General features: G+C 38.6%; 6 protein-coding genes across 8 annotated transcripts; 1 reads left to right on the top strand and 5 right to left on the bottom strand.

The window, feature by feature from the left end:
• Positions 1 to 38,813: 38,813 nt before the first annotated feature.
• Positions 38,814 to 39,648, bottom strand: LOC121995128. The gene is made up of 2 exons (XM_042548952.1): positions 39,072 to 39,648; positions 38,814 to 38,893 (listed from the first exon to the last, which is right to left on the bottom strand). Exons 1-2 carry the CDS (start codon positions 39,646 to 39,648, stop codon positions 38,814 to 38,816), a joined length of 657 nt encoding a protein of 218 aa, XP_042404886.1.
• A 10,904-nt stretch (positions 39,649 to 50,552) lies between these two features.
• Positions 50,553 to 59,061, bottom strand: LOC121997306. 3 transcript variants are annotated; one of them, XM_042551655.1, is made up of 4 exons: positions 58,694 to 59,061; positions 55,546 to 55,607; positions 51,429 to 53,257; positions 50,553 to 50,916 (listed from the first exon to the last, which is right to left on the bottom strand). In XM_042551655.1, the coding sequence occupies exons 3-4, from the start codon at positions 53,221 to 53,223 to the stop codon at positions 50,633 to 50,635; spliced, it is 2,079 nt and encodes a 692-aa protein (XP_042407589.1). In that variant the 5' UTR covers positions 53,224 to 53,257; positions 55,546 to 55,607; positions 58,694 to 59,061; the 3' UTR covers positions 50,553 to 50,632. The 3 variants fall into 3 exon arrangements, with proteins under 3 accessions (XP_042407589.1, XP_042407588.1, XP_042407587.1); XM_042551654.1 differs by lacking the exon at positions 55,546 to 55,607 and having other exon boundaries at positions 51,429 to 53,251; XM_042551653.1 differs by lacking the exon at positions 55,546 to 55,607 and having other exon boundaries at positions 58,694 to 59,060.
• A 2,860-nt stretch (positions 59,062 to 61,921) lies between these two features.
• LOC121997304 (protein TONSOKU-like) lies at positions 61,922 to 76,334 on the bottom strand. The gene is made up of 20 exons (XM_042551652.1): positions 75,964 to 76,334; positions 75,044 to 75,844; positions 74,352 to 74,528; positions 74,016 to 74,107; positions 73,802 to 73,900; positions 73,190 to 73,722; positions 73,059 to 73,099; positions 71,774 to 72,040; positions 70,384 to 70,528; positions 69,438 to 69,557; positions 68,466 to 68,566; positions 68,253 to 68,376; positions 68,005 to 68,117; positions 67,804 to 67,915; positions 67,265 to 67,369; positions 67,101 to 67,167; positions 66,909 to 67,029; positions 66,661 to 66,834; positions 62,813 to 62,930; positions 61,922 to 62,598 (listed from the first exon to the last, which is right to left on the bottom strand). The coding sequence occupies exons 1-20, from the start codon at positions 76,237 to 76,239 to the stop codon at positions 62,135 to 62,137; spliced, it is 4,050 nt and encodes a 1,349-aa protein (XP_042407586.1). The 5' UTR covers positions 76,240 to 76,334; the 3' UTR covers positions 61,922 to 62,134.
• A 204-nt stretch (positions 76,335 to 76,538) lies between these two features.
• Positions 76,539 to 79,863, top strand: LOC121997303 (40S ribosomal protein SA-like). The gene is made up of 5 exons (XM_042551651.1): positions 76,539 to 76,741; positions 77,844 to 78,106; positions 78,214 to 78,411; positions 78,662 to 78,866; positions 79,512 to 79,863. The coding sequence occupies exons 1-5, from the start codon at positions 76,612 to 76,614 to the stop codon at positions 79,625 to 79,627; spliced, it is 912 nt and encodes a 303-aa protein (XP_042407585.1). The 5' UTR covers positions 76,539 to 76,611; the 3' UTR covers positions 79,628 to 79,863.
• Positions 79,864 to 83,151: 3,288 nt separating this feature from the next.
• On the bottom strand, positions 83,152 to 92,453 carry LOC121997302 (3-oxoacyl-[acyl-carrier-protein] synthase I, chloroplastic-like). Its single transcript, XM_042551650.1, has 7 exons — positions 91,812 to 92,453; positions 89,039 to 89,470; positions 87,707 to 87,880; positions 86,900 to 87,013; positions 86,717 to 86,818; positions 83,529 to 83,595; positions 83,152 to 83,430 (listed from the first exon to the last, which is right to left on the bottom strand). Exons 1-7 carry the CDS (start codon positions 92,253 to 92,255, stop codon positions 83,363 to 83,365), a joined length of 1,401 nt encoding a protein of 466 aa, XP_042407584.1. The 5' UTR covers positions 92,256 to 92,453; the 3' UTR covers positions 83,152 to 83,362.
• Positions 92,454 to 92,692: 239 nt separating this feature from the next.
• On the bottom strand, positions 92,693 to 97,554 carry LOC121997301 (transmembrane protein 87A-like). Its single transcript, XM_042551649.1, has 5 exons — positions 97,216 to 97,554; positions 94,196 to 95,126; positions 93,942 to 94,037; positions 93,614 to 93,750; positions 92,693 to 93,194 (listed from the first exon to the last, which is right to left on the bottom strand). The coding sequence occupies exons 1-5, from the start codon at positions 97,431 to 97,433 to the stop codon at positions 93,017 to 93,019; spliced, it is 1,560 nt and encodes a 519-aa protein (XP_042407583.1). The 5' UTR covers positions 97,434 to 97,554; the 3' UTR covers positions 92,693 to 93,016.
• Positions 97,555 to 123,994: the final 26,440 nt, after the last annotated feature.

The following is a 123,994-nucleotide window of genomic DNA, read 5'->3' as shown; positions in this document are numbered from 1 at the left end:
AGTAATATCGTTCGAGGAGAAATAAACATCATCACCGGCGGACCGACCAGCGGTGATTCTAACCGAGTCTGGAAGTCATATGCTCGACGGTTGGAAATTCACGCCGTGGGTTTTAGCCGAGAGAAGGTAAACGGGGTCTGAAATTAGCTTCGGGCCCCGGGACCTTAAGGGCATGGAAGTCCCTCACGATGACACCCTCATCATCTAAGCAGTAATCGCTAACTATACTATCCACTGAGTTTTTGTTGACACAAGGAGCTCGATGAATATAATCTTCAAGAAGGCTTTCGATCAGCTATAGATCGACTGAGGTGAGCTACTGCCAATGATGACCCCATTATATGGGTTCACTGGCAACGAGGTGCAGCCGATCGGCCAAGTTAAGTTGGCAATATCACTGGGAGAAGAGCCGCTCAGGAGAACTAGAGTTACGACCTTCATTGTGGTAGACGCCCCCTCAACCTACAACGTCATCCTGGGCCGACCGACCCTAAATGAGTTCCGGATAGTAGTTTCAACCTACTATCAAAAGATTAAGTTCCCAGTGGATGACCGAGTCAGGGAAGTCAAGAGTGACCAACTGGCCACTCGGAGATGCTATGTCGAGATGGTCAAGACTGAGGCCAGGTCTGCTATGAAAACCCTGCGGTTAGAGGTTAGTGCCATTTCGGAAAAACCTCCTACCTTAGTCTATGAAGAAAAGGAGGAAGTCCAAATTCATCCTCGCCGAGCGGAAGCAACAACTTTCATAGCGTCCGATCTGGAGGTAGAACAGAAGGCAGAACTGATCACCTGTCTCCAACAAAACCACGATGTCTTCGCGTGGTCAATGCATGAGCTCTCCGGGATTTCCCCAAGCGTCACGCGGCACGAACTTCACGTCCTACCGGATGCTCGGCCGGTGAAACAGAGGAAGAGATATTTTAGCGCCGAATAAAATTTGATCATCCGGGCAGAAATAGAGAAGCTGCTAGAGGCTGGCCATATATGGGAAGTGCAGTTTCCGAGCTGGCTCGTAAACGTGGTGCTGGTCTCCAAGTCGGGGAACAAGTGGCGAGTCTGCATCGACTTCCGGGACCTCAACAAGGCGTGCCTAAAGGACTTCTACCCACTGCCTCGGATTGATCAGATGGTAGACTCCACTGCTGGGTGCGAGCTGATATGCATGTTGGACGCGTATCAAGGGTACCACCAAGTGTCGCTCGCTAGGGAAGATCAAGAAAAGGTCAGCTTTATTACAGCCAATGACACGTATTGTTATAACGTCATGTTGTTCAGATTGAAGAACGCCGGAGTCACCTATCAGAAGACTGATGAACAAAGTATTCCGACGGTAGATCGGTCGCAACATGGAGGTATACGTCGACGACATATTAATTAAATCCCTCCGAGCAGCTGACCTATGTGCAGATATCAAGGAAACCTGCCAGACACTCAGAACGTACGGGATCAAGCTGAATCCTAACAAGTGCCTGTTTAGCGCGAAGAGTGAGCAATTCTTGGGCTATATTGTCACCGAGCGGGGCATTGAGGCAAATCCTAGCAAAGTGAAAACATTACAAGACATGCCGCCGCCAAGAAATTTGAAGGAAGCTCAGCGTCTTACCGGTCGGATAACAGCACTATCACGGTTCATCTCCAAATCATCCGATCGGAGTTTACCGTTCTTCAGGATATTATGCTGAGCCACCAAATTTCAATGAGATCAGGAGTACGACCGAGCATTCGAAGAGCTTAAGGAATATCTAAACTCATTACCTGTACTAGCTAAGTCAATTGTCGGTGAGGCACTCTGAATTTATCTGTCCTCAACTAAGCACGCGGTCGGCTCGGCACTGGTTCGACAGAACGACGAGAAACAACCAGTGTATTTCCTGAGTCATATATTGAAAGATGTTGAGTCTCGCTACACCGGTCTCGAGAAGTTGGCTTATGCATTGGTACTGGCCGCTTGGAGGCTTCGCCCGTACTTTCTCACTCACTCCATCGTCGTAATGACAAACAACCCCTTGGGTAGAGTCCTCCTCAATCCAGAGGCGTCCGTGTTGGAGTGTATACAGAAAGCCTAAGCTTTGTAAATATTCATTATGAATAAAGAATCACATTTGGTCAAATTGTCTACATTTAGTTGTAGTTGTTCAATTGATTTATACTGTAGATAACATAGTATGTGGTGCCACATGCAGAAGATAATGTTATCAGTACCTTATAAATTATAAACAGTAGCTCACGACCAAAATGGAAAGGAACAAACCATTAGAAGGTTGTAGTGTAATTAGGTATCAGTTTATCTTGACTGTATAATTACACTAGTACACTTAGAGTGTAATGAGTAGGACAATTTGAGGTCGTTTTTTTTATACTGACTTTATAAAGAAACAAAGACCTCGGTTATTATGAAAGTGTGTGCTCTTAATCCTAATATAATAACAAGCACATATATTTGATATTTATTTCTTTAATTTATCAATGGGTGAGATTTAGTTCGATGAATCAATAAGCCCGATAAGTTGGGAAATGGTATCACTTATAGTGTGTGTTGTTGATTATAGAAGAAAACTGTGTCCTAGAGATACTAGGTTGATAATGTCCTCAAGAGGAGCTCATAAGGATTGTCATGTTAAACCCTGCAGGTGAACTTAGTCCGACATGATGATAAGGTTGAGTGGTACTACTCTTGGATTAAGATATTAATTAAATGTGTTGTCAGTAACTCACTTAATTAGTGGACATTCGATATCTTAAACACAGGGAGACTAACACACTCATAATAAGAAGGAGCCCAAAAATGTAATTTGGGATTTGTGCGGTAGTTCAATAATAGTTATCTAGTGGAATGAATTATTATTGATAAAATTAAGTTGTGTGTTCGGGGCGAACACGGGATGCTTAATTTTATCGGGAGACCAAAACCAATTCATCCTCTCGGTTTCTATCGTAGCCTCTTATTTATAGAGTATTATACCCACCTATACCCACTTTCTATACCCACCTAATAGGGGCCGGCCAAGCTAGCTTGGGAACCAAGCTAGGGTCGGCCTAAGCATAAATTGGTGTGGTCGGCCCTAGCTTGAACCCAAGCTAGAGGGGCCGGCCATATTAAATTAAAAAGGATTTTAATTTTAATTTTTATTATGTGGAAGATATAATTTATTAAAGAGAATTAAAATTAAAATATCTCTCTTGTAAAAGATCTACAAAAGATTAAAGAAAGAGATTAGATCTCTTTCCTTATTCGTAGATTGGTGAGATATTTTATTTTCTCTTTAAAAATTATTCACATATTGTTAAATTAAAATTATAGAAATTTCTTTTTATCAACCATGAAGAGATTTTTGAAGAGAAATTTTATTTTTAAAATTTCCGGAAACAAATTAGGAAGTTTCAATTTGTTGATTAAAACTTGTCTAATTTATTTCTTTTGATGTGGCCGGCCAATATTGTTTTAATTGGAAATTTTATTTTATTTTTCTCAATTAAATCATGTCAAGGAAATTAAGGAAATTTTATTGTAATTAAATTTCCTAATTTGCCTAGGCCAAGGAATATAAAAGAAGGGGTGGGGGTGCCTTCATGAGAGACAACCTCTATTATTTCTCTCCCTCTTTTATTCCTTGTTGTGGCCGGCCATCATCATCCTCTCCCTCTCTTCCTCTTGTGGTGGCCGAAACATCCCTATTGCTTGGAGCTTTTGTGGAGGCCGGATACTACTTGGAGAAGAAGAAGAAGAAGGAGAGAAAGCTAGCATCTCTTGGAGCTTGGTTGGTGTTTTGATCTTTTTCCTTGGTGAAGCTTCCTTGTTGTGGCCAAACCTAGCTAGGAGGAGAAGAAGGTGGTTGGTGGTTTCTCATCTCGGAAGATCGTTGCCCACATAACGTCCGAGGTTAGAAGAGGAATACGGTAGAAGATCAAGAGGTCTTTCTAGAAGGTATAACTAGTAGTTTTTCCTTTTCCGCATCATACTAGTTATTTATGAAAATAATATCAAATACAAGAGGCTTACGTTCAAGTATTTCGAATATATTTTTCGAAGTTGTGTTTTTTTTTTGTTTTATTTTTCCTTGTGATTTGATTGTTATTTTCGGTTAACCTAAAGTTATTTTAGGAAATTAAATATTAGATTTCTATAAAAGGTTTTGTCTAGTCGGTGGTGGTTGCTCCCATATCCAAGAAGGTCATGTGCCTCGCCACGTCAGTACTAGGAACCAATTATGGAAATTAATATTTAATGGAATTAATAACTTAAGGTGATTTGGGTCGAACGTGTTAAGTTCCGCAGGAGATCCAAGTCAAAACCTAAAAGAACAAATAGATTAAGTTTTGGATCAAACGTGTTAAGTTCCGCAGGCGATCCAAAATTTAATTTAAAAGAACACATGATAGCTAGGAAAAGGTTCAGACCTTTGTACAAAATTTTTGTACAGTGGAACCTCTAGGCTTTCCGAGTAGCAACCAACAATTGGTATCAGAGCTAGGGTTTTTCCTCTGTGTATTTGGTATTAATTTAATTATGCACATGTCATACATAATTTAGGCAGGATAATAGTAGGATGTGCTAACTTTGTGGATGCAGGATCCAACTATTATGGCTTATAGTTTTATGTGTGTGATTGGACCCTTGGACATGTCAAGGGCATTTATATGTGTGTGCATGATTGTATTAAAAATACAGCAGGAGCTGTATTTAGATACATGTACATTCCTTTTATGGAATATAGGATCAAAAATGTAAAATTCTATTTATGTCGCGGATCAAATCTTGCAAAGCGTGGAACCTTCTAAGGACCAGAGGCGCAGCGGAACTAGGAGCAAGATGGATGCGACAGCTAGACCCGGTGGCGGTGGCCAAATATGGCAGCAACTTGGGATGACAACACACGGAGGACAACTATAGATAAAAGCCATAATAGTTGAAAATTAGATTTTCTATTTATTGCTTTTATATTGTGCTGTGTGTGCATGTTAGTATACATGACTAGTAGGCTAGCATAGTTAAAATTCCTCATTTATAAATAACTAAGTGGGAGAGGGATTTTTAAATAAATCCCATGGTCTCCATTACTGGTTTGTAAGTGATGCAAACAAGCTTGCGCGTTGGCTCTGAGTGCCTTCCTCCATAATGAATGAGCTTGTTTGTGGATCACTAGAACAGACTTCCATTTTTGGATGACTATAGGAAGTTAATTAAGAGCGTGTGATCTTCCCCAACGGAAGGGGCATAATCTTATTAATGGACTTAGTGTCAAGTAATGGTATACACTTAGACACATCTAATAGTATCCTCCCCATCGGAGTCACTGCTATTATTTGTGTGACCAAAAGACACCAACTATTAATTTTATTTGTCAAAAAGTTAGGTTGACAAGATAATAAATTTAATGGGTTAAAACCCTCCTTTTACAAATGTTGAATTTGTATACGTCCACACTAACGTGACATACAAAATTCACGGTGTTTTGAGGTGTTGGTTAATTTAAAATAGTATTGTTTGAGGAATCAATATTATTCTAAATTTAGAGTTCTGACCAAAAGTTATTTGTGATTCTTAGGATGACTTTCAACCCACTGTCCATCATACTTCAACATAATAGACTTACTGGACCAAATTACATAGATTGGAAAAAAAACCTGGACATTGTTCTTACTGCTGAAGGCTATAAATTTGTACTGACTGAGGCTTGCCCTGAAGCACCTACTGGTGAATCTACCCAAGAGGAGATTGAATATCATAGGAAATGGGTAAAAGCTGATGAGATGGAGCGGTGTTACATTTTGGCTTCAATGTCAAATGTATTGCAACATCAGCATCAAGATTTACCAACAGCTTATAATATTATGAACAATCTCAAGGAACTCTTTGGTCATCAGGATAGTAGGGCTTCTAAGCAAGAAGCCATGAGAAAGATAATGACAGCCACCATGCAAGAGGGTACTCCTGTAAGGGATCATATCCTAAAGATGATGGCTTATCTGAACGAAATACAGATCCTTGGAGGAGAAATTGATGGGGAAACCCAGATCGATATGATCCTCCAAACACTACCTAGAAGTTTTGAGCAATTCCGCCTGAATTACAATATGAATAAAAGGGTATATTCATTGGCGGAACTACTGATAGAACTTCAGGCAGCAGAAGGATTGTTTCGTCACAACTCTCATATTCACTATGTTGAAAATGGTTCTACTTCTAAGCCGAAAGGAAAGAAGAAGAAGAAACAAGTTGGTTCAGCAAAGAAAGTGAATAAAATTCAGAGTACAGGATTTAAAGCTGGAGTGAAGAAGCCGAAGGGCAAGTGCTTCATCTGCAAGTAGTCAGGGCATTGGAAGGCGGACTGTCCTCGTAGGAATCAGAACAACAAAGGTATATCTCATGCTCTAGTTGTTGAAACATGTTTAGCGGTGTTATCTACCAGCACCTGGTGTGTAGATACGGGAGTCACTGATCATGTCTGCAATTCCTTGCAAGGGTTCCAGGAAACCCGACGACTATCTGAAGGAGAAATTACCGTCTACATGGGCAATGCTACTAAGGTGGCAGCTGTTGCAGTGGGAGACGTCTACTTATCTTTTAAGTAGAAATAGAAATTTGGTTTTAAGAAATTGTCTTTATGTACCCAGTTTTAGAAAGAATTTAATTTCAGTTTCTAAACTATTTTTAAATGGATATTCAGTTTCTTTCAGTAACGATGTAGTTATTAAAAGAAATAAAGTGATTATCTGTTCTGGTGCATTAGTTGGCAATTTGTATACTTTAAATCTAATTTCTTCCACAAAGCAAAACATGAAAATTTATAACTCATCTTCTAACTCTAATAAGAGAAAATAACCTTTGGAAATAAACCAAGCATATCTTTGGCATCTAAGGCTTGTGTTGGTTGCTACTCGGAAAACCTAGAGGTTCCACTGTACAAAAATTTTGTACAAAGGTCTGAACCTTTTCCTAGCTACCATGTGTTCTTTTAAATTAAATTTTTGATCGCCTGCGGAACTTAACACGTTTGATCCAAAACTTAATCTATTTGTTCTTTTAGGTTTTGACTTGGATCTCCTGCGGAACTTAACACGTTCGACCCAAGTCACCTTAAGTTATTAATTCCATTAAATATTAATTTCCATAATTGGTTCCCAGTACTGACGTGGCGAGGCACATGGCCTTCTTGGATATGGGAGTAACCACCACCGACTAGACAAAACCTTTTATGGAAAGCTAATATTTAATTTCCTAAAATAACTTTAGGTTAACCGAAAAGAACAATCAAATCACAAGGAAAAGAAAAATAAAAGAACACAACTTCGAAAAACATATTCGAAATACTAGAATCGTAAGCCTCTTGTATTTGGTATTATTTCCATAAATAACTAGCATGATACGGAAAGGAAAAATTACTAGTTATACCTTCTAAAAAGACCTCTTGATCTTCTACCGTATTCCTCTTCTAACCTCGGACGTTGTGTGGGCAACGATCTTCTGAGATGAGAACCACCAAGCACCTTCTTCTTCCTTGCAAGTTTCGGCCACCACAATTCTCCAAAAGAAGTAGAGGTCCGGCCACCACCACCAAGCTCCAAGGGATGCAAGAAACAAAACCACCTTTCTCTCCTTCTTCTCCTAGCTAGAACCGGCCACCATCAAGAGCTCCAAGAGAGGTTGCCGCCATAAGAAGAAGAGAAGAGGAAGAAGCTAGGGCCGCCACCAAGGAGGAAAAGAGAGGAGAAGAATAATAGAGTTGATCACCGTGAAGGCACCTCTACCCCTCTTTTATAATCCTTGGTCTTGACAAATAAGGAAATTTTAATAAAAAATTCCTTAATTCTTTTTTCATAAAAAAGAAAAATTATTTTAATTAAAAAACAATTTTCTTCTTTTAATAATAATGGCCGACCACTTCTAATTCCCCAAAACAAGGAAAATTTAATTCACACAAGAATTAAAACTTCCTAATTTGTTTCTAGAAATTTATAAAAATTTCTCCAATAATTTTTATCCCTTCATGATTGGTTAATAAAAAGGAAATTTTATAAATTAAAATTCTTCTTTTAAACATGTGGATAATTTCCAAAAGAAAAGTTATCTCTAAAAATTAAAATCTCTTTTCAATCTACAAATAAGGAAAGATATCAAATCTTTTCTTAATCTTTTGTAGAAACTAATAAAAGAGAATATTTAATTTTTAAAACTCTCTTTTAAATTATGATCATGGTTAAAAAAGAAAGTTTTCTCAAAATTAAAATCTCCTTTCAATCTACAAATAAGGAAAGATTTCAAATCTTTTCTTAATCTTTGTAGAAAGTTTTAAAAGGAAAGATTTAATTTTTAAACTCTCTTTTAAAACTATGATATCCACATAAGAAATAATTTTAAAAAAATAAATTCACCTAAGCTTGGGCTCCAAGCTATTGGCCGACCACCTTAAGGCCAACCTTTAGGCTTGGCCGGCCCTAAGCTTGAGCTTCAAGCTTGGCTTGGCCGACCCCTATTGGTTGGGTAAGAAGGTGGGTATGTGGTGGGTATAAATCTCTATATACAAGAGGCTACGATAGGGACCGAGAGGAGGAATTGATTTTGGTCTCCCGATGAAATTAAGCTTCCCGTGTTCGCCCCGAACACACAACTTAATTCCATCAATAATAATTCATTCCACTAAAGAACTATTATTGAACTACCGCACCAATCCCAAATTACATTTTGGGCTCCTTCTTATTATGAGTGTGTTAGTCTCCCTGTGTTTAAGATGTCAAATGTCCATTAATTAAGCGAGTTACTGACAACTCATTTAATTAATATCTTAGTCCAAGAGTAGTACCACTCAACCTTATTATCATGTCGGACTAAGTCCACCTGCAGGGTTTAACATGACAATCCTTATGAGCTCCTCTTGAGGACATTCTCAACCTAGATCACTAGGACACAGTTTCCTTCTATAATCAACAATACACACTATAAGTGATATCATTTCCCAACTTATCAGGCTTATTGATTCATCGAACTAAATCTCACCCATTGATAAATTAAAGAAATAAATATCAAATATATGTGCTTGTTATTATATTAGGATTAAGAGCACACACTTCCATAATAACTGAGGTCATTATTTCTTTATAAAGTCAGTATAAAAGAAACGACCTCTAATGGTCCTACTCAATACACTCTAAGTGTACTAGTGTAATTATATAGTTAAGATAAACTAATACCTAATTACACTACGACCTTCCAATGGTTTGTTCCTTTCCATTATGGTCGTGAGTTACTGTTTATAATTTATAAGGTACTGATAACATGATCCTCTGTGTGTGACACCACACACCATGTTATCTACAATATAAATTAATTGAACAACTACATTTATCATAAATGTAGACATTTGACCAATGTGATTCTTATTTCTAGATAAATGTTTATACCAAAAGCTAGGCTTTTAGTATACACTCTAATAGCTTGGTCATATTAACTTAAGTAGGATTCAGAGGCTTATAGCTGATGGACTTTTGAGTTCGGTAGAGTTGGAAAATTTTCCAACTTGTGAATCTTGCTTGGAAGGAAAAATGACCAAGAGGCCGTTTAAGGCCAAGGAGTATAGAGCCAAAGAAGTGTTGGAATTGGTTCATTCTGATTTGTGTGGCCCTATGTCTGTCCAGGCAAGAGGTGATTTTGAATATTTTATCTCTTTTATAGATGATTATTCAAGATACGGATATATTTACCTAATGCGCCGCAAGTCTGAGTGCTTTGATAAGTTCAAAGAATGCAAGACTGATGTGGAGAAACGATTAGGTAAAAGTATCAAGACACTACGATCTGATCGTGGTGGTGAATACCTCTTAGGAGAGTTTAGGAATTACTTATCAGAGGTCGGGATTCAATCCCAATTGTCTGCACCTGGAACACCCCAACAGAATGGTGTAGCAGAACGAAGGAATAGGACTCTTATGGAGATGGTTAGATAGATGATGAGTTATTCAGAATTACCAAATTCGTTTTGGGGATATGCTCTGGAAATAGCAGTGTATGTTCTGAACTTAGTACCTTCTAAATCAGTTTCTTCTACTCCCATAGAATTGTGGAATGGGCGAAAACTCAGTCTAAGACATATTCGGATTTGGGGTAGTCCAGCACATGTGTTGAAACCAGATGCTGATAAGTTAGAATCTCGTACAGAAGTTCGTGTGTTTGTAGGATATCCCAAAGGAACGAAAGGTGGTTTATTTTATAGTCCTAAAGACCAGAAGGTCATTGTTAGCACCAATGCCCAGTTTTTAGAAGAAGACTATATAATGGATCACAAGCCCGAGTAAAGTTGTTTTAGAAGAACTAAGAGAGGACACGTCTACTTTAGTACCAACAAGACAAGATGAAGTATCACAAGAGACGCAACACGTGTCACACATGATACACAACCACGCATTGCCTCGTCGTAGTGGGAGGGTTGTGAGGCACTGAGAGATTCATGTTTTGGGAGAGTCTTGGACTTGATCCGGGTAAATATGAACCTGATCCCGGACATATGATGAAGCACTCCAAGATATAGATGCAAGATCTTGGCAAAAGGCGATGAATTCAAATAGAGTCTATGTACTCTAATAAGGTCCGGGAGCTTGTACTTCCCGATGGTGTAAAAGCGTTGGATGTAAGTGGATCTACAAAGAAAAAGAGGGATGACGGGAAGGTAGAAACCTTCAAAGCTAGGCTTGTTGCGAAAGGGTACACTCAGAAAGAGGGAATCGATTATGAGGAAACCTTTTCACCGGTAGTCATGCTTAAGTCTATCCGGATACTTTTATCCATTGCTGCTCATATGGATTATGAGATTTGGCAAATGGATGTCAAGACAGCTTTCCTTAATGAAAGTCTTGAAGAGAACATCCATATGAAGCAACCAGAAGGGTTCATTGAAAAAGGCAAAGAGCATCTAGTGTGCAAGCTCAATCGATCCATTTATGGACTAAAGCAAGCTTCAAGATCTTGGAACATCCGGTTTAATGAAGTAATCCTGTCATATGGATTTATTCAAAGTCCGGATGAGTCTTGTGTATATAAGAAGTGTAATGGAAACGTGGTGGTATTTCTTGTACTATACGTAGATGATATTTTGTTAATTGGTAACAATGTCAAGGTATTATCAGACGTAAGGGTATGGTTGTCCAAACAATTTGATATAAAGGACTTAGGAGAGTGTGCACACATTCTTGGGATCAAAGTAATAAGGGATCGCAAGAAAAGAATGTTGTGTCTGTCCCAAGCTTCATATATAGATACAATCCTTGCTCGTTTTAGCATGCAGGATTCCAAGAAAGGTTTCTTACCTTTTAGGCATGGAATAACTCTATCTAAAGAGATGTCTCCTAAGACATCAAAGGAGATAGAAGACATGAAAGCAGTTCCTTATGCCTCGGCTGTAGGAAGCCTTATGTATGCAATGCTATGTACGAGACCTGATATTTGTTTTGCCGTGGGCATGGTCAACAGATATCAAAGTAACCCTGGACAAGGACATTGGACTGCGGTAAAGCATATATTAAAGTACCTGAGAAGGACTAGAGATTATATGCTAGTTTACCAAGCAGATGATTTGCTCCCTATGGGTTACACGGATTCAGATTTCCAATCAGATAGGGACAACAGTAAGTCTACATCAGGCTATGTGTTTACTTTAGGAGATGGAGCCATTTCATGGAGGAGTGTTAAGCAGAAATGCGTTTCGGACTCAACCATGGAAGCAGAGTATGTAGCAGCCTCTGAGGCAGCTAAAGAAGCAGTATGACTCAGGAACTTTCTAATGGACTTAGATGTGATTCTTGGTTTGCCCAAAATCATCACAATTTATTGTGATAATAGCGGTGCAGTTGCAAACTCGAAGGAACCACGAGCTCATAAGGTAAGTAAACATATAAAGCGCAAGTACCACCTGATACGAGATATCGTGAAGCGAGGAGAAGTTGTCATCGCCAAGATTGCATCAGCGGATAACCTGGCAGATCCTTTCACTAAGGCCCTTCCGGCGAAAGCTTTCGATCGGCATGTGGAGGGAATGAGAATCAGATGTATGGTAGAAGAAATGGCAGCTTAGTCATTAGTATAAGTGGGAGATTGTTGGAGTGTATACAGAAAGCCTAAGCTTTGTAAATATTCATTATGAATAAAGAATCACATTTGGTCAAATTGTCTACATTTAGTTGTAGTTGTTCAATTGATTTATACTGTAGATAACATAGTATGTGGTGCCATATGCAGAAGATAATGTTATCAGTACCTTATAAATTATAAACAGTAGCTCACGACCAAAATGGAAAGGAACAAACCATTAGAAGGTTGTAGTGTAATTAGGTATCAGTTTATCTTGACTGTATAATTACACTAGTACACTTAGAGTGTAATGAGTAGGACCATTTGAGGTCGTTTCTTTTATACTGACTTTATAAAGAAACAAAGACCTCGGTTATTATGGAAGTGTGCGCTCTTAATCCTAATATAATAACAAGCACATATATTTGATATTTATTTCTTTAATTTATCAATGGGTGAGATTTAGTTCGATGAATCAATAAGCCCGATAAGTTGGGAAATGATATCACTTATAGTGTGTGTTGTTGATTATAGAAGGAAACTGTGTTCTAGAGATACTAGGTTGATAATGTCCTCAAGAGGAGCTCATAAGGATTGTCATATTAAACCCTGCAGGTGGACTTAGTCCGACATGATGATAAGGTTGAGTGGTACTACTCTTGGATTAAGATATTAATTAAATGAGTTGTCAGTAACTCACTTAATTAGTGGACATTCGATATCTTAAACACAGGGAGACTAACACACTCATAATAAGAAGGAGCCCAAAAATGTAATTTGGGATTGGTGCGGTAGTTCAATAATAGTTATCTAGTGGAATGAATTATTATTGATAAAATTAAGTTGTGTGTTCGGGGCGAACACGGGATGCTTAATTTTATCGGGAGACCAAAACTAATTCCTCCTCTCGGTCTCTATCGTAGCCTCTTATTTATAGAGTACTATACCCACCTATACCCACTTTCTATACCCACCTAATATGGGCCGGCCAAGCTAGCTTGGGAACCAAGCTAGGGTCGGCCTAAGCATAAATTGGTGTGGCCGGCCCTAGCTTGAACCCAATCTAGAGGGGCCGGCCATATTAAATTAAAAAGGATTTTAATTTTAATTTTTATTATGTGGAAGATATAATTTATTAAAGAGAATTAAAATTAAAATATCTCTCTTGTAAAAGATCTACAAAAGATTAAAGAAAGAGATTAGATCTCTTTCCTTATTTGTAGATTGGTGAGATATTTTATTTTCTCTTTAAAAATTATTCACATATTGTTAAATTAAAATTATAGAAATTTCTTTTTATCAACCATGAAGAGATTTTTGAAGAGAAATTTTATTTTTAAAATTTCCGGAAACAAATTAGGAAGTTTCAATTTGTTGATTAAAACTTGTCTAATTTATTTCTTTTGATGTGGCAAGCCAATATTGTTTTAATTGGAAATTTTATTTTATTTTTCTCAATTAAATCATGTCAAGGAAATTAAGGAAATTTTATTGTAATTAAATTTCCTAATTTGCCTAGGCCAAGGAATATAAAAGAAGGGGTGGGGGTGCATTCATGAGAGACAACCTCTATTATCTCTCTCCCTCTTTTGTTCCTTGTTGTGGCCGGCCATCATCATCCTCTCCCTCTCTTCCTCTTGTGGTGGCCGAAACATCCCTATTGCTTGGAGCTTTTGTGGAGGCCGGATACTACTTGGAGAAGAAGAAGAAGAAGGAGAGAAAGCTAGCATCTCTTGGAGCTTGGTTGGTGTTTTGATCTTCTTCCTTGGTGAAGCTTCCTTGTTGTGGCCGAACCTAGCTAGGAGGAGAAGAAGGTGGTTGGTGGTTTCTCATCTCGGAAGATCGTTTCCCACACAACGTCCGAGGTTAGAAGAGGAATACGGTAGAAGATCAAGAGGTCTTTCTAGAAGGTATAACTAGTAGTTTTTCCTTTTCCGCATCATACTAGTTATTTATGGAAATAATACCAAATACAGGAGGCTTACGTTCAAGTATTTCGAATATGTTTTTCGAAGTTGTGTTTTTTTTTTGTTTTATTTTTCCTTGTGATTTGATTGTTCTTTTCGGTTAACCTAAAGTTATTTTAGGAAATTAAATATTAGATTTCTATAAAAGGTTTTGTCTAGTCGGTGGTGGTTGCTCCCATATCCAAGAAGGTCATGTGCCTCGCCACGTCAGTACTGGGAACCAATTATGGAAATTAATATTTAATGGAATTAATAACTTAAGGTGATTTGGGTCGAACGTGTCAAGTTCCGCAGGAGATTCAAGTCAAAACCTAAAAGAACAAATAGATTAAGTTTTGGATCAAACGTGTTAAGTTCCGCAGGCGATCCAAAATTTGATTTAAAAGAACACATGGTAGCTAGGAAAAGGTTCAGACCTTTGTACAAAATTTTTGTACAGTGGAACCTCTAGGCTTTCCGAGTAGCAACCAACAGTCCGGTCGACTTATCAAATGGACGATGGAACTCAGCAAGTTCGACATCCAATATCAACTCCAAACGATCATCAAAGCACAATCCTTGGTGGATTTCGTTACGGAGGTGTAGAATCCTGAACTGGAAGCCGTTTGGAGGATATATGTAGATAGCTCATCCACTCGGCACGACAGCGGGGTAGGCATATTGCTCATCTCGCCCCATAAGGAGCAGATGCAGCTGTCTGTACGGCTAGATTACAAAGCCATGAATAATGAGGTCGAGTATGAAGCGTTCATAATCAGCTTGTAGGCCGCCCGACACGTTGGAGCCATTAAGGTCCTCATCTATTCGGACTCTCAATTGGTCGCCCAACACCTGATCGGGACATTCGAGATTAGTAGTGTAACGCCCCGCCCCTCCTGCTAAGGCGACGGGGGGTTACTTGCACATACCTATGAATACTTACTTAGTACAGCGGAAGTCTTATTTATAAAAAAAATTAGAAACTTTTCTTTTCTTTGAAACCAACATGACTAATCACCTGGACATATAAAATCACATAGCATACTTAACATGATTTGTAAGTCATAATGCCCAAACACAAAATTAAATATCATGGAGTCATAAAGCAGTAACATAACTAGGCATAGTTCTTATTAAACAAAAAGCAGGTCTTTCTCCTTTAGCCAAGGCACTACCACACACATCCTTCTAACCCCTCCTGCTGCTCCCCTAGTTCATCCATTCCTTGCCTTTATCTGTGGTACAAGAAAGTAAGCTGTGAGCACTCATGGCTCAGTAAATTCCTTTCCTACTCACAAACACCGTATAACATATTAAAATCACAAGACATAACACATGGAGGAAATTCATTATATCATGCAGCATATCATGGCATATCATAACGTAAGCATAAGGTATCATGGCATAACATAACATAATCATCAACTGCACCCTGACATATCATAACATCATCATAAATATCATGGCATAATCATAAGGTATATGCAAGGTGAATTCATAAACATGTATCATAAAAAACATATGCAATATGTCCTTTGAAAACTTATAATATACATACTTAAACATAATCTTAACATGATTGGGGCCCCGGCTTGTACCACATACATAAATGCGCGCGTCCTATGTAGGTCCAAGGTAGCAAGTCTTGAACCCTACAAGGCATACATACTAGGCTCGTTTCTTAGTCCATCGACCTAGGGGCACTTAGGAGCCCATCCCTAACGAGGCCCGTTTCTTAGTCCATCGACTCCGGGGTGCTTATGGAGCCCACCCTTGGTACAAGCCGTACATAAAGTAAAATAGCATGTTTATACATATCATGGTTCTTATCTTTTCTTGTACATCGTGTCACTTATCATATCATACCATATAGACTTTTGGGCACACAGCTCATCATGATGGTATGTAAAGATTTGGCACACAGCACATCATATATTTCATACATAAATAGGCACACAACACATCATCTATTTCATGCATAAATTTGCACATAGCTTCATCATAAATACACACCATAACATAAGGGTTTCCATCATGTATAGATCATAAGTGTGCATAATTAAATATAGAAGCATGGAAATCTCAAAATCATGGCATATAAGATACATGGAAAATATGATTCGATCTCTAACCCTAATGTCTCTTAGTGGCCGAACCACATAGGTTGAGTTTATGGTAAAACTTCATCCCAACATGTGAACCCTAAGCAAGCATCACTTCTTATACCATAAGAACTATCATGAGCAAGTTTAGGTAGAGTTCTAGGTTACTTAAACTTACAACCTATCATGGCCGAACCTTATCAAGCATGCATTGGGTTAAAGACTATCATTCAAGTTTGTGAACCCTAAACAACTTTCATAGCAAACATTTCAAGGAATAATATGAGCATGGTTGAGTTAGGTTCTAAGTTTCCTAAGTCTTTCATCATGTATTGGCCGAAACTTGTAGGGTTTAAAATTAGGGTTCAAGTGCCCTAAAAACTTGAGCACCTTAAACAACTTTCATAGCAAATATATCAAGGAATAACATGAGCATAGTTGAGTTAGGTTTTAAGTTTCCTAAACCCTAGATCTTGATGTGGCCAAAACTTGTAGGGTTTAAAATTAGGGTTCAAGTGCCCTAAAAACATGAGAACCTTAAACAACTTTCATAGCAAATATATCAAGGAATAACATGAGCATAGTTGAGTTAGGTTTTAAGTTTCCTAAACCCTAGATCTTGATGTGGCCGAAACTTGTAGGGTTTAAAATTAGGGTTCAAGTGCCCTAAAAATATGAGAACCTTAAACAACTTTTATAGCAAATATATCAAGGAATAACATGAACATAGTTGAGTTGGGTTCTAAGTTTCCTAAGCCCTAGATCTTGATGTCGCCGAAACTTGTAGGGCTTCATATTAGGGTTCAAGTGCCCTAAAAACATGATAACCTTAAACAACTTTCTTAACAAACATTTCAAAGAATAACATGAGCATGATTGAGTTGGGTTCTAAGTTTCCTAAGTCCTAAATCATGAAGTGGCCGAAGGTTATATAGCATGAATTTAAATTTTCATACAACAATTAACATAAGCACATTAGATTAACTACACAATCATTTCATCAAGGAGATCATGAGCATCTTAGATTTGCATTAAATTCTTCTAGGTTTTTTTTTTAAGAACAAAACATCCAAACATAGCCGAACCTTCATGGACATAAGATAGAGTTCAACTTAACATATAATCATGAGCATATCGTAATAGTTTTATATCTTATCTTAAGGAGATCTTGGCATACTTAGTTTAAAATTAAAGCTCCCCTAGGCCCTTAGTTCTACCATGGCCGAATACTCATAAATCTAAGTTCTACCAAACATTTCAACATAGATAACTCCTTACTATAATATACATGCTACAAGAGAAATATCAAGCATATAAATGTTTAGATCCTTTCTTTCTCTAGGTCTTTCCTTTGGTCTTATCTTGGATAGAATTTCTTCACGATGTTTTTCTTAGCTTTTTATGTGACCGAATCCTACATAGAAAAATAAGAGCTATTGTACCACAGGTGAGGGGAACTTACATCCTTTCGCTTGTGGTTTTCCTTAGAGAGAAAAGTGTTCTAGTGATAAGGAAGGTGGAAGCTTCTTCTTCTTGTACCTCCTCTTGTTTCCTTTGCTTGTAAGGGCTAGAACTTGAAGTTTCCTTCTCGGAAATTAGCTTTCTTGGAGAAGAACTTAACTTAGAAATTGGTATGAGGAGAGGAAAGGGTTTCTTGGTTCAGTGAGAATGGAGAAGGAAGAAGGAGGAAGAAGAAAATGAATTAAATCCCTTTGTTTTTCTTCTCTAATCCTATTTATCCCTTTGCCAATGAGACATGTCCCCATTCTTTCCCCCAACTCCTCTTTTCCCTCACTCCATTAATTCCCACGAAAATAGAGGGAGGGAGGGGAGGTAGAAAATCCCTCTTTTGCTTCCTCCCTTTTCTTAACCAAGAGGGAAAAGGAAGGTAAGCAACTTGGTTTTCTCTTGTTCTTTTTGCTTAGTTTTCTTTTCTCCTTTAACTAAATTTTTCATTCCTTTCTATCCAATTATTTCTCCTTACCCTAATAGTTATCATGCATCAATTTATCTCCATTACCTGTGAGAGGTTTAAGGTTCAATCTTTGACCTCACCTCTTCTTATTCTATATTTTCTTTATTTTTTATTTTCCTTTTTCTCTTATTCTTTTCATTCCTTTATGCTCTAAGGAAAAATAATATTCATATACCTATTTTAAATTTTTCGTGGGTGTTATAGTACCCCATACCTCATAATAAGTTCGTCCTCGAACTTAGAATAGTGGCGTCAGGTTGCACCAGACTTCCGGCTGAGTGCGTCGGCCACCTTGTTCGCTTTTCCGGGATGATAAAAGATTTCGCAATCATAATTCTTGACTAGCTCGAGCCATCTGCGTTGTCTCATATTTAGGTCTTTTTGCGTGAAGAAATATTTCAGACTCTGGTGGTCTGTATAAATCTTGCACGGGGCTCCATATAAATAATGCCTCCATGTTTTCAGAGCGAAGACCACAACTGCTAGTTCCATATCGTGAATGGGGTAACTTCTTTCGTGCTCTTTGAGTTGCCTGGAGGCATAGGCGATGACTTTGCTGTCTTGCATGAGTACAGCTCCCAATCCTAATAAGGAAGCATCGCTATACATATCAAAGACTTTGTTGCTTTCCGGTAGAGTAAGGATCGGGGCACTGGTCAGCCTCCATTTTAATTCTGTAAAACTCTTCTCACATTCCTCCGTCCATTCATACCTTTTATTTTTCTTGGTGAGATTCGTCATGGGGGTTGCGATTTTGGAGAAATCCTCTACGAACTTCCTGTAATAGCCTGCCAATCCCAGAAAACTTCTGATTTCGCTGGCATTCTTTGGTCTGCTCTAGTTACTTACGGCTTCGATCTTGCTTGGATCTACCATGACTCCATCCTTGGAGATGACATGACCCAAGAATATAACTCGATCTAGCCAGAACTCGCACTTGGAAAACTTTGCGTACAGTTGTTTCTCTCGGGGGATCTGTAATACCGTATTCAGGTGTTCGGCATGCTCTTCATGGGTTCTCGAGTAGATGAGAATATCGTCAATGAAGACAATCACAAATTTGTCGAGATACGCTGCAAATACCCGATTCATCAGATCCATGAACACAGCAGGGGCATTTGTCACTCCGAAGGACACAACTACAAACTCATAATGCCCGTATCTTGTTCGAAAGGCTGTCTTTGGTATATCCTCTTGTTTCACTTTCACTTGATGATAGCCGGACCTTAAGTCAATCTTTGAGAAGACAGTTGCTCCCATCAATTGGTCAAACAGATCGTCGATCCGCGGAAGGGGGTATTTGTTCTTGATCGTCGCGTTATTTAATGCTCGGTAATCTATACACATTCGCATAGATCCATCCTTTTTTTTTACAAATAGTACTGGAGCCCCCCACGGAGAGTGACTGGGGCGAATAAGTTCCTTGTCGAGTAACTCCCCTATCTGTTCTTGAAGTTCCTTCAACTTAGTGGGCGCCATCCGGTAAGGTTCTTTAGAAATCGGTTTAGTACCCGGAACCACTTCAATCGCAAATTCTATTTCCCTATCGGGTGCTAATCCCGGTAGTTCATCAGGAAATACTTCCGGATAGTTGCATACTACCCTGACCTCTCCTAACTTCTGGCTTCCAGTTGGTTTTGTATCAACTATGTGTGCTAGAAATCCAATACATCCTTTGTCCAACATACTCTGTGCCTCTATAGCTGATAAGAATCTTTCAGGTTCCTTCCCAGATTCCCCAATAAATTCAAACATTGGCTCAGCTTCCGGTCGGAAGACTACTTTCCTGTTACGGCACTCGATTGCGGCGCCGTACTTGCCCAGGAAATCCATGCCCAGTATAATGTCATAATCTCGCATGTCAAGTACTATCAGATTGCAGTAGAGTTCTCTGTCTGCGATTCGGATAAGTACGGCCCGCAGCATATGATCTGATGGCATAACTTCCCCGGATGGTAGGGTGGTTAAGAACATACCATTTAGTGTTTGAGATGGTAGGTCTAATTTCTTTGTAAATGGCGTTGAGACGAACGAGTGTGTCGCCCCAGTATCAAATAATACTAAAGCATGCTGATTAAAAATAGGCAGCTGACCTGTAACGACAGTGGAGGCGTTCGCCACATCTTCACTAGTAATCGCGAAAACCCTGGCATTCGTCGTCACTGGCGGGGCTCCAATCTCCCTTGGCTGATCGGAGTCCCTTCTATAGCAGTTCGCATCTGGTGTAGCTGTGAAGGGGCACTCTTGTTCTGATTATTCTGCTGGAATGATGCCTGGAACCGAGTAGGACAGTCTCTGGCCAAATATCCTTCCTGTCCGCAATTATAGCACTTTCTTGTACCTTTGTTACACATCCCGGAATGCAGCTTCCCACAAATAGAACACTGGGGGTATCTCGGTTGCTTATTCACTGACCCACTTTTTGCATTGTCCCACTGCTTCCTTTTTCCGGTAGAAGTTCCTTTCCAGCCTGGTTTGGTACTCTGGGATTTCTGTCCTTCAGCTCGGGTCTGACCTTTATTCTCATTCATTGATTTCTGATAATGTTCCGTAATCAGTGCGCTGCTGACTAATTCCTCTGTAGTCTGCGGTCTATTAACTCCGCCGGTCACATTCAGTGCTATCTCGGGTCGAAGCATCTTCAGCATCAGTCTGACCCTTTCTCTTTCTGTACGCACTAATTCGGGACAAAGGCGTGCTAGACGATTGAAGCACTTTACTGCTTCATTCACTGATAAGTCATCTTGCCGGAACTCGGTGAACTCGTCGTAATGTCGGTTCGTCACTTGCATATGAAAGAACTCTTCGAAGAACTCTGTCTCGAAGTCCGTCCAATTCATCAGATTAATCTGTCTTTTTGCTTTCACTCTTTCCCACCACATTCTCGCGTCTCTGGAAAAACAGAAAGATACGCACTTGATCTTCTCCGTTTCGGGCCAATCCAGTAGTTCCACTATGCTTTCTACTGTCTTGAACCAGGCCTGGGCATCCCATGGCTCGCAAGTACCCGAGAAGTTTTCCGGTTTCAGCCTCAGCCACTGTATCAAATAGGTTTCCTGTCGAGCCACTGGGGTAGGGGCAACCGGTGGTACTGGTGCAACTATTGGCATGACGGGTACCGCATTCTGATTTACTAGCGGGGTAGTAGGAATTCCTTGTTGGCCCATTAGCATAGTGATCAGCTGTTGTTGCTCCGTGATCTGACGCTGGAGATCAGTAACTACCTGGGTCAGGTCTGGTGGAGTCGGTGTCTCGTCTGCTCGGGTAGTACGTCTCCTAGCCATGCTTATCTTCATTAAATAACAATAAATTATCGTTATTCCTATTCGGTTGCAAAAAGGTTAGTATCATTCCTATCCTACCATCATGCATACTTAAACTAAATAACGAACATAAATAAACATGCATAATATTAAAGCATCATAAAACAAACAACAACAATTTAAATTAAGCATATAGATTCTTACTTGGAGCGGCAGGATGGAGGCTTGACATGTGTGTAGTGAATTGGCTAAACTTGGCTCTGATACCAAACTATAACGCCCCGCCCCTCCTGCTAAGGCGACGGGGGTTACTTGCACATACCTATGAATACTTACTTGCTACAGCGGAAGTCTTATTTATAAAAAAAATTAGAAACTTTTCTTTTCTTTGAAACCAACATAACTAATCACCTGGACATATAAAATCACATAGCATACTTAACATGATTTGTAAGTCATAATGCCCAAACACAAAATTAAATGTCATGGAGTCATAAAGCAGTAACATAACTAGGCATAGTTCTTATTAAACAAAAAGCAGGTCTTTCTCCTTTAGCCAAGGCACTACCACACACATCCTTCTAGCCCCTCCTGCTGCTCCCCTAGTTCATCCATTCCTTGCCTTTATTTGTGGTACAAGAAAGTAAGCTGTGAGCACTCATGGCTCAGTAAATTCCTTTCCTACTCACAAACACCGTATAACATATTAAAATCACAAGACATAACACATGGAGGAAATTCATTATATCATGCAGCATATCATGGCATATCATAACGTAAGCATAAGGTATCATGGCATAACATAACATAATCATCAACTGCACCCTGACATATCATAACATCATCATAAATATCATGGCATAATCATAAGGTATATGCAAGGTGAATTCATAAACATGTATCATAAAAAACATATGCAATATGCCCTTTGAAAAACTTATAATATACATACTTAAACATAATCTTAACATGATTGGGGCCCCGGCTTGTACCACATACATAAATGCGCGCGTCCTGTGTAGGTCCAAGGTAGCAAGTCTTGAACCCTACAAGGCATACATACTAGGCCCGTTTCTTAGTCCATCGACCTAGAGGCACTTAGGAGTCCATCCCTAACGAGGCCCGTTTCTTAGTCCATCGACCCCGGGGCGCTTATGGAGCCCACCCTTGGTACAAGCCGTACATAAAGTAAAATAGCATGTTTATACATATCATGGTTCTTATCTTTTCTTGTACATCGTGTCACTTATCATATCATACCATATAGACTTTTGGGCACACAGCTCATCATGATGGTATGTAAAGATTTGGCACACAACACATCATATATTTCATGCATAAATAGGCACACAACACATCATATATTTCATGCATAAATTTACACATAGCTTCATCATAAATACACACCATAGCATAAGGGTTTCCATCATGTATAGATCATAAGTGTGCATAATTAAACATAGAAGCATGGAAATCTCAAAATCATGGCATATAAGATACATGGAAAACATGATTCGATCTCTAACCCTAATGTCTCTTAGTGGCCGAACCACATAGGTTGAGTTTATGGTAAAACTTCATCCCAACATGTGAACCCTAAGCAAGCATCACTTCTTATACCATAAGAACTATCATGAGCAAGTTTAGGTAGAGTTCTAGGTTACTTAAACTTACAACCTAGCATGGCCGAACCTTATCAAGCATGCATTGGGTTAAAGACTATCATTCAAGTTTGTGAACCCTAAACAACTTTCATAGCAAACATTTCAAGGAATAATATGAGCATGGTTGAGTTAGGTTCTAAGTTTCCTAAGTCCTTCATCATGTATTGGCCGAAACTTGTAGGGTTTAAAATTAGGGTTCAAGTGCCCTAAAAACTTGAGCACCTTAAACAACTTTCATAGCAAATATATCAAGGAATAACATGAGCATAGTTGAGTTAGGTTTTAAGTTTCCTAAACCCTAGATCTTGATGTGGCCGAAACTTGTAGGGTTTAAAATTAGGGTTCAAGTGCCCTAAAAACATGAGAACCTTAAACAACTTTCATAGCAAATATATCAAGGAATAACATGAGCATAGTTGAGTTAGGTTTTAAGTTTCCTAAACCCTAGATCTTGATGTGGCCGAAACTTATAGGGTTTAAAATTAGGGTTCAAGTGCCCTAAAAACATGAGAATCTTAAACAACTTTTATAGCAAATATATCAAGGAATAACATGAGCATAGTTGAGTTGGGTTCTAAGTTTCCTAAGCCCTAGATCTTGATGTCGCCGAAACTTGTAGGGCTTCATATTAGGGTTCAAGTGCCCTAAAAACATGAAAACCTTAAACAACTTTCTTAACAAACATTTCAAAGAATAACATGAGCATGATTGAGTTGGGTTCTAAGTTTCCTAAGTCCTAAATCATGAAGTGGCCGAAGGTTATATAGCATGAATTTAAATTTTCATACAACAATTAACATAAGCACATTAGATTAACTACACAATCATTTCATCAAGGAGATCATGAGCATCTTAGATTTGCATTAAATTCTTCTAGGTTTTTTTTTAAGAACAAAACATCCAAACATAGCCGAACCTTCATGGACATAAGATAAGAGTTCAACTTAACATATAATCATGAGCATATCGTAATAGTTTCATATCTTATCTTAAGGAGATCTTGGCATACTTAGTTTAAAATTAAAGCTCCCCTAGGCCCTTAGTTCTACCATGGCCGAATACTCATAAATCTAAGTTCTACCAAACATTTCAACATAGATAACTCCTTACTATAATATACATGCTACAAGAGAAATATCAAGCATATAAATGTTTAGATCCTTTCTTTCTCTAGGTCTTTCCTTTGGTCTTATCTTGGATAGAATTTCTTCACGATGTTTTTCTTAGCTTTTTATGTGACCGAATCCTACATAGAAAAATAAGAGCTATTGTACCACAGGTGAGGGGAACTTACATCCTTTCGCTTGTGGTTTTCCTTAGAGAGAAAAGTGTTCTAGTGATAAGGAAGGTGGAAGCTTCTTCTTCTTGTACCTCCTCTTGTTTCCTTTGCTTGTAAGGGCTAGAACTTGAAGTTTCCTTCTCGGAAATTAGCTTTCTTGGAGAAGAACTTAACTTAGAAATTGGTATGAGGAGAGGAAAGGGTTTCTTGGTTCAGTGAGAATGGAGAAGGAAGAAGGAGGAAGAAGAAAATGAATTAAATCCCTTTGTTTTTCTTCTCTAATCCTATTTATCCCTTTGCCAATGAGACATGTCCCCATTCTTTCCCCCAACTCCTCTTTTCCCTCACTCCATTAATTCCCACGAAAATAGAGGGAGGGAGGGGAGGTAGAAAATCCCTCTTTTGTTTCCTCCCTTTTCTTAACCAAAAGGGAAAAGGAAGGTAAGCAACTTGGTTTTCTCTTGTTCTTTTTGCTTAGTTTTCTTTTCTCCTTTAACTAAATTTTTCATTCCTTTCTATCCAATTATTTCTCCTTACCCTAATGGTTATCATGCATCAATTTATCTCCATTACCTGTGGGAGGTTTAAGGTTCAATTCTTGACCTCACCTCTTCTTATTCTATATTTTCTTTGTTTTTTATTTTCCTTTTTCTCTTATTCTTTTCATTCCTTTATGCTCTAAGGAAAAATAATATTCATATACCTATTTTAAATTTTTCGTGGGTGTTACAAGTAGTACGCGACTCAATCTCTACGCCGAATCCTTTGAAAAACTAAAGGCCAACTTTCGGGAGGTCGTCATACATAAGGTCCCCCGATCGGAAAACCAAGCTACGGACGAGCTGGCTAAACTAGCAAGTCGTTATCGCTGATCGTCATAGCACAGTCGATCGAGCAAGTATCTTTGGTGGCTCATGTTGATGGAATGGAGGGACTTTCCTTTCTAAATGACTGGAGAATGACTCTAGTGGAATTCTTACGGTCAAGAGCTGCACCGTCCAATCCAGAGGAGGCTCACATATTGAGGAGGAGAACCAGTCGGTTTACCTTGATCGAGGATCAGCTCTACAAGAAGGCCTTCTCTAGGTCTCTGCTTAAATGTGTCAGATCGGAGGACGCCGATTACATACTGTGGGAGGTACATCAAGTGTCCTGCGGGGGACATCCAGGTGGACGCTTATTAGCAAGGAAGATCCTATTGGCTGGATATTTATGGCCCACCCTCCAGGAGGATGTCGCCCGGACGGTGGCCACCTGTCTATCCTGCCAGAAGTATCATAGACTCTCGCACCGGCCGAACGAGGAGATGAAAGTGTCCACGGTCTCTTGCCCGTTGGACCAATAGGGCATGGATATTGTTGGGGCATTTCCCATGGCAACATGTCAGCGGAAGTTCTTGCTCATCGTAGTGAATTATTTCTCCAAATGGGTAGAGGTCGAGCCGCTGGCAAGAATAACTGAACAGATGGTCATGGAGTTCATCTGGCAGCACATCATCTACCGGTTCGGTATCCCCCGTCGGCTCGTCTCGGATAACGGAAGGCAGTTTATCGGTCAGAGACTCAAAGAATGTTACGGAGGATATGACATTCAGCAAGTCTTTACCTCAGTGGCCTATCCGCAAAGCAACGGACAAACAGAAGTCGCTAGCACGAAATTCTTAGAATCCTACGTGCTCGGCTCGACCACGTTGGAGGAAGTTGGGTAGATGAGCTGCCCAACGTGCTATGGGCAATCCGTACGATGCCCAAGGAGGGAACTGGGGCAACTCCTTTCCACTTGGTATATGGCGGTGAAGTAGTCGTTCTCGTCAAAGTTGGGATTGAGTCTGATTGGCTACAGTATTACGATGAAGATAACGTCGAGCGGAGGTTAATGGAGCTGGACTTGGTAGATGAATCGCGTGCTAAAGCCGTTGTCCGATTGATGACCTACCGTCAAAGGATGAAGCAGAACTACAATCGGAGGGTGATCCCTAGATTGTTCCAAGTCGGTGATTTGGTATGGAAGAAAGTAAAGTCGGTCAGCGACGTCACCATGCTAGAAGCCCCATGGGCTTGACCCTTCAAGGATGTGGATAGGCTCCGTTTGGGCACCTATTACTTGAAGGATGGGGACGGGCGTTGACTGGAGCGACCGTGGAGCGCAAACCATCTCCAGCCTTACCGAGCTGAGTGAGAGGTGCGCCAATGTAGTAATCAATGTATCTTTATCATTGTGCTCCCTATATGCAGGGCAGAAATAAAAGACTCAAATCCTGAGCTCTGTGCCGAACGACCAAACAAACCGTCGAGCGGCAACGTTAAACGCGGGATCATCGTTAAACCGTCGAGCGACGACGTTAAACGCGGGGTCATCGTCAAATCGTCGAGTGGCGATGTTAAACCCCTGTCTCCATCAACGGTCAAGCGGCGACCTTAAACCTACGACTTCATCAAATCGTCGAGCGACAATGTTAAACCCCTATCTCCATCGAAAGTTGAGCGACGACCTTAAACCCATGACTTCGTCAAATCGTTGAGCTGCGACGTTAAACCCCTGTCTCCATCGACGGTCGAGCGGCGACCTTAAACCCACGACTTCGTCAAATCGTCGAGCTGCGACGTTAAACCCCTGTCTCCATCGACGGTCGAGCGGCGACCTTAAACCCATGACTTCGTCAAATCGTTGAGTGACGACGTTAAACCCGTGTCTCCATCGACGGTCGAGCGGCGACCTTAAACCCATCGCTTGGTCAAATCGTCGAGCGGCGATGTTAAACCTGTTAGGACCTTCGGATAGCGGCTAGAGAGGGGGGGTGTGAATAGCCGACCTCAAATTATCGTTTCTTCCTACAATTTAGGTTAGCGCAGCGGAAATACAATGTAGAAACGAAAGTGGAGAAGATCAAACCTCAAACACGATGATGTAACGAGGTTCGGAGATGATACTCCTACTCCTCGGCGTGTCCGTAAGGTGGACGAAGCCTATCAATCCGTCGGTGGATGAGACCCCGGAAAATCGGCTAACAACAACTCCTTCTGGGTGGAGAAACCTCGCCACAAACTCTTTTGCAACAGCAATAAAGGAGTACAAGATAGAGCAAGAAAACAAGAAGAATATGAATGTAACAACACTTTGCTTGCCTTCTTGTCGACTGGAGTTCGATGAAGCAACAACTTCACGATGCAAGAAACAACCGATCAGCAAACCAGCAGAGGGAAGCTCACACGAAGCTTGAAAACACAGCTCAGCAAAGCTCGGATCGCAAGAGTGAGGAACAAGAAGAGCCATTGTAGAGGCCCTCGACCTCGATATATATCCAGTGCAACTGTGAAGAAGACAAAGAGCAACATCTGGCCGTTGTGTCGCGGCTGGCTGAACCGATCGAGCTCCAACGATCGGTTTGGGAGACTCTGATCGATGCGTGGACCGATCAGCCCTAGGCTGATCGGTCCCAGATCGATCAACCAACTCTCACGAGAGTTGGCTCTGATCGGTCCGTGGACCGATCGGACTATAGGTGGATCGATCCCACGGACCGATCCCTCCTATCGCTCTCTAAGTCCATCGCTTCCGATCGGTCCGATCAGCTAACTCACAGAAACATACTATTTGGTTATTGATCGCTCACCGACCGATCCGGACAATCGGTATCGGATCGGTCACCGACCGATCCATGCCTTAGAGCTTCCACCCTAAACCTAAAGCTTTCCGGTCTGAGAGCGAGCTCGAGCCCTCTCGACCTAGTCCGGAGCGAGCCACGAGCCCTCTCCGACTTCCACGCTCGGTCCGGAGAACAAGCTCAAGCCCTCTCGACCTAGTCAGGAACGAGCGAGCCCTCTCCGACTTCCACGTCGGTCCGGAGAATGAGCAGGTCCTCTCGACCTAGTCCGGAGAACGAGCTACCAAGCCCTCTCGACTTCATCCGGTCCAGAGAACGAGCTACCGAGCCCCTAGTCCAGAGAACGAGCAGCCGAGCCCTCTCCGACTTCGTCCCGTCCGAGAACGAGCTCCCGAGCCCTCTCGACCTAGTCCGGAGAACGAGCTACCGAGCCCTCTCCGACTTCCGGTCCAGAGAACGAGCTACCGAGCCCTCTCACCTAGTCCGGAGAACGAACTACCGAGCCCTCTCCGACTTCCTCATCGGCTAGAGAACGAGCTACAGGCCCTCTCGACCTAGTTCGGAGAACAGTGCCGAGCCCTCTCCGACTTGTGCGGTCCAGAACGAGCTCCCGACCCTCTCGACTGGTCCGGAGAGCAGTGTCGAGCCCTCTCCGACTTCCCATGCCAAGCTTCCATACTTTGGACTTTTTCCGTGCCAAGCTCCCTGCTTGGACTTTTCCGTGCCAAGTCTCCATACTTGGACTTTTCCCGTGCCAAGCTCCCTGCTTGGACTTTTCCGTGCCAAGTCTCCATACTTGGACTTTTCCCGTGTCAAGCTCCCTGCTTGGACTTTTCCGTGCCAAGTCTCCATACTTGGACTTTTCCCATGCCAAGCTCCCTGCTTGGACTTTTCCGTGCCAAGTCTCCATACTTGGACTTTACCCGAATCAGGTCAACTCAAGTCGGGTCAACCAGGTCAACCTTGACCAAAGGTTGTACCCACAATCTCCCAAGTTTGTATTCTTGTCAAACATCAAGATACAACTTTTCTATTCTTGTCAAACATCAAAATACAACTCGAGTCAGGTCAACTCAAGTCGGGTCAACCAGGTCAACCTTGACCTAAGGTTGCACCAACAATCTCCCCCTTTTTGATGTTTGACAAAAACCATAATCAAGTTAGGTTAACCCGATAACCTAACTTAGGTTTTCCAATAGTTCTCTAATCAATGTTCTTCCTTGAACATTCTCCCCAAACTCCAATGTTCTTCCTTGAACATTCTCTAGATATTTCTCCCCCTTTTTGACACACATAAAAAAGAGTAAATCAAGGTTAAGAGTTTCTTCCTAATGAAAGTCTCATACCTTTCATTGAAACCCTTAATTTCCCCCTTGATACTAAATACAACAATCAGCATAGTGACCATCCCATATCACTCATCTTGACGAGTAAAAACTTTCCCTAAAAGTCAACTCCTGCTTGACCAATAGGTAAAACTCCCCCTAAAGGTCAACTCCCCCTTGACCATTGCACCAACAATGTCTTGGAGAGTTTCAATCCTTTAGAAATCTTAAATACCAACTTCCAACTGAAATTTCAGACAATCAGTCGAAAATCAGCATTTTGGCACGCTCAGCCCTTTACTGGATCGGTCACCGGACCGATCCACACTTCCCTGGATCGGTCCAGTGACCGATCCAGACCTCCCTGGACCGATCAACATCCCTCTGATCGGTCCACAAAGCTCTGATAGGAATTTCTGATTTTTCTCCCGAAATTCAGAAACCCCTAAAAATTCACAAAAAATTCCAAAAATTGTAAAATTTTGAGGATACATTCCTCATAACATATATTATCATGGAAAAATAGTTTTCTATGAAAATAACTTCCATTTTCAAATCTTGATACAAAGTTCGAAAAACTTTGAAATAGCTCAAGGTTTTTGTATCAACTTGCTCAATGATGAATGCTATCACTAGAAAAGTTTCATCAAGGTTTTTCAAATCAATTTTGAAATGATTTTAAACCATTCAATTTAGGACCACAATCTTAGGGCTAAATGTACATGACTTGTACACAAGCTTTCCCTATGATCCTCAATTTAGAATTAGGCTCATCTAGGTACAAGAGCTATGCACCTTGATCCTAACTCATAATCCTAATATCTCACACACATCTACAGTGTATCAAACACAACCAAGTCAATTTTGATGTGAGATATGGGTTTAGGTCATCTTAAGCTAAGTTCTCATGCATTTTCTAGACAACAATTTGATTTCCATATCAAATTGAGTTTTTATCCTTAAATCAATTTAATTGATCATAAATGCAAGAGATGATGACATGACACAAAATAATATCATAAGTGAAAACATATGCCAATGTCATGATGTCATGTCATAAAGTATGAAACTTAAATAAGGCATGATATATAACTAACCTGAGCATTATCATGACATTTCAAATGTTAGTAAATTAGATATGATGTCATGACATGACATATGACAAACAATATATGGCAAATAACATATAAAGGTATAGAAAATACCTAATTCTAGCTTTAGTTGCTATTTTTGATAATTTTGATCATTTTGCCATAAATTCTATATTCCTAAGTGTAATAGACCTAAAATCATATGCTAAAGATTTTTAGATCACTATGTGCCAATTAGATTGGCCCTAGAAAATTCCTCAAGTGTGGTTGGCACATCCTAATCACCTTAGGAATGAGTAAAATTTTAAATTTCATTTTCAAGGCTTGATTACACCTTGAAAATTCCTAAAATGCCACATTTTGCCAAGATTAGGTTAACTACCTATCCAATTAAGGTTGGCACACCCTAACCCATCTAGCGTGATGGAATTACGCTCCTAGGAACCCAAAACCTATTTGAGCTCATTGGGTTCACTAAATATTCACTAGGGATGACTTCCCTAGCAACCCTCCTAATGACCCTCCTAGGCTTTAAAGCCTTGGTCATTTGTGACTCATCAAGATCAACTCTAGGGGTGACTCCCCTTGTGACCTTGGTGATGGTCTTCCTAGCCCTAGGTCTTGTTCCATAATCGAATGGAACATTATGGTAAATGGGCTTGACCACTTGAGACTTAGGTTTGTGACTCAAACCTCTCATGTCCTTGGGCTTTTGCTTTTGACCCTTAGACCCTAGAGTTGACTTCTCCAAATTCTTAAGAGTCTTTTCTAAGGTGTCAAGTCTTGACCTTAAGACTTGATTTTCTTTCTCTAATACCTCAAGTTTTATTTTGTCATTTTTCTTTGAGGTATTCCTAGGCATATGTCTAGTTGTTTTGGGATTCCTATCTAGGTTTTCCTTAACCTTAGATGAGTTAACTCTAGGGTTGGCATTTCTAGTATTATCCTTACCTAGACTAACATGTTTGGCACCTAAGCACATGTATCGGATTCTATGGTTATCATGCTTATCATCATTGGCAATTGCAATAAAGCTACTAGCATGTTTCTTATTGGAATTGCAATAATGTGCCTTAAAGGGTACCTTAGGGTTTGCCTTAGCTCCCCCCATAGATGTGCTTGGTTTCTTGTCCTTGTGAGGTTGCCTCCCCCTCGGACATTGGCTCCTATAATGCCCCCTTTGCTTGCATTGGAAGCACACCACATGCTCCTTGCCTTTGCGTATCGGGACTCCGGCTTCCTTGACCTTTGGCGCCGATGAAGTCTTCCTAATCTTCTTTGGACATTTACTCTTGTAATGCCCATATTCCCTACACTCAAAACACATTATATGTAGTTTATTTGAAGTTAAGTTTCTTGAGTTACCTAGGGTTGAGGATGGATATACGCTCTCTTCTTTATCCCTTCCGGAGGTAGAGGTTTCTTCTTGCACCAATCTTGATGAAGAACTCTCCTCCTCTTCTTCCTTAGATGTTGAGTAGCCCTCAACTTCTAATTCCATACCTCCATGATGTGAGCTACTTGGCTCACTTGACTCCTCTTCATGACTTGAATTGGAGCTCTCCTCATGGAACTTAGCCAAGTTGTTCCACAACTCCTTGGCATCGTTGTATCCACCTATCTTACACAAGATATCATTAGGTAATGAAAATTCAAGGATTATCGTTACCTCGTCGTTGATTGTGGATTGGTGGATTTGTTCCTTCGTCCACTTCTTCTTCTCGAGAGGTTCTCCCTCTTTATCCACCGGAGGAGTAAAACCTACTCGTACACAATTCCAATTCACTAGGTTAGTCATAAGAAAATACTTCATTCTTACCTTCCAATACGCGAAGTTGTCGCGATCGTAGAAGGGTGGAATCGTGATGTCTTCTCCAAGTAGATCCATTCTCTAGCTTGTGCTCCCTCGGGTGTTAATCCGACGAAGAGCAACCTTGCTCTGATACCACTTGTTAGGACCTTCGGATAGCGACTAGAGAGGGGGGGTGTGAATAGCTGACCTCAAATTATCGTTTCTTCCTACAATTTAGGTTAGTGCAGCGGAAATACAATGTAGAAACGAAAGTGGAGAAGATCAAACCTCAAACACGATGATGTAACGAGGTTCGGAGATGATACTCCTACTCCTCGGCGTGTCCGTAAGGTGGACGAAGCCTATCAATCCGTCGGTAGATGAGACCCCGGAAAACCGGCTAACAACAACTCCTTCTGGGTGGAGAAACCTCGCCACAAACTCTTTTGCAACAGCAATAAAGGAGTACAAGATAGAGCAAGAAAACAAGAAGAATATGAATGTAACAACACTTTGCTTGCCTTCTTGTCGACTGGAGTTCGATGAAGCAACAACTTCACGATGCCAGCAGCAACTGATCAGCAAACCAGCCGAGGGAAGCTCACACGAAGCTTCAGAAACACAGAGCTCAGCAAAGCTCAGATCGCAAGAGTGAGGAACAAGAAGAACAGTTACTGTAGAGGCCCTCGACCTCGATATATATCCTGCACCTGCTGCACCTGTGAAGAAGACAAAGAGCAACACAGAAATCTAGCCGTTGTGTCGCAACGGCTAGGCCTGGACCGATCAGGCTCCAACCTGATCGGTCTGGGAGACTCCTGATCGGTCTGTGGACCGATCAGGCCCTAGGCTGATCGGTCCCCAGACCGATCAACCAACTCTCACAGAGAGTTGGCTTCGAAGTCTGATCGGTCTGTGGACCGATCAGACTATAGGTGGATCGGTCCACAGACCGATCCCCTCCTATCGCTCTCTGAAGTCCATCGCTTCCTGATCGGTCTACAGACCGATCAGTTAACCCACAGAAACATTCTGTTTGGTTACTGATCGGTCACCAGACCGATCCAGACAATCAGAGTATCACTGGATCGGTCACCAGACCGATCCAATGCCTTAGAGCTTCCCAGCCCTAAACCCTAAAGCCTTCTCGGTCTAGAGAACGAGCTACCGAGCCCTCTCTGACCTAGTCCGGAGAACGAGCTACCGAACCCTCTCCGACTTCCACGTTCGGTCCAGAGAACGAGCTACCGAGCCCTCTCTGACCTAGTCCGGAGAACGAGCTACCGAGCCCTCTCCGACTTCCACGTCCGGTCCAGAGAACGAGCTACCGAGCCCTCTCTGACCTAGTCTGGAGAACGAGCTACCAAGCCCTCTCTGACTTCATCTGGTCCAGAGAACGAGCTACCGAGCCTTCTCTGACCTAATCCGGAGAACGAGCTGTCGAGCCCCCTCCGACTTCGTCCGGTCCAGAGAACGAGCTCCCGAGCCCTCTCTGACCTAGTCCGGAGAACGAGCTACCGAGCCCTCTCCGACTTCGTCCGGTCCAGAGAACGAGCTACCGAGCCCTCTCTGACCTAGTCCGGAGAACGAGCTACCGAGCCCTCTCCGACTTCCTCATCTGGTCTAGAGAACGAGCTACTGAGCCCTCTCTGACCTAGTTCGGAGAACGAGCTGCCGAGCCCTCTCCGACTTCGTCAGGTCCAGAGAACGAGCTCCCGAACCCTCTCTGACCTGGTCCGGAGAACGAGCTGCCAAGCCCTCTCCGACTTCCCATGCCAAGCTTCCATACTTTGGACTTTTTCCGTGCCAAGCTCCCTGCTTGGACTTTTCCATGCCAAGTCTCCATACTTGGACTTTTCCCGTGCCAAGCTCCCTGCTTGGACTTTTCCGTGCCAAGTCTCCATACTTGGACTTTACCCTAATCAGGTCAACTCAAGTCGGGTCAACCAGGTCAACCTTGACCAAAGGTTGCACCCACAATCTCCCAAGTTTGTATTCTTGTTAAACATCAAGATACAACTTTTCTATTCTCGTCAAACATCAAAATACAACTCGAGTCAGGTCAACTCAAGTCAGGTCAACCAGGTCAACCTTGACCTAAGGTTGCACCAACAAAACCCCTATCTCCATCGATGGTTGAGCGACGACCTTAAAACCAAGAGGAGATAAATCATAGATAGACGATGACTATAGCCGAATGGGAACACATATAAACAAACAAGACATTTTTAAGAGAAAGCCTGCCGAGTGGGCAGATGACTTCATTTAATCAGAAGGAAAGACCGTCGATCGGTGGAAGTATAAGGAGACTTCAAAAAGACTTCTACAAGACAGATGCTCGGCCTCACTCTATGTAATCATAAACATCGTCAGACATCGAATCGTTTAGTTTGCTACGACTGACGATGTTGTCCGTCGTCTCGGGAGGAAGGTGGTTGTCTGCCTTAAGCTACTGGAGTGTCCCATCGATTGCCAGCTCGAAGACGTGGACGATTCGTTGGACCACCTTGTCGGTAAACTGGTCCGAGCGAAGGTACCCTTGCTTCATCGTCTCGAACCTAGTCGGCTCGGCTTCCTGGTAGGTCACCAGAGCCGAGCGGGAGGCCTCCAGAGTGTCCTCGGCCTTCTTAAGCTGCCCCTTTAGAGTAGCTTCTCCAGTCGAGCGACAGTCTCGTTCGGTAACCAGGTAATCCTCAGCTTCTTTGAGTTGTTGGGATAGCCGCCGAGCCTCCTGGTTCTTCAGCTCCAGATCGGCGATAACTCGTCTCTTCCTTGTCGTGGCCAGCTCAAGCTTTTTCCCATAAGTCTTCACCTGTGACTTGAGCTGGCCCAGCCGGATTGCCTGGTCGGCGGATTTCTTATGCTCGACCTCAAGAAGCTTTTGGGCCTTCTCTGGATCGACCTTTAACTCGGCGACCGATGGTCCTTGGGAGGAAGAGGCGCTGCTCGAGATCTTGAGTTTCTTCAGTTCTTCCTCCACAAGAGCGAGTCGTTGGCACATGACCATGCTCTCCACCCAGTACTGCAGATGAAAAATGTTAAGCATCGGTCAGAGGTAAATTGTGAATTGTTGATGAAATACGTACCCTGGTGGACATCTGCAAGTGGCTATTATCGAGTGCCCCCTGGTGACATCATCGCCGGTCGAGCCCTCGCTTCCTCCCAAATACCGGCAAGTGGCCCACGAATCAGAATCTTATGCTCGGGGATGGTCAGACGGGCGCATTGCTCAAGGTAGTCCTCTGCCGGAAGGTTGAGGGTCGCTGTCACCGATCGTCGCCCCCTCGGGTCAGATGAGGAGGAGACCACCGGACCAGAAGGAGCGGTAGTAGACGCAGGATCAATCTGAGATAGCAGTGGTCTCCGATGGGTTCAATCCGGTGGCAAAGACGTGACCGGTTGGGCGACAAGGGCCTCCGGGGGCAGCTCGGACAATGATGGGGTTTGGTCAGATGAAGTAGCCTCCGTCGTGGCCAGAAGAGTTGCAGGAGAAGAGGTGCTGACCCGTTCGGTGACCCCCACGACCAAGGTGGAGGAACGGGATGGGTTGTCCGTACAGTGCCTCTTACGCCTAAAGAGGGGCACTCCATCGGAAGACTCGGAGCCTCCGGTCCGATAGACTGGTTGTGCTTCGGGGGTTGGGAGTGGATTACCAACCACTTCAATGCTGGTCGTCTGGTCGGCAGTGCCCTCACCCACAGTGGGCATCTCCCCGCTCCCAATAGCCGTGCCCTCTTGGGAGCCGACCGACGCTAAGTTGAGGCTCGCCAACTCCTTGGCAGCAACCGCCTCGACCTCGACATCATTCAGCTTGATGTAGCCGGCCACCCATGCTCGCATCATGGTTCGGGCTGCAAAAGGAAAAAAAGGAAATTAGTTAGACTCAAAGAAAAGAGCCCAAGAAGTTTCTTACCTAAGCCGTGCAGGAGGTGGGATCGATAGGACTCAGGCAGAAGATATATATGACACCTTCCAGCAGCAGCTTATGGATGTCATATCTCTGGTTGGCCAGCATGGCTGCTGCGTGAAGATAGTTCGGCTAGCTCTTGTACTTCTTCAGATCGGACTGAGGGGGCAAGCCAACCTGCCAGTGCGTTCGGAAACAGGACCGCTCAAGAAGACGTAAAAAGAAAAAAATACTCCTTCCAATGCTTGTTGGAAGTCGGCATCTTGTCAAAAAAGACCAGCCCGACTTGTGACTGGAAGAGGAAAGTCCCCAGCTCGGACTGTTTGAGATATTAAAAATAATGGAAGGCACGCGGGGTCAGGGGAATGTCGTGCAACCTAAACAAAACTACGACGCCGCACAACAAACGAAGAGAATTAGGGACGAGCTGTGGAAGGGGAACACGGAAATAGTTGTAAACTTCAATGATGAATGGGTGGATCGGGAATCGAAGTCCGACCATAAATTGGTCTCGGAAAAGACAAATAGTGTCGGTCGACGAGTTATTTGGCCGATCGGATGGGGATGCCAAGATTATCTCGTGGTCAGAGGAGATCTCAAAGACATTCCTAAGGTTCTCAGCGTCACTTGCATAAAATCTGGTCTCCATGGTACTGTACTAGAGACCAGGAGTGGGGTCAGACGGTCGAGAAGAGCTAGCCATGGTCAGAAAACAAGAACAGGATTTCGATAGAAATAAAGGGGGACAGAAAGCACGATGAACACGGAAAAAGGGGGCGAGGATCCGAAAGGACAACAATGAGATCTAAGAGAGTTTACAGATAGTAGAAAAAGCTGTCGTGGGAAAAGAAGGGAAGTTGGGAAGTCGCCGGAGCAACCGATCGCACGAGAATTGTCGGAGCAGCTGATCGCACAGGTGTCGCTGGAACACTGGTCGCAGAATGCAAAGGTAAGGGAGAAGGCGGCGTTGCGATGTTATATGCCCTCAGCTTGGCCCCGCAGAGCCGTCGGATCTAGGGCGTGGAATCCAAGACGTAGATCCAGCCGTAGAATTCAAACCGCCAAGCGTCACGTCAGAGCCTGTCGCCTCGGGCAGGCAGCGACTGCAGCAATGACACGTGGCATTCCTCCATTGGTCCACATTTAATAGGCGCATGCTTGGCCTTAACGAGGTGATCTGCACAAATTCCGAAGAGATTTTGGTGACATCAGCATTGACCACACTTACGAGGACATGGGAGGAGAAAGCCCAAGTGTAAATGTTTGGAGCGCCGATCGGCTACAGGGGTCAGTCTCAGGGCTAACCGACACTATTTGATGAATCACTCGGGAGTTCTACCAATATGATGGTCGATCAGCCAACCGATCTCCATACTTCTTTTTTGTCCAGTCAGTCAGACTTGCAGCCTCCTTTGACTAGACTTGAGGGGGAGACATGTGATCCGATGGTAAGGGCCCACCCCTCATAGGGTCATGGTCACGATGGAAGTCAAAGTCTAGGCGGTCAACGTCCCTGTGTCGCTGGTCAGTTGGATAACTCACTCGCCCAACTAGGACAAAGAAGTACTGATCAGATATCACCACAGCTCGCCTAGGTATCGAGCTTCCGACGCTCAAAACAGAGACATACGTCGAGCGGCCAGCTCGCTCAGACTTACATCGAACCTCGGAACCAGTGAAAAAGGATCGCAGCCTAACAATGGAGCTCTGACAGTGGAAGGTTGGCCGAGTAGCCACTCCGCTCGGCCAAAGGTCTAGATCACCCGAACGGCTAAGGGTTGGCCGAGCGGCCATCCCGCTCGGCCCACTAGCAGACAAAAGGAGGATCAGTCGATATCCTCGTGGGAACTCGCACCATCGACAGACGACATGGTTGGCAGCATGTACAGACTGAGGATCGTACGATGGAAGCTTCCACTGTCATATCAGGGATATGCTGGGGTCATTGAGGTATGGTGTCAGGGATGCTTATTAACATGTCTTTTCAGGGGAAGCTTTGAGAAGCGTGCACGCCTCGAGGAGCTTGCACGTGCTTCCCCGGAGCCCTATATAAAGGACTCCAAGTTTCGACGGAGGTATGTATACTTTACTATAGTTACTGTTACCCTGTTTCTCTGCTTTTCTCGCTTATACATCGCCGGAAACTGACTTAAGTGTCGGAGGGCCATCGCCGGGGAACCCCTCCCTGGCTCGGCACTGACGCTGCTATGGTTACAGGTCTCTCTGACTCGGAGTCCAGCAACATTCAACAGGAGTCCCACATCCCCCAGCATCCATAGCCTCGACCGTCAGACAGGATTAGTACGTTTTTTACAACAGTCTTACTTACGCTTACTTGATTGTTATTTTTCTTCTCCAATTTACTCAGTCATCGTACTAACTTGAGCGTCGGAGTGTCTGAAGTTCTGTGGGCTCTCTCTTTGGTGTCGCAGAAAGAGTATTTTCACCAGTTCAAAGTCTTCTCCTAGTCAATAATATAATCACGTATCTAACATATCATTTATTTAGTTTTCAGACAGGATCAAATAACGTAGTAAATATGCAATAAACTCGTTTGAGTTTTTTTCATCAAGTGACAATAAATGCAAAGTGGCAGACGAATTTGACTGAAACAAAATTTTTTACAAAAACAACAAATTGACCTGGTAATTAATGTCAATTGAAGGAGAACAAAACCGTCACAAATCATTACACTCTCCATTAGTGTTCTAATCACGCTTTTAACCCAAAATTAAACAAAAATTAAATCAACTCCTCTCGAGCCACTTCACTTTGCAGCACCTTCATTTAATCTTAATTAGAGTTTAGCAGCCCTGCCTGAGAGAAATTGCCACTGCTTGTGCCCAATGCCTCAGTCTTGTCTTAACGTGTTGTGGATTGTCCCCTATTAAAATAAACAATTGAATAAAACCCAAATAAATCTAATTTATTGGATTATTAAATACATATAAAAATATTATATATTTTCTTTAGTTTTCGCGTGTAATTCATGGTTCATGCCATGATTTTTTTTTAAAAAAATATTTATTTATTCGAAAAATGAATTTATAGCAAAATGAAACCTGGATTGCAAATCTTCCAATCGTCGGCCGCCGCGTGTTCGTTCGCGGGGCTCCGGGGGCTCAGGTGGCCGCCCAGCGTCGACGAGGAGGAGGTCCCTGTCGATCCGGGGCTCGGCGGCGTCGCCAGCTTCGGGTCCGACAGCTGGCGGTTGACGGCGAAGTAGAGGTTGAGCGCCGGCAGCGTCCCGCAGAGGTCCTGGCCGCCGCCCTCCTCGCTGAACCCGAACCCGAGGTCGATCGACCCCCGCAGCTCGTCCATGTCCTCGTCCGTCAGATTCCTCACCGGCTCGTTCACCTCCGCTGCAGTATCCCCCGCCGACTTCTTCCTCTGCAGGACCTGCTTCCGCCGCTTCTCCCACTTCGCCTCCATTCTCGTCTCCCTCATCGACGACTGCTTCGAAAGGATCTTCTTTTTCCCCGCATAAACACCTCCGCGGCCGCCGCCGCCTCCGTCGTCGGCCAAGTAATCAAGCCAAGTCGGCGGCCTCAGCTCCAGCTCCGCCACCTCCTCGTCCGTCTCCCCCTCCGACGAAGAAGACACCTCCAGCAGCTGATGCACCACTCTGCTTTCCTCCATTAATAATAATAATAATAAATAAATAAACTGTTTTTTTTTCGTTTCACAGTGCCCTCTCACCCTGTTTCAGAGATCGCCAGAGAAATAAACGCATCTCAGGCGGCCGTGGACCACGGCCACCGGCGGAAGAGGGCAGAATGGGAAGGGGAGCGGCCACTGCCACGACTGCTTCCCCTTCTTCGATCGCGCCTTAAAAACTGCATGCTTTCGAGGGGATCGAGTTATTTAAGGGGCGGCGAAAGAACGCCCACCGCAACTATTTATTTCGCAATCACTATTTTTGCATGGAATTGAGAAGGATTTGGGCGAAACCTGAAATCTAAATTAAGCAATTTTCTTCCAAAAATATCCAAAAGAAAACTATGAACGCAGATCATTCGTATAATTTGTTTTTCTTTCTAAACAAAAAAAAAAATTGAAGAATCCTTTGCCAAGTCGAGGCCGAGTTTGATGCTCGTGTTTGGAAATAGTTATCCATTGCCTGTTTAATAATATAACTTAAGTGAATGGCCAGAGTAGTTCTTACAATTGGATAATTATTTGATTGATCGACTCGATTGGATCATTTACCGAAAAAATATTTAGTTAAAATCAATATTTATTATATATATTTTTGAATGATACATGTATTTTTTTAAAAAAAAATTATGATAACATATTTCTAATTTTTTAATTTGAATATATGATTTTATTATTATTATAATTTTACTTTTATCTTGAAAATTATGAAGAAAATCAAGTGACATTGTTTATTTTTATTATCATCCCATATATGGTGGTGAGGAGATCATGAAGAACAAGACAGTGATAAAGAAAATAAAGGAATCATATGGCATTCCTTCCATTCACTTCAATCCATCTTATTTGCTTTGATGGAATAAAAAAAGGAAGAAATTAAATTCTGAATTTATTAGAGACTCAACTTTCTTTCTATGCACATGCTCATGCTCTTGATTTGAGTGAAAAATGGAAATAAATTGAAGTGATTGGATTGAATTAATTATATTCCTTCCTCTCTCCACTTTCTTCCAAATAAGTAGAAGAAATTTAGAAAATCATTTCTTTGCGCTTACATAAGAATACTGAAAATTAATTTTCAATAAGCTGATATATATGGAGTTTGTGTTGTTATATTATTACTATTATATTGCTATTTTCTTAGAGCATCTGCAATGCTAATATGTTATAATATTCATCATCTCATCAAAAGATATGGGACTCACTGTCACATATTCATTATAACAACATATCTCTTTCATTCACATCCCTTTTAATATTAATATGGACCCCACCATCCACTTATTCATCCCTTTTATTAATTTTTTAAATAATATTAAAAATTTTATAATTTAAAAAAGAAAAAGAAAATATTAAAAAAATTAAGAGAGAGGGTGTTCAAAGGTGTCCAAACCTTTGAACACCCTCTCTCCTCTCTCTTGTGAGTGGGTATTATAATGCCCACTCACAATGAAAATGTGGTGTTAAATGGGTGTTATAACACCCATTTAGATGCTCTTATTAAATTATATTATCACATCTCTGGTTTACATTAAAAAAAAATCATTTTTATTTTTAGTAGATAAGATGAAACAAACAATGCTGTGGTGATAAAGAGGATCCATCAAGTGCGAGTCAAAGCTAGTAGTCGGTGTGGAGGTCAATACTAGAGGATCAACAAGTTTATTAAATAATAGCTAAGGGGAGCCCTACATGAAGGGTCGATCGGGCATGATTCTTTCGACCGACAATGGATGTTAGAACCTTTGGCGGCCGACTAATGGTTTGTTTGGGAGGAGGTGAGGGAAGGGGAAGGAAGGGGAAATAAGGGGAAGGGAAACTTTGAATCTCGTTTGGGAAGGAGTGAGGAAAGAGAAGGAAAGGTAAGGAAGGGTAAGCTTTAACCTTCGTTACTCATAAAAAGAGAGATTTTCTTACACCCCGAATTTGAAAACAAAAGATTTTTTATTTCAATTTTATCCCTGTTTTTAATAGTTTAAGAAATGTTCCAATTTCTAATTTTGCTATGTCGTCGGAGTTCAATTTCCTCGCCTTCTTCACAGCTCGCTTGCTGCCAGATTATTAAAGGAGGGGATTCGACACGTCTTCTAACTGAATTGAAAGGAAAAACCATTTTTGTCGTCAAAATTTAAGAGGATATCTACTATTTTTTTAATTTTTCCATCAAAATTTAATAAGTTTTTAAAGAATAGGAATTCATCTCGTTATCAGCGTTATATTTCAAAATTTTTTATTTAAGGTTTCTAAAATCATTATTTTCGTTATTTCTCATTTAATTACTTGATTATCGGTAATTCATTGTTTTGTTATAAATAGTATAAAAAAATTAATTTTTTATTAAAAATAGCTAATTTAAATGGTAATATAAAAAATTAATTTTATTATAAAAAATTAATTTTATTATAAAAAATATCTAATTTATATTTATAAAATAAATATTAATATTATGAAAATTTTCTAATTTAAAAAGTAAGGGTATTTTTTGTAACTTTATCTATTTAACCTTCATTCCCCTTCCTTTCCTCCCAAACAAAGTAACACATGTTACGTTAATGAACCTTTTCTCCCTCCCAAACAAGGAGAAGTTAAATACTTTACTTCCCCTCACTTCCCCTCCCTTCCCCTTCCATTAATGAACCTTCCCTCACTCCATCCAAACATAGGGTAAAAGGGGAGGGGGGTGAATAACTTCCTGCAAAAAAACAAACAAAAATATCTTCCTCGAACTTATAACTTAATATAACACTTGCATAAAAGAATAATAAATAAATTAAAAGGAAATAGACACCGAGAAGTTATTTGGTTACAACCTGTTAGGACCAAAAATAGCTAGAGGGGGGGTGAATAGCTCGTCGCGTTCGCTCGGTACTCGGCGTTGCTTGGCGTTGCTTGTTTCTTCAAGAATATGCAGCGGAAAATACAGAAACAAATGCAACAACGCTAACACGATTGGTTTACTTGGTATCCACCTCACAAGAGGTGACTAATCCAAGGATCCACACCAACGCACACACCCTCCACTATGAATAACACTCCTTTATGGTAACTACCAAAGGCGGAGAAGCCCTACAACACTCTCAATACAAGAAGAAAAAAGGGAAATACAAGTTAAGCAAAAGCTTACAAGATGTGCCGTAAAAACCCTAACCCTAACTTCTTCCTCTTGCAATAGATCCGCCTCTTGACTTGGAAAGCCTCCAAGAACCTTCAAGAACTGGCGATCACGTGCTTGTAGAGAGCGTGGAGGAGCGGAATGAATCGAGAAGAGCTCGTAAGAGATACCAAGACCACGCGCGTCATGGCTTTAAACCCGGCGTGGATCCCGATCGATTCGAATGTTCGAATCGATCGGGAGGCTGGATCGATCCACGGATCGATCCGGAGCGCCTGGATCAGGCTGCTCGATCGATCCACGGATCGATCCAACACTTTTCGCGATCGATCGGCCGATCGATCGGGACCTCGATCGATCCACGGATCGATCCGTGCTTCCGCTGGGAAGAATCTAGATCGATCCACCGATCGATCCACGGCTGGATCGATCCACGGATCGATCCGACTTGGTTTTGCCCAAAACCAAGTTCCAAACCTCCCTAACCAACATCCGGTCAACCTTGACCGTTGGTACATCATGCCTCGCATCTGGTCACTCCCTTGACCTGCCAGGACTCCCCACCAAGTGTCCGGTCAATCCCTTTGACCCACTTGGACTTTTACTCGTCGTGCCAAGTATCCGGTCACTCCATTGACCTACTTGGACTTCCACCAGATGTCTGGTCAACCTTGACCCATCTGGACTTCCTTCCTTGCCAAGTATCCAGTCAATCCTTTGACCTACTTGGACTTCCCAGCACCAGATGTCCGATCATCCTTGATCCATCTGGATTTTCCCTTGCCTGGCTTCACTCACCAGGGCTTTCACCTAGCTTCACTCACTAGGGTTTTCCATCTGCCTAGCTTCACTCACTAGGACTTTCACCTGGCTTCACTCACCAGGGTTTCCATCTGCCTAGCTTCACTCACTAGGACTTTCACCTGGCTTCACTCACCAGGGCTTTCACCTAGCTTCACTCACTAGGGTTTTCCATCTGCCTAGCTTCACTCACTAGGACTTTCTTCTGCCTGGCTTCACTCACCAGGACTTTTCTTCTGCCTGGCTTCACTCACCAGGACTTTCATTTTGCCTAACATCCCAGTTAGGACTTCCCAGTCAAGTATCCAGTCAACCTTGACCTACTTGACTCTTCTTCAATCAATATCTTATTGTCAAACATCTAAACTCAAACCAAGACTCAGCTTGGTTACCCAGGTCAACCTTGACCTGAGGGATATTGCACAAACACAACCGAGGAGGTTGTTAATCCAAGGAAGTTAAAACGCACTAAAAAAAATCTCCTTCAGACGGAGAAGCCTCTTTACAGCAATGAACGCACAACAAGACGAAGCTAAAACAAGAAAGGAAAAGCGCATAAGTATTGTTTGGATATTTCTAGTTGTATTTTAACTTTGGGAGCAGAGTTGCTTATATAGCCTTGCTCAGGGTGTCTGTAAGGGTTTCAGGCGCATGGAGGGGGATAAAATTTTATCCCCTTTGCAATGGATCGTGGTCTCGGCGCCCGGACCAGGAAAGTCAACCAAGTTGACTTTTTTCAGTCTGGGCCTTCCGCTCCGGTTTCGCTTGTCTTGGTCCGAGTCTTTCGCTCTGGTTCTTCTTGCTTGGGTTATCTCACCCATCCAGAATAGGGCGCACCTAAATCCAACTTCTGGTCTTTTCGAGCAAGCTTCAACTCCAGCTTTTTGTCCCTCGTAATCGTCGCGTGCTTCCTTCTTGTCCATCATCGTACTCTTCCGCAGCTCTTCGTCCCTCGAACGCACTGAGCCCGTCGGCTCTCTCCCGTACTGATCTTCTCGCTAGCTGCGTCTTTTGCTCCTCGAGCAATCTTCCGCTCCGGTTTCTCGTCCCTCAGAAACACCGCACTCTTCATTCTTGTCCGTCGGTGTACTCTTTTGCAGCACCTCGCCCCTCAGACGCACCGAGCCCGTCGACTCTATTTGCCGTCCTTCTCGTTAACTGCGTCTTTTGCTCGACTCCCTGTGCTCTTAAGTTTCTGCACACTTAGACACAGGGTTAAACACAACAGGACTTAACTTAACTTGTTTGATCACATCAAAACTACCATGGGGTACCAATAATATTTCTCTTTTTGATATGAGCAATTCAAGTTAAGTTAGGTAAACTAACATAAAGTAAAAGAGTAAATTTGCAATTAAAGTTAAAAAATTTTAAAAGTTAAAACTACCTTCCCCTAGACTTAATCTTCTCTTCTCCCTCTTTGATCACATAAAAAATGGGGTACCAAAAGAAATCTAAGGATAATTTTTTCAAAAAAATAGGAAAGTTTTTAGTTAAAAAAAAAAAAAATCTGATTTTCAACATTTTGAAAAACTTATCAAGTTTTTGAAAATTTTGAAAATAATTTTGATAGCATTTAAAAAAATACAATAATTTTAGAAAAAAAATTTCTAAGTAAAAAATATTTTTGATATCACCAAAAAAAACATCAAAAATTTTCTAAGTTAAACAAATTTGTAAAAAACTAATTTTGTAGAAATAATATTAGTAAAGTAAAGCTAATACTTCCAAAAAAAAACTTTAAGTCTTTTTTTAAAAAAATTCTAAGTTAAAAACACCGAAAAAAATGTTTGAGTAACTATTTAAAGTATTATTTAATTACAATTAAATGCTTTATCAGTTAGTCAATTAAATATTTTATTTCATTAATTGACTTCCAGGTTGTAGTGAGACACTAGACATTCATGGTTATTGGAGCAATAACCACTTTCTAGACAAAGATTCTTAAGGAAATTCAAACATTTAATTTTCTTGTTGAAAGCCCCAAGTCTAATTAAAGTTCAATTTAGACAATACTTTGAACCCAATATAGGTTCCAGTCAACTGGGTTAATTAAAAATCTCTTAGGAATATATTTCTAAGAAATTTTCCTAATTTGTCCCTTGTGGTAATTAAAATACCAGTTCAAATTATTATATTTCCTAATATTTTGATTTTTAACATTTAAGCATGATTTTTCAAGTCTTGTACTTGTATTTTAAATTCATCATTTTCTAATTTTAATTTTTTTAAATCTTCTAATAGACAAGATTTGGCTAGAATTAACTTTAATTCTTTTTTTTTTTTTCTAGTTTGCAACCATCTTTAGATAATAATTTAACAAATTTAAATAACTTATCGGGAGGAATAGATCGTACCTGACTTACCTTGTCGATCTCGTTATCCGTAGCTCCCCTTGAACTGCTGCTCTCTTCCGATGTCGCTTTTCCTTCATCGATGCTCTCGATACTCATTTCGGACAAGCTTACTTTGTTTTCATCATCTTAATGACTTGCTATTAATGCAAGTCTAGCAACAACTTCAACTTCTGATTCGGACAATGTTTTGTCTCACGTCGCCTTTAGCGTCTTATACTTGTTAGATTTGAAGATCTTGAATTTTTCTATCTTGCTCTGTTATAATTTGATCTTTTACATCTATAATTCTGTCATTTTCATCAATTGTTTTGTCCTTGGAAGCTAATGAGGTTTCTGCATCACTGGCACATAATTGAATCTCAACAATTAACTCACTAATTCTGGCCTCTATCTGGGCAATGAGTCAGTCCTTGCCCTCAACCACAAACTCCAAATGAATAATTTCGGCCTCCTTTGCTTAACAATTTGTACAAGCCTCTTTCTCCTGCTCAGGCCATGCTTGGGGATTTTCCTGAGCGTAAGTTGCCTGTTCAGGAAATTACTTAGGAACTTGTTCAGGATGTCGCTTAGCAGTTGATTGTAAAAACCCCTCAGCAATTTGTTGATCTATATGCTCTACAACATCATCTAGGGAATCGTTTGAGAGCAGATGTGTCTCTAGGTCCGATGGACTTAAATCAATAATTATTTTGGCAGCAGTTAATTATGCGATCCTAGACTTTATTGTCTCCACACGGGAACCTGACCACTTCCATCTGCATATTCTTGTAAGGGCATGCTGTTTGTAAGAATCCATTATTCTGACATGTTCACAAATCCAGACCTGCAATACAATAAAACTGTTTAAATGAGATATTTTCTTCATAAATCTTATGAGACTATCATTATATTTAAGCACTTACAGCTAGAAGATGTGCGGACCCTTTGAGCATGGGAGCTTGATTTCTCGCAAGGCCCTCTGGTTTCGGCCTCTGGGAAAGCATCACACCAATGACCCCTAGCTGTGGGCTCATATAGTCATATACAGCCTTACACCAATTATACCAATCTAAATTAGTAAAATCATCTACACAATCTATTAGTGACAGTACTGGTAATCTAGATATATTGCTAGTAGTAGTAAATAAAACAGAAACAAAGAAATATAGTATTAAAAATTGGTAAAAGAGAGTATCAGATTCAGCAGATAAAGGTTGTTTGATGAGGCTGATCATCTTGCTCTCTAACTCCTTCTGTGTACACTTCACATTATTGAAGTATTGAAGAAACAGTGGGGTGGTGGCAACCTGCTACTGCAAATTTACTTCATCGCCTTGGTCTGGGAGTCCTAGAATCAGTGAAACATCATTTCTTATGAAGTTGATCTTCTTATTATGAAAGATGAAACATCTGGCTTCAACGTCCCAATTGTCATACATATTTTGTATAAGGTTTCAGATATTTACAATTTTAGGCATGGCTACTGCCCAAGCAAATGGACTTCCATTGATCATCTCCATCTGTCGGTCGCTTATGTGTAGTAATGATAAAAAACCCTTGAAGTGTGGATAATTACTTTTCCAATGCACTTTCTTACAGTATGTCGAAGAAGCAGCAGTTATCTGGCTCGCCATTTAATTCTGTCAAACAAACACATAAGATCTTAGTGAGTAGTTGCTGCTAAACATGAGTAGCTACTACACGTTGTAGAAATTAGGGTCAAGTAGCTGCTACAATAGCGAGAAGTCAATCCGGATTGTAGGGTTTAACCACGTTGTATCAATCATTAGGGTTTAACTACAGTAGCTGCTACAATAAAGATAAACTTTTTTTTTTAAACACACTATTCCCTCAACCATAATCTTAAACCCGAAAGCCCTAAAATCATTAAACTCCATTGTAGCAGCTAGGAGACGAACCAAAATCCTAAAAATTCAAACCTCTAAACAAACCGAGATGACTCAAAACTTTCATCCTTAACAGAATACTTACGATGGAGGCAAAGATTTGGATGAGAAACAAGTCGTCGCGGTGAGATTGATTAACGAAGACACCGTGTCGGTACCGATTTACTATGATTGAAAATCTTTCGAAGTGTTTGTCACACAGCGAGTTTAGGGTTTAAACCTTTGGCCAATGAGGGCAAAAATGTAATTGCACAATAATTGTAAAAAGGTAATTGGTAACAAAAGGTTATTTGGAGATCAGCAGTACCTACTACACGTCGTAGCAGCTATTCTAGAATAGCTGCTACAAAGTGTAGCAGCTAATCAGAAGTAACTACTACATAGTGTAGCAGCCACTCTTGACAAGCTGCTACACTATATAGTAGCCTCTGACGACTAGCTGCTTCAACGTGCTGTAGTTGCTTTCACAACATGTAGAACCTTATTTAATTGATCTAAATAAAAACTGAGATTGCTATGATCTATTTATTATTGGTTGAAAATGCAGAGAACATCTTGTTGAGCGTAAACGAAGAAATAACTGTTACACCTTGTAGCAGCTAACTTGTAATGTTAGTTGCTACAAGGTGTAACAGTTATTTGTCGAAGTAGCTGCTACAACGTGTAGCAGCAAAGCAAAGGCACTGTAGCAGCATAAATAATTTTAAATAATTTTTTAGCAAGTTAATATACAACTACAAAAATATTTTTAAGGTTAATATCTGCTAGAAAATATAGCTAGTAAAAAGTGGCTGCTACAAGGTGTAATAGTTAACTGTCAAAGTAGCTGCTACACGTTGTAGCAGCTACATGGAGAGTTAGCTACTACAAGGTGTAGCAGTTACAGTCGAAGTAGCTGCTATAAGTTATAGCAGCAATGGAAAGTCCAATTGGCTGCAGGCGTTTGTAGCAGACGTCGGCCTTGCACATCATAGCATAAATCCTTCCTTCCTTCTACGACACCCCTTCCAAGTTAGCTGCTACAACTTGTAGCAGCTACAAAGACAGTTTGCTGCGAAGTAGTTGCTACAATGTTTAGAAGCGAAGCAAAGACGCTGCATCAGTAAAAAATAATTTCAAATAATTTTTTACCAAGTTGATATACATGAACTTAAATATTTGTAGGGGTAGTATTTGTTAGAAAATTTATCTACCAAAAAAATGACTTACCAAGTGATTGCTTAACGTTTATAGCTGTTACAATGTGTAGCAGTCGACGCGCAGACGTGGCTGTAACCTGTAGGCGTTTGTAGACGTCGTCGTCCCTGCACGTTATAGAATTAATCCTTCTAATATATGTATACTATAACGGTGGAAAATAACAAATTAAAATGAAACGAATTACCATTGGAAATGGAGAGAGGTGGTAAGCTCTCACAACAGCTATGAGATTAAAGACGCCGGTGAAACTTTCCCGGCAGGAGCGCAAGGTCTGATGGACGACGGACAACGGAGACGGCGGGAGCGAGAGAGAGAGCGATGAGGGAGATTTTAATTTGGGAAATTTTCCATACAGAAATTTTGAGTAGAAGACGGAAGGGGAGAGAGAATAAATGATATTTTTTTTAGCGAAATCGAACTGGCAACACCACATCTATGCGTCGCTCACGGTAACGCACAAAACGTCGCCCAACATATCAAATATATATATATATATATATATATATATATATATATATATATATATATATATATATATATATATATATATATATATATATATATATATATATACCCGTCTAATACTCCAACGTACGTTCACAGTCTTAACACTCCGATCCATAGTATGGCCGATCATACCACACTAGCTTGAGGGAACTTACTACTGCTCTTGAGGAGGAATCAAGTAGATTATGGATTTCAAAATTAACAGGCTCAGGTTGGCTGGTGGGTTGAAAAGGAAATAAATGTTCAAAATAAGATTATGAATTTATGAGGATATTGTATTTTTTTTAAAATGAAAGTTGTGAATTTTTTTATATCAATAATAATAATAATAATAATAATAATAATAATAATTATTATTATTATTATTATTTTTAATAATCTAAGTATTCAACTTTTTGAACTGACTAATCTTAGAGATGATTTATTCGGCCTCATGTTGAATCGATTAATTCTGAAGGTGACAGATCTAATCCCATAAAAATGTCTAATTGGCTCCACACAGAATTTTCCTATCGACCAAATGATGAATTTTTGAGAGACCGACCCAACTGTACACATGATTCATATTTTTCCTATTCACAGGAGATGAAAATTTTTATCCATTAAAATATTCCTCACTAGAGATAAATTATGGATGATTACTAGTCTTAACAGTTGAATAACACATGAAGAAGAACAAATACCTAGCTACTAGTCAGGATTTAATCTCTAAATTTTACAGTGATAACACCACTTTACACTAGTCAACTACCTGTCCGACCCAAGGAACTATTTTCCCCTTGACCATGAAAACCCTTTAAAAGGATTTGGATGCCTCTGCTTAGGAGAGACAGTTGATTGCTCTGTTTTCACGATCTCATAATCATCGCTCTTTTTAGCCAAATCCTCGAAGGATGAAACTGCATTTACTCTTTTGTACACTTTGTTGTGCCATGTACACTAATGAATCGCACACAGCGCATAGCATACGACGCGAGAGATGAGGACGGTAGTAAACTTTTTGCTGCACACCGGAAGAAGGAATGAAATGAAGCGAAAGAGGTGCTGACTAATACTATTCCCACTACCATGTTATAAAGATTATCTCGAGTTTAACACAACCATCAGTTGTTATCTACAATCCACTCATTCACGGTTTCATCAGCTGGGTAAAACTCAAGCTCGGGGGAGGTTGGCGGTGGGTGCCATAGGCGGCGATTGTAGTGCACAAACTCGAGGTCGCGAAACCTTTGTTGTTCTGTAACATCCCTTACCTCCGCATGCAACTTCTCCGATATGGCTTTCTTCAGCATGTATCTTGAGGCTCCACTGCAAGTCTGGCTCAGGATCTTGACGGCAATTCGTTGGAGTTCAGGACAGTGCCCTCCATGAGCTGACCACCACACATCTGTAAATTTTGAATCGAGAATGAAAGTTAATGAGTAACCAGCATAATGTCATTGTTCAATGACTAATAACCAGATGTTCTACAATTCACGTTTGAGGCGGGAGCGACAAGGTTAAACTCCTCCCAACACAGTTCTGTTATAACATATGAAACATAGGAAGATGCCAAGTTTGATGATGTGTGTGCCCGAAAATTATGATAGCATTCACTTCTAGCTAAACAAAGGTAACAATTGCAATCAAATCAACCAATAGACCATTCATGGGTAGCATACACTTTCTTCATTCAGACAATGTAGTTAGTCATATCATATTAACTGATCTAAATATTCTGTTAATATCTATCATAGCATTATATTCTCAGTCAAGTGTCTGGGCAAACGATCGCAAGTGGTTTTCCTCTTATCTAATATGAGATATCAAATGTTCATTGCAGTCATGGAGTATCTACAAGTTATGACAATAGATGAGAAAAGAACTATGGTTTGAACTTTGAAGGTATATGCAAGCTACCTGGTGAAGCTTTTTCCCTTCCATCAACTGCTTCCTCGCCAGAAAATTCACCTTCAGCTTGCCTATACTTATCGAGCTGTATAACCATCTGCTCTTGCTCCTCCGGGTCCTTGGACATTTTCACCATGCAGTAAACTACACCGGTAGTGACCTCAGCATCAAGATAGAAATCGCTCGAGTAAAAGAGAATTGGGTTGAGATAGTATCCAGCAGAATGAAGGGGGCTATGGAGATAGTTGTTCCATACATCGTCTACCAGAGCCCAATAAAGACTATATCTTGCTTCTTCACCCCCCATGTTCTCTTTGATTTCTTCTTTCGCGCAATCGAGGGAATTGTACAAGACTCCCATTGGAGATGTGTCTTTCCTGCTAATCTCAACCAAAATACCCAGTAGCGGAGTTGTGACCTTCAAAACTTCAACTGCAGCAGCCCAAAATGAAGAATCTTTCACCATCTTAGATATGCATTTTCCTCTCCACTTGGAAGCCAGATCAGCGGCATCCCAACCTGGAGAGTTGAACAGGCCGACCAAAATCTCTCTGTTAGATAACATGTTTTTCAAAGTGATGAACGGAATCACAGATTTCAAGTTGGACATTTTGACAAGACTATGAGTTCCAATATAGGTTCTCAAATGAGATAGAGTATGTGGATTACTGTGGATAAATCTTGAAATAGCCTTAGCATCATCCAACACTTTCTTAACACTGTCTAACATTTGGATCTTTTGCAGTATCATATTTATACAATATTCAGCACATAATGTCCAAAATATCGATCTATACCTCTCCATGATTCTCTTCCCAGCTTCCTCAATCAAGTCTGAGCTCTCATGAGCAACCACTTGCACTACATTCTCCACCCCTACGTCCTCGATGACATCAGAAATCAAGGAGGACAATGCATCTACATCTTCAACGGCATCAGACGCATCAACAGATCTCAAAAAGATGGTACCTGCAGGGCAGCTCACAAGAAAACTAACAAAGCTTCTGCCCCTTTGATCAGTCCAACCATCAAGCAAAATGCTACACCCAGTTCGTTGCCATGATTGCTTCACATGCTCTACGTGCTCAACAACTTCTTTTAGCTCGTGATGGAGGATCACTCCCTTCAGTTCATCTAAACCCGGGGCTGAGTAACCAGAACCACAGCATATTACAGCATCGATCATTGCTTGAAATGAAGGTAAATTGATGTTGGTTGTGTCGATTCCAGCATCGAAGAAAAACCTGCCAATACATCTTGCTGCATGCAATGTTATTTCATCCTTTACTTCTTCTTTGACGATCGGCTGAATGTTCTCTATAGCAGGTATAGAGGTGTGGCTCCCATTTATAGTATCAGCTATTTGGAAGTCCAGATTATTCATCGCCTTTGGGGGTTGTTGAGGGAAAGGCATTTTTAATTTGAAGCTCCCCCGGATACTATCCCCTGTTTCTATGCTGCCCTCACCTGAATCAGTCGGAGTAGTTAATTTTGTTCGGCAGTGTCTCTGTTCGCTAGATGGAGAAAAGTTCCGCTTCAAAGGAAGCTCGGGATGTTCTATCCTCCCAACTTCCTTCATAAACCTCTCTTTCCGTTTCTCAAGTAAAAGATCTTTCATCCTTGCTTTGACTCCAGATGGAACTTCGGAGCATGCAGTCACATCATTCCCAACAGCAGCAAGGTGGTGCTTTAGACGGTTAAAGCCATTAACCTCCTTCAAACAGTATTTGCATTGTACTCTCTTCTTCTCCGCGTCAATAGGAGTTCCATGCTCCTCGATTGTTTGGCCAGTACTGGTACTCATATCTGCTATCAAAAATTCCTTGCACCACCTGATACTAAGAATATCAAAATTCCAGTCAAATAAACTAAAAATATCCTCCTGTAACCAGAAACTGAAGAAGTGGCAGAGAAATTGTGCAAATATAGGTAAATAGGAACTGCACTTCAAATGCAAAAATGGAGACAAGTTGGGATGATGATTCTTCATAAATCAAAATCCACAAGCTATATATATGGCATATCGGTACAAACACAGAAAACAAAGGGACCTAAAACAACAAAGCTCCATCAGCATACTTCACTTGATCACTAGAAAACCCAATACCATATGCGAATCTAGAAAAATCAACTTTTGTGGTGCTTAGGAACACAAGATGCATGAATAAGGGGGTAAAAAACATCTACAAAAACCATATTATGTATATTCTACTATGTACAATCACATAATCTTCATACCAACACTCGTTTATCAGTCAATCATAAATCAAGTGGCACATCAATATTTATTTTAGGGGAAAGTATTAAAGGGAACCAAAACAAGACATATTTTGCAGTTAACTCCATCAGGCACCCCACATTATACCACTATAAACCAACTACCATATATCAAAGTAAAGAACAAGGAAATGGCCGCATCTTCAGAAAGACAAATTGTATTACAGATAATAGGAGGATGAAATAGGAAGCATTGAGTATGGTCTTCCAATCTCTGCAAAATTTGAATGGAGTCAGAACAGGAGCAGCAAAAATTTCTTATGCCCCTGCTCTAACTTGAGAAAGGAGTAAATGCTTTTATCTGTCACCCTGAGAATATTGCCAAGGCGTGCACAAGACTTGTGAACCTTATGATCCTCCCAGTCAACTTTTAGATCTAGATCCTAAAAGAACTTTGAAAATCGTGTCATAGAAGTCAAAGTAAGATACGCCTCAAGATAATAGTAAACAGTTAATTATTACCATATTTTTTATACAAGATGTACACACAAAAAAAGGAAAAAGATTCTGGCCAGTGAATGAATGGCAACATCAGTACTTATCTTCTAAATAATCATGACCATAGATCATATGTATCATTGGACCAGATTAGTGGATGTGTTGAACAGGATTATATCTACAATATAGAGACACATATCAAATTTTGAACTTTAATCACTAAATACAGGACCTATATATTAGTGCATAATAAATACATTCTCAGACAGTAGTCAATCTATTTATTAAGTTAGCGACCTTCATAAACGAAATGGCTCAAGTGATATTGAGAATCAAGGTTTAAGTAATGAACATAACCATATCCTATACATACTTCTATTTTCTAAATATGAAAAGAAAGATAATGGATAGGAACTAATATAGAGACTGTAAGCCTACTGATGAATACATAACAAAACAATGCTGATATTGATCATCGTGTTTTAGGAATTAAATGCTGTAGGGATCAAGCAATTAGTATTGACTTGAAGAACCATATTGGTATTCATTATCTATACCTGCATTATATGGCAAAAAGACCATCAAGTTTTAATCCCAAACAGGTCCTTTCTATTTATATTTGTTCTCTTCTCTCAAACAAATACTTGAGATCTTTCATAGCTCACCACCCCGCCCCTTTCAACCATATATTGTAATTTATTAAGTATACAAATGATCCTTTGTTAGATGAATCTGATCTAAGATACTCTTAAAGTTCTGCCGTCTTCCAACCATATGCATATTCAGAGTGGATACTTCATGATACGGATCCAAACATGAAAATTGATTTAAATTTTTACATTTTTCCCGAGAAACCAAAGGATTTATGTCATAGCTGAAAACACAATTATATACTCGGTACTAGTGGGGAGGTGATGAAACTATACCACACTAAGTTTAATAAAAACAAAAAAGGAACTTTCTCAACCCTTCAAACCTTGGAGTTGAAACAAAAATTCAAGGGAAAAACCGCATAATATGAAAGAAAAATAAGGAGGAAATAGCAAATGAACTCAAGGATGTTAGATCCAAATACCAATAGGAGGAAGGATGACACGCAAAGACTTGATGGGTTTGATTTCCAGATCATGCACACTTACAGCAGAGCGGCGCAGAAAACCGGAACAACTATATATTTTTTTTGACCTAGTTCAATGGTTTTGACGGAAATAGATATAGAGGCGATAGAATTTGATATGATACATTCACCCTGGAGATGTTGCCAAAGGAACGCCCAGAGACTAGTGCCTTTTAGACAGTTCGGATCCAACCAGTTTCTTTTCAATCTAACCTTTCAAATACTTTGAGATTTGCGTATAACAGATGTCAGGTTCGATGTACCTCGAAAAAATGACGAGCTATTGATACATACCATACTTGCCTTAATTGTTCAATATGGCCCGTATGTGAAAGGAATCAGATTATGGACAGTGACTGCATGCCAAAAACACTAATTTTCATCAAAATGAATGACCATAAATCCGATGACAGGGTACATGATTAAGAATATAATTGCACATGAAAGATTCACTATATAAAAATCTGCACACAATTTTTAGGTGTCGATTAGATGTTCATCTTCACATGTCACATCTAGAAGTGAAGATAAGAGGTTGCACGATAGCTTTATTAAAAAAAGTTGAACCAAATTTATAGCAATAAATTTAAAGACCACTAAAAATGGTCCAATTGACATTGAGAGCTGCTCTTGCATAGATTCAACATTAGCATACCCATGCATGCATCCACTCAGTTCATTAAACATGAAAAAGATACAAGTGTGCATGTACAGGTGAATATGACTAAAAGTGGTGTCAAATGTAGAAGCACATGTCAAAGTAATATGATGACTATTAATTATATCATATATAATACTTCTATATTGCATACATAATTTCCATCACACGGTGTAATTTAGGAAAGACACATGATTTATGGTTCACATTATTGGGTTGCCAGGAGACAACTCATTAATGAATAATGAATGCTATAGAGATAAAAATGCTAAGATGGATATCAAGCAAACTTAGAAAAATTAAATAAAGCACATCATTAACTGAGAGAAATCAAAAGAAACTCAAATAAATAATAAAATAAAAGAAAATAAGTTGAAATGTCATGGACATGTTGAAAGACGATTAGTAGATTGTACAATTAGACAAATTGATTAATTAGACTGGGAGGTTTAGGACAAAGAGATGCTTGATAAAATTAAAAAAATGATTTAGTTCTTTTGAATAGTAGAAGTGATAGGATCTTGCATAGGATATGTTGGAGGAATAACATCCATGTAGCCTACCCCAAATAATTGAGATAGACATGATGAGGAGGAGGAGGAGAAGGAAACACATATTCTGATTCATTGAGGCTTGATGACTCAAAGTTCTAATTTCTTTTTCCTTCTTAGACAATTAAATTTACTCGAACTCTGTCACCATTTTGTTGAGACTCATAAAATCATTTATGGTATAATTGTTGCACATCATATTTAAGTTGTGAATCTTACTAACAATGAGTCCCAAATAGTAATTTGTGTTTGTGGCAAATTAGATAATGCAATATATTGCTGTTAAAGGTGTAAACATCACAAATGCAATCCAACAAGTGAAATTGAATCCTGTAGGCAGAACATGGCATGCTGCCTTTTAGTTAAGTGCCTTTGGTGCACAAAATCAACAGACACTTGATATTGTAGCATTGTGGCAACATATGACACAAGTTTTGCCCCAAAGGGTGAGTTTGAGTTTACGGAGAGGATTTATAAGATTAGATGAGTAAGCTCATATTGGTTTGGGATTACATACTGTAGATTATTTGGTGAGCCTGACAAGTTAATAAGTTAATTTTCTCATTTGCCTAGACCATGACAAATTGATATTTGAGCGAGTGTAATTCTAGGAATGATGACATGTTTGCAAAGGGCTATACGTGTCATGGTAGTGCCACCATTGGCCTCACATACCACTGATTAGGAATAATTCTAGGTTATTAGAGTACGAGTTGGACTTTGAGTCTTTATTTGATATGAAGCCATAAGTGGAGGGAATTGTGACTCTTCTACAGTTCCACATAATGAGTTGTGATTTAATAAAAAGGATTTATATTCTTAGATGAGTGAGACAATATTAATATAGACTTTAACACATGGTTAGGCCAAGTTATGAGTCAATTATTTCATTGGACAAGTAGTGGCAGGACATGTTCTCCCTCAGGATTAGATTTGATATAATACAATTAATATTGTTCTCAAACCAAACCGAAAATGATAGAACTTGTAAAGAGAACGTGAGCCTTTTGATCACAGTACAACCATCTCATCAACATATTTTAACTCTGATCCAGGCTTTCAATATTTGGCATGCAACAAATTAACCAGATCATCATCATCAATGTCATTAAACCATGCTTATCATAGCTATTTGGACTCAGCTATATGGGTTTTATCCCTCCATTGAGCCCATTGAGTCGTATGAGGCTATATTGCTACTAATATTCAAATCAACTAAATTTAGTTTTTTTGGCAACAATTCAACCAGATAGGAATCATAATTCATCAACACTTCTCCATGGTAGGATCCATCACCCATGCACTCACTTGCAGATGAAAAATGGTGGGTTTGTTGGTGTATAGCAAATAGCATCAATCCCGCTTTAGGACAAAATATCATAAGGACTACCAGCCATGTTGGTGTAACACTTTTACTTCAAGCATCTGGAAGAGAAATGTGCTATGGCTAAACAAAACCAGAACCTTCTAAGAGATTGAGATACTAATCCTAACATTTGAACAGATTGTGATTGGAGAAGTAAAATATGTCACACCTTGATGACCTAAAGAAATTACAAAGACACATTTTCTTTAATATGCTAGACTCCAACTAGCAGACACCATTGTCTGTCGATACAATGATATGCTGGGAATCAGGACTTAAGTTGTCCTGCAAACTGATCATTGCAAATTTGTTTACTTCAAAAAGCCAAGTAGAACTTGTTGAACCAGAATGTCTACATCACTTATAAGTGATTGTTGAAACTACACGAACATAGGCCAACAGGACCAGATCATGAGAAGGTTCAGTGGCACCTACTGAACTGGTTTTTGGGTTGAAGGAATACAGACTTTCTATTTGGTTCCAAAGTCCAGAGAACCCTAACTGTTTCGACGACACACTCTTATGAAGGTTCAAAACATCTTATTTTAGCAAAATATGTCGTATGGATTAGCTTGTCTCCCCTCAGAAAACAGTATTTCTATGAGCGCGGCAGAAATTGGTAGCAGTAACCTGGATACCCCTCACTGCCATCCCAAGATTCTGTCAGTCCTCCAAATTAGTGCAATGAGGGGCACGCAACTGCAGCTCGGACGCACGCCTGCTGCCGCTGCAACTTACGCGAGCGAGCGACGCCACCGCCGCGTGCGCGCGAGCGCAGTAGGTCCAATGCCACAAAAAAAAAAAATCGTTTTGTTTGCAAGGCAATTGATGTGCAAGGAAAACAAAGGCAAATTTGTCGGCACCGACCTGAAGAGAGCCAATCCATGCCACTAATGAGAGAAGATGCGCAGAAATAGGAGGAAGAGAGCCGTAGAGTTGCAGGTCCGCCGGAATCTTGGCTCCGGCGAGGGTTTTAGACTGCGCAAAATTGAAACTTGGCAGCAGCGAAGGCGACTTCCCCTTATTGACCCTCCTTTTGTTTTTTTTTTAAATAAAAAACTGTTTTTTCTTGAATTATATGGCGGAAAGAGTGGACTTGGTTGCGAGGATAAAGCTAAAAACAAAAAAAATAAAAATCTTTAATTGGATCAAGAAGCAGTTACGTCAAAAGGGAACACTAACGGAGGCATAAGGATCGAGGTAGTAGGCAGCGATGGATCGGAGGAGGAGAGAGGGAAGAGATCGAGAGAGATGCAACAGGATGCGCGTATCTATGCTTCGTGATTCGTGCGATCTGATATTGCAGTGCGTTTGAGCTTTAGGATTCGGACTTTCCTTGTACTGACGGCACAGATCACATCTGTCATTAAGTAAGGGCGGTAATAGATGAAACGACCAATTTATACTACAGGAGGCAAATGGGCCGGACTGCCAAAGCGTAGGTATCAAACCTCAAAATTGAAAAAATTAAATTTTTTACAAATAATCGAAGGAACGATTTTTTTTTTCAATAAAAATTAAACAAACCAAATTGTAAAATAACGGTTAATTTGTAAAATTAAATTAATCAAAAATTTTAGGTATCATGATTAATTAGAGATTTATAGGTTCACTTGATTAATATTTTTATTTTAATTTATTCGATTTAACTGAATAAGATATTTAAAATTAAAATCAGATTGAATTAATCTATATAAGTGGTTTTTATAAGAAAAAACTAAATTTTTTAAAGAATCAAATTGAATTTTTAAATTCAGATCAATTTATTCTATTTAACTGATTTTTTTTCACCCATAAGTATCACATACTAAACTCTGCCTCATTATTTTTTATTAATCTAAATTTCTCTAATAATAGTTTTAAAAAAAATTGTAAAGATTTATTATTATTTCTTAATAATAAAAATAATAATTTAAAATTTCTAATATTAAAAAAAATAAAATGGTAAAAAAAAGGCGCTCATCATTTGCATTATTGTTAGATGGGCACCCTTATTTTCTAAAAAAGTCAAATGATTGTCTCTCTATGTTTTCTTTTAAAGTGATCTGTTCAAAATATCCTTGTATTATTTGATCATTTGATAGTGTAGAAGATAATTGTTAACTTCTACAAATATATTATTTGATCATTTAGTCATGTAGAAAGTAGATGTTAGCTTCTACAACACGTAGAAGCTAGCTGTTAGCTTATACAATATGTAGAAGCTAATTGCTAACTTTTATAATAGTAATTTTATATCATTTTAATTTTGATTTGGATTTCCCGAATAATAACCTGATTAAAACAATATTTCAATGAGCAAACCAAATAGTAAGGACTCTATAATAGTCATTGCATTTCAATGAATACAATTTAATCGTGATCGAACTTGTAGAAATTACAGGTAACTTTTAGGTTACGTTTGATTGGGGGTAATGTAATCAAGCTTGTAATATAATAAACTTTGTAATGTAATGTAATCTTGATTACATTACTACGTTTGGTAATGTAATGTATGTAATCTTTGATTACAAGAATGATTACATTCTTTTGTTTGGTGTCCAATGTTTTTTATAAGAAATGTAATTCGTATTATTATAAAATGATAAAAATATCTTACGATCTCTACCGGAGGTCACCGCCGTACCTCTACTGGAGGCAATGGTCAGCGATCGTGGTAGACGACAGTGCCTCGAGGTGGTCGACGACAATAGGCGGCTGATGACCAACGATGGCGGCGATAGAAGCGACCATCAATGATCGGTTGATGTCGAAAATAAATTAGAAGTATATTTGACATTTAAATTTTAGTTAAACAGTGACTTCATAATGTAATCGGATTATATGATGTTTGCTTTGTAATTCAAATTATAAAATTTCATTATCTTTTATAATTCAGATTACATTATATTACAGCTTTAAAATTATATCAACAAAAATAATTAATTTTATAATATAATCTTAATTACATTATAAATGGATCACGTCCTATCAAATATCATCTTACCGTGCATAGCATCTATCAGCTAGCTTCTACTTATTGTAGAAACTTCTACACATAGTAAAAATTAACCGATAACAATAACATTGAATCTAAAGGTATTTTCAAGATAAGGGACTCATTTGACTTTTTCTTAGAAAAAAAAGGGCCCGCATCTGATATGTGCCCTTTTAATTTTTGCCCAATTTAAAACAGTTTGAGCCCATTCATTGTCTTCAGCTATAATCTAATCTGATGGAAACAGGCCATTCAAGTGAAAGTAGACGATATTTTCTTATCTGTTTATCGGATAAATTTAAAGCTCAATTTATATACATACAAAAATTGACTTTCAAAATATTTATTCGTGCTCTCCCTTCCAACTTATCAAATACTAATGTTGCATTTGTTTTCCAAAATAAACACAAGAGGATGGAATAACTATTCTAGAATAAAATCAATCATAATAAACTAAAATAAAATATGTATGTTGTTATATCGGAAGAGATTAAAATTCGCATATTGCACTAGCCGAAGTAAGATCTTCAAATGATTTGTATTACCGTGGAAAAAATCAACAGTATGTAGGGTTATAAATGAACCAAGCGTTCGTGAATAAGTTTGATGTTCGATTTGGTAAGAACTTGTTTATGTTCGTTCAATATACATAAAATTAATTAAACAAACAAACTTGAACAGCTCGTTAAGCTAAACAAACAAGCTTGAACACATATGTGTTCAGCTCGTTAATGTTCGTGAACAACATTCGTGAACAACGTTCATGAACAATATTCGTGAACAATATTTATTAATAAAACTCTTTTCAATATGATAAATAAACAATAAAATAAATAAATAAATTTAAATTATCAATCTTAATAACCAATCAAGCAATTAAAAGTTTCAAACAATCAAACAAAATTGAATTGAGAGCTTGATAACATCTAAATGAACCAAGTTCGAACCAAACTCAAACCAAGCTCAAGTCAAGCTTGAATTAAGAGCTTGATAACATTTAAACGAATCAAGCTCAAACCAAGCTTCAAACAAACTCAAACTCATAAAAAATAAACCAAATCAAGCTTGAGTACTCATTTCAAAAGCTTAGTTCATTTTAAGCTAGACTCGGCTCGGCTCGGCTCGATTATCTTATCAAACAAGCTTGAACACCCCAAAGCTCAGCTCGGCTTGTTTACCGCACTAACAGTATGATAATTTCTTTGGATCAGAACTTGTGGATTCACTTGAATGGAAAAGATACAGGTGGATAAATAATTGTATATTCTGCAAAGGGCAAAAAAGGATTCGAAGAACAAAACAGCTTCTCTATCCAAGGAGGAATCTCAGCTCTAATCCCTTCTGCAGCAGGGTTTTTTGGCGCAACAATTTGATCCATCCACGAAAAAGTGGACTACATCCTTGCCAACATGCTTACTACCCTTCACATCGCATCTGGATGATGACCATGCTGCATACATTGTATCTATAGCTTCTTCTGAGAACTTGTTTCGACTGAGATCGAGTAGTTGTAGATTCCGTGAAGAAATAATAGCTTCGCAGATATCTTGAATATGTCGGTCCATGAATGAGTTCCTTTGGCATGAACTCGCACAGCTTGCATCAGGGCCTGACAAGATTGGACGCTCCTCTCTGGTTGTCTCATCTTCACTATCTGCAACTTCAAGTCCATCGTTCTCATTATTTACTTCACAAATAGCATTTGTAGTTTCAACTGCATCGGAGTTCAGCAAAGTTGTCTCCTTGAATGAATTGGTGTTCTCAGCTAGACGGAGCTCTTCCAATGATTCATTATCTACCGATACAAATAGACATCAGGAACCAACCAATCAATAATTCAAACTGTTCTACAATTATCAGTCCACAATTCATTCAACTGGCTAGTTCGATATTGATGATTGTTTTGAACACTTCCAAACGATGAAGGCTTTTCTAAATTCTATAGCATGTATCCCCGACGAGAATTCAAAACGTATAATCAAACTGGTTAGGTTTAAAGGTGCCTTTACCTGCTAATGCCTGAATTATTCTGATAATTCCTTCCAGCCCAAGCTGACAATTTTCAAGAATAAGAGACTTGAGGCTGCATCCAGGGTCAATGAGTGCTGATCGCAGAGCATTGCAACCCTACAATAGGGCAATTAAGGCATAGTGAATGCACAAAATAGTTAATTCTGAATTAACACTTGGGCATCACCAAATTTAGTTTTAGGATGAAAAAGCGGTCAGAAAGATGAATACAGTATCAGAATAATTTATGATTGCAAAAACCTTAACTAATATACAGTGCGTTTTCATCTTTGGATAATTAGTGATTAACCACCTAATAAATATTATGTTGTCAGCTATATAAGTTAGAACTCATTGATTCATATAAAACACACATCAATTGCTGGTTATGTTTTGCTTTCCAGTTAAATATGCATTAGAAAAAGACAACAATATCCTGACATATATAATTGCTTCAAGATGAATGATGTGGCGGGTATTAGCGTCCTCCACGTGTGTTGGTGGAGTCAAGAATCAAGTTGAGCTATAATTCAAAGTCCAAAGAGTCAAACCTGCTTAAGTTGGAATCAAGCCCAGTTAAGGGCGAGCCTGAGATAAGTTGGGTGCACTCAACCAGCTGAACCCAAGAGGCTCGAACCCACGCAAGGCAGATCAACTCCCAACTTGAGGTTAAGATGGTCACTGAACTAATGTCAGCTTGGAAGCCTCACTTGGGAAGCTGAGCATGAGCCGACCGGTTAACATTCACACCTCGGCCACGCTGGAACTCTTCACCTCGGCCGCACCAGACCTCTATGTCTCGACCACGCCCGACCTCTGCAACTCTGCCACGCCATACCTTTATAGCTCGGCCACGCCAGACCTCTTCACCTTGGCCCGCGCCATACCTCTATGCCTGGGCCATGCCTGACCTCTACAGCTTTGCCATCGGACCTCTATAGCTCTGTCACGCTAGACCTCTCTAGCTCAGCCACATTCAACCCCTTCAACACGACCCATTCCTGATACCTCCGGAGGCGATTACCAACTCCCTCTAATCGTGGAGAATGAGGGAGCCGTGATAAGAGGAGAACGTGGGACAACTGGGGGATAAGGATAAAATAAGTGTATCTTCATGGCCACCCCATGCCTTAACGCGAGATCCATGCCTCCCTCCTCGGAGATAATATAAAAGGTAGTCTACTTTCTCGAGCACAGGTACACACACAATCCAGCCAACTTCTTCAGATTTCCAATTATCAACGAGCTAACTTGAGTATCAGAGTGGTTATACCGGAGTCCGCCTCAACGTCATTATAACCTCTTCTGTCAAGCTCTTCAAGTTCACCGATTGACCCTCTCCTTCCCTATCGTGGTACATTCTCGAATGCTTAGTCATCCACAATTTGTGGCTGGAATAAATTGGCATTATCTATGGAAATTCTGAACTGAGATATTACGATGGTTAACACTTGAAGAACTATCAAAAACCTCGACCCCACCGATGAAGAAAGCCACAACAAGATGATCATTATGATTGGATCCCATAGGAATAGGGTTGTAAATGAATCAAGCGTTCGTGAACAAGCTTGGTATTCAACTTGATAAGAGCTTATTTATGTTCGTTCAATATACATAAGATTAATTAAACAAAAAAGATTAAATAGCTCGTTAAGCTAAACAAACAAGCTTGAACATATATATGTTCAGCTCGTTAACGTTCGTGAACAACGTTCATGAACAATACTCGTGAACAATGTTCGTGAACAATGTTCATGAACAATATTTATTAATAAAACTCTTTTCAATATGTTAAATAAATAATAAAATAAAATAAATAAATAAATTTAAATTATCAATTTTAATAACCAATCAAACAATTAAAAGTTTCAAATAATCAAACAAGCTTGAATTGGGAGATTGATAACATCTAAACGAACCAAACTCAAGTCAAGCTTGAATTGAGAGCTTGATAACATCTAAACGAACTAAACTCAAACCAAACTTCAAACAAGCTCAAGCTCATAAAAAATAAACCAAGCCAAGCTTGAACACTCATTTCAAAAGCTTGGTTCATTTTAAGCTCAGCTCGGCTCAGTTATGTTATCAAACAAGCTTGAACACCCCAAAGCTCGGCGCGGCTCGGCTTGTTTACAACCCTACATAGGAAAATGACCGACAATGTCCATCCCTAACTGGTCGAAGGGGTAGGAGATGGTTGATGTCTTAAGGAGTTTGATAGGGTGGTGAGACAGACACTGGTGCTTCTTGCAGTTAAGGCAAGTGTCGATGAGGTGGATTGTGTTAACTTGCAAGGTGAGCTAGAAGTAGTCAGCCAAAAAAATCTTCTTAGCCAAGTCCTACCTCTGACATGGCTCCCACGGCATCCTTGATGGATTTTTTTCGTATGACATAATCGACGTCCTCAGAACTGAGGCATTTGAGTAAAGGGCATGAGAAAACACGCTTGTATAAGGTATCTCGTGTGAAGCACGTTGTCCACCTTTTGAGTATTCGTGCTTGCTCGAGGTCGTCCAATATACTCTCCTACCTCAGGAAAGCAATGATGGAGACTCACCAATCAGCCTGCCGACCCTTCTCAAAGTCCAACACCCCTAACCTTGGGTTAGCAACAACCATCAGCAATTGTCTTTCTCAGGGTTCAACACTCCAGACCTCAAGTCAACCCTTTTCAGGGCCAACACTCTGACCTTGAGTCAACGGCTACCATCAGTAATTGTCCTTCTCACGACCCAACACCCTTGACCTCAGGTCAACGACAACCATTAGCAATTGCCCTTCTCAGAGTCCAACACCCCTGACCTCGGTCAACGGCGGACATCAGCAATTGCCCTTCTCAAGGTCCAACGCCCTTGACCTCAAGCCAGCGACAGACATCAACAATTGCCTTTCTCAAGGTCCAACACCCCTGAACTCGGGTTAGCAGTGACCATCAGCAAGTGGCCTTCTCAAAGTCTAACACCCCGACCTCAGGTCTGCTACAGCCATCAACAATTGTCCTTCTCAGGTCCAACACCACTGGGGATGTAAATGAACCAAATGGTTCGCGAGTTATTCGGAGCTTGATTCGGTAAAAAGATCGTTCGAGTTTGTTCGTTTATCTTATCGAGCCGAGCTCGATTTCGAGCTCGACAATTTTATCGAGCTGAAGGACATTCGGCTCGTGAGCTCATGAACATGTTTGTTTATAGGCTCATGAGCTTGGGCTCAAGCTCAGCTCGTTTAAAGGGCTCGAGAACATGCTCGTTTATAGATTTGTGAACTCGGGCTCGAGATCGGCTCGATTAAAGGGCTCGCGAACATGTTCAATGATGTGTTGAGTTTGGAAGTTTAATGTAGTAGTTTGGAATGTTCAATAATGTGTTTAGTTTATATTATTTTAGTTATTAGGTTTGTTGAATATTTATTCAAATGAGTTTTCAAACTCGCTTAACAAGCCAATAAAATCAGCTTTAAAACGAGCTAAAAAAACAAGCTCTCAAACGAGCCCGAGCTCGAATTATTCGCGAGCTTGATAATTCCAAAATGAGCCAAACTCAAGCCTTGTAATAAAAGTTCGATTCGAGTTAGAGTCGAGCTCGAGCCCGAATATAATTTAAATGAGTCAAACTTAAGCCTAATACTGTTCGACTCAGTTCGACACAAATTTAGCACAACAGAAAAACTAGAATGTATCTAGTGGGCGTCTCAATCAACCAAGAGCCATGCTATAGTTTACTCTCAGTATTATCTTACACTTGCAATGTATCCTTATATCATACAAATTGATAAACTTGATAGATAAGTCTTGCAGCATTGCATTTAAAAAACAAGGAAAAAATAATGTGGCATAATTACAGAGACTAACCTCTTGACCAATGGAGTTCCCTGCAATATTCAGCTCAAGAATACCACCAAGTAGAATGAGGTTTTGGCAAACTCTTGGAAAATCATGAGATTTCAGTCCACAGTATGACAGATCCAACCTCACCAATTCTTGAAGCCCAGTACCTACGGTTTCGTTTAGCTTTATTACTCCATCCTGCATTACAACCGAGTATTAAACAGCAGTTGCATTTTTTTTTCCATTGAGAAGCCACAAACATTGATACTTACAGATCCAATATAAGTTCCGCCAAGCTTCAAAACAGTTAAACTTGATGATTGAGCAAGTTGGCAAAGACTGTTAATTGCAGGCTTGTTTATTCTTATGCCACTGAGACTGAGTTCAGAAAATCTAAAAACGAGGTGTAGAAACTCAGTTCAACGTAGAAAGGTCAATCACTTGTTTCTAAGAGAAAAACTTACCTTTTCAGGGACTGAAGTTTGGTTAATAAACTAACAATTGCATTTCCGGATATTGGGTTGTTTTTACCTATTAAGCAATGCATATTTTTCAGTAGATGATAATGAATATGAACATTCAAGAATTATGTTTGCCCAAATGTGTAATTCATAATGAATGAAATCACCTATTGAAAGATGAGAAAGGACAGAATCAAAACTTATTGCAGCAGCAACTCTCTCGATTGTTCTGGATGTTATAGAACATTGTTCTATGTTCAAACTAAAAAGTACTGCCCAACAAAAATGTTAGTATCTAAGTGCAAAGTAATTCAAACAAGTAAATGAGATAGAACCAACAGGCCAACCCCTTTTTTCTAGTTGTTACTATGAGAAATGTCCAAATAAATAACCTTCCAAAGAATAAATGTAAAATTATAATGTTCTGAAGTGAACAACACATCAATTTACTCAGACCAGAACTCTAGCCAATCTAATAAACTATTCAAACAATGTAAATATGTTAATTAAATAAAACACAAGGCGGTTCATTTTATAACTGCAATTTTGGTTTGATGGTATCTGTATTCCACTTTATCACAGTTTGCAATATATTGCAGCTATCTAAATCCAGTTTTTAATCAACTACAATATAAAATAAATATAAAAAATATACAAATAACAAAAATTCAAATATGAGATAAGTATAAGGTAGAAAACCACCCACCCTTGCAGTTCTCTAATATAGCAGAGAGATATGAACTGCATGAATCTGTTAGGCGATTGCCAGATAGATTGAGGACTTCTAAACGAGCATATAAAACTGAGCATTCACATATCTGAAAAAAAAACAAAGAATTGTGAGCACGGTTTTATAAAACAAAAAAAGGAATGACGACTATAGCATATAAATGAAATAAACTAGAACCTGGAATAATGCAGTTGGACCAAACCGATTACAATGCAAATCTAGTGTCAAGCCCCCATATTTTTGGTTTGATGAATTGAATATTTGTTGAATTTTCTCAATAGTCTCATTGCCTACAACATGAAATTAGATTTCAGCATTATAAAATTATACTTTCAATAAATATTCAATGAGGACATGTGCATAATGGGAAACAACAAGATTAATTTAAGTAGAAAGTAATCATTAGAAAAAAAAATTCCAAGTACCCAACGAATTATGAGAAATGTCCAATACTGCAAGTGTTTTATGTGCTTGAAGTGCATTTAGAAAAGGTGATATTGACACATCTTGCAATCCACAGTCAGATATTATTACTTCATCCTCAGAAACCTATTTGCAAATAATTATGTTAGGCAATTAAATTTAGGTTATCCAACGAACACCAGAAATAAAAAGATCTAGATGAAAACGCTGATTACCTCCAAGTTATACAATTTCTTTAGCAGGTGCATATTGACTGGCTCAGATAATTTCTCACAACTATCAATATATGACTTCATAAGGCGTTTTGGGACCCATTCTTCAACAAGGGGAAAAGAAGGAAATACATAGATAATCACAATGCAAATACTGAAATTAAGGAGAAAAAGACAACTAGATTATCAACTTCAATTAACACAAAGATAGGTAGACAATGGAAAACCAAGCCTTGATTTAAAAATTTCAAATTCTTACAAGATGAGAACTACACAAATTGTTGTTAGCTTATTATTGTCTAATCAATTCATGACATTCCTTGAGGAAAAGTGTAATAACCAACACAATATTAAATATAGTAAACACAAGTATATGGGAAATAATGATGGACAAGTATATATAGTAATTATAGTAACAAAAAGGCAGGGAATGTAAGAAATATCTGCTGTGAAGACAAATAGAGCCTATTCTGTTACACTTTTTTTCTGATGAAATGGAAGATCGACAACCTACTAGAGTTCTTAATCAAGTCTGCATAGATACATATGTACATATTAACACAGAGACAGTTGCATGTTTAGTCGTCACAGAATATAAGATATATTCATCTGATTAGTTAGTCCACATATATGCTATGTAGATCATTCAGTTGTAAGTCAATTGAGCATAAACATAGATGTATAAATTAGTTACGATTTGTTTGCTGCATTAGGTTGAGGCCCCTAATATAAACAACCTAAACTACTGCTAAGCTCATAAACTCTCATAAGTTAGGTTTAGTTTATGCACATTGGTAGCATTATAGACTGAGGACATGTTTAGCATTGGTACTGAGACGACAATGAAAAAGTTGAAAAATAGAATAAAAGGCCAAATAAACAAACAATTCAACAAGAAGATAATGTCAACACAGGAATGGACAGTTAAAAACCTAGAAATAACAAATGCTACTACAGAGATTACAAAAACCTCACCATCAACAACCACTTCGATCATGACATCTTCATTAACATGATGCTCAAAATCTACAACTGGTTCTGAAGAACATAGCACTGTTCCAGAGGTCTTCATGCATCCAATTACAGGCAGTAAACCTACATTTAGTAGCTTTAGTGCATTGCAAGTAGTAGAACATTAGCATGAAAAGGACCTACTATTAGCAATACTGACAAAGTTCAGACTAGTTTAACTAGTACATATATATAATCAGGACAAATGAAAAAAATAGAAACAACCCATTGGCATTTAATGTTGATCATAGAAACAGATTTGAGCCAATTCAAAAAGTTCACAATACTTCTCAGATGGAAGCTCTGGAAGATGATGGAAACTAGTGAGATATTTAGTATCTTGACTATGTTCTTGATTGCTTGTTTTATTTGCGAACCTAATTAACAGATACTACAGCAATTTACCAGTCATAAGGCCATTAATATAAACTGACTCAAAACTTCAACAACCAAACTTATCTATTACTCCTTTGGCTAGCTTCTAAAATTCTGATAAATATATCTGATCTTGAGGATACTGTTGTAAAACTCTCTTTATAATCTTGTTAATTTGATGTACTGTAGACATTGGCTGAAGCCACTTGCAGTGTACTCATTTTATTTTATTTTTATTTTTTTGATAATCCAAGTATTCGAGCTTCTCCCGACTAATCCTAGAGATAAATGGCCTCCTCCTAATTCACCTACCGGGTAAATCTGGAACACAACTTATGCACACTCAAAAGCCGACCTCTGGGATATTCGTCCCATTCAGGACTCAAACCGGTTCTCTTATTGCTCCTCTGAGTGTTTACCACTGCACCGTACCCGTGGGGGCTACAACAGACTCATTTAAGATAATTTAGCATTGCAAGTGAATAACTTATATTGGAAGAAGGAACTTAACTAACCTGCTAATCATGACACGTACCTTTGGACCTTTTCTGCTCGAGCAGCTGAAGAAAGTATGAACAAGCAACTTCAACTTTCACAAGTTCAATATTTAACTTGTCATCTTCTATGAAAGGACTTAAATCAACACAGAGTGTGTCATGTCCAAGTTTAAATTTGATTTTCTGTAGCATGATCAAAATTGTCATAATTATATGGAGTAAATTAAATAAAGACATAGAAGAAGCAAATTGAGGTTGAATTGACCAGATTGGTTTAGTAGATAAAATGGGTGCAAGACATTAACACCAAATGCAGTAGAATAGCACCATGTCTTTATCATCATTCTATCAAAAGAAGTTCAATAATAATTCATAGCTATATTCATTCAATTGGAATATTTCTTCCATCAAGATCTGGTGAACACCAGCTGTCAAAATCTAATAAAGGAAATGAAAATATTTGGGTATTGGGATTAGAGTTTCGGACTGTTTTTCAAGACAAGGAACAGCAGTGGCATTATTGTCATAAATCATAACTCTTCTAAAAGTAATATCAGGAGTCATATATGTCAAAAATTCAGTTTTCAGTTAGATCTGGTTAATTCTTTCATATCTTTGCATTTTCTTTCTGGTTTTGGCTTATTGCACATGAGCGATGAGAACAATTTCCAAATTACAGTTATCCAATGAATCCACTTACTGCACATCTGTGCAGTTTACAACTCCTATTGGAATAAAAAAATAACACCGCCAGGCAGAGGTTGTATCAGGCAATGCTAGATCTGGTTAATTCTTTGGTATCTCTGCATTTTTTTTTGCTGGTTTTGGCTTATTTAACATGAGCTATGAGGCCAATTTCCCATTTACATTTATGAAAATGAATCTGCTTACTGCACATGTATGCAGTTTACAGTTCATATAGGAATAAAAAACACAGCACTTTCAATTTTGGCCCCAATTGGATGAAAAAGGTCATGTTAAGCAATGCTTGACAATTTAAAACAACCAAACACCGAACAATTAAGACTCAACTTGTTTTTGTATGTTTTGAAAATGGACAGAGGTATAACACTAGCACTTGTCTAAACGAAAAAACAAAATCATTTATGCCTTTGATTGTTGAAAATGACAAAGGGCAACATGATTTAAACATTCAGCATTGACCTGAAAGAAAATTAATAGAATTTGTCATATTAAGTAATATGCAACCAGTGGACAATTTTCCTGATATTTACACTATGGAGCCTTTTGCTAAAGTGAAGAGATGAAAAATGTTATTTACTAGTCATGGAACTAACATTGACTTTCCTTTCGCTTCTTTAAATCAAAAGATGAAGTAGACTAAGCATTAGTATAAGAAGAAAACATTAGTTTAATGAACCTACAAATCCACTGTATTAAAGAGTTTTGGCAAACTACAAAACTTACATGATGATTATTTACCAAAGGATCAAAGCATGCACAATCTTGGCTTTGTTGAAACCTAACAGGTACTGGATATCCATTCAGCATGGACTCACTAGGTGCAGATTTTGATGCGATAGGTACTCCAACATCACTTAGAGAACCAACGTCTACACCATTATCAGCCACAAAAATGGGGCTTTTGCATTTAAAAGAACAAATACTTTCTTCAATATGAATAGGCATAGAGGCACTAAGTATATCTCTGGAATCTGAACTTTGAGGAAGGTCCTGGCAAAATCAAGATCAAAATATTACGATAACATGAAATATCAACCCATTAGAGATCAGCATGTACAACAAAGGAATAGTTTCACAAAGACAAAAATACTTATACATACATGAAATGTTTTATGACTTGTCTAACTTGCATAACTCTATTTACCTGGCCTGACTAGCTCGTTGGACTAATCAAAAGGTGTGCTTGTTTTCCCTGACAAACCAATTCAACCCAATAAGACCAACAAGCTTTTTCAATAGCCTGACTGACTGGCCTGCTTGGTTCACTTGACACACTTGATTTTACTCAGTCCAACCAATCCAATAGACCCACCTGATCAATCCAACAAGCATGTCCGGCTTGAGCGACGACTTAACTTTCTTGCCTAACTTACTGAGCAATCCTTCTCCAACCAAGGTGATAAGCCTACCTGCTCAGTGCAACATGCATGTTCAATTCAATCAATTAGTCTCTAAACTCAACATGCTCATTTGACCTGCTTAGTGCAACCTAACAAATCTTCTCTACCCCTCAGCCCATTCAACACCTGGGACCACTCCAACACAATCGACGTGTTGTGAGTGGGTCAAGTGATCATTTGGCACAATTGAGCCATCCAATTCGAGGTAATCCGACCAAATCACCTGGCCAATTTGGCTCAGTTGGGCCACCCTACCCATCCTGCCCAACCAGCATGCACGATACAATTGACACGTTTGCCTTCTCAATCAGATCAACATGTTCAATTTGCTTCTCTTGTTCATAGTATGTAATATTTTAAGATTTAAATAGACTTTGAAGGAGGAACAAAAAAGTAACAGATATTTATGTTATAAAAGAATATTTCTTATGAATAAATAATTGTAATTCTATAGGAATTAGAACTTAAAATTAGTTTTTGCAATCAAACATAAGAATCCTCATTCTGTGGAAATTTAGAGAGAATATAATGGTTATTCCTATGAATCAAATGTGCCATAAGAGAAAGTATAGTGCAACTGAAATTCAGGTGCATATAACTATTATTACCTGAGACTGCTTATTAATGTTCAATCCACACCACAAATTCTCTGCAAGTTATTGAAGGAATGTTAAAACACGAAAACAACAACAAATATGCTTAACATTTCAACAAGTTGAATCAAGTTTCTTTCTCTTGCCTTTTTCAGGAGTTGTGAAGTTAGTGGAATGTCTATGTAGTTTCCTTGTAGAGCCCTTCATCATGTCAGCATCGTTGAGTGAACTTCTATGTGGTGTCCTCTTAGCGCCATTCATCATTTCAGAATCATCAACTTCATCATCAGAAATAACAACACGAACACGTTTACGACCAACTCGCCGTTGATCATCGCATGAGTTACTTAAACCTCTGGAAAAATCTTGTACAATGCCAGATGTGATATTAGCTCTAACAACATGAGGATCTGACCGAGAGGTTTTTGTCTTTCTTGAATTCTTACTCAAACAGACAAGTGATGCCAGAGGAGCATCTTCATCAAATTCCTCGACATGGCCAGGAAGACTAGGTATGCTTCTAGAAGAATCACTAGAAGTTTGTGATGCAGATATGTGGCAGTTACTTTCAGGTGAATTGCCACCTGTTTCTGTTTCAGAGCAATAATCACTATGCTGGTCATTCAAGACACCTTCTTTTAGTAATGACTTTAAATTCTGAATGTCAAGCTGCAATTTCCTGAAGTGAACAGTCTTTTATAGAAACCTTAAGAAAACAAGTTTTCTCCAACTTAGCAACATGTAAGTTAAAGGTTTACCTGGCTTCATCAACATTATCAAATCTAATCATGTGACTATAGTGCATGTTATCGAGCGCAGTCATCTGTACAGACAACAGCTTGCCTTGAACTGCAATTCTATAATGAAATGAAAGGTTAAGCTTCTTTAGTTCAGGAAGAATTCAAAACTAAATGTTGGTTCTTCCCAAATACATGATTAATGTTTCTTAAAGTTCAAAAATTAAGAAATTGCCTGTAACCCTCCTCGAATGCCTCCAGTGCACTGATCCAGTCACCAGAAGTGTCCAAAACCTGTCCAATGTTTATCTTGACCAGTGCTTGTCCCTAAAATATGAATAATCATAATGAATATGAATCAAACTAGCAGAGCATTCAGTGTTATGCTAATTTGCACACATTTGATGCATGAAGGAAGGTAGTAGAAATAATGGGTGATTTTAGCATACTCCGGATAATCCATAATATACCATGTCGAAGAAAATAGGCCTCATTGTGACGAACTCATCCTGTTTACCTTGGTGCATTAAGAGAATAGTATGCAACATTAACAAACATAAAACAAAATTACCTCCAAGTCCCCAATTGACCTGTACACGTTCCAACTTTTCATGTACCATTTTCGTGCCTTGCAAAAGTTCCTAAGTTTCAGGTATGACTCTCCAATTACCAGATAGGAATCACTTAGCTTTTCCTTATCACAAAGTTCACTTGCAACGTTTTTCTTCCGTTTAGCAAACTCTAGATGCTAAAAAACATAAACATTAAGCAATAATGAACTGTTAGACTTTTCCAAAAATTCAAATAAAGTCAATCACCAGGAAAGGAATACATAACTTAAGGATGGTGACAGTTCAAAAGATGACTAATAAACAAACCAAATATACATTTCTCTTGTGAGAATGCAAATTGGAAATAATTACATCAAAGAACAAACAAAATCTAACCCAAAAAGAGAAAAAAAAAGTCCATTTTCCCCATATCTGGTTGCAATTTTTTTGAAATGAACAAATATGATGCCAGAATGGAATGAGTAATCAACTCCATAGTCATTCCAATAGTAATTCTGGAGGAATAACACATTGTCCCATGTTGTGTTAAACTCTACCAAATATGCATAGTCTGTGAATTTTCTGCCAGTGAACTCTATAGAAAACTACATTGACTCAAACTGAAAAACTCACCAAGAAACCAAGTCAGCCACTATAGAAGCAACAAACATACTAAACATGAAATTGGAGTATTGACTATATTTAAACTTACTTTTGGCCATGCAAATATCATACAAGCCTTTTCAATCAGACCATCAAGCAAAATGTTTTGCTCTAAGAGATGTTTTCTCTCATTTGCTGTACCTCGTGCATCACATATGATCCTCATCAACCTTTTAAGCTTCTGTTCATCTTTCTTCAACTCCTCAAGCACCTTAGATGCTTTTTTTACAGTCTCAATATTCCGATTGATCTGATTAACAAGTGCATCCTCATCTTCCAAATGTCTGGCAGTATCTAATGCTGTTTCATAGCAACGGATTGCATCACCATGCTTCTGAACTCGATGATGTAACTCTGCAAGATTGATAAAGCCCTTTGCTTCACCTTGAAGGTGACCAATCTTCTTACAAATTAAGATATCCTTTTCAATATGCTCTCTAGCTTTACCCCACTCACGCAGTTCAGTATAAAGATATCCAAGATTGTGGTGAAGCCTACTTCGCGCATCATCATATTCACCAACCTCCTCCTCATTACAAATCTTTAGACCTTGAAGAAGCATCTTTTCAGCTCCTTCATAGTTATCAAGATCCATTTCAAGCATACCAATGTTATTATGAGCATCTATAAACTCCTTAAGAAAGAAACCAGATTTCATGCAAGTAGGATTCTCTTTGAGAGTACGTGCAAGTTTCATGGCTGATTTGAAATACTTCTTTGCATTTCTCATTGCATTATGGTCACTTTCAGTTTCTGTAAATATCTCATGGTAAGTTCGACCAAGTTGTGTGCTAGCTCTTTGCTGCTCAATAAGGTCGTCAGAATCCTTGGCGAGTTGCAAATGCTTCTTCTGCAACACAGAGAAACAAAGCGCTAGAAAATAACTTAACAACATTAACAAAAGGCTATAAATACAAATTCCGAAGAAAAACTATAAATTGTAACAGTTAAACACAGTGGAGGGAAGACCTGGTAGACGAGGGCTTCTTTCAAGCGATTGAGGCGGAGGTAAACCTCTCCGATCGACTGGCAGGTAGGAAGGAGCTGTTTCTGAGGTAGGTGCTTGGAGGAGATCTCGTAGTCTATGCGAAGCCAACGGAGGGCCTCAATGTACTCCCCTCGCCGCTTGTGGATGTCCCCGATCTCGTTCGCCCACCGTGCCTCCTCCTCGCGATTCCCAACTCTCGCCGCCTCCTTGTACCCCCGTTTCGCCTCCCGCAGCTCCTCTTGCTCTCCTTTTCCCATCGCTCCTCTTCCGATTCCTCCGCTTAGGTTTATGATGTCTATCGATCGTCGCGAAAGAGGACGAGCGACAGAAGAGAACGAGCGCCAGTGCGATTCCCGCCGAAATTCGGGAGATTTTGGTGGAGTTTATCAAACCCGGCCCAGATTGGTTGTTAATAGGCCAAAATGGGCCCCTTAATCATTCATATTTAATAGGCCTAAGGATTTACAGAATCCGCTAACAATGAGAGAGGGAGGACTATTTTAGTCATTTCATAAAATCAGCGTTAGGGTTTTGATGCAAGCTATAAAAAGTTACCTTTGACTCCTAAGTTTCTCTTCTGCGTTGCCGCTAACATTGTTTGGGTCTCCGTCGCTGGAATAGTTGCAACCATGGCGGCGACGAAAGTTCTTTCGCAGAGGGAGCAGGACATCCAGATGATGCTCGCGGCCGACGTCCACCTCGGAACCAAAAATTGCGACTTCCAGATGGAGCGATACGTTTACAAGAGAAGAACTGATGGTAACATCTTCTATTTTATTTCCCCGATCTCTTTCTTTTGGTGGTAGTGGTGAAACCGACCTTAGTTGTAGCAATGCTACTGCCGTTCTGGTGTAAGTTTCATCAGGATATGACCTCACTGTATGGCGTAGGATCTGATAATATTCTCGTCCTTCAGCAACCCTTTGGTGTTGCGACTTATTAATTTGGGCATCGAAATCGTAGAGATTTAGGTAAAACGTTGAGTGCGCAAAACTATCGTTATTTAGTACTTGGTGTATAATAAATAGACAGAATAAATGTTAAAAATTTGAAGCTAAATAGTAAGATAACTAGAGGAGAGTAAAGAGGAACCAGTCTGCTGTCTGAATTTGATACTTCATATTCTATTTTATAGTATGAATATGCTTCCGTTTGTTGTAGTCCCTTATGATTCTTAACCAGAGTGATTAATCAAAAAGATGGATATTTAAACAGAAGAAGGATTGAGGGGAGATGTAAAATGAAGTACTTTGAATTATAACTTTATATTCAAAAAAAAAATTATTATTTTGCCTGATTTTTGATGAGTTATACAAGATGGATGCCCAAATTCTTCCTTCTATGTATCTTCTTCCTTTAATTATGTAAGGGAAAAAACACATTTATTAATAGAAGGATGGTATCTTTGTCAAGGAGACTGGCTATGTAATTATAATTGCTTCTGCATGCTTGATCGTACTTGTTGACTGCATAGGGTTAATACTAATGCATGGTGTTATGATTCTGTTACATTTTCATATAATTGTGCAACTGGTCCAAGTGGTTAGAAGTTGTCGAGGAGGATAATTCAATTTGTAAGTCCAAGTACTATTTGTTTTTTGATGTTAGTTTATAGCTTGAGATTATACTGGAACACCTCTAAGTTATTGCCAAGCAACTGACTAGTTTGTGGCAAGTACCATCAAGAAACAGTATGAGATGTGTCTTATGTTTGTGCATATACTACTTTTTTTGTTTTTATTTTCCCTTTAATTGTTGCGTAAAGTGTTTATTTGTTTGTTTTTAATAATGTCATTACTAGTTTATAACATTCGATAATGGACTACACTTTTGAAGTGTAAAGTTGAACTCTGATTGTCAGGTATTTTCATTATCAATCTCGGTAAAACTTGGGAAAAGCTTCAACTTGCTGCTAGAGTGATTGTGGCAATTGAGAACCCACAAGATATCATTGTTCAGTCCGCCAGGCCCTACGGTCAGACAGCTGTACTGAAATTTGCCCAATATACTGGAGCTCATCCTATTGCGGGGAGACACACTCCGGGAACATTTACAAATCAACTTCAGACATCTTTTAGTGAACCCCGCCTTCTCATTCTTACTGATCCGAGGACAGATCACCAGGTCAGTAGTAGTAGTAGCAGTAGTACTATTATTATTCACCTTACAATAATTGTTTTATTGTGAAAGGAGATTAGTAGTTCATACCATCTTTTGATACTTTCTTACAGCCAATCAAGGAATCTGCACTGGGCAACATCCCTACTATTGCTTTTTGTGATACAGATTCACCAATGAGATATGTTGACATTGGTATTCCTGCTAATAACAAAGGGAAACTAAGCATTGGCTGCCTCTACTGGTTGCTGGCAAGAATGGTTCTACAAATGCGTGGGACTATTGCCCATGGGAGGAAGTGGGAAGTAATGGTAAATGACTATGATCCACTTTCGAAGAATTCTTGATCCCCCTTTTATTGCTATTGTTATGGTATCTTATAGATAGTTTTTATTTCTTGTTATTTGATAGATGTCGAGTATCCTTAGCCAACTAATCATTTTTTAGGTTCACGTAATTATACCTTGTATCCTAATGCTGATTGTTATCAAACGAATAAACCACTATACTTATCTATTGCATGAATCTTCTAATTTAAACTGTTATTTGTGGTATTTGCAGGTAGATCTATTTTTCTACAGGGACCCTGAGGAGGCCAAGGAGCAGGAAGAAGTTGAAGCTCCTGTGGCACCTGAATTTGGTGCAGTAGCTGAGTACACTGGAATGGTACCTACTGATCAATGGCCTACCCAGCAATGGGCACCTGAGATTGCAGCTGCCACTGCTGTTCCGTCGGTACCTGGGGTTGAGTGGACAGCAAATCAAGGTCAAAATCAACCCATCATCTTAATATTATATTCAATTTCACAATGATAAAACTAGTATGATCTTTGGCTTTTGCTCTAAGCTCTCTGGTTAGTTGCACCGCTGTTGTTTGCATAAATTTAGCAAGCGTGAAATTGAATGTTGAATCAGTAGTATATTTGGACCAGTCAAGTAATCAATGGTTAACCAATCGAAACCCAAGATGTCTTGGTGTTAACAAATGAAGACTAAACTATACTCTCAATTAAGCTTGGGATCTTGTTAAGCATCTCAAGTTTTGCAGTTACAGAATTGTAACAATACAAGGTTTTGATACAAATGGCCACCCTATCAAACAAATGTCAGCTTCCATTGGTCAAAATGTCACTTGCTGTTTGTGGATTCCTTCTCCAAGCCTATGATGGGAAATTTCAACATCATATTTTCATTGTAATTGCTGTCTGCTACGTTCCCAGATACCAATGCTTCTGATGTCACTTTCATCAGAGTTTTTAGTTTCTATGTGCCCCCATCAATCAAAGACAGAATAGCATGGTTTGACTAGTCACTTGCTGCAGTCCAGTTTGAAAAATCCTGCTCATTGTTTCGTTGCAATACTGTCGCTCATTGCCCCATCGTTGACTAATTTGTTGCTTCTTTTTTACAGGTGCTGTGGTCGCTGATGGGTGGGATTCAGCGGCAGCCCCTGCAGTTGAAGTTCCATCAGCAGCGCCCCCTGCAGTTTGGGAGCCTGCTCAAATTGCACCCTCAGGATGGGAGTGAACTCAGTTTGCTGTGATAATCAATTATTATAGACTTTTTTAATCTTAGTTTCTTGGCCAAATCCGTATTGTGCGACTGTTAATGGATATCAAGGCCAAGATTTTTTTAGGGTTATGATAGTTTTTGTTCTTTGCTGAGTGTTTTGGTTTATCTAGGAGCATATATTTGCTAATCAACCATGTTGAATTGGCGTTATCGGAGTGATTTAATTATAGTATGCATCCATGGTTGGAATAGATTCTTTGCTGCGTGTGAGTTATCTAGATTATAACATTAAGTTACTATGCCTAATGAAATCTATGAGCATTTGGACGTTTCATTTGCTAGTAGTTATATTCATGTAAATTCATTTAGAAGAATTGCTATTTATAGTAGTCAAATATATATGTGTGTGTATATATATAATTTGAACAGGTTGAACGTGTAAAATAGATTAAGCAGATATGACAAAACAAAAGACTAATGCTAAGTTTAGGGAAAGAAAGGAATCAATGAAGGAAAAAAAAACCCTAGAGGAAAGGAAGTGAAAGGAAAAGAAGAATCAACAAAGGAAAAAAATCTCTAGTGGAGGGGAAGGGAACAAATCCTGTAAGGGGAGGGAAAAGGAAAGGAAAAGAAAGAATGAAAAAAGAATCCAAAGAAAGAAGAGAAGCCAGGGAATGGAAGAAAGGAGGAAACAAAATTGAGATTGTTGGCCACGGGCACTGTCGGCGCCGTGCGATGTGTATCCAAAACCCCTAGAGGATGCACGCCTGAGCTCCTCGAAGAGCGCTCGTGTGAGCCGGTAGGGAGGAGGATGAGCTCGTCAAATGTGAGACCCTTGGAGATGGGCTGTGCCTTTTTCCTTCTCCTTGGAGGTCTTAGAGGAAGCGGTAGCGAGGTAGCTACGGCAGGGATGCGTCGGTGTCATCGTCTTTGCCCATGGAAGCCTCGTGCTCAGCGTCCAGAGGCCACGAGCCTGGTTTCGCCCACATCGTGCGAGGAGGCCGTGAGAGGCCGTGCCGTGCAAGAACGCCGCCGTTTGCGAGCGACCGTGAGGTGACGCCGCCGCTCGCGAGCGGCCGTGAGTGGACGCCATGTTGGGTTGGTTGCCGCAGGCTGTCCACGACTCGCAAGGTTGAGGATAGGACGTGAGAGACACGACGAAAAGAGAGGGAGAACTGCTTTTCCCACCCCTAACCCCCATCCCCTCCTGGCCCCACATTTATTTTTTTACCTTTATACCCTTCTGCTTATTCTCTCATTCACATTTTATTTTTTTAAGTTTTGTTTTTTTATTGATTTTATTTTTTTTATCAGTTTATTTATTTTTTATTAAATTTTTTTTATCAGTTTTATTCTTTTTTTAATAATTTTTTATTATATATTTGTAATATGTTATTTAAGGGTAGAAAATTTAAATGGAGGAGAAGTTTTAATATGTGTCAAGAGTTGAAGGAGATAATTTAAAGAGATGTGAGTGTTTTGATATGTGTTAAGAATTGGAGAATGAGTAATTAAAATAGAGTGAGAGGTTTTGACATGTGTAAGAGATGGAAAGAGGATAATTTAAAAGGAGAATAGATTCTAACATATGTCTAGGGTTGGAAGGAGATGAGATCCTCTGTCCCCAAAATGATGTGTCCCCATGTCCAGAGCCGATCGGACGGCCTAAATTACATCTCAAGAATGCAGTGTATATCATGAAAATATCATAGCCGTCCGATCGACTCTGGGACATGGGGACACAGCATTTTGGGGACAGAGGATCTCATCTGGAGTTGGAAGGGGGTAAATTAAAGAAGGAGAGATGTTTTTACATGTGTCAAGGGTTGGATGATGGATAATTTAAAGGGAGGAGATATTCTAACATAGGTCAAAAGTTAAAGATGAGTAATTTAAAAGGAGATGGTGTTTTAAGGAGGATGAGTAATTTAAGGAGAGAGAAGTTCTGACATATGTTGTCAAAGATTGGAGGTGCGTAATTTAAAGGTAGGAGAAGTTCTAATATGTATCAAGGATTAAATGGGATAATTTAAATGTCGAATTAAAAAAGTAATTTAAAGAAAAAGAGATATTCTGACGTATATTAAAAATTATATAAAATAAATAAAATTAATAAAAAAAAATAAACAAAATTGATACAAAATAAAATTAAATAAAAATAAAAAATACAAATAAAGGAATTAGGAGTATAAAAGTCATTTGTATATGGGTCAAAACCTGAAAAAAAAAGGGAGGGGAGCGGTGACGACGGAGGAGAAGCAATTTACAAAGAAAAGGAAGGCATTGATTTTGGATGAATAAAATTTTATTACAAATCAATCGGTAGATGAATTTCGAAGTAAGCAAACGAGGAATTCGGATTAATAATCCGTGCGAAAAACTTACCTTAATTTTTGAATCCGTCAGACCGAGCATAAGTAGATGAAAATGGTTTTGGGATAGATAAGTTAACCAAGTTGATTGCAAATTTAGGATGACAATTTGTGTCTTGTTGTATTAATGATGTTATATGTAAATTGTAGTATTCAAGTCATTAAAAAACGAAACTAATATAAAGATAATATTTTTTAATAAAATAATTTAATAAAGTTAATTTTAACTAATTAAATTATATTAAATGAAAATTATTATCATTTTTTTAAAAAAACACTATTGAACCAAATAACACTGAATCTTAGACAACAGCTTGATGTTTAAATATCTTTAGAAAAAGAATGATCTATATAAATGAAAACCTATTTATATATTAAGTTATGTTTCATTCCTTTTGAATTTCTCATCTGATTAATCCTAAAAAGAAATAGTCTTCCCTCTTAATTTATTTACTGGATAAATCCTGAATATAATTTATGTACACTCAATATTAACCTTTAAGATGTTCGTTACATCTGAAATTCAAATCTTGATCCTTCTATTGCTCCTCTGAATGCTTTACCATGGCACCACACCCATGGGAGCCTCTTTTGGATTTTATTTGTGTTGCAAATTAAGTCTATATTGCTACTTCCAATTAAGTTGGCAACAAGTAACGTGAAGTCAGCTATCTGAGTGTGACAATAATTGCAAAAGCAAGATGTCCAAGTGGTATGTACAAGCAAAAGCAAGCAAGATGTCAAGTTGGTATGTCCAAGCGAAGTGAGCAAGCTTGAGGGAACAAGAGGTGCATAAATTGAGCGCCACCAGTGGACCATGATAGACTTATGAATTGAACCGAGCTAGTCAAATGAACTAGCTTAGAAAATTGGTTGAGTCGTTTGCACTAAGCATGCTATAGGATCATTATTATGCAGAATATAACAATTTTCCTATACAGGAACATAGCATAGACCATATCTATTCACTAGACGAAACAAACTAAACAATTCATATTCATATTAGATTCATGATTTATTTCATTCTCCAAAGAGTATAAACTTCATTCCTTCTCAAGTCCATTCTACCTGGAAAATGCACCAATTTCTTTAAAGGGAAAACTTCCTCCCTTCCCCCTCATAAAACTCCACACTATCTGGATTTTGACCAAACAAAAGAAACACAAATTGCAAGAATCAAATCTCTAAGAATTCAATTGGAATCTTAATCCCCCAACATATCACGCAGTGAGTTACTGGAAATTTGCTTCTTTTTTTTAACGTATCATGACTAAGTGTTTGCAGAAAAAAATTGCGACAGAAAATTCAGCTACGAAAAAACACCAATTTTCCTGAACTCAAGTAAGAAGGTAAATCATCAAGGCAGAAAGAAAAGGAATCAAGCCCTGAAAGGTGCAAATACCACCACAGAATTGTGCCCTCCAAAACCAAATGAATTGGAAATAGCTGCAAGAGAGGTAACTACCATGAGAGACGGAATTAAATGAATCCAGAAAGGTGCATTAGGGAAATAAAACAAGACATGAGAAGAATTACAAACTTACCGACATTGACTTCATGCTGCTGCTTCTTGTTTGCTACCGTATCAAACTCCACTGACGGCTCTGGGTTCTGCAGTTATTACAAATAAGATATAACTACTTGATTTTAGACGAGAACTCAAATCCACACAATAACTGATTTTTATTAAATTCAAATCCTTCAGAAATCATATATTATTTCATAAAAGTGTATGTTACTAGATCCATTTCATCCTTCTAGATATAGCTAAATGATGTTACTGGTTCTTATGGCCCAACGAGTTATTTAACACCACAGAGTGCATGTTACACCAAATAACACTAGTACCCATTCAGCTCAGGCACGAACAACATTGTTGATACAAACCTAACCCAGAACATGTCCAACAAATGGAGAAGGTATATTAAATACTAAATACTATGTTAGCAGAGTCATGGTCTAGTTCTTATTGTCTGTATTTAATAAAAAAAAAAAAAAAAAGGGCAGCCCGGTGCACGAAGCTCCCGCCATGCGGGGTCTCAGGGGGAAAGATCCATTGTACGCAGTCTTACCCTATTTTTTGCAAGAGGCTGTTTCCAGGATTCGAACCCATGACCTTTTGGTCACATGGCAACAACTTTACCGTTGCGCCAAGGCTCCCCTTCATTGTCTGTATTTAATCATTAATTAAAATTGTGTTGTAAAGGTGTTGGTGTGGTTTCGTTTGTAGGAGAATGCCAACACCGAATTGTTGTAGAAGTTGGTAATGTGTAATGAGAATACAAGTTTGTTGTGGGTCTAGTTACAAAAGCATGGAGGACTTGTTTTGTTATATACACCAGAAATGGAAAAGAAGCAAGGTTTTACAATCTTTCATCATAGTTTTAATCATCCCAAAATCTTGCAATCTTCATATTTAGCTAACTCATTTTATCATGATACAGTTTGGATCAACCTAGTTGGATCAGAGTCAGCAAAAGGCAATCTGATTCTGGTCATTTTCTCTGACCTCTCTATGCAGGTCACTGAAATTGTGAAATTGAAAGATGAAACCACTTGTATCTCAAAACAAATTGATGGAATCACATCAAAACTGAAAGATGTCAATGATCTTGGTTGGAGGTCAATCATTTCAGTTTGTTCAAGGGGATAAAAAAAAAGGTAAGATACATTTAAAAATATTAATCTGAATTATCATGAATCTCAATGACCAAGAATTGACAATTGGTGTGTAAAAGAACCATAGAATACCCAGAATCTCAGAGAAATATTCGTTTTTATCAATTTTTTCATTCAATTTATTTCAATAAGTTGTATCTTGTTTAAACCAATGAATAGAGGTCGCAATTTCCGAATCGGCTTGGTGATTTTAACTTAGGGATCCTAAAAGCAGTTTGGATCCCCTGGTCCACAATCTCTAGTCCCCTCCTGGTCCCTTCTCTCATTTTCACTTCAAATGTCATTTCATTTACGCTCAAACTTCTCTAAAAGACTACCTAACTCATTAGTGACACACTTAGAATGAAATTCACTCTATTAATGCTCAAATCGACAAAATTTAACCAAAACATTCTCACTTGCATAAAAAACAATAAATTCACCCGAAAAAGAGGTAAAACTTGATAAACTTTAGTCACTAATGAGTTAGGTAGTCTTTTAGATCAGTTTGAGCGTAAATAAAACGGCATCCGAAGTGTAAATGAGTGAAGGGACTAGGAGGGGACTAGAGATTGTGGACCAGGGGATCCAAACTATCCTAAAAGAATCTTATACAAAGTGAGACCTTGCCTCTGAAGAAGAGCTTGATTTCTAGAAGAGGTGGTTCACAGCTCTGTATGTATTTTATTTTAGGTTTTACTGTCTCTCCCCAAACTCATCTTATACAAGAAGAGGAGTGGGGCTAGGATAGAAAGAAATTCACCCCATAAGGTACTCTGTCCCACTTCTCATTTAAGGTGAGAGCGAGAAGTTAAATACTCACTCCACTGTCTCATCCTATTATCATCCATAATTGACAAAGGATTCACCGATCTAATTGTCGAAGGAGTAACACAAGAGTTCACCATCATTGGTGGATCATCTTGTGGCAATATAATTATATAAAATAATAATAATAAGTTAATAGTTTAATATATTATATTAAGATAGTACTATATTAAATAGAAATATATTATATTTACTGTAGTAAAAATATATCATATAAAGTTAATATTATTTAATTAAGTAATATAGATATGATAAATACTAACTCCATTATTTAGTAATTATAAAAGGAGAGTGCACAACGGTGAAGTTGTTATGTGGTATTGAGGTCACGAGTTTGAGTCACAGAAACAGTCTCTTGTAAAATGCAAGATAAGGCCGTATGCAATTGAACCAATGTGGTCCAACCCTTACTCGAGACCCCGATTGGCGGGAGCTTTGTGCACCGAGCTGCCCTTTATAATCAAAGATTATACTAATAGTAATTTTTACTGGTAAATTAAAAATAAAACAAGTAAATCATGTCATTTTTTACGATCAAATATTAATTATTAATTTATTCAGTCTTTAATGGATTAATATTATCTAATTTTTTTAAATGTTTTCCTTTTTTGAATTTTTCTCATTGATTCCAATCCTACTGATCCAATATGAATGAAGCTAAGTTTTTGGAGGTTTGATATCAACATTGGTATCAACAATAGTGATTTTATATACCAACAGATGATAGGCTAGGGGGGTGGTTCTTTCTTTCACCAACAAGCCCTGGTAATCCCCTCTTCACCCCTGGATCGGCTGGTATCAACTATCAACTAGGATTTATATAGCTATGAACATAAACATCAAATTTATTATCTAACATATCATATATCTATCAGCAAGTAGACTATATTATTTGGACTAACCTCAATGCCATCTCTTATTCACTAATGAAGTAAAATATGATTGTATCCCAATTCATATTTTATTACATCTACCAATTTTGTGTATTGTTCTTGTATATGTAAAATATCTGGCCAGAATTTGTTAATGAAACATTGATATATTTCATTACAACTTTGCAAAATATCACATTCATTTTGTCCATTTCAATAAGAAAAATATTTTCACTTACAAACTGGTTTATTGAGGGGTATATGTAAAATATCTGGCTAGAATTTGTTAATGAAACATTGATATATTTCATTACAACTATGCAAAATATCACATTCATTTTGTCCATTTCAATAAGAAAAATATTTTCACTTACAAACTGGTTTATTGAGGGGTGCAGCCATCCTGTGGTTATGGCTTTCACAGTAGCGATAGCCTCTAGACCTCCTGCTGCACCAAGGCAGTGTCCTATCATAGACTGAAAAAAGGAGGAACGAGAGCATCTCAGAAAAACATAAAGCAATTTCAAGTCATTCAAAGATGACAAGAAGGTCCTTGCCTTCGTAGAATTCATTTTGATCCCAGATGGATTCTTGAAAACTTGTTTAATGGCATTCACCTCAGCTAGATCTCCCGCAAGTGTGGAAGTTGCATGAGCATTTATATAATTAACCTGAAAATCAAGGTCATTCAGAGAAGTTTGGAAAGAATTTTCAGAATTAGGAAACTCTTGCAAGTGCTGATGTGCTGTTCATTACATCATTTAGAGTCGCTCTCACATGTGGCATATTGAGTTTCAAATGTCAAATTTCATGTGAGTCAAGTGGCAGTTTTCTTGTCAAGAGAAGAGAAATAGGTTATAAGCGATGTAAGTGTAACATATTGCTCTTGTATTGCCATATTAGGAGTTATACTACGAATAGAACCATATAAAATTACAAATTTTTGTAAGGAAAGTGATGGATTCCAGATACACAACATTCTAATTTGGACATAAATAAAGAGAACAAACCTAGAGAAAACTTTCCATTTAGCAGTAGCTAGACCATTCAGTTTGCAGTTTTTTTATCTGACAAACCATGTGCTTGCAAAACAAGGCCACAAAATACCCCCAGAAAATATGTGATAGGTAAACAAAAGAAATTTTGATCAAAACTATACGACATAGATATATAAAACAACGATAATTTATATGATATACACATACAAGGACATAAGCATGTAAGCTTGATCAAAATAATTAACATGGAATTTCATCTGTTTAACGATAAATCAAATAATGTCTTTTCTAGAGTCGATGAAGAGTGAAACAAAGTTGATAAATAATCTGTATGCTTTGAGAGTTGAACCAAAAATTATCTATTACCTCTTCTGGAGACACACCAGCATCTTCAAGGCTTTTCTGAATGCAAGATGAAACGCCAAGTCCATCTGCTCGAGGATCTGTCATATGGTAGGCATCACAGTTTACAGCACCTCCAAGGTACTCAGCAATAATTGGAGCATCTCGTTTCATAGCATGTTCAAGACTCTCCAGAACCTACACAAGGTGTTTCCACACAGTAAGAAATGATAGAAAGCAATATCCATATGAATCACAGTCATTATTTGCCAAAGTTAGCCAATGTTACCATTTGTCATGCTAGATGAGTTACATGGGCATTAAGCACTAAAAATCATATGTAACTAACCATAAATCTTGGAATTGGGATAACGCCATCTAATTTTTCACAAGTTGAAAAGCAACAAATTTTGAGGTAACCCTATCTAGTCTGTGGTTATTAAGCCTAACCAAGTTATAAATTGTGGAACTCTGAGAATTAGAAGGTTCATCACAATGCATGACATAACCACTTGTATTTTGTAATACCAACGCCATCAACTTTCCAGATGTCCATTTTCTCATACTTTATCAAACTAAAATCACGAATTAGCAAGGTTCCACTTATCCTACATTATAAGATTCTAAAATGTTTTTGTCACTAGTGGCATTGACTTGCATAGCTAAAGGCCTATGATTTTTTAAATAATAATAACTAGCTCAAATTTGAGTAACCTCTCATACTATATTTGGATCACAGAAAACTAAAGTTACAAAAAAAATTGGGTATGGATGAGGAAAAGATACTCAACCCATTTTCCTTTGATGGACCTGTCAGCGTACCACATCAGAACATAGCATGAATGAAACCATGCTGCAGACTTGCATAAGCTTGAGTTCCTCCAATTAGTCATTTTTTATTTCTCAAAATGCAAGTTGCCATTTGGTACCAAAAACAAATAATAGGAATGTGGCAAGTAACCATTTGAAGAAGAAAAAAACAATCATATAATAACAAATAATAACAAATAATTATCAATGACCACCATTTTCCAACATCTTTCTGTATTGATCTGGATCTATATTTCAGCTTCAGTCCAGTGTCCACTTCTAAGTTGGAAAGACTCCAAGATAAAAAGGGCGCAACAGATTTGACCAGTGGTCAATGGGAACTTGCCGCAGAGCAAATAAATGAAATTGGTGAGTCCCATAGGAACCACAATGGATCCTGTTTGTAGATTCTAAAACTTGAGGGATAGTGCTTGTACATAAGAAACTTAGAAAAGTTCATTGAAGTGAATCAAGAAAAGATAACCCTGATAACACGTCTCAACAAAATACGTGGCAAAAGAATAATAAAAATACGTTAGTACATACCAATACACCAGCACCTTCTCCCATAACAAAACCATCTCTGTCCTTATCCCATGGTCTTGATGCAGTTTCAGGATCATCATTCCTCTGAGATAATGCTCTACACGCAATAAAACCTCCCACACCAATTGGAATGATTGCAGCTTCAGTACCACCAGCAATCATTATATCAGCCTCACCACAACGAATATGATTAGCGGCAGCATAAAAGCAATAATTTGAAGTTGCACAAGCAGTAGAAATTGAGTAGTTAGGACCCATGAAACCAATGTCCATTGCAAGTAGTGCAGAACCCATGTTTGTTATTGCATATGGAATAAAAAAAGGAGTTATTTTCCTGTGGCCTTTCTCAATAAGAGCCTGAACACCGTCAGAAAAGACACTAAGGCCACCCATGCCAGTACCGACAAGAACACCAGCGCGAACCTTGTCAATCTGCTAAAAAAACTAGCTAGTTAAAAAGAACAAACCAAATACTACGTAATGAAATGGTGAAAATAACAAAAATAAGTTCATCATTTGTTAACCACTTAGAGAAAAAACTTAAACAATTTAACTCTGTATTAAACATATAAAAGTTAGGAAGAAGGGTGTGCTTATTGCTGGTCTACATCGCATTTTTGTAAGTTCTACATTGTTCTTGCATATTCACATTCTCTTTACTGATGTCATAATGCCCTCAATTAACGTATGGTGCTAAAATTTGGGTCTGTTGTTGGCAGCAACTTTTATTGAAACATCTTGGATGTTGATGATGCCAGATCTTCTTGAAAAATTAATCACCAAACCTGTTGTCTGATGAGATTAGGAAAAGTGCAAACATTAACGATTATCAGAGCATGTCTTCTTTGCTGTTTCCAATGATCTCAACATTATTGCATTTTTTGCTTCATTATCGAGGTTTGTTTGAAATTCCTTACTATATAGTTAGCAAGGACACTATTTCTTACCAGATAAAACTACTCAGTTAGAAACAAGCTTAATAGTTCAACAACTCACCTATGAAAAGAAGAAATAAGCTTATTAGTTCAACAACTCACCCATGAAAAGAAGATCAAGGACTCCACCAGACAGCTTATAAATTATTTCAGTAAATAGGGTCGACAAGTGGCACCAGAACTTAGTGAAGGAAGTTATAGAACCAAAACAGCTTAAGCCCTTGCTCCACTAGCTCTAAATGGATTATGTTGATGAATGTCAAAACTGAACTATGAAGCAAGATTCCAACTGTCAGCTTTTTTTTTTAATCAATTTCACCCCAAAACTAGGAATTTCCATTCAAATCCTATCTGTTTTAAAAAATATTTTAGAGTCTGCTGATATAATATGAGGGACAATGATACCATACTTGATATAATAATAACAAATGATATATTAGGCTCCATTTTAAAAGAAAGTTAACATAATGATAATTACAGAAAAATACAAAAGAATATACATATTGGTGCATACTAACATAGTAATATATTTTGGTGAATTGAAAAATAAACAAAGCAAATCAGGAAGGAATTAATGTAAATCGAATAGGAGACTATGAGAAAATATTCTTCCTTTAAGGCCCTTTCAAACTTAAGGTGTTGCGAATTTCTTCAATTTTCAACAAACAAGATTAAGGATGATTATATATATTGCAGAAACTTCAGATTACCAATTAGGTTGGAACAAATGACACACCAGCCTAAGGATTATTTGCATAATCTTCAGGATGACAGGATATTAGTAACACATCTACAAATGTGTGACCTCCGAGTTACCACCTAATGCAAGATTGAGCGACCCACTTGGTCATAGGATTATATGTGCATTCTTAGATGATGATAAGATTTCTAAACAAAGAACTGTTTGATGATGTGATTAAAAACACAAAATGTTTCGACTTAAAAGGAGTAGCACTGGCGTTGTTGGTTCAAGTCTATAGGAAGAATTATAGGTGTAGGATCAGAGTGAAGACTGATCTTTTGATGCTGAAACAAGAGACCGAATGGAATTAAATGAGAGTTGTAGATATAAGATAAAATAGTAGATTTGTGGAACTTGGTCACCGGTTGATCAAAAGGATAGCTTGTCGAGTTGTAGAAATCAACGATCCTGAAGCACATAGTTGCTATCTTAAACCCAATGGTTGTAATTGCAGTCTAGAAAGTTTCCTCTAGGCTACGACCATACAACGAGATCGTACACTTTCCTAGGGAAGAGCCACAGTCCACCCAACTCAGAAACAAGATCACCAGAATGTGCTCGCCATAGTGCGCAATTTCGGTGGCGAACTTTGTCTGCAGAAAGGAAGAAGACCTTTGTCGCAGGTGCAAGAAGAGAGACTGTTTCTATTGATCCAGGGTAAATTTGCCCAAACCATTCTGGTCGTTATATTAACAATTCCACACTTTTGGTTTGCGCCTCTTGAGTTGTACTCATCCAAGCTTATCCTGAGCCATTTGATGTCCATACATCGAAGAAGAATCTACCGAGGGATTGCACTGGGCGGATTGGAGCATAACAACGAAGGATGAAGAGTCAATAGAGGTCGTCGAAGAGGAAGGAAGAGCCTCCTGAGAAGATGAGGAACAGAAGGGAGATACTGATGCCGGAGCGGTACTGACAAGGATCTCATCGAACAAGACGAACCAGGAGATGTCATTCATGTGCCACGGAAGCAAGTCGTGACGACGAAAGGGAGAGCCCATAAAAGTGAGCACCAAAATGAAGACGCATCGAATTTGGTAGAGAAACAGTAAAGAAGAAAACCTAACTTAGTCACAAAGGATGCAAATCTAACCTTGGCAATGGCTTCGCTCCCAAGGCCGAGGCCGGCGCTCTCAAGGGCCTTCTTGCCACTAACCAGGCAATATCTCAAACAGTCGTCCAGCCTTCGATCATTCTTCCCGTCGATGTACCCCTCCGAAGAGAACCCCCTGATCTGTCCGGCGAACCTGGTGGGGAGCTTGGAGGCGTCGAACCGGTCAATGGGCCCGATCCCGCTCTCCCCTTGGAGCAGCTTCTCGTAATAGGTTTCCAGGTCGTTGCCGAACACGGAAACCAGTCCCATCCCGGTGATGACCACCCGTTTCTTGGGATCGGCCTCTCTGCGAGGCGCGGCCGCGGAGACTCGAACAGCGAGAAGCCGACGCAGTGCTACGGAGCGGGAGCGCCGGTGGTCGGGGAGGGGAGAAGAGGAGCTGAGGCGGAGCCCGTCCATGGAGGGGACGCGTAGCGCGAGCATGGTGGCGACGGGGGAAATGGAGGAGAAGTGGTAGCGAGAGAACTACCAGCGTTTTCTCTGTAATTATTTAAGCGAGCGAGAGCGGCGATGCGAACAAGAAGATGCAGGGGAGCGTATCCAGTGTTAATCTCGGCACAGCGTGAACGGTATTCGATGCTGGAAGCCTAGCAAGAGCGCAAAAGTAGATGACCTGGGAGGTGAATATTGATCTGTGAGATACAAATTACACCTGGAAGATATAAAGGATTGATTTACACGTTATTGTACGTGGATCGTGTGAGGTAGAGTTAGGTTCGAATTTCGATCAAGTTGAGAAAAAAAAAATCCTTTCCGTACTAGTTAATTATAATTTTTCGATTTATCTCACAAACAATTGTAGGATCGATTGTGCGACGAAGAATTCTACTTTTTACTACAATTACTCGACAAGATTCACATAGACCTGAATTTAATAATTGAACTAATGCAAATTAGTAGTTGAGCTACAAAATGCTTGAAACCATAATGAAGCGATAAAAAATTTCAATTTTATACAGCCATCGTATAGTGGATAATCCAACTAAAATTTTGAACAGAAATGTGAAATCAAAATTATTAACTACACGGCCATGCTACAACATGATAAATAAGGTCTAAATGCAAAGCTTATATTATGGGGGAGTGGAAGACCTCATTATATCAATTTGATACTGCTTATTGAATTCTCTGATGGCATGAACCAGCAAATTCATGCAGGTAGAGATGAAGAAGTAGTGACTTTGCTACGCTCTTTTGTCTTCCTCAATGTCTTCATTGTGTGAGTTGGTGGTGTTGAAGCCCAAAGTTGATTTGGCATCAGTATAATTGTGAGTATCTCTTGGAGGAATTGGTCCAGGTTTTATTAACGAGAGGGATTCCTCTCGATCAAAATCTTCGAACCCATCGTCTGAGTAAGCAAATCTAAAAGAGGAGAAAAATAAAGAGGCGTGAATTTGAAAAACACTTGCCGGAAATGCTGCATGAATCTCACTGTTATCTTTTTTTTTTTTTGCAACCAATCAAACAGTCAAATGGATTATCATGTCGCGTTGCAGTTTACTAAGGCCTTGTTCTCTTTGTCCAAAATTTTCAACTACAACTACTATTTTCAAACTACCAAGTCTGTAGCACTTGTGATCAGACCACAACAATCAAATGGACCTTCTCTCCAAAGATCAACTTCTTGTCTCAAGGTTTACGCTAGCACTGCTTATCCTAAGTATTGTCAATCTTTTAAGCATTTCAACCCTACACATTGTTCTTTGACTAATTGAGGTTGGTGTTATTCAGTGTTCAGGAATGAAATGAAATTGCAAGATCCCCAAGGTCCAGGAATTTACCTAGTTGAATTCTGGGAGGGTGCCCAAAGAACAGCAATCACGCCGAGAACAGAAAAGGAAAGAACTTGCCAAAAGGCAGGAATGATCCAAGCCCTCTGCCAGTTCTCGTTGTATATGTCAGTTGACTTGAAGTAAAGCTGCAGGAAAATAGCATTATCTAATCATGTAGGCAGTCATATACAAAATTGTAATATTAAGCAAGTGGGTCTATGGAAATTTTTCTTTTCAGATAATCAAGTTTCTTTGCGGTTGAGGTCAAAGGAGCATAAAGACTATATTTGTCCCTGCTGTTGAAGAAGACAACATAAGCAGAACTAATCTTTATTACCTCATATCCGATCCAACAAACAGATACAACAACAGCGACACCCAAAGCATTCGTGAAATTCCTGTAAATGTCCAGCTTAGCCATCAACCGTCTAGCCTGTCAAGAACCACAAAGTAATTATTAGATACCTTTGAACATATTATTAACCTAAAAGTTGTAATGGTGAAAATGTAGTAAACAAAATTGCACTAAGCGAAGTGAGATAAGATTCCATAGAGACTGGAATCGAGGAGAAACTGAAGCACTTCAAGTACCTGGAGTTTGTCTAGAGTTTTGGAAAGAGAAGTGAATATCCACAGAATGAAGAATGCATCCAGTAGTGCCACAGGAAGAATCAAAAACAGTCTTGCCTTTCCAGCTATATCACTTATGGCACCTGCATTCTCTACCAACTCAAGTATCTCCGACGCTACAAAAAATGTTGCTCCCAGCATAATCACCTTAGAAGTGAGACCCCCTAGAGTAGGTCTGACAACTCCATACCCCATAGAAACAACAAGAATGATAACTCGTGACACCGTTCTCTTTACTGTGCCAAAGGTTACTGCCCAAAAGGTGATTCCTATCGGTCTGAGACCAGTTGCATTGAACTCAGCATATTCAAAGTACCACAATGCCATTTCAAACATGCCTAATGTGATGACAAGTGTTATGCAGTTCTGAAGTGGAAGAACCTCTCTCCAAAACCTCACATACTGTGAGAACCAAAACATTCCAAGTATCACAAATGCAAACGACATAACCCCATAAAAATACATGAGAGGGGCCATCCTTCCAGGCAGATAGCCAGAAGGATTTTTCCACACAGTCTTCCCCTCTATCACCAATCCTTTAAGTGATGGATCACAATATATAAAATACAGGTTGTACATCCCAGTTCTTGTGATGGAAATACTGTGAGATGGCAAAGTTGTAACACGATTTTTTGCACTGAAAGTTGCAGTTATCACTTGAGGCCAGTTAGGATTTTGTTTACTAGTCCTATAGATGACTGTACCCTGAGTGCAAGCACCTAATTTCGCCAGATCTGAGGTGCAGCAAATAGCTCGTTGTCCACCATAGGCTGATCCACCAATTATTTCTCGATCTTCTACCTCAAACACAATTGCTTGCACCATAAAAGAATCCATCTCTTTACTACTTTGAGCAGCTTCCTCAGTTCGTGTGAAAGTGATCTTATCAAAGCTGAAAAAAGGAAACAAAGTCAACACATGAATAAGTATGGATTTGCCATGAAAAGTAAGTGGGAAGAATATTCACACAAAACACTTTGTGAAAGATATTGTTGTAAACTATTTGTCCTTTAATAAAAGAAACAGCAAATCCCAATATATGAGGCTCCTGCTAGTGCAGAATTGGAAGAGGTTCAATCCATTCAGCCTCATATTGGGAATAGAAAGAGGAGAGATGATTTTATAACTCAATTATCTATTCAGATCACAAAGTAGAAACATTTCAAATGGTTGTTGACACCACATCTGACCTTTTAAGTCTTAATATCTAGCTAAAAAAGAAAGTACTTCTTTGTTTAGATCGTGTTGTAGGATTAAGAACATTGTCATATGTTCAACTTTTAAGTGAACTAGAACTACGGTGTAATATACCAAAAATGAAAACACTAACTTGGAACTAAAAACTGACTTTCAGATTTGACTCACAGGAAGAGACTTCGCCAGAGAAACCAAATGAAAATAGGTGTGAAATTCATGCAGACACTAAATATTATTAAAAATCTAAAACCTTACAGAGTTCTATTGATATGAAACCTTATGATATTCTGATATTTCAGGTTTCCTTGAATTAATACAATCCAATTCTATCAAACTTGCTCTAGAATAATGCTAGTTAACTCAGGAATAAAATGATTGGATTTTCTCCATTAGATGAACTATGAGTTATTAATTCAGTTGTGGTATTGTGAGTTTAGTCCCATATGGATCTTTTTAGGGTTTATGTTGAGCGTTGTGTACCAAGAAATACGTGTCCATTTCCAAAAATAACGTTATATAAAATACCTCTTTTCCCTATTCAAATGGTAGCATAATTTCTGTTTAGTGTGAGGTTTCCTACACTAATGTTCTTAAGGGTGAGGCAATCAATTTCAGCAATAGCCTTCCACCAGTTTCCTCCCTCTCAAGCATTGCAGCCACCCAGCAGCATCAGCACTGTGCTTCTCTCAGTCTCAATGTGCGGATTGGCATGTTGTCCATCTCTTTGTGCCAAACCTGCATACTTTTGCTTCAGCAAAAGATGCTTTGGTGCTCAAGTTTATCTAATATTCAAGTCAGGGTTTTGGTTCTTATTTAACCCTTGGAACCAATCCCAAATAGTAGGTGGTTCTCGAGTTGATCTTGTCTGCCATGGAGTTGACTCTCGTTGTTGTACATTGACGATCCCTTTAACCCTAGTAACAACAATCAGTTCTCGTTGAGTGCTTTCCTTCTCCCTATAGTTTGCATGTCAGATATTATCTCATAGCAAGGAGAAGCCCACTCTGGAGATAATCTCTTAGGATCACGCCTTATCCACTCAATGACACCCCTCGGACCACCTCTATCCATCTGTTGTGTGATGTCATGCGATAGGACATGTTCACTCAAGACATTTTCTCCTAGGGTTTCACCACATCCTATCTCTCTTTTTCGATGCATTGATGTAAGGTTGCAGGAATCGACACCTACTTGCCTTGCCATGTTAGATTTTGTTTCCTTTTTGTTAGATGTTTTCCTAAATTATGTAACAATTTTCTAAAAGAAAAAAGGTAGGAGTTTGAATACATACCACACTTTTGATTTATTCAAGATAAGTTATGTGACAGATTCAGCATAGATATTATCTATTATCCAACCTGAGGAAGAGTATTGAAGGTATTACTAGTCCTTTGTTGTTTATTTTGGGTTTAGTCCATTTGATGTTGAGTCCTCTATAATATATACCGTGTAATGAAATTGGTGTCACTTTACCATACATTGTCTATGATATTTCACTTCTCTAACTGATTCCATTTCAAATTATAGCAATCTGGAATCTAGCAAAAAACTCAACTCATTGGGAAATCACATTCATACTAATACCACCAGTCATGGAGAGATCCTAGTGTTAGATCCATAAAACATCAACTCAATGTTGGAAAGTTTGTGCCGCAACACAATTCAGCTCTCAATCCCCCAATCTCCTGCTTCTCCATAGATCCCGTCCCCACAGTAGCCTAAAACCCAGGAACCAAATCAAGACACCTCAGATCTATCGAACAAACAAGGACAAGGAGAAGTACCGGATAAAGGACTCCCCGCTACCGGAGGTGGCGTTTCCACCGGGGACGGAGGCGTAGAGTCCCTCGCTACCTCCGTGAAGGATGAAAGCGTTGCCTTTGGGGACAAACTTCTCGCCGACGTAGCTGTGCACCGAGCCGCCCACGAAGGGGGCGAGAATGCCACAGAAAACCACGAACCCGAGAAGAGGAGGAGCAATGCAAGGATCGAGGCGCGCCATCGGAGGATTGAAGAGAAGGAAAGTGGCGAGGACGAAGGGCTCGAGCTGTGGATCTGGCAACTGCTGCTGCTTCCAGAGGGCGAAGCTTCTTCACAGCACGATAGAGAGAGGTTATTTGTAATGCATATTTGGATTCATTTCTCACTCGAACATCTTAAACCCGCACAATGGACCAGCAGGTACAGGATTGGGACCTACGTTACGGAGACTCGCTCATTGAGGTACTCGGTGGGTATACAGTAACTGTATTTTAATGTTAGTTTTCTCTGAATTAGATCCGAGCGAGGTTTAAGAAAGGGGCTAAATGTCATTAGGTAACTTAGTTTGGCCCGTGTTTAGCGGATATAAATTGGCCTATTAGTGCAAAGTCCACTGTCTATGACCATTGATGGAGAGGGGTTTGGCACAGTTTGCCATTTTGGATAGATTTGAGCTTGATGCAGCAGAGGACATCTTCTAGACCGTAAAATGGGATTTAGAAGATGGTCCATGTATTGATAAAATAGTTGGTCTCCATTTATAAAATAGATAGTGATGATCTATCTCTATTAATATATACAAAGGAATTATTCTTTGAATTGTAAAAACGATCTAAAGGATCCTGCCTCTTTCGTACAGTGCGGACATCCCAATAATATTTTAAGTATTCATTATTTGATTTCTAATTGTAACTAAGTATTTTTTTCTGCAATAATGATAAATTTTGATTATTGATTGTAAATTTTGATTGTCAATATAAGTATTTTTAGATTTCTCTTGATAATAGAAGAAAAAATTTTATAGAACTGAGTATTTTTAAAATTAATCGACTACAAATAAGATATCCGTTGCTATTAAAAAATATAAAAAAAAATAAAAACTCAATGTTAAACCCTTCCAGATCATCTTTCCACTTAGTATTCTATTTAAAGTTTAAGAAATATCAATTAAAATCAGACTGGCTCTCCAAGTAACAATTATTATCTAAATACTATTATTAAATTGTTCCAAATAAACTTAAAATGATGCAAATTAAATAGACTAGCTCTGCATTTGTTATTTACAACTATCCGATCATGTGATCAAAACTTACCATCTTTTTCATGCCATAAACAAAATACCAGCCCTTATTGTTTGGTATTATTCATCAAAAGATCACATGACTCTTTCATGTATACCCCAAATCATCACAGTCATAAATAGCAAAAAGGATTGATCACTTTTACTAAGTCTTATACTCTGATCCCGTTCAGAAGTTGAATGGATGAGCGGCCAATAAAAGGATAGGAATATCGGTGACGGGGGAATGACCTAGAGTTGAAAATTGCAAATCTAGTGCACCACAAAGAGGGCAAACAAGAACCTATAATGAGAACCAGGGAGGGGTCCTTGACACAGGTACTCTGATACTTAAGTCAGAACTGTAGCCTTGGCTAAAAATAGAGAAGAATATGAACAGTAAAATAGTAATGTGGATGTGTATGCATGCACGTGCGTGTACCTGACTAATGGAGAAAATCCTTTTTACACCGTCTCTCATAATCTCCGTAATAATGAGGTATCAGAAAATATCTAGTATCAGAATATATCGAGTAATGGAGGACATACAACAACCTTCCTCTAAGCAAAGGAAGGTCCAATTACGTGCATATATCAGAGTAGTAGAATATTCTCTGGTAAGTAGTCATTATTCTCTATCAAGTTGCTACAATTCTATGATAATATTGTCTCCTACAAGGAGTCTGACTGGCTTAGGGGCCGATTGGATTTATGTTGAGATATGCCCAATGCGGTGTGTGCTAAAACATATTTCGTAAACATACGTAGCGGAAAATAAAATAATAATAATTCTAAAATTATTATATCACACACACGACACGGATACAAGGATACAACATGTCAAATATGATCGCATAATTAAATTTTTATGAAAAGTATATTTACGCTAGGTGTACCTTATGGATAACTTGTAACGAGAAGGGCATCAACCATAGCGGCGTTGTCGAACCTCACCTCTATTCGTATCCACGCCGAGCTCCTCAAGACAACTCCTTGAGTACAAGCCTCTCCTTCGGAAGTTACTAACTACTAGCGAAGAAGAGGGATCAAGAGGAAGAGAAAGAGAAGCACACAAGGGAGAGTTTTCTCCCTTGTGGTGGTCACGGCAACAAGGGGAAAGGCTTCCCCTTGTTGGCGGCGACAAAGGGAGAGGAGAAGAGAAATTGAGTTAAGGTTTTCCAAAAACCTTACAAGCCAATTAATGATATCATGTGTATAATTTTCTCTCAACCATATCAATATATAGCCCTCATTAATGAGTTGGATTAAAAAACTCAAATCCAACTCATTATCTTTTAACCAAAAAATTAGTCTATTAATCCCTTGGTTTGGTTTACAAATAAACCAAGTTAGTTCATGACTAATTCATGATTAAACCAAATATGGTCCAACTCTTCCATAAGAGATGTGGTCCATCCGCGCTTCTATTGCGACAAATATTTTCATATTTGTCTTATGTATGGTCCAACCAAACATTTATCTCTTGATCTAAGAATCCTATTTTTTAACTTGTTTTACGTCTTTTAGAGACTTGTTAGTACGTGTGACCTAATAGGTTCTCGATTTATCTTGGTTATTCATAATTAACTACTTAATTATAGAACGATCATGAGTGACATCTAGTAGTACATCATAATCCCTAATTAGCCGAAAAATCATAGTTGATCATAGAATTAATTCTAAATCCTTCAGTAGCTACAGTGAGTTGTGTCTCGTTCCTTTCACTCGTCTTATACCCACTTGGTTTAGGACATGGTCTATGTGTCTTGTCCTCACTGGGCTGACTACATCACACCTAGCCCAAGTAATACTTCATCGTTCTACTGATTCAAATTACTCGTACATGTGTACAAGAGTCTCGCACTCTTAACATGTGATGCTTTGGCCAAAGATTTTGAGGAATAATCCTATGAGTGGCCATAGGATATACGTCTCCTCACGAGGAGTGGTGAATCCTCCGTGAGCTATCTAAATACCTTCGAGTACTTCAACTTATACTCAATCATCTCGGGTACATCTTACTGAGATGCTTGCTTAAGATGTCACAATATAAGTCTCCATGACCAAGATGACTTGTATACCTCAAGTCGAAAGAAACTTGCACTTATGCTGCAGTAAGAACTTTACAGACATATATATATATATATAACCATATGAAGTCTTACAGCGAGTCACTCTAATGAACTAGTTACCATAATCGGCATCCACATTTAACTCTCGACATCCCCATGTCTCCAGCCAGTGAGAAAACAACTGCTTGGCCGAACCAAGGAGTATAATTCGTGTTAGTCTTACAGAATTGATGGTGTCCGAATACATCAATTCGACAACTAGGGAAATTTCAATATATTCATAATTACACATGATAGATATAATCACAAATTTTCTCATGCTATGAATTATATTACAGGGTATTTAGTAAATGAGTTTAAGACAATCAAACATATAATATGCACTCAAATAGTGAATCTATACTTATCAAATAAATAGAAGAAAAATGTAAGACGATTACCTTAGGACATCCCTCAAATTCTAACACTCCCACTTGGACTAAAGGCAATCGCGCCACGGTGTCCTAAACTATAAGCACAGACATGACTCTCAAACTTATTTTGTGGTAGAGCCTTTGTCAAAGGATCCGCTAGATTTCTCTCAATGGAAATTTTCTCAAGTTATATTTCTTTCCTACTAATGATCTTTCTGATCAGATGCTAACGACGAAGCACATGTTTTGATCGCTGATGAAACCTCAGTTCCTTTGCTTGCGCAATGGCTCCAGTGTTGTCGCAGTAAACAGGTAATGCTTCAACAATGGATGGAACGAACTTCTTGATCTAAACCGCTTCCTTTGTTGCTTCCGAGGCTGCAATGTATTTCGTCTCATAGGTAGAATCTACAATAGTGTCTTGCTTGGAACTTTTCCAACTAACTGCGCCTCCATTTAATATGAATATGAATCCAGACTAGGACTTGGAGTCATCCTTGTCCGTCTGAAAACTAGCATATGTATATCTGCGTATGGTCATATCACCATCTCCATAAACTAAGAACATATACTTAATTCTTCTTAAGTACTTAATGATCATCTTGACAGCTACCCAATGAGTCATTCTTGAATTACACTGGTATCTTCTCGTAACACTCAGAGCATATAATACATCGAATTTTGTACATAACATAACATACATGATAAATCCTATTGTGGACGCATAAGGTATCTTATCCATACAAATTCTCTCTTCTTCTGTACGTGGGCACATAGACTTCGAAAGTTGAATTCTATGCCTTATAGGTATGAAACCTTTCTTGGATTCAGACATGCTAAATCATTTTAGCACTCTGTCTATATATGTTGATTGTGAAAGACTAAACAACCTTTTCGATCTATCTCTATAGGTTTTCATCCCGAGGATGTAAGTTGCTTCTCCCATGTCTTTCATGGAAAACGTATTGGACAACCAAACTTTAACTGACTGTAGAACTGACACATCATTTCCTATAAGAAATACATCATCAATATATAATATTAGAAATATGACTACACTCTCACTAACCTTTTGATACACGTAAGGTTCATCTGGATTTTATGAAAAATCAAACTGTTTGATCGCCTCATCAAAACGGATATTTCAACTCCTGGATACTTGCTTTAGTCCATAAATGGACCGTTGAAGCTTGCATACTTTATTCTTGTTGACAGATGTGAAGTCTTCGGGTTGTGTCATATACACATCCTCAAGCAGATTTCCATTAAGGAAAGTTATTTTCATATTCATCTGTCATATCTCATAATCATGATGAGCTGATATAGCCATAAGTATCCAAATGGATTTAAGCATGACCACAAGTGAGAAAGTTTCATCATAGTCAATGTCTTACTTTTGACGATAGCCTTTTGCCACAGACCTTGTCTTGTAGATAATAATATTTCCATCCATGTCGATTTTCTTCTTAAAAACTCATTTGCATCTTATAGGCGTAATGCCTTCAGGTGGGTCTACCAAGTTCCAAACTTGGTTTTCGTACATGTAATCCATTTCCAACTTCATGGATGTAAGCCACTTGTCCTTTTCTGAATTATTCAAAGTCTCTTTATAATCAGCAGGTTCTTTATCCTCAATAAGTAACACATCATTCGATTCTCTTACAAGAGATCCATATCTCTCAGGAATATTGCGTGGCCTACCTGATCTACGCGGAGGTTGTGTCATAATTGATTGTAGTTCTTGACTAGGCATCTCAGTAGTGTTTATTAGAGTCTCTTGAACTTCATCAAATTCAACCATACTCTCACTTACTTCTTGTAAGAGAAATTCTTTCTCTAAGAAGGTAGCATGCCTTGAAACAAACACCTTTTGTTCCAAGGGGTGATAGAATTGGTAACCCTTAGTTTTTTAGGGTATCTAATAAATAAACACTTATCATAATTGTTTGATATAGTCCTCTTCACATAAGAAAGACATCCCTATATCTTCAAATAAGATGTGAGGGGTTTCTTACTAGTCCATACCTCATATGGAGTAGTTGAGATTGCTTTCGTCAGGATTCTGTTTAGCAAGTAAACGGATGTCATGAGTGCATAACCCCAAAAGGTCATGGGAAGATCTGCACGATCCATCATTGATCTAACCATGTCTAACAAGGTTCGATTAATCCCTTAGATAATCTAGAAACTCTTAGCCTAAATATTCACTACCTCGATCGGATCGAAGTATCTTAATATTTTTACCAAGTTGTTTCTCTACTTCACTTTTGAATTCTCTAAACTTTTCAAGGGCTTCAGACTTATGTTTCATTAGATACACATATCCATAACGAGAGTGATCATCAATGAAAGTAATGAAGTAGCTATAACCTTCTAATACATGAGTTGTCATTGGTACACATATATCAGTATGTACGAGCTCAAGTAACTGATCAACTTGTTCACCCTTTCGAGAAAAAGGTAACTTTGTCATCTTGCCTTTTAAACATGAATCACATGTATCAAATGTATCTAATTCAAATGATTCGAGAACTATAATCTTTTGCAATTCGGGCATGCGTTTCTTACTTATATGGCCAAGGCGATAATGCCACGAGTAAGAGGTTAATTGATTATCTATTCGAGTGTGTTTATTGCACTTTTTGATATTGAGTTTGTCACTAGATATATCTAATGCGTAGATGTCATTACATAAAGTTCTAGTGTCATAAAGAATATCATTTAAGGTTATATAATAACAATTGTTACTAAAAGTTAAATGGAAACCTTTTCTATTTAAGAAAAACTAGAAACAATATTTTTTATTAATGCTGGAACAAAATAACAATTATCTAGTTCTAAGACAAGTCCACTAGGAAGCTTTAACAAGTATATTCCGATGGCGACTGCAGCAACCTTTGCTCCATTCCCAACTCGTAGACTTGTTTCTCCCTTGATGAGTCTTCTACTATTCCTTAGCCCCTGTATATTATTACATATATATGAGTCATGCCCAGTATCCAATATCCAAGTGTATGAGGAAATAACATGACAATCAATAATGAAAATACCCGAAGAAGATGGGGCATCGAATGCCTTATTCTTCTTCATGGACTCAAGATTGAACTTGCAGTTTCTTCGCTAGTGTCCCATCTTGTCACAATGATGGCATGGGCCCTTTTGTGCCGGTTCTACTGTCTTGGACTTTTGCTCTTCCCTTTAGCTTGATGTTTTGGCTTCCTCTTAGAATCTTTCTTGGAGGAATCTACTAACATCACAATTTTCTGTTCACCCTTAATAGAAGGCTCTACAGTCATGAGTATATTTATCATCTCGGGAATGGTTAATTCCAAATTGTTCATCTGATAGTTTATCACAAATTGTGAATGACTTTTTGGTAAACTATATAGAATTAAGTCAATACTTAACTCATGATCCATCGTAAAACCAAGTGATGCTAAATGCGCTATATAGTCATTCATCTTTAATACGTATTGTACTGCAGACGAACCCTACTGCATCTTTGAGCAAAAGAGAAGCTTGGAGACCTCAAACCTTTTGGATCTAGCTTGCTCATCAAATAGCTCACAAAGATGATAGACAATATCATAAGCATCCAAATGCTCATGCTGTTTCTGTAATTCAGGAGTCATAGCGGCTAGCATGATGCAACTAGCAAGTACAGAATCATTCTTATGTTTCTGAAGAACCAACAGTTAGTCTGCAGTTGCATCGACATCAAGACTGGTGAGAAGAGGTTGATCAAGGACATAAGCTAACTTTTCAGGTTTGATTTCTCAAATTTTGAAATCAATCCAAGAAGTTTGGCCTAGTCAGTTTGTTCGAGTCCAAAATCAAACACAGATTAACAAAAGTCATAATTAAATGATTAACCTAGAAATACAAAAATGAGAATGTATAAGAGACATGATTTTATTTATGTAAACAATTTACATAAAAGTTCGCTTATTTATCAAATTTAAATACACTTATTTTGAATTCGGGAGAGGGTAGGTTTTCTCCAAGTGGGTTGATATCCACCATAGATAAGAATAACCTTGACTTTGGCCAACAAATCATTCTTAGCTATAGTGGTAGATAACATATTTACCGATTACATATCACTTATATGTAACTATCACATTATACTAGCAACTAATTGATCTCTACATAAACATCAAGTTGTTAACACATTAACAAGCATACATCAAATGCACATCACCCAACTTCACCTCTATCCATATTGATTATGGCTTTGGCACAACAAATCGATGCTTCAAGTTTAAAACTAACCCGTTAATCATGAGATTGCATCTCTATGGTTTGAACATGTTTAATTTCAAGTTGAGCATGTTTAATTTCAAGTTGAGCTTGATTTTGGCCAATAACTCAGACAAGAACTTAAACTTTGGTTCTTACCATATTAACGGAAGGTGTAGGTTTTAATATTGAGTAAGGGATTTATGTCTCATCTACATCATGTAAAATTCTATCTACATGACATTACACACATGTCATAAATGATGATATGGCACGTTGCACGTATGCCATAAATGATGGCATGACATATCACACGTATGACATAGCATGACACATCATACATATGATAAGATCTAATTACATCACACGCATGATAAAATCTAATCATGTCATAATTAATGCATCTACATGACATATAATATGATATGTTCATGACATAAATTTACATATGTTATAATTCTATTTTGGAAATAAAAATATGTTATAAATATGATTTTAATCAAAATTTATCTAATCAAATTAGGAAACTAATTTCTAAATTTAATTAACATATCTCATCTAGAATCTTTCTATCAATTAAGAATCTTTAATTATTTTGAAAATAAATTTCCAAATTAATTTCCTAACCATTTAAGAAATAAATAATTAATAATTCTTAATTTATTAGAGAATAATTCAAATGTGGATTTTTTGTGATTTTCAAATCTTTCCAAATTTGGTATTTCCTCACAATTTATGAAACTTTCCAAAAATAAAATATTTTAAGAAATCCAAATTTTTCAGAAAATATTAATTCTATAATTTAATTTAGAATATCTCAAATCTGTACTTTTATAATTTTTAAATCTTTTCAAATTTAGTATTTCCTAACCATTTAGGAAACTTTCCAAAAATATAATATTTTAATAAATACAAAAATTCTAGAAAAGATTAATTCTATAATTTAATTTAGAATATCTCATATCTAATTTTTTTAAAAAAAATTTCAGAATCTTTCCATATTTGGTATTACCTAACAAATTAGGAAATTTTCAAAAATAAAATATTTCAAAATTTTTTTAAAAAAAATTCAGAAATGATAATTTCTAAATTAAAAAAATATTTCTAAATTTAATTTTCTAAAATTATATCATAAACTTTCCAAAAATAGAATTTCCTAACAATTTAACAAACTTTCCAAAAATAAAAAAATCTTAATAATTCCAAAAAAAATCCCAAATTAATTACAACACAAATTACGAACCATAAAATAATTTTATGATCATGTTGAAGCAGGATTATGCTCTGATACCACTGTTGGGATATGCTTGATGCAGTGTGTGTTAAAACACGTTTTGTAAATATGCACAGCAAAAAATAAAATAATAGTAATTCCTAAATTATTACATCGCACGTACCACACGCATACAAGGATACAACATGTCAAACATGATTGCATAATTAAATTTTTACGAAAAATAAATTTACGCTAGGTGTACCTTACGGATGACCTGTAACGAGAAGACATCAATCGTAGCGACGTTGTCGAACCTCACCTCTATTCGTATCCATGCTGAGCTCCTCAAGATAATTCCTTGAATACAAGCCTCTCCTTCGGAAGCTACTGTTGGTTGCTACTCGGAAAACCTAATGGTTCCACTGTACAAAAATTTTGTACAAAGGTCTGAACCTTTTCCTAGCTACCATATGTTCTTTTAAATTAAACTCGGATCGCCTGCGGAACTTAACACGTTTGATCCAAAGTTTAATCTATTTGTTCTTTTAGGTTTAGACTTGGATCTCCTGCGAAACTTAACACGTTTGATCCAAATCACCTAGGTTATTAATTCCATTAAATATTAATTTCTAAAATTGGCTTCCAGGACTGCATGGCGAGGCACATGACCTTCTTGGATATGGGAACAACCACCACCGCCTAGACAAAGTCTTTTAAGGAAAGCTAATATTTAATTTCCTTAAATAACTTTAGGTCAACTGAAAAGAACAATCAAATCACAAGGAAAAGAAAAAAACAAAAGAACACAACATCAAAAACAAATTCGAAATACTAGAATCGCATGCCTCTTGTATTTGGTATTTTTACAAAGAAGTAAAACTAGTATGATGCAGAAATTAAATACTAGTATACCTTTTCTTTTGCAAGCAAAAAACCTCTAGGTCTTCTACCGTATTCCTCTTCTAACCTCGGACGTTGTGTGGCAACGATCTTCCGAGATGAGAAACCACCAAAGCACCTTCTTCTCCTTTCTTCAAGTTTCGGCCAAGCACAATGCTTTCAAAAGATAAAGATCTTTTTCCACCAATCAAGCTCCAAGGGATGTAAGCTTTCTCTCCTTCTTCTCCAAGCTAGAATCCGGCCACCACTTGATCTCTAAAGAAGATGTGAGGTTCGGCCACAAAGGATGGAGAGAAGAGAAGAAGAAGAAGAGGCTGGCCACATCAAGGAAGAAAAGAGGGAGAAAATAATAAAGGTTGTTCACCATGAAGCCTCCTCTACCCCCTCTTTTATAATCCTTGGTCTTGGCAAATAAGGAAAATTTAATAAAAACTTCCTTAATTCTTTTGCTATTGAAAAAGAAAATTTATTTAATTAAAAATAATTTTCTCTTCTCCAATTTATTTGGTCGGCCACTCTTCTCCCCAAATCAAGGAAAGTTTTAATTAAAACAAAAATTAAAACTTCCTAATTTGTTTCCGGAAATTTATAAAAATTTCTCCAATAATTTTTATCCCTTCATGATTGGTTTATAAAAAGGAAATTTAATAAATTAAAATCTTTCTTTTAAATATGTGGATAAAAAGAAAGTTATCTCTAAAAATTAAAATCTCTTTTAATCTACAAATAAGTAAAGATATCAAATCTTTTCTTAATCTTTTGTAGAAACTTATAAAAGAGAATATTTAATTTTTAAACTGTCTTTTAAATCATGAACATGGTTAAAAAGGAAAGTTTTCTTGAAATTTAAAATCCACCTTTTAATCAACAAATAAGGAAAGATTTCAAATTTTAAACTCTCTTTTAAACATGTGGATGATTTACAAATAAGGAAAGTTTTTACCAAAAATTAAAACCATCCTTTTAATCTACAAATAAGGAAATATATTAATCTCTTCTCTTAATCTTTTGTAGAAAGTTATAAAAGGAAATTTTTAATTTTTAAACTCTCTTTTAAAACCATGATATCCACATAAGAAATAATTTTAATAAAAATCCTTTTTAATATTCTAGTGGCTGACCACCTAAGCTTGGGACCCAAGCTTTGGCTGGCCACCAATCTTGGCTCATCCATTTGGTCTTGGCCGGCCCTAGCTTGGGTTCCAAGCTAGCTTGGCCGACCCCATTGAATGGGTAAGAAAGTGGGTATGTGGTGGGTATAAATCTCTCTATACAAGAGGCTACGATAGGGACCGAGAGGAGGAATTGGTTTTGGTCTCCCGATAAAATTAAGCATCCCGTGTTCGCCCCGAACACACAACTTAATTTTATCAATAATAATTCATTCCACTAGAGAACTATTATTTAACTACTGCACCAATCCCAAATTACATTTTGGGCTCCTTCTTATTATGAGTGTGTTAGTCTCCCTGTGTTTAAGATGTCGAATGTCCACTAATTAAGTAAGTTACTGACAACTCATTTAATTAATATCTTAGTCCAAGAGTAGTATCACTCAACCTTATCGTCATGTCGGACTAAATCCACCTGCAGGGTTTAACATGACAATCCTTATGAGCTCCTCTTGGGGATATTCTCAACCTAGATTACTAGGACACAGTTTCCTTCTATAATCAACAACACACACTATAAGTGATATCATTTCCCAACTTATCAGGCTTATTGATTTATCGAACTAAATCTCACCCATTGATAAATTAAAGAAATAAATATCAAATATATGTGCTTGTTATTATATTAGGATTAAGAGCACACACTTCCATAATAACTGAGGTCTTTGTTCCTTTATAAAGTCAGTATAAAAGAAACGACCTCTAATGGTCCTACTCAATACACTCTAAGTGTACTAGTGTAATTATATAGTTAAGATAAACTAATACCTAATTACACTGCGACCTTCCAATGGTTTGTTCATTTCCATCTTGGTCGTGAGCTACTGTTTATAATTTATAAGGTATTGATAACATGATCCTCTGTGTGTGACACCACACACCATGTTATCTACAATATAAATTAATTGAACAACTACATTTATCATAAATGTAAACATTTGACCAATGTGATTCTTATTTCTATATAAATGTTTATACCAAAAGCTAGGCTTTTAGTATACATCCTAACAGCTACTAGCCACGTGCGAAGAAGAGGGATCAAGAGGAAGAGGAAAAGAAGCACACAAGGGAGAGTTTTCTCCCTTGTGGTGGTCACGGCAACATGGGGAAAGGCTTCCCCTTGTTGGCGGCAACAAAGGGAGAGGGGAGAGGGAGAGGAGAAGAGAAATTAGGTTAAGGTTTTCCAAAAACCTTACAAGCCAATTAATGATCTCATGTGTATAATTTTCTCTCAACCATATCAATATATAGCCCTCATTAATGAGCTAGATTAGAACACTCAAATCCAACCCATTATCCCTTAACTAAAAATTAACCCATTAATCCCTTGGTTTGGTTCACAACTAATTCATGATTAAATCAAATATGGTCCAACTCTTCCATAAGAGATGTGGCACATCTGCGCTTCTATTGCGATAAATATTTCCATATATGTCTTATGTATGGTCCAACCAAACATTTATCTTTTGATCTAAAAATCCTATTTTTAACTTATTTTACGTCTTTTAGAAACTCGTTAGTGCATGCGACCCAATAGGTTACCGATTTATCTTGGTCATTCATAATTAACTACTTAATTATAGAACAATCATGAGTGGTGCCTAGTAGTATATCATGATCCCCAATTAGTCGAAAGATCATAGTTGATCTTAGAATTAATTTTAAATCCTTCAGCAGCTACAGTGAGTCATGCCTCGTTCTTCCACTCGTCTTATAATCACTTGATTCAAGACATGATCTATGTGTCTTATCCCCACTGTTGGTTAATACTAGGAAAACATATCGGTTCCACTGTACAAAATTTTTGTACAAGTGTCGAACCTTTCCTTAAATAACCTATTGTGTTCTTTAGAAGTTAAATTAGGAATCGTAGACGGAACTTAACATCATTGATTCCAAATTTAACTTATCTGTTCTTAATGGTTTAGATTTGAATCGCAAGTGGAACTTAACACTATTGATTCAAATCTACCTAAGTTATTAATTTCATTAAATATTAATTTCTAAAATTGGCTTCCAGGACTGCATGGCGAGGCACATGACCTTCTTGGATATGGGAGCAACCACCACCGCCTAGTCAAAGCCTTTTAAGGAAAGCTAATATTTAATTTCATTAAATAACTCTAGGTTAACCAAAAAGAACAATCGAATCACAAATTCGAAAAAGAAGAAAACATAAACTCGAAAATAAATTTGAAAAACTAGATCTAATTGCCTTTTGTATTTAGAATTCTTACAAAGAAAATAACTAGTATGATGCGGAAGAAAATTACTAGTTATACTTTCTCTTTGTAAGCTAATGACCTCGAGATCTTCTGCCGTATTCCTCGCCTCGCCTTGGACGTCGTGTGGGTGACGATCCTCCAAGATGAACACCACCCAAAAGAGCTTCTCCTTGTAATATTCGGCCACCACCACCACAATAGAAAAGCGAGCAAAGGGAGAAGAGAGGGAGAGAGGGGCCGGCCACCAAGAGAGTCTCCAAGCCAAAGAATAAGAGTTGTGTCTCATGAAGTCCCCTCACCTCTTCTTTTATATTACTTGCCCAAGGCAAATAAGGAAAAACTTTTTACAAAAATAAAATCATCCAAGAGTTTTTCCTTTTTCCTTTTAATTTTTCCTTTTCATTCCTCTTGATTGAATCAATCACCAAATCAATGGTTGTGATCAATCCTATTTGGTTTAGGATTGAGTTTGGCTAGCCCCTTGCTTAGGCACCAAGCAAGGTGGCCGACCACCATATTTAGGAAAGAAAAAATAATTTTTTTATAAAATTTTACAAGAAGAAAAAACTCTTATAAAATTTTACAAGCTCTCTTTCCTAGAGTTAAAAAAGGAAAGTTTTAAAAAATTAAAACCATGTTTTAAAATTTAAAACTTCTCTTATAAAATTTTCTTTTTTAACATAATGATAGAAAATTTTAATTTTAAAACTTATCTTTCTCCTTTTTTTCTTAAACCATGAGGATGGTTAAAAAAGGAAAGTTTTAAAACTTTTAAAACTCTCTATTAAACATGTGGCCAAATTCAAATAAGGAAAGTTTTTAAAATTAAAATCTCTCTTTTAAAACTTATAGTTTTCTACAAAGAGAAAATTTTTAAAAATTCAAAAACAACCCTCCTTGTTTGAATATTGTGGTCGGTCCCTTCATGCTTGGTCACCAAGCAAAGGGTCGACCCCTATAAAGAGGATGTGGCCGACCCTTGCTTGGTCACCAAGCATTGGACCGGTCCACTTCTTGGAGACCAAGAAGAACCTTACATTTGGATGAACTTGAGGCTATAATGAGGCTACGACAAGGACCTAGAAGAGAAATTAGTTTTGGTCTTCCGATGAGCTTGAGTATCCCGTGCTCGCCCCGAACACACAACTCAAGTTCATCGATAATAACTCATTCCACTAGAGAGTTATTACCGCACTAATCCCAAATTACATTATGAGCTCCTTCTTATTATGAGTGTGTTAGTCTCCCTGTGTTTAAGATTATGAATGCCCACTAATTAAGTAAGTTACTGACAACTCACTTAATTAATATCTAGCTCCAAGAGTAGTACCACTCAACTTCATTGTCATGTCGGACTAAGTCCACCTGCAGGGTTTAACATGGCAATCCTTATGAGCTCTTCTTGAGGACATTCTCAACCTAGATAACTAGGACACATATTCCTTCTATAATCAACAACACACACTATAAGTAATATCATTTCCCAACTTATCGGGCATATTGATTTATCGAGCTAAACCTCACCCTTTGATAAGTCAAAGAAATAAATATTAAATATATGTGCTTGTTATTATATTAGGATTAAGAGCACATACTTCCATAATAACTAAGGTCTAGTTCTTTTACTAAGTCAGTACAAAAAGCACTTACCTAAATGGTCCTACTCAATACACTTAAAGTGTATCAGTGTAATTTAATAGTCAAGATAAACTAATACTTAATTACACTTCGACTATTCTGATAGTTTGTTCCTTTCCATCTTAGTCGTGAGCAACTGTTTATAATTTATAAAGAACCGACAACATGATCTTCTGAGTGTGACACCACACTCCATGTTATCTACTATATAAATTAATTGAACAATTATATTTAACAAATAAATACAGATTTTGACCAATGTGATTCTTTTATTTCAAAAATAAATGTTTACAAAAGTTAGGCTTTTAGTATATACTCCAACACTCACTAGACTGACTATGTCACACATAGCCCAAGTAATACTTTCTTGTTCTACAGATTCAAATTACTCGTACATGTGTACAAAATTTTACACTCTTAACATGTGATGCTTTGGCCAAAGACTTTGAGTAATAATTCTAACGAGTGGTCATAGGGTATACATCTTCTCACAAGGAGCAGTGAATCCTCTGTGGGCTATCTAAACACTTTCAGGCACTTCAACTTATACCCAATCATGCCGAGTCCACACCTCACTGTGATGCTTGCTTAAGATGTCAAAGTATAAGTCTCCATGACCAAGATGACTTGTATACCTCAAGTCGAAGGAAACTTGCACTCGTGCTGCAGTAAGAACTTCACAAACATATCTATATAAATGTAGAGAGTCATATGAAGTCTTACAGCAAGTCACTCCAATGAACTAGTTACCATAACCAACATCCACGTTTAACTCTCGACATCCCATATCTCCAACCATTGAGAAAACAGCTGTTTGGCCGAACCAAGGAGTATAACTCGTGCTAGTCTTACAGAATTGTTAGTGTTCGAATACATCAATTCAACGACTAGGGAAATTTCAATATACATAATTGCACATGTAGAGATAATCACTAGTTGCGATCCAATCACAAATTCTCTCATACTATGAATTATATTACGGGCATTCAGTAAATGAGTTTAAGACAATCAAATATATAATATGTACTTAAATAGTGAATCTATACTTATCAAATAAATAGAAATAAAAACGTAAGGCGACTACCTCAAGACATCCCTCAAATTCTAACAGTTTATACTGAGAGTCATACCTTTGAGAATTGGAGAGCTGAGCCTCGGAAGTCTGACCGACTTTGGAATTGATCGGGTTTATACTAGGAGCCGTACCCATGAGAAGTAGAGAGTTGAGCCCCGGAGATCTGAGCGACTCTAGGGCTGATCGGGTTTACACTGGGAGTCATACCTATGAGAAGTGGGAGTTGAGCCTCGGAAGTCTGACTGGCTCCATGACTAATCAGATTTATGCTAGAAACCATGCACATGAGAAGCAGAGAGCTAAGCCTTAGAGATCCGACCGACTCTAGGGTCAATCGTGTTTATGCTAGGAGACATACCCATAAGAAGTGGGGAGTTAAACCTCGAAGGTGTAGGACCGTTGGGCCGTCTAGGAGGGGGTTGTTGGATATCCTGCTAACACAAAAAGGAAAACAAACCCTCCTCGAACTCTTTAGGCTAACACTTGCATAAATAAACTAAGCAGTAAATTAAAAGCATAAAGAAAAAGCGAGGCACAAAAGATTTACTTGGTTACAACCGATGTGGTTGTTAATCCAAGGAAGATTAAGCTCAATAAAACTCCTTCTGGCGGAGAAGCCTCGTACAGCGTTGAAGTGCAGAAAACAGAAGCTTAGACTAAAAGAGAGTGTGCAAGCACTGGATTTACAATCAGTGAGTTCTGTTTAAGCTTCTGGACCAAGGCTATATTTATAGTCTTGGTCTGGGCGCCTGGAAGGGTTCCGGGCGCCCTGGGGGGGATAAATTTTATCCCCCAACGGTCGGATCGAGTCAAAACTCGATCCTGTTGAAAAGTCCATTCCGGGCGCCCCGGAGCCAAAAGTCAACCCAGTTGACTTTTGGTCCGTGCTCTCTTCTCTGGTTCAGCTCGCCTCTGGTCCGGGTCTTTCTGCTCCGGCTCCGCTTGCTTGGGTGATCTCTGACATCCGGAATAGGGCTCACCCGAACCCATCTTCCGGTCTTCTCGAGCGTGCTTCCCTCCGGCTTCTCGTCCCTCGGAATTACCGCGTGTCCCTTCTTGTCCACCAGCGTACTCATCCGCAGACTTCGTCCCTCGGTTGCACCCCGTGCCGACCTTTGCGCTAGCTGCGTCTCTTGCTCCCCGAGCAATCTTCCGCTCCGGCTTTCGTACCTCGGAACCACCGCGCGCACTTCCTTCTCGTCCGCCGGTGTACTCTTCCGCAGCACCTCGTCCCTCGGACGCACAACGTGTCGTCCTTCTCGCTAGCTGCGTCTTCCGCTCGAGTACCTGTGCTCCTAAGCTCCTGCACACTTAGACACAAGGTTAGAAACAACGCAGGACCTAACTTAACTTGTTGATCACACCAAAACAACCTTGGGGTTCCAACAGAAGGTCTGACCGGCTCTACGCCGATTGAGTTTATGCTGGGAGTCATGTCCATGAGATGTGGGGAATTGAGCCCCAGAGGTTCAACCGGCTCTGGAGTCGATTATGTTTACACTTGGAGCCATGCCCATGAAAAGTGGGAAGATGAGCCCCGGAGGTCTGACCGGCTCTGGGGCTGATTGGGTTTATGCTGGGAGTCATAGATGAGAAGTGGGAAGCTGAACCCCGTAAGTCCAACCAGCTCTAGGCCGATTGGTTTTATGCTGAGAGTCATGCCCATGAGAAGTGTGGAGTCGAGGCCTGGAGATCCATCCGACTAGCTCTGGGGCTGATTGGGTTTACGCTAGGAGTCATACCCATGAGAAGTGGGAAGTTGAGCCCCGGAGATCCGATCAACTCCGGGGTCAATCGGGTTTGTGCTAGGAGTCATGCCCATGAGAAGTGGAGAGTTGAGCCTCGTTGAAAGTGGTACATTAGGATATGTATACTTTGACTTTGACTATCATATCACCTTAACTTTGACTGTCATTTCACCTTGACTATCGACCCCACATTACCTTTGGGGCTACTCACAATACTCTGTATCACAAGTCTACCCTTTAAGTCTAGTCAAAGGAGGTTCATAACCAACTGACTAGACCCGAGTCCTATTGTTGTCTGATCATCTAATTGGCTCTAGGGCCGATTAAGATTATACTAGGAGTCATGCCCATGAGAAGTGAGAAGCTGAGCCACGGAGGTCTGACCAACTCTTGGGCCGATCGGGTTTATGCTGGGAGTCATGCCCATGAGAAGTGGGGAGCTGAGCCTCGGAGGTATGATCGACTCTAGGGATGGTCGGGTTTACACTTGGAGTCATGCCCATGAAAAGTGGGAAACTAAGTGTTAAAGGTTTGATCGGCTCTGGGCCGATTAGGTTTATGTTGGGAGTCATGCCCATAAAAAGTGGAGAGCTGAGCCTCGGAGGTCTGACCGACTCTAGAGCTAATCTGGTTATACTGGAAGTCATATCCAAGAGAAGTGGAGAGTTGAACCCCGAAGATCTGACTAGCTCTAGAACCAATCATATTTATGTTGGGAGTCATGCCTATGAGAAGTGGGGAGCTAAATCCCATTGAAAGTGGTCCGTTCAGATACGTACATCTTGACTTTCACTGTCACCTCACCTTAACTTTGATTATCACATCGTCTTAACTATCGACCTCACATTATCTTTGGGGCTACTCATAATGCTTTGTATCACAAGCCTCCCCTTGAAGTCTAGTCGAAAGAGGTTCATGACCGACTGGCTAGAAATGAGTCCTACTGTCGTTTGATCATCTGTTCGGCTCTAAGACTAATCGAGTTTATGCTATGAGTCATGCCCATGAGAATTGGTGTTGGGAGTCATGCCCAAATGTGTTGATGTTGGGAGTCATGCCCAAGTGAAATGATATTGAAAGCCATACCCAAGTGAATTGGTGCTAGGAGTCATGCCCAAGTGAATTAGTCTCGGGAGTCATGCCCTAGTGAATTGTTAGAGTGTATACTGAAAGCCTAAGCTTTTGTAAATATTTATTTTGAATAAAGAATCACATTTGGTCAAATTGTCTACATTTAGTTGTAGTTGTTCAATTAATTTATATTGTAGATAACATAGTATGTAGTGCCACATACAGAAGAGGATGTTATCAGTACCTTATAAATTATAAACAGTAGCTCACGACCAAAATGGAAAGGAACAAATCATTGGAAGGTCGTAGTGTAATTAGGAATTAGTTTATCTTAACTATATAATTACACTAGTACACTTAGAGTGTATTGAGTAGGACCATTTGAGATTGTTTCTTTTATACTGACTTTATAAAGGAACAAATACCTCAGTTATTATGGAAGTGTGTGCTCTTAATCCTAATATAATAACAAGCACATATATTTAATATTTATTTCTTTAATTTATCAATGGGTGAGATTTAGTTCGATGAATCAATAAGCCTGAAAAGTTGGGAAATGATATCACTTATAGTGTGTGTTGTTGATTATAGAAGGAAACTGTGTCCTAGTAATCTAGGTTGATAATGTCCCCAAGATGAGCTCATAAAGATTGTCATGTTAAACCCTGCAGGTGGACTTAGTCCGACATGACGATAAGGTTGAGTGGTACTATTCTTGGATTAAGATATTAATTAAATGAGTTGTCAGTAACTCACTTAATTAGTGGACATTCGACATCTTAAACACAGGGAGACTAACACACTCATAATAAGAAGGAGCCCAAAAATGTAATTTGGGATTGGTGCGGTAGTTCAATAATAGTTCTCTAGTGGAATGAATTATTATTGATAAAATTAAGTTGTGTGTTCGGGGCGAACACGGGATGCTTAATTTTATCGGGAGACCAAAACCAATTCCTCCTCTCGGTCCCTATCGTAGCCTCTTATTTATAGAGTACTATACCCACCTTCATACCCATGATAAGGGGGCCGACCAAGCTAGCTTGTGGTTCAAGCTAGGGCCGGCCAAGCCTTGGTTCATGGGTGGCCGGCCCTAGCTTGAACCCAAGCTTAGGTGGCCGGCCCCCTTTAAATTTAAAAGAATTTTAATTTTAAAATTTTTTTATGTGGAAGATATAATTTATTGAAGAGAATTAAAATTAAAATATCTCTTTTATAAAAGATTAAGAAAAGAGATTAGATCTCTTTCCTTATTTGTAGATAGGAAAGATATTTTATTTTTTCTCTTTGAAAATTATAGAAATTTATTTTTATCAACCATGAAGGGATTTTAAAGGGAAATTTTATTTTTTAAAATTTCCGAAGACAAATAAGGAATTTTTAATTGTTGATTGAAAATTGTCTTGTTTGCTCTCCATGAGGTGGCCGACCATTACAAGTTTAATTGGGAAATTTTATTTTATCTTTCTCAATTAATTCATGTCAAGGAAAATTAAGGAAATTTTATTGTAATTAAATTTTCTTATTTACCAAAGCTAAGGAATATAAAAGAGGGGGTTGGGGTGCCTTCATGAGACAACAACCTCTATTATTCTCTCCCTCTTTTCCTTGGTGTTGTGGCCGGCCATCCTCTCTCCCTCTCTTCCTCTTTGTGGTGACCGAAACCTTCTCTTGCTTGGAGCTCTTGTGGTGGCCGGATACTACTTGGAGAAGAAGAAGAAGAAGGAGAGAAAGCTTTCATCCCTTGGAGTTTGGTTGGTGTTTTTTCTTCATCCTTGGTAAAGCTTTTGATTTGGCCGAACCTAGCAAGGAGGAGAAGAAGGTGCTTTGGTGGTCCTCATCTTGGAAGATCGTGTTAGTGTATGCACTTATGTGCCAAGACACTACTTATGTATTTTGTGGATAAATAATAATTATTTAATAAAGGCAAGTATTTATCATTAAATATTTACTTTTCTGTACGTATATAATTAATGATAAAGTCCCACGGATTAAATGGTATATTAATCTGAAAGCAGTCCTTGATCGGATAGATATCTAGAGGGGACATGGATATCTAGATCAACGCTGAGTATGACTAGGTCGAGATAGACCGGAGGGATGGATATCCAAGTTGTACTTGGGGGTACCTTGAGTTTAGAGGTACACTGGACACGATCCGCTCAAGAGGAGACCACATATTAAGCATCATTGGTTATTCCTCTTATGAACGAGTGTAACTGATCTTTTGACTTGAGACCTTCATTTATTCTATGCGTGTAGTTATGTGCTTTGACGCCGTTAAAAGCAGTCTTTAATTGGATTGTGATTAATACGGTAGTTGGGTGTATGACAAAACGTAGAGAGAATAGTGTTGAGTCAATAGAGGATTCATCGCTCTCTTGGATTAGGAGTTAACATCCTGGCCGCTTGATAGAGATATTAGTGACTCAAAATCCATGGCCATGGGAGGAATGATTTATCATTCAAGAGGAGTCTATTATATCTTGGAAATCAAGTAAAACAATTAATTTGGTAATGATGCATAATGTATCGAATTAATTGGGATGTAGGCTTTAGATGAAGAGATTGAATTACACAGTAATCGGTTCATAGTGGTTTACAGTTTATGACTGATATTAATTTTATCGCGTTGGGTGGCTAAAAACTGTTGCTAGACGGTTACCTTAGTCTGTGTATGGATTTACACTGCCTTCGTGTATAAAACCTAGAGGGTCGCACGCATAGCACGTAGACATGAACAAGAGTATCGGAAGCGAGTCGAGATCAAGATCAAATATGGATTTATTTGATACAAAGAAGAGAGAATTCGAATAGCCATAATCATGATGATTAATGGAGAATTCGAAAAGTCATCATAATGATAATTAATGAAGAATTTGAAGAGTTATCATAATGAAGGTCATAAATGAAGAATTTATGGAGCCTATAACTCTTCATCTTCTTTATTAATGAAGATCATAAATGATGAATTAATTGAAGGCTTAATTCTTCGTATTCCTTGGAAGCTATAAATAGTCATCCTCGGAAAGATTCAAGGTAAGGATTTCATTCTCTCCATTTCTCCTTCGTCAACTTCTTCTTCCACCGGAAGAGATCGGTAGTGCTTCCAAGACTTTGTCGATCCAAGTGGCTAGCACCTAACGGATCGTATCAAGTTCGTGATCTAGTGCGCGTGGATACCGCTAGAGGAGCCACACGTGGGGCTCTTATCTGTCTATTTGTCTGTGATATCATTCACACCCATCGAGGACTCGAGGTATGTTTTATATTACTTTTGTGCAAAACTATATGTACCACGAAAAGATCCATGATTCAATATATGTCTTCCGCTGCGCTCCGAACCCAACAGTGGTATCAGAGCAATTCGTGGTTGGATCATATAGTACGAAGCAGATTCTTCAAAATTTATTTGAGGAATCAGTGTTTCGAGAGATTTCAAAGAAATCTTAATTTCTTTATTTCAAGTTATATGCCGTAGCATTTCATGATAGAAATTAATTTTATCTAAAAACATGTAAAGTAATTCATGTTGTAATTTAGATATAAATTCCTTATGGCATAAGTAGATTAACATGCTAAAAATCTCCGAGACCTATTGTCTTAAAAGACTATAAGGATTAATGGAGATAAATCCCGTAATGAGATTGTGCAAATGCACAAGTAGTTAATTATGGTGAGACATTTTAATAATTACAAAATCCCTTAAATATATTAAAGTCAAGATTTGTTAAATGCCCTCCACTAATAACTATGATGATAGTTAGAGTTTTTACATAAGTTGGTACAGCTCAGTTGTGGGCTTGTGTCACAACATCTATAATTTATCATAATTATTAGTGGGTCGACTTAACTCAAATTCGTTGACTTGTTTAGCTCAGCTAAGGTTAACTGATTTGAGGGGCGAGAGTTGAGAATATAAGGCTCGACAAGAATATACCGAAAGTCACATAGATTTGTGATTGGCAAGTTAAGGCCTACTTGATGAATGTAGCATGTAGGTACAGCTCAGCTGTGTGCATTCTATATGATTCAGGGTTTCGGTCCTATTAGGAATTATTACCAACTAATTCCTGATTCTAACAGTGAGGGCTGTTGGACTTGAATAAAATAATAGGAGTTATAAAAGACCTTTATTAAATAATTTCACAAATACTAAAACTCTGCTTTAAATTTTAGATGGCAAACACAAGTACCTTATCACTGCGAAGCATTCTCGAGAAAGAGAATATCCTCCTCGGTTCCAACTACCTAGATTGGTATAGGAAACTGAAAATCGTCTTAAGACATGAGAGAAAAATTTATGTGCTTGAAGACGAACCACTGAAAGAGCCTACACCCGATGCTTCAGAGGAAGATCAGTCATATTATTCTCAGTATATGGAAGATGCACTGGATGTGCAATGCATCATGCTGTCTTCTATGTCTCCCGAGTTACAGAGACAGCATGAGAACATGAGTGCTAGGGAGATTGATCAGCACTTGCGTGAGCTCTTCCAAGAGAGTGCGAGAGTAGAGAGGTATGAAACCTCTCGAGCACTGTTTCGTACCATGCTGGAGGAAGGAAACCAAGTTGGGCCTCATGTACTCAAGATGATCGGGTACATAGAGAGGCTCGAGAGCTTAGGTTCCAAGTTAGACCAGGACTTGGCTGTTGACCTAGTCTTATCGTCACTACCTCCATCATTTTCTCAGTTTGTGTTGAACTTCAACATGAACAGCATGGACAAGAGTTTGACTGATTTGATGATAATGTTGAAAACTGCTGAGAAGGATATGAAGGTAAATCCTTCACTGCATGCAATGATGGTCAGAAAGACCAACAAGCGTCCAAGCACCGGGAAGTTCAATCCCAAGGCTAATACAATGAAGAATCCTAAATATCAAGCTCAGAAGAAGCTTAAGAAAGGGATGCAGGTACCCCAATCTGATGAGAAGGAGGCAATATGCTTCCATTGTGGCAAGAAAGGTCACTGGAAGAAAAACTGCTATATTTTCATGAAGAAGAATGTCAGTGGAGCGGATGCTTCAGGTATCTTTATGATAGAGTGCAATCTTTCTGTTTCTTCATCATGGGTCATAGATTCTGGAAGTAGTTCTCACATTTGTGCGAACATGCAGGGTCTAAGTGACTGCAGACGGTTGTCCAAGGGCGAAATGCACCTACGAGTAGCTAATGGAGCGAGAGTTGCTGCGTTAGCTGTAGGAACATATTCAATAAATTTGCCTAGCGGACTTGTTTTGAACTTAGAAAATTGTTATTTTGTTCCTAGTTTCTTAAAGAATATCATTTCGGTGTCAAGTTTAGACACCAAGGGATTTGTATTTCAATTCAAGGACAAGTTATGTTCCTTTTATTTGAATAATATATTCTATGGGAATGGTTCATTGAATAATGGTCTTTATGTTCTTAACTTAGATGAACCGATCTATTGTATTGAAAGTAAGAAACAGAAATTACATGACTCAAACTTAACATACCTCTGGCACTGTAGACTTGGTCATATAACCCAGAAACGCATCGCTAGACTACTCAATAATGGGTATTTGGACTCTTTTGAATTAGAGCCCATAGATACATGCGAAGCGTGTTTACAAGGAAAAATGACCAAGAAGCCATTCACCAAGATAGGTGAACGGGCAAAGGAACTACTAGAACTCATACATAGTGATGTTTGTGGACCATTGCAAGTTCAAGCTAGAGGAGCGTATACCTACTTCGTGACTTTTACTGACGATTTAAGTAGATATGGATATGTCTACTTAATGAGACATAAGTCTGAAACTCTAGACAAGTTTAAGGAGTTCAAGAATGAGGTAGAAAAACAACTTGGTAAGAAGATTAAGGCCCTTCGGAGTGATCGAGGTGGCGAGTATCTAAGCCAAGAGTTCATTGATTACCTAAAGGAGTGTGGGATAATTTCTCAACTTACACCTCCTAGGACGCCAGAGTGGAATGGTGTTTCGGAAAGGAGGAATCGCACACTCATGGATATGGTTAGATCAATGATGAGTCATGCAAGTCTTCCAATGTCATTTTGGAGCTATGCCTTAGAAACAGCAGCATACACACTTAACCGAGTTCCAACTAAGACAGTAGATAAGACTCCTTATAAGTCATGGTTTGGAAAGAAACCAAATTTGTCTTATCTAAAGATATGGGGTTGTGATGTTTATGTGAAGAATGAAAATTCTAATAAGCTTGCAGCAAGATCCATAAAATGTATGTTTGTAGGTTATCCCAAAGCTACAATGGGATATTATTTTTATCTCCCAAGTGAGCACAAAGTTATTGTTGCTCGGTATGCTACTTTCTTGGAAAAAGAATTTATTTCTAAAGAAAATAGTGGGAGTAAAGTAAGTCTTAAACAAATTATAGACTCTACAAACAGGTTGGAAGATGAACAGTTGGACAATGAGACAGTGCCACAAGCACAAGTGTCTCCTTCATCCGGGACTGCTCAAAAAACGCGAGATCAACGTAAGTCTACAAGAATACATCGAGAGCCAAACAGATATGGTTGGCTGGTAACCCAAGATGAGGAAGTGCTACTCATCGAAGATGATGAACCGTCGACTTACGAGGAAGCAGTTGCTTCAAATGATTCTGAGAAATGGCTGGAAGCCATGAAATCTGAAATGGACTCCATGTACACCAACCAAGTTTGGGAGTTGGTTGATGTGCCAGTTGGGGTAAAACCCATAGGGTGTAAATGGATTTTCAAGAAAAAGATTGACATGGATGAGAACATAAGTACCTATAAAGCTAGGCTTGTGCCAAAGGGTTTCAATCAACGTCATGGAATTGACTATGATGAAACATTTTCGCCCGTTGCAATGCTTAAGTCCATTAGAATTTTGCTAGCTATAGCAGCTTACAAAGACTACGAGATTTGGCAAATGGATGTTAAAACTGCTTTCCTAAATGGAAGGTTACAGGAGGAAGTATATATGGTACAACCTCCTGGTTTTATAAAATCAGAGAACGCCAATAAAGTATGTAAGCTCAAGAAGTCCATTTATGGACTAAAGTAAGCATCTCGGAGTTGGAATCTGCGATTTGACGAAGCCATTAAAGATTTTTCTTTTGTCAAGAATCCAGAAGAACCTTGCGTTTACAAGAAGGTTAGTGGGAGCAAGATTACGTTCCTAGTGTTGTATGTTGATGATATACTTCTTATAGGCAATGACATCCCTAGCCTAGAATCTACCAAGACTTGGTTGGGAGAGTGTTTCTCAATGAAAGATCTTGGAGATGCAACCTATGTCTTAGGTATTAGAATATACCGAGATAGACAAAGCAGGTTACTAGGGTTGAGTCAAGGTGTATACATTGATAAAATGCTGAATAGATTCGGTATGCAGGACTCCAAAAGAGGATATTTACCAGTGTCACATGGTGTGCATCTTTCCAAAGCTATGTGTCCAGGAACACAAGAGGAAAGAAGTAGAATGGACAAGATACCTTATGCTTCGGCTATAGGGTCCATAATGTATGCTATGATATGCACTCGACCAGATGTCTCGTATGCATTAAGCATGACGAGTAGATATCAGTCAGATCCTGGAGAGGGTCATTGGACTGCGGTAAAGACTATCCTCAAGTATCTTAGAAGAACAAAGAACATGTTCTTAGTTTTCGGAGGAGACGAGTAATTAGTCGTCGGAGGATATATTGATGCAAGTTTTCAGACAGATCGAGATGATCTGAAGTCGCAACAAGGATATGTGTTTTGTCTGAATGGTGCAGCTGT

The sequence above is a fragment of the Zingiber officinale genome, chromosome 6A (assembly GCF_018446385.1).
Source record: "Zingiber officinale cultivar Zhangliang chromosome 6A, Zo_v1.1, whole genome shotgun sequence".
Taxonomy (NCBI): domain Eukaryota; kingdom Viridiplantae; phylum Streptophyta; class Magnoliopsida; order Zingiberales; family Zingiberaceae; genus Zingiber; species Zingiber officinale.
This window is presented reverse-complemented; position numbering and strand designations above follow the sequence as displayed.

Bases quoted from the DNA above. Each gene is read 5' to 3' on its own strand.
- LOC121995128 (XM_042548952.1), bottom strand. From the start codon at position 39,648: ATGGAGGAAAGCAGAGTGGTGCATCAGCTGCTGGAGGTGTCTTCTTCG. The intron at 38,894-39,071 runs GTTTCATTTTGC...TTATTTTAATAG, and splicing joins TTGGAAGATTTGCAATCCAG to GGGACAATCCACAACACGTT.
- LOC121997306 (XM_042551655.1), bottom strand. From the start codon at position 53,223: ATGAGTACCAGTACTGGCCAAACAATCGAGGAGCATGGAACTCCTATT. The intron at 50,917-51,428 runs GTAGCTTGCATA...CAAAATTTACAG, and splicing joins AAGGGAAAAAGCTTCACCAG to ATGTGTGGTGGTCAGCTCAT.
- LOC121997304 (XM_042551652.1), bottom strand. From the start codon at position 76,239: ATGGGAAAAGGAGAGCAAGAGGAGCTGCGGGAGGCGAAACGGGGGTAC. The intron at 68,567-69,437 runs GTGAGGTTTTTG...CCCTTGTTGAAG, and splicing joins GATCGAAGTGGTTGTTGATG to AATGGGTCCCAAAACGCCTT. The intron at 62,931-66,660 runs GTTAGTCTCTGT...GCCCTATTGTAG, and splicing joins GGAACTCCATTGGTCAAGAG to GGTTGCAATGCTCTGCGATC.
- LOC121997303 (XM_042551651.1), top strand. From the start codon at position 76,612: ATGGCGGCGACGAAAGTTCTTTCGCAGAGGGAGCAGGACATCCAGATG. The intron at 78,107-78,213 runs GTCAGTAGTAGT...ACTTTCTTACAG, and splicing joins ATCCGAGGACAGATCACCAG to CCAATCAAGGAATCTGCACT. The intron at 78,867-79,511 runs GTCAAAATCAAC...TCTTTTTTACAG, and splicing joins TGAGTGGACAGCAAATCAAG to GTGCTGTGGTCGCTGATGGG.
- LOC121997302 (XM_042551650.1), bottom strand. From the start codon at position 92,255: ATGCTCGCGCTACGCGTCCCCTCCATGGACGGGCTCCGCCTCAGCTCC. The intron at 87,881-89,038 runs GTATGTACTAAC...CACCTTGTGTAG, and splicing joins GAGAAGGTGCTGGTGTATTG to GTTCTGGAGAGTCTTGAACA. The intron at 83,431-83,528 runs GTAAGTTTGTAA...CCTCTCTTGCAG, and splicing joins GCAGCATGAAGTCAATGTCG to CTATTTCCAATTCATTTGGT.
- LOC121997301 (XM_042551649.1), bottom strand. From the start codon at position 97,433: ATGGCGCGCCTCGATCCTTGCATTGCTCCTCCTCTTCTCGGGTTCGTG. The intron at 95,127-97,215 runs GTACTTCTCCTT...TCCTTTTTTCAG, and splicing joins AGCGGGGAGTCCTTTATCCG to CTTTGATAAGATCACTTTCA. The intron at 94,038-94,195 runs GTACTTGAAGTG...GGTTCTTGACAG, and splicing joins AAACTCTAGACAAACTCCAG to GCTAGACGGTTGATGGCTAA.